At 39.1% G+C, this 144,179-nt stretch overlaps 1 protein-coding gene across 2 annotated transcripts; it reads right to left on the reverse strand.

Annotated features, from left to right (window-relative positions):
* Nucleotides 1–7,142: 7,142 nt before the first annotated feature.
* ZFAT (zinc finger and AT-hook domain containing) lies at nt 7,143–94,388 on the reverse strand. Of its 2 annotated transcripts, none has more exons than XM_082753171.1 (16): nt 94,102–94,388; nt 83,152–83,322; nt 75,799–76,059; nt 67,070–67,243; nt 57,723–57,873; nt 55,977–57,448; nt 54,565–54,797; nt 45,123–45,210; nt 41,309–41,458; nt 38,568–38,741; nt 34,100–34,188; nt 29,425–29,563; nt 24,297–24,415; nt 22,455–22,581; nt 20,908–21,038; nt 7,143–8,280 (listed from the first exon to the last, which is right to left on the reverse strand). In XM_082753171.1, the coding sequence occupies exons 1-16, from the start codon at nt 94,118–94,120 to the stop codon at nt 8,041–8,043; spliced, it is 3,738 nt and encodes a 1,245-aa protein (XP_082609297.1). In that variant the 5' UTR covers nt 94,121–94,388; the 3' UTR covers nt 7,143–8,040. The 2 variants fall into 2 exon arrangements, with proteins under 2 accessions (XP_082609297.1, XP_082609298.1); XM_082753172.1 differs by lacking the exon at nt 7,143–8,280 and adding an exon at nt 22,136–22,202 and having other exon boundaries at nt 20,917–21,038.
* Between the last annotated feature and the right edge of the window lie 49,791 nt (nt 94,389–144,179).

Below are 144,179 nucleotides of genomic sequence, written 5' to 3' on the forward strand. Positions count from 1 at the left end.
AAATATATATTATTCAGACAGATGGGAAAAGAACTTTTTCAGCATAAAAATTATTTTAAGTAATACAGAACTCTAAAACATTTTACCATGGCACTCCCACCCTTAGTTACACAGTGTAGAGTTTCTCCTGTCCCCATTGCACTTTTTCCACAGCTAACCATAGGGGTTGATAATAGTGAAGTCCCCAGATGCTCACAATCATCAGCCTCCTCGAGGCTGCCCAACAGCTCTGTGAGCAGAGGGATGAGACGAAACCATCAAGTATGACCCAAGGAGAGGGTACGGGGTTAGATTAATGCTCCTGTTTCCTTGGAGTGGATGAGAGAGTTCCTACACAACCTTTATGTTGGAGTGGCCTTCAGCAAATGGAAGAGGAGCAGCACCTGAGGCCCATGCTGTCTTGATGAACACCACTAGGTTCAAAAGTGAACCTTGTGTAGTGCCTCAGGAAGTCAGTGTGGATGTTTCAAGTGTTACCATCCCCCAGCCTCTCCTGACCTCACAGAACAGCACAGCTAAGACAGCAGGACATACAAGGTGTAGGAGCAAGTTCTTGCACCATGGTAGTGCCCAGAAGTTCAACTCAACACCCGAGGTGCTGGAAGCATCAAAGAGGAAAGGAAAGCTCCAGAGGGACTGAACTCTAAGCAGACATAGCTCCACATGCAATTCATTGTTTAAAGGTTTCAGATGTGACCTGAATCTGAATAACTAAAACCAAATTTTAAATAGAGCATCACTATCTTGGCTGCCTTTATGGCAAGGGAAGGGAGGCTGCTTTAGCTGGATAAACTAACTGAGCTTCGATTAAGGGATAAGACGTGTACCAAATAAATAAATAATCAAAAAAAAAAAAAAATCCAGAGTTAAAGATAAGGGATTGATCATGCAGGCTTTTTTACATTAGAAGATTAGAATTTGCTAGTATTTCTGAACATCCATCATGTCAGAAGTGGAGGACTGGTTAGCATTAGGTCAGAGGTTGGACTAGGTGATCTTGGAGGTCTCATCCAACCTAGATGATTCTGTGATTCTGTCCTTTACTTCTCTTGAGCCACGAACAGGCACCTGTTGTGATGAAACACAAGCCACAAACTGAAATCAGCAATGATTTCATTTTCCCCTTGAAATACAGGCGTGTATTGCAAGTCCTGAGCTTGTTTCATGATGAAAACTGACATGATGACAACAAATTTAATTATTTGATTTGACTTCCATTCTTTCTCCAGTCTGAAAGTGTAAAAAATTGCCCTGGGGTTATTTACCTCCCACTCAGACTCCAGTTACACCAGTGAACTCTTATCAGCAAAATGTTCTCTTATTTATTTTTTCCCTAAATTCTAATTCTGGCAGCTTGGGTTGGTTGGTCCTAACATAAAACATCTCTCTACAGGGGGGTAGCTTTCAGACCAAATAAACTAAAAAGCCAACTACCTGACACTTGTGTCATCACCAAAATTGCAAATCATATATTCAAAGAAAAGAAGTGTCACAGAACTTGTATTACAACAGCCAGAGAAACTTTCCCACTTACTTACTAATGTATTTTTCAAGTGCTCTGGAGATGACCTAAATTCAGGCCCCACATGGCTGTTAGAAATATTGCTGTTTCAGCAAAAACTGATGTTACTTCATTTCCAATGATATGGTGAATTTTTGACCTGGACCTTTTCTATCATATCTTGAAACTTATTTAATTACCATTAGATGAAGGGAATACTCAATTACAACCATTTGAAGATGGATTTGAATAAGCTGTGTAGCACCCAAAAACAGGTCTGTATGTTATTATTAATACCCCATCCAGCTTTCAGGTCCCAGAAAGTATTTTCAGTCCCAATGATAGCAGAAAACTAAATGCTCTCAAAGCCTAAAAAAAAGGTGGGGGGAAGTATTTCCAAAACAAATTGTACACATATTGACTAGCTCTGTAATCTATGACAATATTTTGTCCTGTATTTCATTGCTAGCCCATAAAGAATATTGAATATTATGATTTAAGCAGCTCCTATAGTTTCAGTGTTGTAGATCTTAAGTAATTCTGTAAAATATATTTACACTACATTTCGTTCTGGGTGCACAACACAAAATGACCCCTTATTTTCCAGAAGATTCCTTGAACTGAAAGAAAAAAAAAAATATAATGAAGTTTGCTCTATAAATTTCTGTTTGATTTCATTCCAAATCACTGAAGATCTTTTGATTCTTTCTTATTTTACCTAGGCTGATAAAGTTATTTCCAGCTTTTCAGAAAAAATCACAGCATTGGAAAAATCAAGCCAAACTCTGTGTGATGTTTTGACTCCAGTTTCCCTCTTCATCCACATTTAGCAAAGAGGACTGTAAAATATTTTATAGAGAATAAAAAAACTCGTTTATAGCATTGCCAGAACTGTTTATTTTGTGTTTTAATATTTTATTGGTAACCACTACTCATTTCAAGCCCTGCACTGGACTTTTCATAAGTGGCATAAGAAAATGTAAGCTGCAATCTTGCTCTTATTTAACAGCCCACCGATGCCCATCCCATCAATTACTTCAGAGTAAGCTCTCTAAAGCATCCTTGTTAGGTGTAGCTCAGAATATAAAACAGGTCATTTTGTTCTCCTTTGTTGTTATTAAACGCCTAGAAATCTGAAGTGTAAGAGAAACCTTTGAGGTCAGCTGCCCTACCCTTCCCACCAGGACCAGTCCCACTGTCTGGCTTTATTTCAAGCCAGGGCAATAATAAAGGAACCCAAAAAGGAACCTCAAGTGTGGAGGAAGGAGCAGCCGAGAGGGGCTGGACTGGGCTGATCACCCCAGCCACTATGCCACAGGAGGAAAGCAGTCGAGTGTGGGATCAATCAGCATACAAGAGAAAGACTCTTTAAATAACTAGGATAACTATTGTCATTGCTTTCCTTCATCCTCACAGACATAAGCTTACAGATTTAAGATGTATTAGGAACCTTAAACTTCATTTAGAGAGAGGTGAAAGGAAAATACGTAGCTGCTCTAAAGCAGCTCGAATTCTTCATCTGGAGTCCCTGCCTGCAGACAGTGCGGTCAGAGCAGGAATTCACTGCCTTGCTGGAGTTACTTGCTGACCAGATGCTGCCGCAGCAGCAGTGGTTTCCTTCTAGCATTCTTACGTCGAGCTTTTGCTCCCCTGTAACTTGAGGGCTGAGTCTGTACCCCTTGAGAAACACATCGCAGCTGATGGCTTTGTATCAATCTGGCACGTCACTCCCGTAAGCATCAACAGGCTCCATGGGCTAAAACCTCTGTCTGGTTAATCAGGTTGGTCGTTGGTATCGCTTTCTCAGAAAGAAGTCATTCTGGGACGGTGAGTCTGCGGTGATCTGCTTCATATAGGACTGAGAGGAATTATGTTCACTTACAAGCAGTGCATTTTTATCCCTTTGTGTTTAGCAAGAGAGAAACTGGCATTGCTTTCCTTTTTCTCTGCCTCATCCACTTCGAGGAGTGACTGTGGAGAACATAACAGACTCCAACAGAAGCTTTTGTTAGGAACCTACAACAATGGCTGTGCAATTTGTGCTGCCCTTTGAAATGTGTGGTGCTGCTTGTAATCACTAAAGCCCAACATAGGCAATTTGAGCAGGGACACATGAAAGATCACCTAACCAATTACCTGTACCTTGTGGAATTATTCCCGAGATGAATATGATGCTACATATTCATGTCATAATATCAAGTTTGATGCCCTCAGGATGTGCCAAAATATAACTCTAAGTGAACATGAAAGTCTTCCAGGATGAAAAGTTGTCCTCATTTCAAGGAAGAAAAAAAGACAAATGCAGTCACACTGCTACTGATGGAAATGATGTCCGCTAATGATGTGAAAGCTGGAAATGCAAATTGAGAAGCTGTCAAGTCATGTGCGGTACAACTCAGTAACCTCCCTGTGATCAGATTATAAAAGGGAAAGGAACATCTTCAGTTTGTCATGTTAGGAGCAAAGACTGTATTTGCAGCATTTTAGCAGCATTACCTAAAGAAAGTGCATTTTTGCTAATGATGCTGTCTGCAAACAAGCTCATGTCTAAAATTTCACATACAGCTCAAACATGCCTACAAAAGGCAGGAACTGTACTGTGGCATCAAAAAAAAACATAAACCAAAGAAAAACAATCTCTGTAATTTTGTGTACAGCATCTGCTTCACTCTACTCTACTACATGCACTCTGGTAGCAACCATCGTTATTCTCACATCAAAAGAACAGCAAAATAAAAATCAATATTCTTTCCAATTCAGTACTAGTTGCAGAGGTCTCAGTTGAACATCACTATTCTTACAGAAATAAAACCCCACATTTAGGCAGGGCTTGCTGTCTTTCAAGGCATGAGTGGTTGACAGTGCTACCTCCATGAATTAGGTGCAACTTTGAGAAAAAAGTTCTCCTGAAGTGAGACTTTGGTGTTCAGTATGCTTTTATCCCTAGAGTCTGATGTTCAGAAGGGCCAAGTACTTAAAAATTCCTCCTGGGTCAATTTCCACATCTCCGTGGACCTCACTGAAGCTTCAACAAGCTGGTGCAGCAAATGACAAAACTTTTCCATGGGCAGGCACAAAGAGCTCAGGCCAAAAGTCAAACCCTGATTTTGCAGTTGAACACAGCTTCAAAAAGATCCCTTACATAACAAATTCTCTGTCCACTAAGAGTTCATTTCTTTGAAAATTTGAGTATTTTGCAATGTTATTTCCTGTACTTTCTTCCTTTCTCTACTGTGGTAACAATACTTGCTTATTCTTGAGATGCAGGTTTGGTTTGTTTGACATTTGTAAAGTACACAATAGAAAGGGATGGAAAAGAAAAAAAACTTGGAACACCCAATTCTCAAGCCTTCTCCTGTGGCTTTTGTCCTTGCAGGGCTCACATTTTCCCCTCTGTGTACAGATCGTTATTCCATTCTGTAACACAAGCAGAGATTAGCTTCAAGCATCATTCTTACCTTACATTAAATAAGACCTCGATGCCACTAAAATTATTTGCAGTTTCCTTCTTCCATTTTTTAAAATCTTTGCACGATTCCAAGACCTATCTCCCCTGTGCTCAACACCTTCCCGGAACCATTTGATGTGTTCTTAGCCCTGCACATCAGTTAGCCCAGTCGCTCGATTTGCGCATGCATAAACTTTTAAAGAGCAATACTTGCTAAGTGTTAGCCTAAAGCTAGGATAACTCCTCAGTTGTCAAAAAGGAAAACCAGAAGACTGCATTGAGTAGCAAATGCTAATAAAAATTAGCAGTGTGGGGAAGAATGTATAATTTTCAGAAGCAGGAGCTACTCAACTAAAAGCCATAACTCCTCATCTCCCCTGAACAGGAAAGGTCATCTAATCCTCACAAAAGAAACTGGATAAAAGGATTTGAACCTACATTGAAAACAATCTGTGCTGTTTAGGTGATAACAGAATCAGACCTTGTCATGCAAAAGAGTTAATTCTTACCTTCTTGGTGGTTCCCAGTTCAGACAAAAGACAATTGGAACAGCTGGGGCCTCTCCAAACAAATGACTGGTATGGACAAAGCTGTTTTCTTCCCTCCAGCAACCTGCTTCTGAAAAATAATTCTTTGGATATTCACTTTGTGAAGTGCAGTGACGTACATTCAAGAAGAACGTAAGTCACTCCTTATTACAGCTGCATATCCTAGAAAGATGAAATCATTATGGCAATAACAATTTGTACTCAACACAGCCCAAAATCTTTCCTGATTTAGGATCATAGAATCATCCAGGTTGGAAAAGACCTTCAGAATAATCGTGTTCAGCCATCAACCTGACCTACCAAGTCCCATCACTAAACCACATCCCTTAGTGCCACAATCACACGTCTCTTAAATACCTCCAGGAATGGGGACACCACCATTTCTCTGGGCACCCTGTTCCAATACTTTGCTGCCCTCTCTCCATGAGGAAATTGTTCTTACACATCATATGTTAATTTCCAATTCAGGTGCTTAAGTTATTTCTAAAATAAAAAGGTTATAGAAAATTAACACAAATATTTATGCTTTAAAGTCAGAATACCTAAAGTCAGAATTCGTAAAATTTAGTAAAATGAACTGAAGTTTCTTCCTCTAACACAGCAGGAAGTATGGTACTTCCAGTGCTGTATAACAAAAGCAAGTCAAGCCTTAAATTACAGTAGGTATGCATGGCTATGACTTAGTGGAATTAAAATAAAGAACAAAACAAATTAAAAAAAACACCCTAACCCTTCCTCTGAAAATTATTTACTTCAGAATTCTTGGATGATATATAGCAAAATACTTTTCCATTTTCCCCTCACAGTCAGGTAATAATACAATACATTGCTGAATTGACTCAGAAAGGTTTTATGTTAAGAACACAGCTGTTACTACATACAATTACAATGCTTTTCTGATGCTTTTCCAAATGTAGTTTAATAGCAAATGGTCTATTTTCAATAAATTCTAAGAAAACCATTTGAGACTGTTTTCTTCTCTTTTAGATATTAGAAAGTTGTTATTGCATATCAACACTAAATGTTAAGCAGTAATTACAAAACCAAGTTTCTGTTGCAGATTAATCAAGTTGGTATGTTTGGTGCATTATTCTCTATGTTACAATTATTATTGAACACTTCATGGCTCATTTTATATAAGTTTAGTGAAATCAACACTGATATTTGTGACCAGGCCCAGAGTAAATGGCAAAAAGGTCTCTGTCCTAGAAACCAAATGTCCCTGGGACATATAAATTTATTATCACCACAGATAAGGGAGAAGCTAACACTAAATGTTTGCACTCTGATTTTGTATAACATTGATAAAGAACAGCAGAATTACAAGAGGTAGGCAACCAACTCACTGCATTTCATCAATGCATTTAAAAGCTTTTCTTCACTTGTCCACTCAAAATGCCCATAAATAAGCTCAGTCACAAAAAATTCCTCCTAGATTTCTTTACACTACTTTCTTGATTAGAAACTACTGAGTGTAGGAATAATTTGTCAGAGCAAATGCAAATGCAAAACAGCATTCTCTACTTAGCTTTGAAAGGGAAGTCAACACTTAAAAGAAAACAAGACAATTTTGTTATTAATTAATAACTTTTATAGCTCAAATTTAAAAATATTAAATCAGAAACAATTCAAGATTCATGGAGAAAAAATCTGGAACTATATACATGCATAATTAAGAATATCTAAATTTTTGTCAATATTTACTTAATTTTTGTACAAGTTCTTTCACACAGTCATATTTACAAACATCTGTTTAAAACATATGAACATACATCTTTAATAGAATTTACAAATCATTTGAATATATTTTTTTCATAAAAACAGAAGATCATTTCACTGAGTTGACAAACATTTGGTTTCATCATATGGTGGGATGGAAAGTTATCATTATCCAATCATTTAAAAAATAATTATGCTATTGGTACCCGAAATTATCATATATGGCTTTAAATATCTCCCAAATTATCAACTCACGAACACAAATGAAAGTCTATCTGTGGAATATTTATAACAAGTGTTGAGCTTTTCTTTGGGTTAGGTCCACAACTCTGCAAACACATTCTAAGCATATACTCAAAAATAAGAAGTCCTTCTAATTTTACAAAAATAAAAAAATAAAAAAATCCCTGCTTCCAGTAAAGTCAAACACATACTTAGTATCTGTAAGATGGGATGAATGGGAATGAGTTTTCTAGACGTTCTAGCTTCCCATATAGATATATTTATTTATTTTTTTTTGTGGTATAACACTTTTGAACAGACAATATTTTGGGATATTTACAGGAATCAAATGACAGATTTCTTAAATAACGATGAATATTTATTCCTCAAAAGATGTACTTTTTCCAGGGGAAAAAAATGCAAGGAAGTTTTGTCCATAATGTCTAAATTACTGATGCAGTCCAACCAGATCTAGTATTATGGTCTCACCTCACACATAATCTGAAAATTTGTCAGCTTGATTGTTTTTGGTCTTGTTAGGAAAAGAAATGAAAGTTTTGGCTTTGGCAAATCAGTCAGCTGTCTCCTTTGAACACCATTCTCTAGAGCTCCTGCACAGATTGTTCCACAGTTTGTTCTTCTATGGGCTGCATCGCTTCCTGAACGTAAACTATGAATTCTGAAGCCTCTCCACCCTGTGTATAGACAGTCACTGTCTCAATTCCCTCCACTTCGTCTGAAGAGACTACCAGGTGATGCTGTTCAGACAGCTCCACTGAAGCCTGCTGCAGAGTCTCTTGTATCATCAAAGTGTGATTGGCTGACTGCTCCTCTTCTTTTACCTAAGAAGAAATTGCAGAGGTTACAGAAGTTTCACCCTTCCAGTAAATAACTGGTACTGTGATGATTAATGCACACACAGCACAGAAATTAGAAATCAGACAGTTTTGAAAGAAAATATCAGTTTTACACAAAATTTGTAATGATCACTTTGAACAAGTGTATAGCCATACAAAATACTGAAAGCAGTAACTCAGAGTCTCATTTATATGCATGGAGAGCTATGAAGCTACAGAAACACAGGACTTTAGGAACAGCTTTAATCTCTCACCAGTCATTCACTCAAAACCAATCTTATTTAAATAAATCGGAAGTCAAACAGCTCCTCCAGAATCACTGATGTGAGAATATGTCTAAAACCACATGAAAAGACACTTAGAACCCCCATTTTTTAATTTATTTTAAAGCTCGTTAAACTACAAAATTCATTGTAACACTACTCATTGTAACCTAAACTTAATGGACTTTTATTTAATTAAAAAAAAAAAGTGAAATGCATTAATGAAATAACCTCCCTAATACTGGTTTGCAAGGCAGCAATTTTTACATGATTGAAAGGATATTTACAGTAGCAACTGAAAATAACAGACTTTTTAATAAACATTTTTCCTGTCAAAAAAACATAATGCAACATATTTTGGTATCAAATTTAAAATAACTCAACTATTTGTGAATTATCAGACTACAGTACTCACTAGGATTCAAGAACAGATCTTAATTCTTCACCCCATCCAGACAACATTTCTGTGCACAGTGCTCCAGGCCAACAACAGCACACTCAAAAACTAAGTCATGTGTAGGAAATGCATTCTTACAAATATTAATGATAAAATAAGGTTCTTTTGGGTAAAGAATGGGATAGCTATTTTTACACGTGCAAGAATATGGGAAGGCATTTGTTGAGTGTTTTCAGTACACCACCACTCCCTTTGTTCATTGATTTGTTCATCTATTTTATTTGCTTGAGCATAAAAGCTGACCCACTTGCATCTGCACCACATGGTTAATCAGATCCTCTCTTCCTTTCCCATTTGGAAAACAGGTAGTTTTTATTAAGGCCTATTTCCCTTTCATTTAGGCTTAGCAAATGTTCTATGAAGTGAGCTCGCAGACATAAATCATGTTCATTTCTCACTATAAGAAAGTAACTTACTGAATTTGCAGGACGTCATATTCTCTACAGAAGTGCTTTATTTCACATCATCCAGTGTATCTATAAATCACCAGCTTATACAAACAACAGGGCACGAAGACAGCATCGGTGGCTCACCGACATACCTTCACAGAAAGCAAACCTCCACGGTACTTCCAATAACCACACAAGGGGTAATATGAGGAGAACAAAGAATCAATAAATTATCGGTTTACCAGATTTCAGTGTAAACCTTGTATTTCAGGGCAGCGTATGTTGTGTTCCTGGCAGCACTGAAGTCGTAAGTGATTTTGAAAAAACAGGTCAAACATGGTAGATTCCAAAGCGTGGAAGTCTACTATATTACATAGATTAGTAGCTTTCATTTCTATGAAATGTTTCTATGTAGTAGATCATTTCTATGCGCTGCTTTCTAAGCAGTATTATTAGAACAATGAAGTCCAAGAAAATATACTGAAGTTCAGTATTGGTGCTTAAGAGGGGCATGGGAACAGTAGGGAAGAATTACAGAGAAGTGTCCAAGCATGCATTTGACTCCTTGAAGACTTGGAAGGAGAAAAAGAAGTTCTGTGAGTTTATTTTCTAGGTGCTCTTTTTTTAACTTCATTTTTTTCCCCCCAAGCAAGCATTCCCGTTGCTGTACACTGACTTTCCTTATAACGTTTTTCTTCCACGTTTAAAATATCTGTCAGATCAAGAAGATTACAGGGATGCACAAACCCCATAGGACTCCATATCACTTTGAACTTTCACTCAATTCATCAGGCTATACAAAGCTTTTTCTTGAACAATAACAAGCCTGTTCAGGTGTTAAATTATTCAGAGGTCCCAAAGTCAGTATGTCTGTGGTACACTGATGAAATATAAGTGGATTTTAACTGGCGAAAGATTTAACTTCTAAAGAGAATCTTACCATTGTCATTGACCTTACTGCAACAGCACAGTTGTACCTACCGATGCTGACTCTGGCTTTGTTGCACAGGATTTAGATGATACGGATAAAACTATGGGAAAGGGATAAAGCCCTTTCCATGTTCTGTTTCTTTTACCAAGTGTACCTGAACATTTTAATTTGAAGTTATTTTAAACAGCGCTTGCTGGAATTCAAGCTCAATATCCTACAAAATTGGGCAATGCAGGTCGCTTTGTCTTGACACAAGAAAATTTGCAACCACCCTCTGAAAAACAAATTTCTGTTGACACAAAATATGGGTAGCCCCAAAATTATCCTTTACTAATGGAATCTTTGAGTTTCTGTTCAAGATGCAACAGGCTAAACCATAAAAAGAAATGTAACACACCTTTCTTCTCTTGATGACATGCCTTTTAGGATTTTTTTTTTTTCTTATAGTGGGGGGAAATGTTGTTAATTCAGGCAGAACTCCGCCTTTTTTAATTGCATCCTGCTCTTTCCTGAGGCTACTTGCTGAAGTGGCAGCTCCTGTTCAAAATGGAAGGATCCACACAAGATCTACTAATATAGGTTACAACAAGTGGACAGAAGGCTCATCTCTGGTGGATTTAGATAGGTAGCTGCAGTTAAAAATGTCAGGTAATTATAATCTTACAGTCCTTGATCCTGGGGATCTTCAAACATACACAGATAGGAGTCTTCTAATATCATTTGGCCTTTCAATTATGTCATGTACAGTAACTCTTGTGTTAGTGCATGATACATAATCCTCTGACAATGTGCCTCAGGCCAGAAAAATTACACTAAATTTACTAAGAGCAGCAAGAATGCACAACACAGTCTGAAAAGAATCTTGTACAGTCTCACTTTAGTCACTTTAAATCAAAACCCATAAATAATTTCGAATATAGTTCTTTGAGTGTACATAAATAATGAACAAAGGAAGATAAATAAAGCACAGTTGACATGAAAATGAAATGAAACCAGAATCTCATTCAATTCAATAGCAGCAATCTAATACTTATTCAGTTTTATATGCTTTTGAAATGAAAATGGCCAATAAAGAAAGTTAATTTAACCTCCCTACCTACCTTTATCGATATGGTTTTATTACCCTTGTCATGCAGGGTAAAGAAGACTAATGCCCCTATTTCTAGTGTTTCTAGTTTCCAGTACCTTTTTTTTGGACAGCTATCTGTAATCCTTTTAGTTTGACAAATTACCACATTATTTTGGATATTTACATTTCAAATCAGTTCAATGTTTACATGCTTCTGCTTGGTTCCTATTAGATCGTTCCACAGGGAATCATCTCAAAACGCTAATTTACATCCCTCAATTTGATGAAACAGTGGGACAGCTGCCATCAGAATGAATGAAGTTACTACACTCAATTCTTTTTATTGGCATCTCAAATCTTTTGAAGAGTAGCATCCATGACCTCTTTTCTGTTTGAGAGCCAGCTGAAAAGCATCTGGCTGCTTATCCTTTGCTAAAGAATGGCAGCAAGAATCTGAAGCCATACACAGCTGGCATACTAAACCAATTCATTACCTGCATAAATATTTTTTACTGGCTTAATGTGCCTCTCATGAAAGTTAATGGATCCTCTGCCTTCATGTCTTTATAAAAAGCTCAGAATTTCTAAATTATCTAAAGTTCTAAATGCAAATATCTGAGGGCCATCCAAATGACACAAAAAGTGGGTACCTCTTACAGGAACCTCTTCCTCTAAAACCAAGCAAGTCATTTTTATTTTGAGATAAATTAATTCAAGCCATTGAGGAAAATAATGCTTCTTCCCTTCCCTGGAAAGTAGAAAAAGGAAATATGTACAGTAAATTGCTGCTAAAGCTACTTCTTTATTCTGGAGCTCATCCTCAGAAATAATGATTATCTTAAATTTTCTTTGAAGTCAGCAGGAGTACCAGAGCCATCGTGTTTAAAACAGCCTTGTTAGGCTTGACCCAAAATCCTCTGCGGAATCTCTCCCTTGATTTCAGACTGAATGCTGCCTTTCAGGTTGACATGAAGAAAAAAAAAAGTTAATCACACAGATTTTGCAGGAATTCAAAACCTTACACTAGGTCACAGTTGCTTCTATTTGTATTGTAAGACACCACAGTAAGAAAATTTACATATTAGCTACACAAAAGCTGAAGAGGAAAAGTGAATATAAGCTTTCTAGATCCCAGAGAGCACCTGGATATGTGATGTGCCAGCTTACATTGCTGCCTACAGGACTGTCTCTCATTTTGTTTGGTGCCACTTGGTAACTTGAACTCCATCCTTTCTTATTTGAGTTTACGTATAGATATATGAAAAATACACACAGACATGCACAGAAAAACGCTGTAATTTGATCACATGAATCTCTATAGAGAGCTACAAAACAAACACAAGCTGGCACACCATAGTTTCAGAACAATAGGAGAATTCAATATGCAAGACTTGCTTTGCATAAAATAAAAAAATGCAAAGTGGCAAACAAATCTTCCTACTGGTGATTTTTAAGAATGTTTAGCCACTGGCTGGTCGAATACACCCTGACAGAGAGGCTGTGACTGGCTGTGTCCCCTGTCTGGCAGAACTCTGTATCACTAGATTTCCTTCTGAGGAAATAAGGCAACGTTGCCACCATTTCAGGAGCTCTAACAGAGGGCAGTAATGTTGACAGGAGATTTTATCTGGATGTTATACAGATGACAAGAACTCCACAGAAGCTAAGAAAGCAGGGACATCCTTCCCAAATAAAACTTCCCCTTGCTGGCACCATCAAGTCAAACAATAAAGTGCTCCATGTTCTAAAAGAACATCAGTCTTGATTATCAACCCATAGAGAACTGCATGTACTGGCAAATTTTCTGGATGAACCCAGCATCAAGTAGGCACAAAAGAGCCAGGTTAAAATACGAAGAGTGTTGCTGAGGTACAATATGCAGGAGCCCTTGACATGACAGCCATGCTAATATTATTAGGTGCTTATTTTTGAAGGTGTGTTATACTATAAAATTCTGTTCTGTGATCATCTTCAAGCTGATGTGTAATCTTTGCTGTGCATTGCTTCTGCTGTCACTTTGAAGAAAGTGGCTGTTGCCATGGTATGATTTTACCAGAGCCTGAAGAGATCACAGAATAAAATGATGAAAGGAACTAAAATAAAGGGTGAAATGCATGAAATTCCAGTGTTTTCCTAAGCTTGATAAAGATCTGCTTGGTTAGTGAAAGAGTTGATATATTTATTCTGCAGAGCAAGTTATTTAGAAGTCCAGGTTGAAAACAGGTTACCGTGCTTTTCAGGAATAGACTTCATCCTAATCCTGCACTCGAAGCTACAGAGATAGTAAGGTCAGTCTGTTGTTTTCGAATGGGAGAAAACAAGAAAGCATTCATCAGCCAATTGCTCTTCTTTACTGGTAATATTAGTGTAGTGTTTTAGACCAGGACTTGGACTGTATCATGTGTTCTACCTGAAAAAAAGTATTTCGTGCCCCAAAGGCCTTATATTTTCAATATAAAACATGAGACAGTAAGCAGACACAGAAGAAGGGAAATGGGTGAGTACAATATGAGGCAGCAATACCTTTGTGTAACAAGCAGCAGTATCAACAGACCAATTGCCTAACCAGAGATGATTGGCGTCATCATATTTCTGAAGACTAATTGAGAGAAGACAATGAGGTACAAATTGTTCTTCATTAAATATCCACATAACTAAGCACAATACGAATGAAGGCGTTAAGAAACTTCTTTGGAAAAAATAATGAGCAATTAAATCTTCATGGACTGATCAAAGGTGAGAGTCAAAATCTCAACAGCTAACGAGAGACAGGACACTAGGTCGGAAAGGAGTACAAAATCTTGGAAATGAAAATAAGGCTTTGTTGGATGTGGCAAAAAAGACAGGAAGATCACGTGGACATCCTGTAAGACAGGCAGACTAGAGAGAAGTAATATTTAAATTGTTCTGAGTGTATACAAAGGGGCAAAGCAGCATCTGTGAATGTCAGAAAGAAAGAATATCAAAGTAACTGTAGCATAAAATAATGACAGCTTGGTCAGCCATTTTAGCAGAGCGGATAAAATGAGAACCCAAATAAAAATGAGCGTGCACAACAAGTCAGTACCATTTAGCCCATCACCTGGATGCCCAAGCATCCTACCTGAAGAGGACACTAGCTTTCTGGCTTGATAACAGGAAGGACTTACATCCCATCGGATTGAACTAGAGTCAATTAATAATGACCAGTTGTGCAGAAAGACTGGTATAATCACCTTAGTGACTAATAATATTAATTAGTGATTAATGCAATCTTCTTAGTGATCATCAGAGTGAGCTTGAAGTGATTGCTCTAGAGCCACAGGAAACAATTAGATGATAGATGCTATCTCTAGATTGTGTAGAGTAGCCAGGTAGTTTTGCAAAATGTTCACACAGACAAAGATCCTGCAAGTCAAATGTGTGCTGTATATTACTTAGGACGTGAAGCCCTAAATTTTTGACTAAAGCTTTTACATGCCAATGTGCTAAAAGAACAGTGGCAGAAACAATTCTGTTGGTAGTGGCCACCCAGGTATATTATTGAGAAGAATTAGAAAATAAGGAAAAGTACAGGGATTTGAGGTGGTGAACAATACCTTTGGCATAGGTTAGTTGGATTTTTATTTATTTATTTATTTTTGGTTTGGTTTGGTTGTTTTCCTCTCTGAGAGAACAAAGTGTGCTGCTGTGCTCTAGCTGTTTTGTTTCTATATATCAGGCAGGCAGGATTTGTTCTGAATGAAGATGGATCTCCGTAGATTGTTCAGACAGGAAAAATAATATTGAAAACAAGATTTAAAGCTTTAAACACTTATTTGGTGATAAGTTTCTTAAACCAGGACAATAGCTTCTGCTCTAGTAGGACATACAAAACATATTGTGGGTCTAAAACCAGCAAATTAGCAGAATACTTTTTTACCCATATCTATGTGAAAATAGTTCAAAACACAGATAACACACAACTAAATTTCAATGGATCTTATGGTATACTTTGAGACTATCTGCTGCTCTGCTCAATAAACTGAGGCAAAAAGAAAAAAAAATAAATTTGGACAAAGAACCCTACATAGAACCCTCTGTTTTAAAGAGGTTTGGTAAAAATAATACACCCTGCAGTTAAGCAAAATAAATGAATTAAAACAAAACGTATCTTGTTACTATTACACATTTCTGCTAACAGGCACTGGAAATGGACAAGCAACAACTCTAACAAAAAATAGAGATGCTGGACACTCTCCGAAAAGGAACAACTCTCTGATGTTGCTGTCAAGACAGAGTGATTCGAGAAACAAGCATTCAAAGACGTTCATATGGTGAAACCAAGAAAATGCATCTTGAATCTTGTCTCTCCAGAGAATAATTTACAGTTTGTTCTGCAAAAATAACACGAGTGCTCATTTCTGAGGGAAACGTTTCTTCACAAGAAGCTCAGTGTTTAAAACAAACAAATGCTTAGCTTATCTTAGAATCATGAAGGTTGGAAGAACCTTCAAGATCATCTGGTCCAATCATCACCCTACTGCCAATATTGTCCTCTAAATTATTCTGCCTGGGAGCTAGGAAAATAGTTCTCCTATGTAAATAATGGACTGAACTGGCTCTGCTAGCAAAACAAACAAAAACACAAACAAATCAGTCTCCACCCTATGGAGTGAGGACAAAAGTGCATCTGTAATAGGTCACACCGTCAAATCCACATAAAGTGAAGTAACTTGTTTTACCATGCTTGTCCCTCCTCCTCCCTGCTACATGCTCTGTTCCTACAGAAGTGCTTTTCCCCCAATTTCTCGTCCATTTTTACTATCCATTATGAATGAGATTTCCTGTCTTTTTAAGCATTTATTAGCATCTTTCATAGTTATTCTTCAAACTTACAATTCGGTGCTTTAACATTTTCCCTACCTTGTTACATTTTTTTCTTTAAGCAGTGCAGAACAACTCAAATTCTATGCCATAAATAAATACCACCACTAGCTGTAGTGATCCAGACTGAATTACTATTAACTAAAATGGATTCAAACTGACAAGATTACACTTTTTGTGTCGTGCTGCAATCAAAGCTTCAGCGTGGATTTTTGCCAATCTCAGCCCATACTGGCAGAACTTCACACTTGGATCCTGGTATTCACTCAGGCGTGTGCGGTACTTTCCTTAGTGGCAGCATGTTTGCATGGCTGTCACACAACAGGATTTCTCCCAAATTAGATACCTAAAAGTTTAATCTTGATAATAGGGTAATATACTGGCTCTCAGGCAAGGAGGAGCTAAAGTCATTTCAAGTTCCAGACAGAACCTTTAGAAAGGCCTCAAATACATGGCATGGTCATAGCCAACACCAATTCATAATGATGAATCCTGATTCAGCCTGAGATGTTTTATTGTTACACTGTCAAAGGATTTTCTTTTATAATATCATTCCTATGAAAAACAAATATAAGGTTTCCAAAGCCAAAACTGAATATATATATATATATATATATATATATATATATACACACACACACACACACACACTTATATTATTTCAACACAATTCAGGAGCTGGGAGCTTCGAATGGAAAATCTGATCTCGAGTTCAGCTCAATAATAATTTGTATTCATGATCTAATAAACATGCCTTATAAAGGCGTACATCTCAGGGAAATAATTTAATAGAACACTGTAAACATGATAATGTTTCTGTCTTGTGACTTAACAGAAAGAAATTAAAAAAGGAGATATCAGTCAGAGCCAGCAAATGCACTCAACTTATAGCAGTGTACTGAGAAGGACTTAAGGACAAAAACAAAGCTTGTTTCTGCAGGCAGAAGTCTTGCATTGCCATGAAACACTCCAAGTACTGCACACAGAAGACACTGCCCCTAACCCGTGTGCTCAAGGCGAAGATGGCTGTATTACTGATAGGTACATCTAGATTCATGCACAATTTTAGAAATCAAGGGCCAACAGCACTTTTATAGGTGAAAGTAAGGACAAAGTTGGAGGGAAGAAAAGGTAGACAAAGACAGTAATGATGTAGTGTAACATACAGAGCAAAAAATACTTTGAAAATATATAGTAATTTAGGATTTAGAAGAAATTTCTTGGTGCAAATACAGAAATATGAAGATAACTTATAAAGGCAGCTAAAAATGAGAGATGAAGGTGAGAAATGATGGGTTATGTATGTCCTTAAAGGAAAGAAAAAAAACACATAACAGCATAAAAACCAGAACAATAAATGTTGTTAAGAAAAAAAATGGAGCCAAGCTGCTAAGTAAGGACTCGGGGAGGCCACTGAAGAACAAGAGTGGAAATTTAGTGACAGATGATGCTGATATATTGCTGACACCCGGAATGATTTTTTTTTGTCTCACAATCCACAAGTGAAGCTGAAGGTCACAGAATAGAGTGTGGAATAAATTTTCCAGTGGGAAAGTGAAATATGAACATGTCTTACGATCACCTCAAGGTTAACAATTAGGAACTCAGCATAATTAAAACCTGACAAAGTAGTAGGTACAAGTGAGTGATACCCATAGAAAGCAACCTGGTGTTAAAGAAAGAAAGAAAGAAAAGCTGTCAGTTCTAAATAGGAGAGGATTACAGTCATGCTAACGCCATTTAAGAACATTTTCCCTGAAGTTAAAAAAGGATGTGGCTATAATTCTGAAGCCATCTTCTGGTGGAAAGAGAAGAACTGGGAACAGTAACTAGAGCTGTGTAACAGGTCAAACATTTGATAAAACGTCAGTAGAAATAGAAAAAATAAATTATAATAAAAAATGTGGAATGATAATAATTAAAAAAAAAAATCTACAAAACTCCCTTCCTCTACTTCCATGAAGCCCACTAAAGGCAACTAGGAAGCCAGTCAGGTGTCAGTAGGCCTCCTGCCTCGTGATACCCCTCTGGAAAAATCACAGATCTGCGCACTTCTGCACACACAAACTGACAAGTCGCAAAGGCCACAGTCATTCCAGTAGCCACAAGAAGCAAGTTGGCAGAGGAACAATGCTCAGAGCATCTAAGTAAGGCATTAGTAAAACCTGATGTAAGCAGAGGTAGCACACAATCGCTCAGCATGAGATATACTTCAGTTCTGCACCGACTGATTTTGCTTCTCTGCAACTTCAAATTGGGGAAAAACAGCATTTTATAGCAACAGGACTCAAAGCGGGAAAAGAAAATGCAGCAAAGAGATTCTGTGCTCTGAGGATTTGATATTTGATTTGACATAGGAGTGGAGCTTATACCGGGCTTACGTTAGACCAATGAAAGTCATTAACGTATACAAAGCAAGGGAAAAAGCAGTGATCAATGCTTAGCAGCTTGCAAATTCAAAGTCAGAAATATGGATTTAAAAGTGACAGACAATTAATTTGTAATATGAATATTTACTTGCAAAATGCTATCCACACATTCAGATGGTCTAACAAAGATGAAGATAGATTTTAAGATGAATCAGAAATTGATCTGATTCCATACTTGAAAAATTGCTGAATGTTTTAAATTATGTTGTGTTGTTGTTGTTGTTGTTTGTTTTTTTAAGCTTAACATTCCAGTATCACAAAAGTAATTTCTTCTTCACTGCTGCCACTTACCTAGGTTCCACTTTGTCCTAGACTGTTATTAGAGGGGCCTCAAAAGACACATTTTTAAGAACAGTTTTCAGTAATACTGACAGATAGAACAAACACCAATGGCTAATGCTGCATTCAACCTTTGAAACAGGTCATATATAGAAGTACAGCATACACGTTGGCAGTGACTACAGTTAAAGTTGCTTTGAAATTTGCACATAAAAAGGACTGCAACGTCTCTCCTCTTTGATGACTGAATTTACTTTCCAAATTTGGATCTTAATGAAAGAAAAATCCCATAAACTCTTACACAGTTTCTAAACAAAATACCTGCTAAGTATTGCAAAGTAACATTTGAAAATGCTTTTCCTTAAAATTCTGCCTTGTCTCCCTCAGATCTGGGTGACAATCATCTAAACACTGTCTTCACAGACTATGAACTTTCCACTTCTAGGTAGTTACCACGAATTTAATATCCACAATACTGAAAAAAAATAAATAAATACTGAACTCAAAAGTTAGTTCTGGCATTCATCACAATCACACTTTTGGTTCATTTAAATAACAAGAGCTACTTAAACTCTTCAGGAATTTAAGTCTTCTCATGTACTTTCCTTCCCTGATGCATCAACCACATTGAGTGTGGGGACCCTGAGAAATCAAAGAATGTAAACAGAATGTAGAAAGGGATAATAAACTAGGGAAATATAATGAAACTGGCAGAACAAACATAGCTTGGAGAACACAGTGGGAAGAAACATAAAATGTCAGCATCAAAATTAGCAGACACCTGTGAGGAAGAAATACTGGGCTTGATGTTCATACTCAACAGCCATCTCAAATTGAAAATGATTCACCTTCACTTGGTAATTATGTGTATCTTTCCGTTCTTAATTTCTAAAATGCTTTAGTAACACTGTACATTGCAAATATCCTTAGTAAAACCTGTGCAGTACTATGCTTCAGGAATATACACACATATATTAAAGTTACTTCTACCAGTATCTTGTAAAGTTTGTCTCATTTTAAAAGGAACTATATTGCCTACACCATAATTTCTGTCACTTAATTCTTTATCAGTTGAATCCAGCATGTTTCCCATAAACAGAACCCTTGCAAAAGCCTGAAATTAACAAGTCTTTTTTTTTTTTTTTTTTTTTTTTTTTTTTTAGAATATTGACCTATATCATCTGGTCTCGCACAATTTCCCTGGGAACAACAAAATCAATTATGTATCTGCTCAACCAACTACAGTTCACTTGATTTTTTCTTTATCTTTCCCCAATGTGGGTGATCACACTGACTTCTCACATAAGCAACTGCTGTTAAGGAGCATCTGTAAATCCTCTTCTCAGAGCTGTTTCATGCCTGCAAACTGCTTGTGTTGCACCCCTCATTAGAAAGACAGGAGGAACTCAAACTGAGTATAAGTTTTGTTAGCTTGACTTTAGCCCCATATTACTTTACTTTAGTACCCCGAAAGTCTCTCTAGCCACAGGACAGCACTACAAAGACAAAGTGATGGTGGCTCATCACTATATAGGGTCGCATAGTTGTACACAAGCTGTAACCCTCCACACTCTTCTGTTTCTGGAAAAAGTCTGTCCCAAGGATCTCCTGACTCTTGACAGTGGGACTAAGTGATGACCCACAATACAGGTATGCTATTTTAAAAAGTCTGAAAATGCTTATATATATATTTATCCAGTCACATTTTATGTATTTATGCTGATGATTGTGTAATTTATACACAAACACACAGGTCTATAGACGTATAAATGTCTGTGCGTGTGCATATAAACATAAGTACACACAACACTGAGCCAAAATTAGTTGAGAAGAAATTCTCAACACATTATTCACAGTCATTCACAATTTAGTCCTTGCAGAACAATACGCATTTCACAACAAATATACAAAAATAAACACCGTTGTTTTGGAGAAGAGAAGAGCTCTTACCTGCTTCACCACCGTCACGGTTCCAGGTGCCATGGTAACTACAGAAGCAACTGCAGTGGCATCGTGGGTTTCTGAACCCAACTCAATGATTTGCTGCAGGATGTTTACAGCCGTTGGATCAAGTCTTTCACCTTATCAGAAAGACAGCAAGCATAAGATCATTACCGTAAAACAGCTCTAAGGGGATGTGAATCTATGTGCCAGAGACACTCTTTCCCCTCATGCTTTAACCCTGATTCACAGTTCTGTCTATAAATTTCAAACGGCTCAATAACCTGACACTTTAATAATAGATCTATGGGAGGAAAGTATTCACAAAACAAATTTGCCAGAGGAATGCATGAATCAGCAAGTGAAACCACACTGCTCATTTTTATGCCTATTTGAAAAAGATCTAAAGGAATACATTGATTAAACAAACAACGGGTACAACTCATAGCAGGAACTGTGAGTTTGGAAGCTGAGAGACTTCCTAACTGAAATTGCGAACTGAAGAATGTTTGCTTGCTTTATTTTTTTCCTATATAACTGCCTTCAGACAATCTACTACTGTTTTTTATGCCTCGAGGGAATATGCCAGAAGACTGTCCTAAATTGAATGAATTAAAGTAAATTGTTCTACTTTTAAAATTACAGCCTCACGTTTAAAGTCAAAACTGTTATGTACGGCACGTTCCAGGATCTTGCTTACATTAATTTAAATATTAATAACTTAACAAAAAGTTTCTCCAGATATTTTTACTCATTTGGAATTCTCACTGATTAAAGTAAAATAATACAAGTTGTCAGTAGCATAACTGAACTGCAATGTGCTTGGAAATTCTGATAAAAATGGGAGCTTGAGAAACTTATCTGTAGTATGAACGATACAGTTCACAATTATAAAATGCAATCTTCTGATAGCCACTGCATTTATTCATACATTCAAAATATATGAACACTGATTCTAGTCTCTGATGTTTTAACACTCTCAGAAACGTGAACTTTTTTTTTCTTTTCGTCTAGTTTTTCTTATTCCTGACTTAGTAATCATGATCTAAATCCTCTCTTGTTCTTATTCAATGTGATACTGAAACAGCTTACTCTGTTTTCTGCATCATTACAATTAAGTTTGTTAGGACTGTCCTAGGAACACGGTAAATGAGCTATTCCACTGTGTTACTTCTGCGGCTGGCTGACTTAAGCAGGAAGAAAAATGATAGCAAGGGAATTGCCATTAGATACACACCATCTACTTCGCCAAGACAGCTGATTTCACAATATATTCAATAATACAGGCAGGAAATTCCACACATCTAATAATAAAGTGCAAAGTAGATTGTGATAAGTATTAATGACTTAAGGACACAGAAATTCATAAGCAATGGTCACTTCTCATTACTTACCCTTGAAGAAAAAATATAAAACCCCCAGAAATAAGTTCTGGATGATAAATTTCATCTGTTTTAATAGTTTCACAGAATATCACATATTGTCCAGTATATTGAAAAGGATATTTATGAAAGAAATATATATTTGGTATTCCAACCCCCAAAAAGGTAATTTACCATTTTCAGAAGTATATCTAAGGTTCTGCAATGCAGCTACAGCAGCTTGAGTGCCTTGAACGTCTTCTCCAGCCTCTGTGATATGGAGATACTGAGTGGATGCTTCTTCAGAAACTTCAGCAGTTAACTTGAAAACAAAACCAAGTCAATGCATGGATAATCAGAGAATCATAGAATTGCAATTTTGTTAGCAAATTAGAGAAGAACTGAAGTTATGAGTTTAAAGGAATGAATTCTGGACAATAATTATTTTAACAAGAGTTACAGAAATCAGGGGTAAACACAATTCATGAGAAATATTATCTAGAAGTTGGGATATCATCTTAAAGTTTTATTCTTCAAGATTTTCCCCCCAAGAGTTGTTTTTAACACAGTAAATGATCTTGACTTCATTTCTGTTGCATAGTTATTTTATACTTAAGAGACTTCTGCTGTATCATGGTCTAGTAAAGACATTTTGTGCAAAATTAGGCTGTAATTCTTGTCTTTGACTTGTCTTTGCAGATCTGGTAAAATGCTTCTTACGTTTGAAAATGGTATTTTATTTTAGAAAAAAAATATCTTTTCCATAACCATGTTTTTTTCAAGACAAGCTGTTAACATGTACTTCTCCCCCGATGGGACTTTTTTATTTATAGCAGTTCCAATAGCAGAGACAGGCTCGAATCCTTGGGGCCCTCTTACTTTTTCATGTTTGGGCATCAACTGGAAGTGTGGATGTAGAACAGTTTGTGAAATGCAAATGGATACATTTTAAAATACTTGCCCTTTCGTCTTTGAATAAATGTCCATACAGAACCTACTGTGATAGTTTTGAGGATTTTACCCTCTGTTCACGGATACTGAAGAGCTGTTGAACACAAACTTGCAGGATGGCCCTTCCCAATCAGGAATTATGCTTATGCTTAGGGTTAGACAGCCTGAAATCCAGAATGGGTCTTAAACTGTGGAGATCAGACAACTGCAACTCCTGGATTTCCCTGTCGCTGGACACCAACAATAGCCTAATCAAGCATACTCAGCATGCTAACTGGGATTTTTAATATAAGATCTAGATAATTCTGTGGTTTTGTCACAGCTTCTTCATCTACGGTCAACCTTGCTTTATTAGAGTAAGTTTTCATTTTAAAACGAATTGCTACCCATGTTACAGCTTAAAATGTTATGGCTGATTAAGGTAGCTGCACTACCCCACCCAAACTGAGAAAATCCAGGTGGTGGTTTGATTGTTTTATTGTTTTGCTTTGTTTTCCTGACCTAACTTCTAAAGTCTAATTTAAATTTTTAAGCTCTGATCTTAATCATTGATATCATGACTCCAACATGCTTTGAACTGAAACTAGAAACACAGACTAAATGGTGGAAGACTTACTCTCTATAATACCATTTAATATAATTAAATATTTCATATAATACCATCTTTTAGCTGATTAACTTACAAATTCAGGTCTAACATTCCATATTCCAACATTGTCTGGACCATGTCATAAGTTTCTTTCATTAATTCAGTATAACCTCACAGCTTCGCGTATCTTTGAACTAATATCAATGAATATTTGGCATATAGTAAAGACACTGAGTTTTTTCAGTTTTGTGATTTTTTGCTAAAACTTTTGCTCTTTGTGCAGCAGAGGACTATAGCCCTCCAACATTGTTACTCTTACCAGTTATGAAATCAGTCAAGATTAAGTGACCACAGTGTATGCATTCAAAATGGAGATGAGATACCACATGACCTCCTGATGTTATATAGAGTCAAGAATACGTTTTTGAATATTTCTTAACTTTCTCTACATCACTTTTTAAAATCTTAAGGCCAAAGCCATGGCAACTGTGCTTTACCTCCCACTTTGTCTCCCCGTCGTGCTCCACCAGCTTCATGCCATGCTTGTTCTTAAGATGTCTATTGAATTCCCATTTTGTACCATATACAAAACTGCAAACAGGACACTTAATGCCACCTACAAGGAAACAAAAATAAATCCTTTGATTATTTTTATATCAAGTATTTTTCAAGGCAGTAAAGACCCATTTGTAAAGGAAAAAAAAAATCAAAAAAAAAAAAAAAAAACAAAGTAGGTGTACTCTTACAGAGCTTAAAAGACAAGTTTGGATGATGGAATTTTGGTAATAGAGGGAGTCTGGAGAAACTCAACTATCTGGAAAGTTTTGGCAATCCTGCTTCCCTGCCTGCATGCTTCCCTGTGATGGATGCAAAGTTGAAGGAATGCTCTTCCCCCATCTTTCCCTCCCTCTACAACTCTCTCCCTAGGAAACCTCTACTACACACCAAACAGAAAGGAGCAGGAACATGCAGCTACCTGCATCAGTCTGAGATACTGTCTCATTTCTATAATTAGGTCCACATAGAAGGTATTGGTTTTCAAGTCTATCGAACTAGATGCCAGACTGCAACAGAAAGAACTTAAATTGCAAAGTAAATAATAACTTATCTCCTGGGCAAGAACTTGTGCTTGCTAGCTGTTGCTTTGCTAACAAAAGCCATTTTCCAAGGGAAAAGTTTTTCCAATGAATGACAAAGTACTTAAGTTTGATTGACCTCAGCCCATTCTTTGGTTTGGCCACAAGCAAACTCACTGTAAAACTAGGGGATGTTTCAGCCTGTGCAGAATCATTCCCACACTCGTGATTCTGCTTGAAACTCAGACTAAGCAGCACTCACAGAGATGACTCCAAGTTTCCAAGGAAAATGTCTTTAAAGACCAAGGGTGCCTATGACTCATATTCTGCTTCAGGCCCAACACAAACAACACCTATCACACGTGTTAAATAAATATAAACAAATACTTTGGTACTTTGAATACTCTTTTATTTCAAATCATAGAGTTCCTTAGAGACTGTTTTTAATATTTGCTCCATTACACATCACTGCAGCTTCAAATGTAAATTGTATGCATATTCAAAAAATCTAGAGGACTGGGATCTTGAAGCTTTAGGTTTAAATATTGATTCCCTGGTGTCTTAAAAAGCCCTGGTCTGATGGCCTTCAGGATCCAACCCCAAACCATAGCACCATTTTACTCTTTCAGTAAGTGCTGGTGGTTTTTTTTTTTTTTTTTTTTTTTTTTTTTGCAAGTGCTTATAAACAACAGTGAAATCTTAATATTTAACATGCACAGCAGAGAAATATTTTCATGATTTTGAAAAAAAAAAAAAAGTATCTCCTTGAAAACCATTGTTCTAGCTTTCTCAAGTTTCAAGCAAAATTAAATTTTCTGGCATGTTGTTAAAGCAAACCAGGAAGAGTTAACAACATGCCATCTGCACCCAACTATCTTTGCTTTTTAGGGTTTCTGCTGTTTACATTAACATACAGAACTGTAAACCTAGACTTTCTGCTTACCTACAAAGTGATAAATAGCATGAATTTAGCACGATGGTTAGTAAGTGTGCATCAGTACAGATTAAAGGACAAAAGAAAAACAAAAACCAAGCATGATGAAACCGTAAGTGTTCAGATTTATACACTAGATTTAAAAGCCTCTACTTCTTTTTCTTATGGAAGTCATTTGGTCAAATGTCAGATCTTGGTTTCTTCACCAGATGGCAAGTGATGGCTCTTACCCATCATGTTCAAATGCTTCAAACATACTCACATAAGCTGGTTATAAACCGAGTTCTCATTGCACATAGTCTTTTATGAATAAGGCGATTAGAAAAATCATTTGGTTTTACAGTAATGGAAATTTACCATTTGGCATTCTACCAGGTGAAAAGAAACTTTCTATTTTGGTAAAACAGAAGATCACTACCCTCCATTACAAGGGTGTTTCCACTGACACTTATTATTCCTCTAGGATTTCCCGTCTTTGCTCTCCATCTAGTGCAAGTCTTTACCAGACTTCACTATTACAGCAGATGTTCAATACTCAGTCCCTGAACAATACTAAAAAAGTTTCTCCGTTAGTGGGCGTAAAATTCTGCAGATCACAAAAGCAAAATACCTTGGTTCAGATTAGGACAAAGATACTATCAGTTAGAGAAAATGAAGTGAAATACTCATTCCACGCTAATCTGTATTATTAGAAAAAACACCATTGTAAAAGAGAGGACTTGCCCACATTATTTGATACTGCAACTGTTATAACAATACACCAGATTAATTAAAGCTGCCACTTTTGTTACTGTGACTTCAATTAAAGAAGAACTCTGGAAGCATAGAATCAAACTGATAATATGTAACTCTGTATCAGCACATTGGTATCAAAGCTCAGGAAAATTAATTTTCACACAATTCTTTAAAATTAATTGGCAATGTATAGAGAGCCGATAAATGACACACCTTATCTACATTTCATACCAAATCTGATGTGTGCATTACTGTGTTGCAGACAAATATTATACAGCTTATGCCTACCATTTTCTTAAGACAGCTGCTACTGTCTGCTAGAGTGGTGGCAGTGGCATAATAGAACACAGAGGCCACAAATGGATCATGCGTACATGCTGCACAAGTTGCTACATGAACAAAAGCAGAAAAATTTCTTCCAGAGAATGTAAAGCAAGTGATGGCAGTGAAAATAAGTAACAAGAAAATAAACAATTTGTAGAAAAAAATGTATGTGACTGGCCCGGTACTAGAGAGCAAATTAAACTAAAAACGGAAGCTATCAAATGAGCAAGTAGGCAGAACCTTGCAAAAAAATTAGCAAGGGAATACCTGCATAACAGTTATCCCCTATGCACGCTGCATCAAATTCTTACAGTATCTATTTTTCTTTGTTATTTTAAAATACCAAAATAAATGTCATTTTCATGTTATTTTCATTTCATGTGAAATGAAATTTCACATTTTCATTTAAGTGAAATGTCATTTCACTTAAACAAAACAAAACACCACCCCACCAAGGAATTTTTCTCATCCTGACTGATCCTAATCTCTAACATAACCCAGAAGAGCAATACTGCTGCCTGTCCCTTCTTCTATTCTTTGAGCACTCTAGGAATCTAGAGCAGAAGCGAGCAGTTTACACTCCTGCAGGTGTTTCCAATAGAGGTATTTGGAATGTCTGCAATGCAGTCAGTCATATACCAGGTGATGAGTGTGGAAAATAAAAGATGAGCACATCTGAGATAATTCACTCTGGGCTCAGTAATTCAGAAGAGGCAGAACACAAGAAGATGAATAGGGATAGACAGTTTTCATTAGGTGCTAATCTTTGTTAGTTTCCCTTCTCAATTTCTTTCCAAACCCATCCATTCGCAGGTTCTCCTGCCTTTTCTTGTTTGTCTACAGTCCTTTAATTTCAAAGGACTTGTTTAATACTGGGTCTGAATGGTCTTTTTCCCTTATATGAATACATGAATAATTTTCTAAAATTGCTTTCAGGTCTATGAATATGGTAAATTGAAACTTGATAGAGGCTAGTTAGGTGGCAGGTTGCAACTGCTGAACCAAGCAGCTCAGAAACACGTACCTTGTCATTCTGCATAATACATCCACAATGATCTGTTTGTGCTGTGACCCAGATTCAGAAGATATTATCCCAAAATCAGGAAAAATTTTATTGACTTCAGTTGCATTCGTGTATATCAACTCCAAATGCAAATCCCAATTAACTCAGTCTCCCAAAAGGAACATTCTTTTCCCCAGTGTGATACCACAACATTTTAGAAAAAAAGAGTCATCTTTTTACATTCTGATAACAAATCTGCAGGTCTCCCATTTTTATTTTTAGTCCACAGGTAAGACTCCACACAATGGGTCACATATTAGGAAATGGAGCTGGCAAGGGTGGTTGGATGGAGGAAACGTGCAGCCACTAGCATGGCTTTCTTCATGACAGAGCTAAGGTAAGAAGTACAGGCCTGGTAGCTACTACATGGGCTTGAAGCCCCTTTAATGTCCTTATACCCTACGCAGCAGGTTAGTATCTGGAAAGCAAGCACTGAACTAGTGGTAGTACAAGAAATATGAATACTCTGTAGGGAAAGGAAGAGAAAGAAGGATGCAAAGTCAAAGATGACAATGTCTACCACAGAAAAAAATTAAAGGCTGTTCCCTTTAATCTCATTCCAATGTCTTCATTATCAGAAAACTCCTTCATTCTCAACTTTAATTATTTTCCACTGAAATGAAAAAACTGTATTTTCAGAAGTGCAGTTATCTGGCTCCCAAAAGGGAAAAGAAAACTTAATATATGATTAATTTTATTTGTTCAAAAACATTGTTAATACAAAATTAAGGGTCATATTTATAGAATTCAATCTATGGACAAATAATTCCTTTCACTGCTCAGAAATTTGGTAAGTTAAACAAAGTTCTGGAAACTGCAGAATTCTGCTTTTGCCAACCCTACTACAGAACAGTGACTTTGCATACTGACCAAGTAGATACTACATCTTTGAAACAACTGCAGGTTCTCCAAAGACCTTCTCCATCTGTGAAAATAATTGCGAAATTCTACAACACATTTCTGCTCAGAAATTAACAGACAAAGATGTACTATAAGTTAATTCTGATTTCAGAATTCCTGAAAATTTCTTTTTTTTTTTTTTTATTGAAAAGAAAAAAGAAAAACATCTTCCAAAGAAGCAAAGTAATAAAATCAACTCTACCAAGCACTAAAATATTTTCAACACAATTTTATATTTTATTTGGCTTTCCATCTTCACCACCAGGCATGAGAACTGAAGAAGTTTTGTGCTTCATGAACTGCTAAGTATATTTTACACTCAAAAAAGTATCTGACTGCAGAGTCAATCATTTGCTTTGGTTCATCTGCCCAGTGAAAAGCAGCAAAACTACTTAAGGGAAGCGGACAACCAGCACGCTTTCTTTACCTGCACTCAGACACTGCAAAGAATGAGTTTCAGAATTACTAGAAAGTAATAATGATTTATAGCGTAACACCCAATAAAGAGGAACACATATCCTGCAAAAGCTTGTATTTAAATCAAGTTTGCTTCAGCAAAAAACAATAACAAGTCCTATATAGGGGAGATATACCTTGTTGGAGAAGGGCTTCTGCTGCAGGCTCCCCAGAACCTACGTTTACATACTCCTCATTAGGATGCTTTCTGTTGTAATGCCTCTTCAAGGACCCAGATATGTTGCAGGAATAGTGGCAGTGTGCACAACGGAAAGGCTAGGAGCAAAAAGGAAAACATTAGAAAGCATTTCTTGACTTCTTGGGGAACAAGGTCTAAGCCACGATGTTTAGATCCAAAGAAACCCTGCTGAGTTCCAGATTGGGCATTTTCCAAGGAGACCTTCCAAAATTAAACGTAAATGGAAGTTGTAAATAAATCTTACCTAGAATTTAGTACTTGTCATTATATGCAGAGCACCACATATTGTCAGGATTATAAGATTAGTACTTACTTTTCATAATTCAATAAACTGCATATTTTCATAATTGATGATCTGACCATGCAGAGACTTTTGACTACAAGTAAATGACTCAGCTGCCATGAGCAAAGTAACTTGTTCGAAAAGAGGGAGTGAGAGAACTAAAATAAATGAAGGTACAATGTGACTGTGCACCCAAACAGACACCCACAGATGACAAAGTTGATCGCTTCCCTTTCCTTTCCTGCTCTCTTCAACATGCTTGCAACTACTTCCCTTTCATTGGCACTCATATTCATACTACCAGAGAAGCACAGAATCACTCAGGTTGGAAAAGCCCTCTAAGATCAGATGCTGGTCCAACCTCTAACCTAGCACTGACAAGCAGTACTGACTTAGTGGTATGAATTAAGTTTGGGGATCTAAATTAATTAATTTTTAAGAACATGTCTCCCTCCTACTGACAACAACAGACATTGCTAAAGAAAACATTTAGGAAAACAAGCTCTTGTGCCTAAAGCTAGCCTTTGAGGAGCTACTGAGTGAAATAGGTAACTGTTACAGGAGGCTGGGCAGAACCATTTCAGGCCTGAAACAGAACAAGGACATTGACTGAAGTCCTTCAGGGAAAGTAATGGTCCTCCCAATGGGATGCAAAATGCTTCATGCACAGCAACCAGACCCGCCCAAATGTAGTCATCAGGAAACAGCTGGTACAGGAATGCTTATTATGAAGCTGAATTTAAAGCTGGGAAGTGTCTGCTGTGTGGGCCTACTGGCCAGAATGTTCTGCTGAGGTTATTGCTCGTGAACTTCCTTCAGGCTCCAAGCAGAAGGAATACAGAAGAAAACTGGTGTTCAGATTCCCTTAACCTTAAAATTTAGAGTGTACTGTAACACTCAGCTATTCATTTTTTCAGAATCATCCAGACGCACTGGTTTGCTCTTGTACCAGCTGTAACTCACTTGCATGTACCGCGTGTTATCTGCTAATGGACAGTAGGCCTGCAAATTCCTGGCACAGTAGGGATGGGCAGCATTTTTTTCTTTAATCTGGTTTTGTAGAGTTGAAGGCACAATCCCTATATCTTTGTGCAAACAGAACCCTTTAGTACACATAATGCACACAATAAACATGATGAATATACTGAATTGTATTAATTCTAGCAGTGGATGTGGTCTCACTGGTCTTGAAGATGATGAAATAAGCACAGAAAAACTTGCTTTGGGGCAAGTTGTACCATGGATATATATCTATTTGTGTTGGCTAATGATTCTAATTAGTTCTTTAGAAGTATTCAGAATAATCAGCCTTTTAAATTCAATTCAGTTATTTCAAACATGTCTAATGGTAATGAAAGGTCTGAACAACATGCAGTCTTTTATCCTATCTGGAAGGCAACTAATTACGATTACTTCACACAGTTCATGTAAGTGCAGAGTAAGAAATATGACAAGAAACAAATAAACATGGGGAAATCTCATCTGTGGCAGAGAAATCTTTCCCAGGCTTCTATTGTTGTCCATGACTATTCCAGTTTCACCACTTTCTGCAACTTTCATAAGTGTCTCCAAGCCCTAATGGAAAAGGGCTGTTTTCTGAATGTCCTGTTGATTCCTTTGAGCTGTATGATACTGGAGCAACAGCAGCAACTTCACAGCACTACGGCTATCTACAGTGCAAACTGATGGAGCTTGATAGAAAAAATTGCTAAAATGTCAAATGACAATATTCTTGACAATAAAAATTATCTGAATGTATCTTACAAAGCTGCCCAATATTGATATTGCAATAAATCTGTCTAAAAGAATGAGTGCCAGAATTTGAGAACAGTAAAAAAAAAAAAAAAAAAAAAAAAAAAAAAAAAGAAGCAATTTAGAGAAATTAATGAATGATACATCTGAATGGATGTTCTCTGAAACACTGTCTGCAATTTTAATATTTGTGAGAATACACTAAATGATGAAGCGTATGTTGATTAGAAATGCTCTTTTCAAAAGAGGTTTTAAAAAAACACTCGACTAAAGGTACACTAAATGCTGAGAGACACACCAAACAAATTGCTTTTTTTTTTTTTTTTAACTGACCAAAAAAATACACTGAAGTCGTGTAACAGCAGCACTTTTAATAATGTGGCAAGCATTAGTAAATGGTACGTATGAGCAACAAAAAAGAAAAGGTAATATTACAAAATCTTTAAATTTTTTTATATTAATGCAGCATTTTTTATTTTGATCTATTCCTCCTTTGTAGTATTTAGCTGCTTCTGAATATCTTTTAACTCACTTAGTCTCCGTTGCCTTTCATTTTCATGTACCATAACCCAAATACATCCTTAACCTTTAATTTGTTTTCTCTCTGGTTATCCACATCTACTCTACTACTTTCTATGTCATCCTGCATCTGAACATTTTTCTATCTACATCAAGATGTCATTTTTTCTTCAGATTCTATGTAAGTACTGACTGGTTTTTCACCAGAATAATGTTTGAGCATTTCCTTTCCCGTGTAAAGGAAAATCTCTCGTGACCTGCATTGGTTTAACTGAAATGAAACCAAAAAGTTCTGTACAACATGACGATCTGTAGACTAGAAAAGCAGCAGAACAATAGTCACCAAGATCTCATCTTTAAACGTACATATAAAGAAAATCCAAAACCCAATCCATTTCAATTCCTCAGATACCTAAATTTAAATTGAACCAATCAAATGCTGATAATTGCTTTTCTAATACACATTCTTTTTCTTCCAGTACATCTCGAAGTAACCAGAAACGTGAGTTCATGTGCTACTTGGCATTCTGAACTCCAGCTATCAGCAGTAAGTCGCTGTCCAATTAGAAGAAACAATGCTCAGACAATTAACATACTAACTTTTGTCTCTGCAGCTCTGGAATTCACTTTTGAAAGTGTCCTGATATCCAGATTCTCTACAGAATATAGAGAATCTGGATATAGAGAACCTGTGAATCAGCAGGGCCTTGTGACTCTAGTGACACAGAGCTTGGAAATAGGCTGGATTAAATTATTATTAGGTCACGTGACTACTGATATACCTTTTTGAGTTTGATATGCATGCAAGCAACTATCCCAGAAGGAGGCAAAATGTTACTGAGAGACGCAGTTTTTGAATTCTTTTTCAGCATTTTGCAGTTCTCTTAATAATGTATTGAATAGCCGCATTTTAATGCTGCAAAGAGGTGCTGGGTCAACAGCTCTAAAACCTATCCAGAGGTCAGAATCATCAGCGTTTCAAGAGCTGCATTACGAGTACTTTCTTCTCATCAGCCATTAAAAAAGGCTAATGTGTATGTCCATCTATGAGAAAATATTTTAAATAAAGGATATAATTATACAGTAAAACCACGTACTTAAGAACGAAAAATTATTTGTTCAAAGTTTGTTATCTCTCTGAATGACTTGCTTCATTTTCTTATTTGTCTTGTCTTCCAAAATTCAAGCCATGATTCAAAAGACTGTCTTCCTTTCTGCCTTATGGAGGAACGGTTGAAGGGTACTCTCTACAGAAGCAAACTAATTTGTCAGATAATGAAAAATGTTGCCTATCAAAATAATATGACATTTTCTATAAGAAATATGTTCATTGCCAACATAAAATGAACATTTTCCTATCTACAAAATACTGAATTTTTCTGGAAAAGAAACTAGTATCATTTCTATTTTCTGAATATAACATTTCACAATTCATTACATCAAGACCTATCATGCTGAGAACCAATATGAAATTTGGGAGTAAAACCATACTACAGTTTATTAATAGAAAACATATCTCTCATCTAAACACTTCACAGAAACATTAACAATCTTCAAAACTCTTTCCAAGACACATTTCAGATAAATGAGGTGTTTTAAAATTAATTCTGTTCAATTTTCTTCAAGTATATGAACTCATCTACAGCACATGAGATTGGCAAATTTTCAGAGATTAAGGTGTGCAATGAACAGTGATGGATGGGATTTACTTTCCTACTTCCCTAGGACATTTTTTAGGTACATATGAGGTTAGATATCTCAAGGAATGACAGTCAGAAAAAAAAATAGTGATGCTTGTTTTATATTGCAAAACTTACATAAGTTTGGTAAGATTCTAAATATAAATTGTCTATGAACAAAACAAATCTATCTCAGAAGCCTGAACAAAAAGGCAAAATTCCTAAAATATTAAATGCATATGTATTTAATTAATAAATTACATGGTAATTACATTAGTAATGGTGAGAAGGAAGGAAAATGTGTTATATTTAAAACTGTTGCCTGAATTTCCATATAGTTCCAAATGTTATCAATAACCATGATTAATATGTTTGGTTACCTTGAAAGAGACATGTTGTTCCATATGACGTAGGAGCTGTGGCTTTTGGGCAGCTGTATAGTCACACACTGTACATTTAAACTGCTTTCCTGAAATGGGAGTAGAAAAAAACAGAATCAATTTATTTCTATTTAATTTCCAAAAACTCCTGGTAATATTTCCTCGTAAAGATGATTTCCAAAAGATTTCCAAAATGGTAACAATGAACACTATAAGTCTGGCAGCTGTTCTCCAAAATTTTGGTTATATTTTGGGCTCAGAGCAGTAAGGAAGAAAAAAGGCTTAAGTGTCATCTTTAAATTATAGGCATTAATTAGTCCAGATGCTCCTGTAACAGTCTCTTGGGCGAAAAAAAAGAAAGAATCACTACAGTAGAGCCTAAATGGAAGAAGGAAATGGAGGATTTACAACTGCAGGCACCTTTATTTTGCTACTCTTAAAGCAGATTTGTAAATCTTTAAAACACCAATGTGTGGTCATGTGTTTACCCTACTTCTGTCTCCGACACTGAGTTGTTACAATTCAAATACACTTAAATTTTCTCAGTTTTCTCTGCATGTTTTCTTGGTGTATTTCTGGTAGGGTATGACATGATGTAATATTTTTACCACAAGATTTCCTTTTATATTTAGCTCTACTCTTCCAATAGTGATTCAAATGACTTTAGAAGCGATTTCTACAGAGGCTTAAGGAGAAATAAAACGTGTCATAGAATGAAATAGGATTAACACAGCAAATAATACAGAAGCCTTGTGTTCCCACCTTTCACTTTTGCTTACACAGTTTTAAAAACAATGGGCACAAGTTGCTCCATCAGCAGCAGATTGAATGATGCCTGCTTGCCTTGTTCATTATGACTTTTTGTCCTTTCTCATCTAAATCTCTGCAGTAACCCTCAGTCTTACATACAGTCCTACAAGGCAAGAGAGAGCACATACTGGGATTAGCTCATATCTCCTATGTGGTGTCTTGCAGCTACCAAACAGAAGGGAGAACAGTCAGATTCTGTCACCTGTCCTTGAAGTGCTGATTCATATTTCTTTATTTTACAAGGGTGCATATTTCCTTAAAATGTATGGATTTAAAATAATGATCGAAGTTCTTCTCTACTGAATAAATCAATTAAAAAGCAGTGGACAGGAAGTCTAAAGACAAGTGGTTCACATTTGCACATGCTGCTCCCAAAGATACAAAGCTACAAAGTCACAGAAAGATTTGAGATGCTGTTTCTCAAGTACTTTGCAGATGGGAAGTCTGAGCTGTAAGCAGGTCTTCCACACAACACAACACAAATAGTCAATGTAGTTTGAAGGTTGCTTCTTGAAAAAAATATTAACTCAGTTCAGAAGGGTTACCCAAAGAAAGGTGCTTCTTTACATTCTATAGAGAAGAAGAGAAGACTACTATTACATGTTGCATTCACAGTATATTTTAAATTTGTTTAAGACCTGCTAAGTCAGGCCTCAGTACTGCAGGTAGTGCCCTCCAACCTAAAACAGCAGCAACAAAAAGGAAGAACAAGAATTGGAATTTCAACTCCTGAAAGCTGATGGTCAGAAGACTGATTCTAAAATAAAGTCAACATTTTTAATAGGGCGCATGATTAACATCAAAGGTAATTTCCTCAAAATCAGATGGATGTCCTGTCACATGAAGTCTTTCAATCAAGTCTGCTAAACTATTCCTAATAAAATGTATTACAATCCAGCTGAAATGAGATGCAAAATTATTAGATTAAATTATGGCCTGTATTCTGCAAGATATTAGACTGTGTGATCATAAGAGATGACTTTTGGCTTTGAAATCATTACTCTAACAGGAAAGAATTCTGACATTTTCAAGAACCATCTGTTGCTGCTTGTGACTCTGCAAAGAGTGAAACTCGCAAACTTAAAACCATGCTGTAGGTTCCCCTTACATTCCCACCCAAATCTTTCCCTTTTGTTTTAAAGTGAAATCTCTCTCCTTTTACCGCTTTCATACTCTCTTGCTTTCATACTCTCTTTCTCTGTGTTTTAAGATTGTATCAGTCCTGCTATGTCCAGCCAAATTGGAAGCTGTACGAAATACAAACAGACTGCATTCTTTTCTTAAATGTCCATGGATGGCAAACTCTATTTGATCAAAGCAGAACAAGTGTGTGTTAAAGCTAGCCAAAAAGCAAAAGAAGCAAAAGGAAGACTGAGGAAGTATTGCCTTGCAGAGCTCAGGTTTCTTTAAATTCTGAATCTCACTCAAAAAATTCAGTGTTTTACACTGAGCGTGAAAGCTTCCATAAACATACCTAAGAAAAACCTTGATACAATTTCTGATATCTAATTAAAATAATGAAAACCACTTTTTCTGGTTTATTTTTAATCACAACCAGTAATAAGCCTGGACTGTTGAATTGTTTTCTATCATGTCACCCTTGAGTGAAATAAAATAGACAGAAAACTACTTTATATTCCACCGGTTAAATTGACTTTGCAGGGCTGATATTTGAACAAAAATTGCCTAGACTCGTAAGTCAGGAAGACAAGACTCGTAAACAGCAGAAACATCTTTCAAATTCATTTATTTGTGAAATAACTGAAGAACACTAGATGCGTGCTAACAAGAAGTTTTGAACTGCTGTCACTGTGCAAGGAGACGCTGGGCAAAGAGAAACTGTCAGCATTCAAGCGGCTGAAATTCACTTGACAAATCATACAGTACATTCCTGGTGACAAAGGTTACCTTATTTTTAACAAGTGTTTGAAATACACAGAGTTCACTGGGGTGGGCTTAGTGTAGAAAATGACTCTAAAGTTCCATAGTGAAATCTGTCCTCACTTGGAGCAAGTGCAAAACGCGTTTTCCAAAGGTAAGAGGGATTCCTGAAACACTGCATTTGTACCAGTCAAAGAGGGAGGTGCAGCAACAAGGAACATGCACTCACCTCAGCCATTACAGCCGATGATGGGCTGAAGCCAGATTATAAAAGCTCGAGAGTCAAGGATTCAGCCTGACTTGGCAGTAAATGATAGAATATAGCTCCCTGCGCACCAATGTTGCAAAACAGCTTCATACCTTTCAAGCTAATCCCGACAAGACTAACTCCTGCACTACTACAGAGCTAAAATTTCCAAAATTCCACAGTGCCAAATTTCCAAAGCAGCCTCAGCTGAACTGCAGTACTTACTTACACACCTATATACTTGTTGAAGGAACAGAACTAACAGGTAAAACAAATTCAATGTTCATTGCCAAATTTCACTATCTGGACATGAGAGATGGAGAAAACGAAACAGAAAGGTTTTGAGATGAAACTCCATGTGGGGATTTTTTTTTTTTATGGCACCATAGGAAGAGATCTTTGTCTGATTGTGCTCCAGCTTCCCGTTTTTATTCAAATACAGCTTGCTCTCTCCTCCTGCCAGGAACCAGCGAAAGATTCAATAACTGAACCCGCTGATTCCTGCATATGTGATTTATACAATATGTGCGACATCTGCATGCCACGGACCAAGTTACTTGAAAATATTGGAAAGTGCTTTCTGAATAAGAAAGGATTTACTGACTTTGTAATACTATATATGCTTCCTAACATATGTACCACTGTAATGTCAACAGAAATGTCTCTTCCACTAGTAATATATACATTGATGTAAGTATACATAAAAATAAATAAGTATTATTGGAGCAAAAACTTCAAATAAATTCTAAAGATGTAACAGGGAACATGTGTGCTTATGTGAAAGGACAGTGCTAGTGAACAGGCAAATATTTTATGAAAAAGAATTTAAATGACACGGTCAATAAAGAGTGGAATTAGGTTTTAAAAGGTTGCATGAGTAACAAAGATTAAGGTACAAAGTCATAATGAAGGTCAGCACAACTTCCCCTGCTAAATCATTTAGTTCAGTTTGAAAATCACAGCGGAATGCAGTACTGTTGTGGCCCAAATTCTGAAATAAAGGACAATGCTTCCTTTGGGATTTGCATGTCATTTTTTTCTGTTATTATAACAAAAATATTAAAGTCACTGAGCAAATGCATATGCTGTGCATGTGTCTCTTAGAAATATATGCCCAAACTTGCCACTCATTAGACCTGGGAACACAGAGCTGCAGTAGCCTTTCCTCTTTTGGGCTACTGGAGTTGGCAACTCCTACCAATATTCTCCCAGAAGACAGTAAAACTAGCCATGGAATTATTTGTATTTTCAAATGTATTTTCAAATATTGAGATCAACAGTTCTCTGAAAGGATCCAGAAGGATGCAAAGCCATCACAAAATTTTCAGAAAATTTCAGAGACAGTCAGCTTTCACAGAAATTAATTTTGAAAACTTTTTGAATTATGACATGAACAGAAGTATCTCCTGGGAATAAACAAACTTTTAAAGTAGCGTTCAGTGTTCAAATGAAGAAAGCTTATAAGGTCCTATAGTACAGACAGTATTTATTGCCCTAAAACAAACTTGGGTTTATTAAATATGCACTTACCATCAGCGGTATGAAGGAGTTTGTGGCTCTTCAAAGTGCCTTTTGATTTGAACTTTTTCCCACACATATCACAAAGGTGCGTTTTCTCAGTGCTGTGACGATTCATGTGTGCTTTCAAGTTACTCTTGCTGCGAGTGGCGTACTCGCAGAGAGAACATTTGAAGGGTTTGACACCTAAAGAGAAAAAGCGTGCTATGAAACAAGCTATACATTTTGATGAGAGGGTAGACATTGCCCTGAAAAAGAAATAGAGACATTTCAGACTGCATGAGCAACATAAGCAATGAGGTCAACAGCTTAAAATTTGAATCTTGACATTTTACACTTTGGATGTTGACAAGGGGTGCCATCCTGAAGGACCCTGTCAGGCTTAAGTAGTGTGCCTGTGCAAACCTCGTAAGGGTCAACAAGGCCAAGCGTGAGGTCCTGCATCTGGGCCAGGGCAATCCCAAGCACAAATACAGGCTGGGCAGAGAATGGATTGAGAGCCACCCTGGGGAGAAGAACGTGGGGCTGTTGGTTGATGAGAAGCTCAAAACAGAATCATGGAATCATTCATGTTGGAAAAAGACCTCTAAGATCATCTAGTCCAACCTTTAACCTACTACTACAGTCCACTTCTATACCATGCTGCTTAGTTCTAAATCTGCAAATTTCTTGAAGACCTCCAGGGATGGTGACATGAGCCAGCAATGTGCTCTTGCAGCCCGGAAAGCCAACCGTACCCCGGGCTGCAGCAAAAGCAGTGTGGCCAGCAGGGCAAGGGAGGGGATCGTCCCCATCGACTTCGCTCCTGTGAGACCCACCCGGAGCCCTGCATTCTGCTCTGGGGCCCCCAGCACAAGAAGGACATGGACATATTAGAACAAGTCCAGAGGAGGGTCATGAAGATGATCAAGAGCACCTCTCCTATGAAGACAGGCTGAGGGAGTTGCGGTTGTTCAGCCTGGAGACGAGAAGGCTCCAGGTAGAGCTTACAGTGGCCTGACACTACCTAAAGGGGGCTACAGGAAAGCTGGGGAGGGACTCTTTGTCAGGGAGTGCAGCGATAGGACAAGAATTGCTTTAAACTAAATGAGGGTAGGTTTAGATTAGACACCAGGAAGAAATTCTTCACTCTGAGGGTGGTGAGGCACTAGCACAGGCTGCCCAGAGAAGCTGTGGATGCCCCATCCCTGGAGGCGTTCAAGGCCAGGCTGGATGGGGCTTTGGGCAACCTGGTCTGGTGGGAGGTGTCCCTGCCTATGGCAGGGGGGTTGGAATTAAATGTTTTGTAAGGTCCCTTCCAACCCAACCCATTCTATGATAGAAGAAATTTAATCTGTATTAAATTTAAATCTAAGCAAATAATACTGAGCTCTTGAGAGCATCATTTAACTTACTAAGAGACTGGGGTGTTAGGCTGGTCCTTTTAGAATGAAATACTTCTCTACTGAATGGCAGTACTGAGTTTAGACTCAAATATGAATATTTTGGTCTTGACATGTTCATCCTTCACTTAAAAGTAGAATCTAGTCTGCCTAACCGACTAGTCACGACTAGTCATGACTACCTGACAATGAAATGTCTCTCCAGAAGTCTTCTGATAAGTCTAATTCTCTATTTACTGCAATAAAGAATGTCCTTCTTCTTTTAGGATGGGTTCATTAGGTACTTAATATATAAGCACAGGTTGAATGTTCAAAGCTGTGTTTTATTGTTATTTATCATCAAGTTTGCTAGTGGCTCACATAGTGGTATCTTTTATCCAGTCTAAGATGCAAGCACTTAGAATTTCACTTCTTTCAAACCATCCAAACCACGTAACAAGAGAGAGACAGACAGTATCTCATCTAGCAAAGGTGTATAAGGACAAAGTAAATCCTTCAAAGAAAAGTTGGATATATCAGAACTAGTGGAGTAGTTCAACAGTTTCGTGAGGCTCTGGCAGTTTTAGGTTGATATTCATGATCTTAAAACTAGATTTACAAGCAGGAGGAATTATAGCCTACTTTTAAGCAGACTTGATTGCATGCTTTGATTTTGGAATAAATGTTTCTTCACCTCTCTCTCCTGCTAGTTACGATGAGATGGGTAGCAAGCTTTCTTGGCAGCATAAACTCTATCTACGGAATCCACAAGCAATTATTCTGAGCTTACAATTTGCATTACCTCAGCTCTTTAATGGAGTGAAAGCTATTGGAGACCACTACTGTGGTACTCAGGCAGGTAAGCTCACAGATAAGGCTTTCAAACAAATACACAGTTCTAGTATAAACATCAAAACTATCTGCATGGACAAAAACACTTTGGAACCAAAATACCAGTTCAAGCGCACCAAATCCCATTATCTGCTTTATGAAAAAGAATGGATGAAGAATCCAAAATAGTGCTCAATGGCCACACGCAATCTGTTGCATAGATTATTAGCTGAAGAGCACATGAACAGTCTTCCACCTGTTAGAATCTTAGATTGGGTAAACAAGACTAAGTCCCAGGGATTTTAAAACTTTGTGCTACCATCTTACTATTTTCTTCCTTAAGTCATATACATCTATATATGATCAGCATTGCCTTATGGGTTTTTCATCACTGTTTATGTCCCCATCAGCTAGCTGTCACACTCTGATGATGTAATTAAAATACACTCAGAAATTGTATGTACACATCAAAACAACAGGATTTCAGTTTCTTTTTATGCCAGTGAAGCTTGTGAAGAATATGAGACTGAAATGGACGAAAACTTAAAACCAGAGTTTTACCTTCATGAGCCCAAATGTGACGCTGAAGGTCTGAGCCATTCTTCATAAAATAAAAATCACAATAGGGACATTTCACAGCTCGTTTTCCAATAAGTCCTTTCAGCTGAACTCTTCTGCCAAGAATCTCTGAAATTGTAGTCATTGAAACCTCTGAGAGAAAAGTAATAGATAATAAAAATCAGAAGGACATCAGGGAATTTGTTCTCTGTTATATAACTAAAACTGAAGAGCTAGATCCTGATACACTTCACATTTTTAAAAGCTTTACTTTCCCTCCTATCACTCAGATAAAACCTAAGCAAAGAGCACAGCACTTCAAATTTAGGACCTTTTCTTTTAACGTTTTTAGTGTATTTTTACATTTCTCTCCTGATCTGTGTACTCAATGTCCCCACTGCCTGATAAAAACAAGTAACAGTTTGAGTGTGCCACTGGCTTACAAACTATTTTCCATCGATGAACCTTCCCAACAAACAAATTTGGTGCCTTTTTCTTTGGTATTTTCAGAAGGCTTTATTCAAGATTTCACCTCAGATTTCCAGAGATGTCAAGGATCTCCAGACTCCATTCACTTCAGTCACTGCTATGCTCCCCAGAATGCCTGAATATCAGAAGGAGACTTGTGGAATAAATATGATTGGAAGACCTCTAAGGTCACCTGCTCCAAACAGGGCCAATTTAAGAGATCCAATATCAAAGGTAAACCAAACTGCTTGGGGTCACATCCAATCCTGTTCTGAACATATTCAAGAACAGTCAATCTACAACCACTCTATTCCAGTGCTTGTCCACCTTCACAGTCAAAGTTACTCTCCTAATATCTGATCAGAATCTCGATGTTTTAACTCATGTCCCTTCACTGTGTGGTTCCAAGAAGATTCTGGCTCTATCACCTTCTTACCCTTATATCAAATAGCTCAGGACAGCAATTAAGATTCTTCTCCTAGCCTTCTTTTATTCAGGCTAAATACACACAACTCTATGTTTCTACTCTATATGATTTAATATTTTAGGCGTCACTGTGAAAAAGCTTGAAATAAGGAAGATTAAATTTAAACATCCCAAATACACATAAAGAAAACATTGCCAAATGCTTCTAAAAATAAAACCAATTTTTCAATGTATTTCAAATGAATCAAAGTGACTCAATGAAACTATAACACTCTCTCATGCCATCTAAACATTAAGACACAGAGTCTTAGTGTCAGAAAATGACTTATCATGCTACACACACACACAAAAAAAAAAATTATTAAAATTTGAAATTTACAGTCTAAGCACAGATTTTTGCCAAATATGAACTGCCATGACTACTGTCCTAGTAACTGCTTCCACAGTGAAAACAAAAATCCTGCCTGAACTCATTTTGTACAAGGAAGACAGTCTCAAAAAGGAAATACGTAAGCCTGTGGACTGAGCAAGGTTATGTTTTAAAGCACTCAAACAAGAAAAATCACAGACAAGTCTGAACCCTGACATACCTTCCATGGCTTAGATCCTTGATTCACGACTTCAGGCTAGTGTCTGCTCAGTAGGCATCTATGAATGTTGATACCTCTCACATCTCAGGACTATTAAATTTCACGTTAAATCAGACAGTGGGTGAAAAGGCAGGTACTTCTGACATGGGACCAAAATCCAAGACTCCTTCACTGCTGAGCTCCCTAATCATTTGGCAATAAAGCCAAACTCTCTCCCTTCTCTTTGGTTTGGCTCTACGAAAGTCTAAAGAGATAGATTTTTGTCCCACTGCTTTCATGGGACTGGAATTCAACTCCTATTCTGTGTAAACCTAGAAGAGGAAGGAGTACTGGATTACTGGTTAATAACATGTTTTCTACTTGATGAAAATGGAAGAGATGGGAGTGTTTGTGCTGAATGTTATTAAGAGAGGAAGAGTAGGGGAGCTACAGAAATAGCATTTTAATGATAAATATGTAATGACTTCATTTTAAATTAATTTTTGATGTGCCATTTTAAAATTCAATTCCTTTTAACAGTATCCATTGTTTTCTTCCATCTTTATTATTTTCCATTTACATTTTTAAAAACAATGGCACTCATTCCATTGCAGTACTTGACAGTTTATACCAACAGATCCCTTACATTTACTTGGCTTGTAATTAAATAGGTTGTAAGAATAAAGGATTTCCGCCTGATTACAAGGACAGTGTGCACAGGGGAAAGATCTGTGCATTAATGATGCTCCGTATATTAAAATAGTTGTTGCATAACTACTGCACAGACATAACTTAGACGTATTTCTTTAGCACCACGGAGATAAGGCAGGAAAATACCAGATTTATTAGATAAGTTCTGTTCACATATATGAATTAGAAATGAGGATACAAGATAATAGGCTGTGCTTTTTTTTTTTCTTTTTTTTTTTTTTTTTTTTTTAACCTTAGTTCTATTATAATCCAGAGTTTTTTTTAAAAGAACCCTTTGCCGGATCAAAAAATTTATGCTACGCTTTTAGAGGGATTCAGATATGAAATAAATTGTTCATTGTATTTAAATTCATGAGTTTAGCACAGCAGGGCGCCGTGCACAGTACAGAGAGTATTGCTAGTTTGCAGACTACATTATTTAGCGAGACCTTGTACATTCCCCGGATGAGACAGCACAACAGCTTTACAGGCACAGCTCTTGAGCTTTAATTTCTATGCCTACTGGGTGGCATACCCACTGACTACAGCACAGCAGAGAAACCTTTCCTCACCTCAGTTTGGTGCACTGGACATTTCCTGGATGTATGACAAGCCAATCATACTGCTGTAGAGTGATCTCCAAATAAAGAGGTTTGGAAACAAGACAGCTGAAGTGGGAGCTAGTCTGAACTCAGAGTAAAAGAAAATGTTAAAAAACACGGGCCTAGCACTATCTAGTGGCAGTAGGAAGATAAGAAACTACTGCTTTACACATTACGTTATATTTCAGAAACAAAAAAAGATATTTTAATTGGATTTTTCCTTTCCAAACTCAGTTTGAGTATGGCTGGTATTTTTCTTCTTAATATCAAATTATATTGGGTGGTAAGTATGACTGTAAAATGAACTAATTAACGTATGTTACCCAATACAGTCATCTCTCCATCATCCACAGCAGCAGTGAGCCTTTCTACCCAACATCACACAAATACTGAGAGGGAAAGTATGGACATTGTACTTGAACAAAATCAGGGCACTGTAAAGCAAGGTGTAAACAGAGTTTGAATGAATTCTAGTGGTCAGCTTGGATCCAGCTATGTTTGTCCAACCCTGCTTAATACTGGCTGTAGAATATGATGGCAGGTTCTAGTCTGAGCCCTTCTGAAGACTCCACTTGCCCCTGGAGTTTAGCCCAGCCACATCCCAACTGAGCATGCCTGGATTCAGCCTTGGGACATCACATGAATTAGCCTACAATCACAACAACCTACTTACAGACAAAGTAATGTGCAATACAGTCATTTCTGTCAGTTTATGTATGGCCAATACAAATGTTATGTTTCATGTGCTGTTACACAATGTCTGGGGGTCTAATTCCAGACATCCCAATACTTAATTTTGAATTCACCTTCCTATTTTGCTACCTATTTTGGATAGACATTAACTCTTTGCAAGGTGATGACAGACTGCTTAGCACAATTACCTGATTTACTACACAACACACAAGCTAGAACAATAACTCCTTCACTCTAACACCTGCAAATGCAATAGTTAGATTATAATAGATTTTTGTTTTCCTTCAATGTAATCACATTACACTGCTCACTCTAAACTTTATACTTTTATTGTGAAAGACTGAGAAATTTTCCCTGATTTTTTCTTACCAGGGTGATTTGTCTTGATGTGTGATTTTATAAGTCGATCTTCAGAAAATGACTTCTCGCACACAGGACAGGAATAACTCTTTTTATCCTTAAGCAAGCAAGAAAGAAAGAGATTGCATTATCAGTCCACTAGTGTAATCACTGCAGCCATTATTCAGTAATACGTAGTTCTCAACAAAGTTATAACTGATGGTTCTGTTTTTTAACAAAAAAAATAAGGTATTTATAGTGAAATAATTGAAGGAGAAATATGGAAGAATTCTAAGCACGTCATTAATCCTCATGAATGTAGGGTTCCAAGTTACAGCACATGAGAAAATGCACAATAAATGCAAACATTATCTTCTGGCTGACTCTTTAGGGAATCAGGAGTTGAAAGATAAAGTCACATAACAGAGTAAAACTTATTTGATAGAAGCAGGAATATTCAGGTTTTTTTCAGTGATTTCACAAATCCACCCTTCTGAAACCTAAGGATCAGATCTCATTATTCTGAAGACATCCACCAGTATGTGAATTTGTAATACTGCTTAATGGCCTGGAATTGAACAATGACAGATGCCATTACTTATTGGCTACATTTTTAACGTTTTATAAATATTCAGCATTTCACATATTACCAATAAAGCATTATTCTACTATATTGATTTAAAGACTTCCAGACTCCTCTGGCTTTTATCAGTGTCACCGATGTTATAAAAGCGTTAACACCGTCCAAGAAGTTGAACTAGAGAGCTTTGATGCAATTCTATCTATATACAATTTTAATGTAATATCTATTGTAATCTTAGTGTTATTCCAGAAGCACCTGGCTCACAAAAATGCAGGACTTTTCTCCATTAATTGGAGAATTACCCAATTTAAAATAAGCTTTGCTGCTGATATAAATTGAAGAGAGTGCTCTTTCCAGAAGCAACTGCTGACACAACAGATAGACACTCTATCAAATACATGGGTCACCTACTCACCTCTGCACTGATCAGATTAACATATGAGAGAAGTATCAAATAACAAATAGAGTGAAGAAAGTCTAGCAAGTCTTGACAACTAGGCAGATAACCAGATAACGTACTACCTTGTGGGAGATGTGTATCTACAAACCACTCACTGGGAAAGATGACTTGAAGCTACAGAACAGATATTTCACTGGTTATTTCAGGAAGACAAATAACTTATTGAAGAGCGTAGGAGATTACTGTACCAAAAAGAGAATGACTTCTGTGTTATAAAAAAGAAATCTGAAGTAAAAGGATAATAAGAATTCTGGACTCTACCAGTTTCTCACCTGCAACCACAGAGCATCTCTGAATATTAAGGAAAATAAGACAAGGAGATTAGCATTGTCTGTATGTTACGGTTATACGTTTACAAATGGACTTCTCTCTTAGAAGAAATGCAAAAAATGAAGAATTCTCATGGTAAATGGGTTTTGGAACATTATGCAGGTATTTGCATTCAGTATCACATACAGAGCTCTAAGGAAGAAATAACTCATTGGCTGAAACAGCGATAAATAATTTCCTGACAGTAGGATATGGGACATGAAGCTCTTGCTGCAGTTAATATGGCAATGACACAACAAGAATTCTGCCTGCACTGTTAGAAAGTCACCTGCTCCTGTGAGAAAACCATGCCCAGGGACTGGAGACGGCAGCTTCTGAAGGATTAACACCTTGAGTAGTATAAGTAGAGCATCTTGCTAAGACAGAGTTGGGGCAGTCACCATTTTGAGCCCTGAGAATCTCAAGTGAAGGTGGAACAGCAGAGACCACTAGCTGGTTTCTGGAGGAAGAGATTAAAGAAGATTCAATGCTGCCAAAATGCTCTCAAGAAAGAGCTGTTAATTGAGGAAACAGTATCTCTCAAATTACGTTATCTATTATCCCCAACCTGCTACTGATGATTTTGGACTTCTACACGAATACATTACTCAAATGAAAATTGACAGATGAATTCTACTTAAACTCTTTAGCAATATTTGTACTTTCTCAGAGGCTGGGTTGCATGATCACGTTAATAATTTGACAGGTGTAAGAAAAGCATAAGCACAATATCCTTTAGGGGTTAGGTGAACTTTATGTTTACAGATCTTGGTCTATTCCTCAGACTTGCGATGTAACTGGTTTCAAAAACATATTCTAAAACAACAAAAAAAATCAACATAAATTTAATTTATAGTTATGCATTGATGGTCTTTTTAAAATTCTTCTGATTGTGCCCAGAATAAGAGGACAAATACACCTTGCCTCACAGAGTTATATAACAAAAGATAAATCCACTCCACATACTACTTTAATGCTGTAATTGTGACAACTTTACTTTCTTGCTATACTCTTCCGGAGCAATACGACATTACAGGCACCAAGAAACATATTTCCACATGATGAGGGTGTAATCTCAGAGCTCATTCAGCTCTGAGACCTCTAGCACAAGAAGGACATGGACATACTAGAAAAGCCCAGAGGAGGGCTGCAAGGATGATGAAAGGGCTGGAGCACCTCTCCTGTGAAGAGAGGCTGAGGGAGTTGGGGTTGTTCAGCCTGGAGAAGAGAAGACTCCAGGGAGACCTTACAGCAGCCTACCAGGGACTAAAGGGGGCTACAGGAGAGCTGGGGAGGGACACTTTGTCAGGGAGTGCAGTGATAGGACAAGGGGGAATGGCTTTAAACTAAAACATAGCAGATTTAGATTAGATACAAGAAATTTTTTTCCTCAGACAGTGGTGAGGCCCTGGCACAGGCTGCCCAGAGAAGCTGTGGATGCCCCATCCCTGGCAGTGCTCAAGGCCAGGCTGGATGGGGCTTTAGGCAACCTGGGCTGGTGGGAGATGTCCCTGCCCATGGCAGGGAGTTGGAATTAGGTGGTCTTTAAGGCCCCTTCCAACCCAATCCTCATGACTCTATGATCTTCACAACGCATCCTTTGCAGTGTAACAGCTTGCACTTCTGAGCAGAGCCAAGCTCCAGCGTCTCACAGAATGCATACAGCTGCAGTCAAACCTTTCACAGTTGTTTGTCCAGGTCAGTGTCACAGACTTTCAGGGCTTAAGTTACTAGTTGTTGACTGTTTAAGCATACTTCTGTCACTGCCCTGAGAGCTTGTTACAGCACTAGTCCTTCAGTGTAAGCCCATCACTCTCAAAGCTGGCTTGTAAGAAATCCTCTCTTGCAAATTGAATATTTCAGAGCTCTCCTAGGTCACAACACAGGGTCCCAAAGAAGGTCCCCCTAGCACAGCTTGAGCTCTTCAGAGTGCCCTTGTCACAGGCAATGACAGAGGCACTTTGAAGGACTTAGACCGAGGTTGTAGTAATACCTTCATCACATTCTCAGCATGCAAGTTTTCCTTTGCTATGAATAAAAGTTATTTATTCTGTGCTTTATCAGACTGCCTGCCTTTTAAATGCCTCTGAGGGTTTGTTTTCTATGAAATAAAGTAACAAGTGGGATGGATCTAGCTTTGTTAGAGCCAGCTGCATAATCTAATCAAGCACTTCCATTTCAGAGTCACATCCATACTTCCTGAGGTTTGCTTAATCCCCCTATTAGCCAACTTGAGAATATACAAGAAGCTAAAATAATTCCAAAGTAGTTAGTTTTCTGACTGCAAATACTGTTTAAATTCCACAAATCAAGAATTAATCAGGTCCATAACTATTTTTAAACCCAGTGAAAAAGTAGTCTGCTATTATCACAGAATTTTCTTGTTTGTGCTATGGTTCATTATGAAATAAGGCCACTTACACAGGAAACACAATGCCTTTCTCTTCATGTAAATGAATTGTGCTAAGAAAGGGCAGCAATATCTATGTATATTATAACATACAGCTCTCTGAAGAGAGTTCTGCTTCTCTGAGGCACGTGTTTCAAGATAACTCCATGGGTAGCTGTACACAGCCATAAAACAACCAACAATGCAAACAAATCTGACAACCCTCTGGCTATTTAAAACAAGGGGCCACTATGAAGTTAATATTTAATGAACCAAGCAGTGCCAAACACAACCAACACGGTAAAACATCATCGATGTTATCAGGTGATTAGAATGCACTCACCCATAAAGTGACGTTCTGAATGACACAACTATCTTATCCTATGAACATACACAGAGTAACAGATGATAGTGAAATTATATTGATATATAGCACCATCTATATGGCAGTACTGCCACTAATTTCAAAAGGGACTATGTGAACTCTTAACTGCTTTGTAAACAGGTTCATTAGTAGTGCAAAATGAAGATCACAGACATTCTAAAATTGTTCAAGCCCAAATGAGACAGATGTGATACGGAAATCAACAATACACTCTAGTCCATTTAGTTGTACTGATGTTATTTCATGAGCAGGAAATGTAACAAAGCTCTACCAGATCTTGGTGCTCACTGCCAAAACTGAATGCTTCTCATCTGCTCGAGGCCTCAGAACTTGATGGCCAGGTGAGCACAGTACTTGGGCCAAATGCATCACACTGGCTTACAAAACAGCTCTTGGCCATCACCACTCCCCTTCCTTAAACAGCTTCTGTGAAGCTAACAGTCAGAGGAATTTTCTCCCAATGCCAGGCACACTGTGTTGGTGAACAAACTAGGAAAAAGAGACATTTAGCATCACTTTCTCCCCATGCTGCAGTATTTGCCTGTTTCAACTCTTCCTGCTTTTTATATTGCACATATATTAAAAAACAAAAACAACTGAACAAAACAAAGGCAACAAGATCTTACAGAAGATGCTGCGAGGAATGCTGAAGAAGATGCAACAAGGCATAATTGCTTTACACAAGCAATAGGATATACATGTCAGAGAAGCATAATAATAAAAAAGGAGAATAAAAAAAAGAGGCATGAAAAGCAAGGTACTACACAGAAACTGATGACAGAAGAAAGACAAATTACAGGAAGTGTCTAAGCTAGCATGACAGTAATTTTATTTGCCTCAGGACCAAGTCAGAATACTGTGAAGAGCAAACCAGTACCTGCAGTACATAAATATTCTTAAAACTGCTTTCTCCATGTTTAACTCTCCTCCCACACTGTTTTCTCTTTTCTTCCTAGTATTTCAATCTCAGTGCATTTTGATAGTTTGATACTTGAAAATACCTGAATGTTTTGTGTTTTTCTTTTATTTTTTTCCATAGCTGATACAATTAATCTTTAACGCAGAGGAAAACACATGATGAGCTTTTGGAAGCTAGCCATAGTCCTGCAAATCACAAACACTGTCAGGCATCTGTCGGGGTTATTACATCCTCAAGCTAAAAATCCTGCAATTATAGCTCCAGGTCTTACTCAGACATGCAATTGCAGGCCTTCTTGTAGTAAGGAACAAGCTAAACTGAACTCATGCACATCTGCCCTTGTCTAAGAGTATTTCTAGCAAAAGTTTCCACAATTTGTTAATTAACCAAAAAAAAAAAATCACTGTGTAATTTTGTAGAGTAATATAGAGACAGAGCCTGCTTCTGCACCTGTGGAATCGGCAGAAGTTTTAAATACTAACATTAGACAGAACAAAACTGGGCTCGTGGGTTATACTTTTGAGGAGTGAAAAAGTTCAGAAATCCTCACTGCAGTTGTTGTGATGCTCAAATAAAATTAAAAAAATATATATATCAAGAAAGGTTCCTGAATTCAGCTGATGTTACTATCAAAATGCAACTTTGTTAAGCTGGTCCGATGTACCCAGAAAGTGGTTAAGCAACAGGAATGAAGGAAGCTACAGAAAACTTTGTAAATGGCTAGACAGACTTCTTAGTCTGTCAAGTGGCAGAAATCACAACTCAACAAACGTTAAGCAACTGCATAGAGTACTTTAAAAGCAATTTTCTTGAAATAACTCCTAGTAAAAGTGAATTTTTAACTGACATTTATTTTGGAAGCCTGGTCCAAAACCAAAAGCCATTTTCCAACTGAGTGCCCATTTTTCAGTTAATTCTTTCCCTGTCAAGTATCTTGCACTCTTTACTTTGCAGTGACAACACCCCAGAGGTAGAGGTATCACAGCCAGATCCATGACAGTGTAAAAAAGACACTGCTCAGGAAGGGGAAATAAGCAATCAGAACTCAAGTGTCTCACTTCCTACCCAAAGCTCTAACCACACTCTTACACAAAAGGTCAGCAGCATAATGAATTTTCTAAGCATCCTTCCAAAGAAGGGAATCATTTGCATCCAGAAACATATGTGAATACACGGAGGCACCAAAGAGCAAGGAGCTGTTCCGGGTCTGCACTCATTTTATAGAGGTGCTTATCTTCAAGTATCACTTATGTATAGATTTAAAATGATTTCAGACAAACCTTTCCGTGATGTTTGCCTGCTCAGAGCAGATGATTGGTGCAATATACTGAGGGCCAGGGATGAACAGAAAGCTGCTTTTTAAAAACCATCATTTACCCTGTTCACCAAATACGACAGGAATCCAGCTGAAGAGCAGTCAGGACCATTGTAATAAAATATGTGCATTTGTATAAGAAGCTGAGATTTTTATATTGACTCTCACTGGGGACGCTTTATTTTTAATATTTATTAATAATTTTTCAAATGAAAATTAACATGAAAGTAGCTTTCCATATTTAATTATGCCTAGTTTGTTAAAGTTCTGTATTTTGGAATGAGCATCTCTGTTTACTAAAGGTAGGCGTTAAGTAAATATAGCAAGCAGAGGGCACAGAGACCAAGAGAGCTGCCAAGGTTCGTTACTGAGTAAATGCCAATACATGAATTTTTCAATCCATTTAAATACTCAAATATAGATGACAGTAAGCATCAGTAAGCATAATTCTGAAAGATCTCACTTTCACACTGTTTTTAATTATGAAATGAATTTTCTCAATTCTGTTTAGGATCATGAAAATGATCCTCCTGATGGGAGCTGGCGGACATTTATCACACTTGAAAAGCAGGTACTTACACAAGGACACGGGATGTCTCATTTCGGCCTCTTTCTTCTAACGTGCTCTCACACATCATCTACACAGATTTCTTACACGATTAGGAAGAATGTGCATATATGGTGTGTTCTACATTGGGTTTATGTGCCAGGATTTTGGTCGCAGGGGGGCTGTAGGGGTGGCATCTGCGAGCATAGCCCAGCAACTGCCCCATGTCAGATCAGAGCCAGCTGCGGCCAGCTCCAAAAGGGACCTGCTGCTGGCCAGAGCTGTGCCATGAGCAATGCTGGTTGTGCCTCTGGGAGAGCAGACTGAAAAAGGGGAGACGTGGGGGGCAGAAACTGTAGTGCAACGGTAGCTTAGAGAGAGAAGAGTGAGAACCATCCCTGCAGCCCCCAGGTGAGTGCAGCAGGAGGGCAGGAGGTGCTCCAGGCATGCAGCAGCAGTTCCCCTGTGGCCTGTGGAGAGGCCCCTGGTGGAGCAGGCTGTCCCCCTGCAGCCCATGGGTCCCACATGGAGCAGATCTCCATGCTGCAGCCCGTGGAGGAGCCCCCGGTGGAGCAGGTGGATGTGGCCTGGAGGAGGCTGTGGCCCATGGAGAGCCCCCGCAGGAGCAGGCCCCAGGCCAGAGCTGCAGCCTGTGGAGAGGAGCCCACGCTGGTGGATGGGGGGGAAGGTGGTTTTCATTTGCTTTTAGTTCTTACTGCTCTGGTTTCCTAGTGACAGACAATACATTTCATTAATCCCCCTATGCTGAGTCTGTTTTGCCCGTGACAATAATTGCTGAGTGCTCTCCCTGTCCTTATCTCAACCCTTGAGCACTTTCTGTTGTATTTTCTCCCTCTTTCCCTTTGAGGAGGGAGAGTGAGAAAGTGGTTGTGGTGGAGCTCAGCTGCCCAGCAGGGTAAAACTACCACAATATCAAAGGTGTGTAAGATTTATTTACAAGACAATGCCAGTGAAAACTACAATGTTGTGTAAAGAAGAGAGGACTACCTCTGCAGGTGTTTCCTTGTTCTTACAGGATAGAAGAGTGAGTGTTGTTATTAAATAACCATTTTTGTTTGTTAATTTGCTTTCCCTCTGAAGGGTAAACTAACCTTTGGAGGTATTTTACTGCATGAACTATTAAAAAGCTAAGTTGCAATGACATAGCCCACGCTAATTTTCAGGTATTATAGTCAAGAAAGTTTAATTACAAACAGCTAATGGGCTTTATGAAATCCTCAACTGTACTTTACTCAATATCAGTATCTTCATATAAAATTATAAAAGACAATATGCTCCACCTAAGCAGACAGCCTCCAGGACTGACTACAGTCAAAAGTGGGCTAAATTCATTATTCCAGGGAAGCAGGCTTCTGCCAAACACCCTTTTCTAGAGGTCAGTTTGGAACTGGAAGGCACACCAGTGTTCAGGGTATACCAATATACAGGGTATAAGTGTGTTATAACCTCAGTATACACAGGTCTAGCACGCACCTGAGCACTTGACCTTGCAAGCAAACAGGATCCTGCTGCGTGGTATGAAAAGTCAGCCATGGTACACAGACCTTTCCTGACAGCTGCTAAACCTATTTGGCCCAGCCATGCAATGTAATAAAACAACAAGAAAACCCCAGGCAACACTGATGTAAAGAAAGGAATTGTTTTTGCTTAATCTTACAAGAAAAAACATTCAAATGATTTCAGCTGTAAAAACCCACCATCAATAACAATGAAAAATAAAAATCTCTTTCCTTAGACAGTTTTAAATTCCTTCCTATTCTGAACACCACAATCTGTTTTTGAAACATACGCAAACAGGGTTGATGTAAAAAACTTTTTTTAGCTTAAAAGATTATTTATCTGATAATGTTGAATCAGAGAAACATCACAAAGCAGTGTCCTACTGAAAGAGGGCTTCCAGTTTGGCATGAAGTCCGTTACACACTCTCAAAGAAAACACGTAACAGGGCTCTGGAAAACAGATCTGGTACCTCTTCTAACACAAGAAGCAACTACTATGGGCAGAGCTGGAAGGCTTACCCAATAAGATCGGAGACTTTAAAACTAGAATTCTTCATCTTTGTAACCACTACAGGAAATGGGAAATGGATGGTAAACGAGCTACAACTAGTTAGACCTCTTGCAAAATTATATATTTTTTTTTCTCAACAATTTAACCTTGTTAATTAAAGACAGAAACAGATTTTCATTTTACTATACTCACCTGTAAGAAAGAAGAGATTCAGTTCCATGGAATGAAATGAAATAAATAGTACTAAACATCATTTTACTCTATCAAGACCCAAAGAATCTGAGAATATTGGGAAAACTGAAGGAAGAAAATGGATGCAGCCATACCCTACTGGATGCAGCACACCCTACTGAAGCTACAATGAGAGAGATAAAATGTATAGTTGCTCTAACTCATATAATCCCTGCAGAGAAGTCTGTAGAACATGCTCAGGATCTACATGCATCTACTTCTTCAAGCATTGCCACACAATTCCAAACATTAAAAATATGACACTGAATTGAGACAAACATAGTATTTCATTCATTACTTACCAGCTCTGTGTGAACTTTAAGATGCGCCTGGAGCTTGTATTTATCTGGAGTAGAGTAGTCACAGTGTTCTGTAGGGCATTTCAGCAAAATATTACTGTGTTTCTGAATGACGTGACGCTTAAGGCAGTTTTTGGTGATGGACGAGTAATTGCACTGGGAGCAGTAATATAAATGTTCTCGAGTGTGGGTACGAACATGCATGTCATAATGCACTTGGTACCAAAATAACTTGCCTGAAAATAAAATCAGACAGGGAGAAAGCAATTTCTAAGAGGTTGTTAGTGAAAATTCCAATGCATACCCAGTTTTCTTTTAGGGCAAAGCATGCTGCTTGAAATCTGCTCCTTTTTTCTGTAATGAAAACTTAGCCTAAAGACTCTTCACTAATGAAAATGTTTACAAATATGCTTTTGTCTAAAAAGGTCGTGTTACATGCCCTGAAACAGCCTAAAAAGGGCAACTTTATTACATATCAATGATCTTTTTTTCCTAATGAGGAAGTCTTTTCAATCTCTTTTCCTATACAAAGACTCTGAATCCAACTACACAAGTAAAAATGGTTATCAGAAATCTTTGTAGTTACTTCCTTTCATGTTACTCCTTCCTAAAGGCTTTTCTGACATAACAACACCAAAAAAAAAGTAAAATGTATATAAACATACAACATTACGATGTTTCAAAACCAACAATTTTTAACTTCGACTCCTTTCCTTTCTCAAGAAGGGGTACTACAAGATAAATCCCAAGTTGTTTCATCCCAGTTATATAAGCACAAAAAATTACAGCTGAAATAAGTGGGGATCGTATATTCTTTCCGCTTCCATAAATTCAAGAAACAATTAGAACCAAAACAGTCTTAATCTTAAAATTAAGTAATGGAAATTTTCATCTTACAGGAACTGGTTCAAAACAAGTCACAAAAATATACCAGTACATGTATCTGCTGTGCAAGAGATCATACATCCTGCCATGCTATAGGAGAAACACTGATTCTTACACTAAGCTGATAATGAGTGTAAGCATTAAAGCACGAACTGGTTCATCGCAGTTGCCTAAATCTGATGAGCTTGGCCTCACTGAAAATTCTGAGCTGGAGAGAGGCAGGTGGACAGCAAGAATCTGTCCAATTCTATCAAGTTTGATATCAACAGAAAATTGAGCAGGGCAAAGCTTTGCTTTGCTATATTTTACTAGTGGTTTTTGAGACTTGAATTATTTCATACTGTTTATACAACACAAAGCGAACCTCCCTGCATCCATACTGAACTGCAAAAATAGTGCCGCTGCAAAGATATACAAACAATACCAAAAACTATAAGCCAGAGGAGCAGGAAAAAAGATAGCCCACAATATAACATTAAAAAGAAAAAAACACAAATCAAAAAATTTGACGTCATTGTACTGCTCCTTACCACAATATTCACATTCCAAATCTCCATAAACCTTCCTTATCCTCTCACACAACTCCGTGTTCATTTGTCTCTTCTGTAAGCTATCCAAGATCTGCATAAAGGCAACAGCTCCACTCCGATTATCTGATGGATCTGCATTAGAAGAGGCTGCCTGTGGGCTGACGGCTGCATTAAAATCTGGTGCTAGCAAAGGCGTGGCGGTTTCTGCTGAGTTTTGAACTGACTGATTGCTTGTTTCTGATTCACTAGAAGGAACAGACTGACTTTGCTCTTCAGAACCTGAAAGCTTCTCAGTCACTGCATTGTTCTGATTTAGATTTAAACTTTTGTCTTCAGAGAGCAAAAGCTGCATTTCTTCACCCTGCTCATTTACAGAACTGGAGTGGTTAACTTCCTTGTCGTTTGCAGGAGAAACTTTCAGCTCATCAGGAGGAGAGGTACCATTTTTCAGCAGAAAGCAATCTGATGCTACACAGGACTGAATGTTTGGGGCAGGTGTGTCTGTTGATGCCTGACACAGAGTCTCTCTTACATTCTCCACCAGAGGATTTTCAAATTCTAAAGAAGGGACAGTATCAATTTTTAAGTCACCATTAGGCTGACCATTATGGTTTACATCTGCAGCTGTTGCTTCACCCATACAGGTAGGTGGTTTTGGTGTGTTAATAACATTACTACTCATGATTGTCAATTCATCTGTAGTCTGTGGAAGATGTTCACCAAGGGCTTCCGGCTGGATATCACCTCCTGGCTCAAGCAGGCAGAAGCTTTGATTGATAGAACTGTTAAAAACTGAAGTTTCCTGCATATCTGCATGTACATCTTTGATGTGAGCACGGAGCCTTACAGAACTGACAAATTTCTTCAGGCACACAGAACACACATAGACAAACGGGTGCTTTCGAACATGAAGCTCAAGAGCTTGGTACTTGGTGGCTCCATGACCACAGAGCTCACAAGCAAAGGGCCTTTCATCACCATGAACAAGCATGTGACGGTCTCTATCGAGTTCGTTTTTGAATTTGCGCTCACAAATATGGCAGTCATAAAGAAGTTGTCTTTTGCCCTCTCGTGTCATCAAGCGGAGCTCGTCAAAAACATCTTTCACCTTTTTATCCTGAAGGTCATGTGTTTCCTTGATATGCTTGATCAAGTTTTTAACGTCTGAGTATTTCTTTTTGCAGAAGCGACAGTGCTGCTTGATTTTCTTGTGAACTCTTTCAATGTGGACTTTGAGATGGCCTTTGCTGAGACAAGTGAACGTACAATAATCACAGCTAAACTTCTCCCCTGTATGTTTCCGCATGTGAACATTGAGGTTGGCTTTGATCGCACTGGCGTAACTGCAGTATGAACACTTGTAAGGTTTCTCATTTGTATGAATCCTCAAATGTGCTTGGAGGGAGTGTTTGAATTTGAATACCTTGTTACAGTATTCACATGTAAAGATCTTCAGCTGAGTTGGACCCAACCTAAAAGGAAGGAAAACCATCTGCATTTACAATATTGAAACTCAGTCACATAACATGTCAAAAGCTTTGTAGATATTCATAATGGACTTACCTTTATTTATTATACAAAGATATTCCCCGTGGCTTTTTTTTAATTCTGCAACCTATGCATAGAATATTTTCAGCTGTTCCTTTATTAAAAAGGCTCAGAAAACATGAATGAAATGCTTCTATATTGATTTTAATGAAAGTGAATTACTTTGCATGAACATAAAGGTAAATATTTCAAAATTACCTGCTGGATTTCATTGCCTGTTCATACGGTGTTTGCTGAATTGCATATTCTTGATATCCTCGTCGTTGTGATGGGTCTTGAACTGTTGTCTCTGGAGTTGTGGGTTCACTTTCTTGGGGAGCAGCCTCAACTGGAACAATTTTTGTGGCTCCTAAAAACAAAGACAATATATGTTCATTACAAATATTTTATTAAAATGTGCATTGTCTGTAATAAAAAAAGAGTAAATCATAGAATACTTTAGCTTGGATGAGGCATCTAAAGATTGTGTAGTTGTAACCCACCCTGCCCTGGGCAGGGACATCTCCCCCCAGACCAGGTTGCCCCAGGCCCCATCCAGCCTGGCCTTGAACACCTCCAGGGATGGGGCATCCACAGCTTCGCTGGGCAGCCTGTGCCACTGCCTCACCACCCTCTGAGTGAAGAATTTCTTCCTGATGTCTAATCTAAATCTACCCTCTTTCTATTTAAAACCACTAGCCCTTGTCCTATTGCCACAGCCCCTGACAAATAAAACATTAAACTCCGTAATCATTAGTTCAGCTATTTCAGTTTCATTTTTTAAATTCATGTGCATAAAATGATAGATACAATTCCAGAAGGCATCAGTACTCAAACCAAACATCTGTTTAAATATCATTACAGAAGTGATGGTTACACAGAGTAATAAAAATGCTTGATGCCTACTACTGTGAGATCCTATATCCAATTACTTCCACCTTTAAAAACTAAGTTTTAGAAATGAAATTTTGATTTTTCTGTTTCTGCTCCATGCTTTTGCTGAAAACTTCAGCTGAGCTATTTAATCAATTCCACAATGAGGCTGGGGAAAAAAAGACACTTTTTTCTATATTTAAAAGTCTGGACATCTTTTCCTTGAACAAATCTTTTACATTTTTTGTTTTGGGGCTTGTTGCCATCTCCTCATAACAAGAGAATACGCTCCATGTGCACATCTCAATTTCCCTTAGAAGCAGAAGTAAAAGGGCTGTGCAGAAAACAAAAAGATCAGATTCTATCCCACAGAGCTTTACAGTTAATTGAGGCAAAACTAAACACATTCTGAGATGTGATTGAGTTGAGATTGTTTAGCTGAGTGCTCTTTTTTTCCCCCCCTGAACAGTTGACAGTAGTCAGGAAGAATTTATTGCCAAGCCTCTATAGTTAGCACTGAAGGTAATTACAAATCACATAAATATTAATTTATACTGGAAAAAAAAAAAAAATCCAAGTATATCAAACCAAGTATCCATTATTGAATGATCCCCTTTTTAATTTCTTAGTCCAACCATAACTCATCTACCTATGTGTTAAACAAGGGAATTACTGTGCTCAAAAGCTGTAAAATTTATATGAACATTTATTAATTCACATATATATATTACAAAGATATACATATGTATTTGTGAAATCTTCATATTCTACTAACACGTACTATAGAAGAATCTCTGGAAAAAAACTGCTTTCGGGGCAGTATTTCAGGGTATTGAAAAATGAACAGTAAACAAGGGACCATACACTGAATAACAGAACAAAACAAAAAAGCATTAAATATGTAGTAATACATAACTACCCATACCTCCTAGGAAAAAAAAAAAAAAAAAAAAAAGGAAAAAAAAAAGAAAAAGAAAAAAGCCAGACTTATAAAAAACGACTGTTCTGTGGGACAAGCGAGCAAGCAAGGTTGCACATGAAAATAGTTTTGAATTAAATAATGAGTTTAACAATTTCAGGTAAAACTGGAATCCCGTATGTTCTACTTTGTTTTCTTTTTCTTAGATATTACATTAGTATTTGATCTCATTTCAATTCACCTGATTAAAATAAAAGTAACATTAAAAAAAAAGTACCATATGCCTTTGTGACAGAGAAAATAAATTATAGTAAGAATCAAAGTAATTTTACAAAAAGACATGGGAACCTAGAAAGCAAAAGACAGAATCAATACATTTTTAACAGGTTCTCACTGTTTAATCACGGACATCTTTTCCAACCTAAATGATTCTATGATAAAAATGACACCCATGAATAGCAAAAAAAAGTTTGAGGAATGATACAAGCTACTCCTTTAACATGGGGATGAAATTAAAATCCTTCTTGTTCCATCCAGAGAGCAGGTTTCTGAAGATATTATGTACAAAATACAAGAGGTATAAACACAAACCCTAAGAAACAACAATTATAAGGAGAAGAAAGCTAAAAAACAGAGACAGTACACAGTACAAAGGTTTACACAGTCCAAAGCTAGATGGAGAGTATATTGCAAAATCTCATTTCTAAAAACAAAACAAAACAAACAAACAAAACCCACACCCATGGTATACAGGAAAAACAGTAACAGCTGGGGGTTGCCCAACAGTGTGCTTGAAAGCCTTATGGGCATTGCAACTGAGGAGAGCAGCGTCGTAAAGGAGACAAAGGGGAAAGCCAGAGATCCCTTAGCACCCTCATTAATGATTTTAAGTGGGAACTGAAGATATTTTGAGAAGAGGCACTTTGGGAGTATGTAAGCTTTGATATCAGATGGGGCACCAGCAAACCCTGTAGATAAAGAGACTGTAATTACCTCTGTTGCTCACCAAACTGACTGCATATAAAAATGGCCTTTTTGACTACTGATTTTTTAATGTTTTCTTTTCTGTAGCAAAGATTCTGCCAGTTGATCAGAATTCAACTTCCAGGTTTTCAAATGGAATGTCACCAGAACATTTTAGGTGCTGTTCTTCCCATCCCCACCTCTCCTCTCTTCCAGGTGCCCAGGCTGCTCCTCCTGGCTCACACCATCATGGCCCTGGGAGATGGGAGCTCGGCACAACAGTGCAGGGGATGTGCTTCAATCAGTGGGTTTGGCGTAAGAAAGATAACACTGATATTAGACACCAGACCAATATCGCCTACTTTATTATTTCAGAAATACAACCAAAGTTTTCTTTATTTAGAGCAATTCAGATGAAAGAAAATAGATCTTAAACTGCTCTGTAAGCTTTGCTATCTCTTTCCAGCCTCCTATTTCCTGCACACGAGACAAGGATCCTCATTACATGCTCTTCACTGAACCTCCTCTGTGCCCTTCTGCCTTTCAGGATGTTTGATGGTTTCCTGAACAGGCTGTTGAACTGTTTAATAGACTTTTGTGCTACCAGTGTAAAATGTTAATCACTTAAATTAGGCAAGCTAGTTAAGTACTGCCTTGCCAGCATTTTGCATACTTGGAGTGGACAGAACACTCCAGGTCATCCTAGCACTAAATTCCCTACGTGGTTAACAGATTCCACAAACACAGATGATGTCGAGATGATTCTATGATCCTTTGATCATAACCAAATGACAAAGACGCTTACCCAGCAAGTGAAACTTGATTTCCAGGCTCTACCCAATGTAAGATGTACTGAACCCACTACCCATTAAACCCATTGAAAATATTACATGCTAACAACTAAGGCAAAAGTTTTCATAACTGCTCCCTGAGCAATCATTTTAAATTGTTAAGAGCATACAGATATATAAAAAAAAAATAAAATAAAAAGTCAACTGCTCTGAACATACCTTTCCAAAACTCCTTCCTGTAGCTCCAACCACCTCGTATCTATTTTATTTTAAACTCAGAATTAACTTTAATTTACTAGACTTCATTTATGTCTCTTGCTTTCTTCTTTTCAGATGGTATCACCTAAGTAAACTCGTTTTAAGGGTAGTAAGGTTTGAGTTCCTCGTGACATTCTGACAGCTACTTCTACAAACAAGTGTTATCCAGCGTGCCTTCCCATGGCTCAAACTCAGCGATGATGGGCTCTAATCTCTGACACTCTGTCCCTTAGAAAAAGCCAGCTTGGCCTTGCTACAGAGTTCTCCTATAACAAGGCTCATCAACAGATTACAAGGTAATCTAGTGGAAGGGATTATTAGAAAGAAGCAGAAGTAAAATAGGAGATGACATTAACTAAATTCCTGCTACCGCACAACTAAGTTCTTTGAACCTTCTACAATTTTACATACAGACAAAAAAACAAAACAAAACAAAACAAAAAAAACAAACAAAAAACAAACAAACAAACAAACAAAAACAAAAAAAAAAACACAAAGCTACAGAAGAACTATAAAACAGGAACAAAATCAAAATTGGAAGAATTTCCCTTGGAAAAGGGATAAATAGCTCAGAGACCTCCAACTTGGAAGTGACATAACTGGAAGAGGAATATCAGAAAGACCTCTAAAATTAGGAATACCATGAAAAAAGTGTGAATAATCCTCTATCTCATAAACCATGCACAAAAAGCATTTCAAAGATATAAGCAGTCAGCAAGCTTAACATGGAATAAAAGAACGTATGGTTTCACCCGGTATGTAATTAAATTATGGAACAACTACTGCAGGATCTTAGAGAGACTGAAAATACAAATATATTCACAAAGGGATTTAGACAAATTAATAGATGTGTATTAAATATGATGATCTAGAAGCAACTCCCAGCTCTTGGAGGCCATGCACTGTAAGGTTCTCACTTCTTTCCTATGGGAATACTGCAAGCTGCCTCGTCTGACTAGACCAGCCTTTAAGCTACGACTTTTTTTCTTTTTTCATTTTGAGTTTAAAAAAAAATTCATAGTGTAGGTACCTGTGTACATTAAATAACTGAAGTGGATGAAGTGAGTGCCTTCTTACAATCTTTTTGAATGAACGTATTTCTTTCTGTTTCTGTAATATCCTAAGGAACGTGTTCCAAATGTACACTGACCCCTGGTAATACAATTCTGAAAATGAAACCAACAGAAACTAACCCTAAGTTCCACTGTTCCCCATGAAAACCTACCTTCCACCTCCAAAATAAAGCATAAAAAAGGCAAAATCATCTTTAATCGTTCTAATAATAAGGAGATTAAACACATTCTAACTTTCAAAAATAAATAGAAACACAGAGCTACATATGTTGGGATGACGATTGTCCCTTTCAACACAGCTGGCCACTAGCTGACCACATAGCTAAATCCATTCGTACAAGATACCTACAAACACACTGAGGTCAAAGTGTAAATTTTCTTAACCTTGCTTAGTTTCACATTTGCTTTAAATCAACATAAGGCTTGTTTCTTTTCTCTAGCCCTTCACTCAGCTCCATGTTCTTGACACCTTGAATGTGCCAGCACAGGGGTTCATGAAGATGCGGAAAAGCAGAGAAGGGATCTGGCTGAAATTTAAACCATCTCTCCCCTCCTGCAAACAACTGGGTTACTAACTTGGTCTAGCTCACAAATACATAAACATGTATAATGGTCCAAAGGACAGGAATCTGTGGCCAGGGGCTGTGGAGGGAGAGGAAGATAGCACTGCCTTGGTGACAGCAGTCTACACATATTGGGCTTAATGACTTAAGGGCCTGACCCAGCTACTTTACAAAAGGGTGGTCCCAAGCCTAGCCTTACCCCTGGAAGACCCATTTTGTCACCACTGTCCTTCACACTTTTGACACCTTCATGGCCCCAGTGTGCAATGGCTCACTAAGAAGAAGTGGTAGAAAAACAAGAATTCTCTGATAGAGACAAATGAATATGTACGTGTGTATGCTCATGTTTGTATATTTATTTTAGCAGCTTCTGAATCGGCTTGCTGCAGGCTGACACAAGAACTAGTGCTGGTACCAGAAAGAAGTGAACTAGGAAATAAGAGTGATGAACAGGAAAGCTCCTTTGGCAACAGTAGGATATTTAAACCATGCAGATGTGTCATAAGCCTAAAGCCAGAGTTCTGGGAGCTACAAAAGAAAAGTCATTTACAACAAAAAGCACTGTTACTAGTTTAAAGGGAAGTGTTTACATTGTCACTTGGTCCCAAAATATTAAGCAAAAATCCATTCTTCCGCTTCTTCCCACTTCACAACACCTTCACAGGAGAAGGATCCAAGCATCTGTAAGATTACAGCACAAGGAGAATGCAGTTGTCTCCTCAACTTCAGCTGATGAACAAGGACCTGCACAGCCTTGTGTTAAGAATTTGCAGGAGAAAAAAGTCAACTCCTTTAGAAATCAAGTTGCTAATGAGCCAAAAGTTTAATGGAATTGGCAAAATTACCAAAAAATGCTACCATTTTCCATCTTTACAGAATCATAAGACATCTCTCCTAGTAACAACCTGAACTTTTAAAATAGTACAGGACTTGAACAAAACAAGAAAGTAAACATTAAAAGTAGAATCACTTCTGAATCACACTAATTGAGCATGAATAATAAAATTGGTTTCAGATGCCTACAGAATTTATATATGGTAAATTAAATACAGAAGATTGAGTATTTGGCACTGAGTTTACTCACTGGTTCTTAAAAACAGGCTATGATCATGAGTATTTGTTATTCAAAACAAAGTATTTCTAGACGTGCATGGAATTATACTTATTTACCCTCATTCTTTATTGCAGTACTTAAAAACAAAACCCACCTGCACTCCATTTAACCTGATACACAACCTACACGTTCATAAGCACAACTTTCTCTCTCTTCAAGGATTTATGGTCCCTTCAGTGATGGCTGAAGGTAATTCAGTGCCTGCACAGGGAGAAATACCTACTACTTCTACACAGACTCTACTTGTGAAAGCTAATACAAGCTTTCCAATTCCGAAGGCTGTAAACCTGTTACTTTTCATGTGCCTCCCAAGAAAACACTACGGAAAAGAAGCATGGGGAAAAAAAAAAATAAATCAATCTTGTCTGAGTGTATTTTCTGAATTGTTAGAAGCCGATTTGTTTGTTCAAAGGGATTTTGAAGAGATCAATTTAGTCATAACCTATTGAACACATGATGTGGAGCAGTGTCCCAAACCTAAATAATGTAAAGTGAAATTAAAGCAAACAGGTAGTATAATACTCCTAAAAGCATCTCTAAGTTAAGAAGAGAGACGTACAGTCTGAGTAGGATTTCCTCTGTGCTGTAGATAAAATCCAACTAATTCTTAAAGGCTTCTTTATTTATCTATTTGATAGAATGTTTACAGATCTTCAGCAAGATCTTAGTGTACTATGCATGAAAAGGGGATTTCTATGTGACTTTAATGCTAGGTAACAGGTGGCTACAGAATGCTACGGCTTGCTGGAAGTTGTGTGTTTTTAATTTTATTTTCAACCTACTTTAACAGATGATTAACACACAGAAAGCAGGGGAGAGGTGGGAAGTGTTTTATCTATTCATATTCATTAAAAGCAGTGTAAAGAAATAACTCTTCAGCAGGTGATAAATCTCCAGGGAAAAGAAATGGAATGGAAGGGTATGAAATGTCTCCTGGAAGTCAAATTTCAGACATAAGAGCACTAGTGAGGAAGGGGATCAGCCCAGGAATTATGACAACACAGTAGTTAGACTATCACAGAATAGTGATTAATGGAAATTAATGACAAAATTAATGACAAAAACAGAAGGGTAATCAATTAAAAACAAAGTAAAAATAATTACAGTAAATTAAACACTTTCCTCTGAGTCTTCAAAGAATTATCCATTTGGCTAATATCTTTCAGAATTACAAGTGCTGAAAACCTGGATGATAATTCATAACTGCTGTAACAGCAATGACTTTTTTTTTATTGTAAATATTCTACCTGGGAACTTCCAAATTAGTCAGATTACTGATTGTCAATCACATAAATTAAAGGACTTTCAAAAAGAGCCGCAAATTCACATCTGACTGTCAATTTCCCTTCAATCCATTGCAGCCTTTTGAATGCAACATGTACTATGCACAAACAGCCCCAAAGCTGAAGTTGTTTTTAATATTTTGAGCCATTCAAAAAGTATACGTGAAAGGAAAAGACAAACTTTTTGTTGTCCAAAGAAAAATTTCATGAGGTAGCAATTAAGGTAAGCAGCATCCCTAAATTTTCATTTCCCTACTCTCTGCATATGCTTACTGTATTTTCTTCACTGTCTGTATTTACCATTATTTCATTTGCCTCTTTGGGCACTGCCTGCCATGTCTTTCCTTCTCCTCTTGAAACATCGTTCTAGTCCTTGACAGAAAGGTAGAGATCTCAAAGATAAAAATTCTTACTGTGTTCATAAAATGTAGGACCTGGATAGAGGAGATTGAAATTACAGCTCTTCCCAAAAGCCCTGCAGAAGTGCATGTACAACTCCATTAACCAAGTAAGCCCCTTAACCAACCATTACAAGAGGATGCCTCATGGGTGGCAGTGATGGGAATGGGGCCAGGATGGAAGGAGAAGCTGAATGCAGTGGGGAAGAGGCAAAAGAGGTGAGAAATTAGCATTTAGCAACAGTTGGTGATGTCTAGGGTTACATCGCACAAGGGGAACAGGCCTGTGGTTAGCAAAACCAAACCACCACAAAGCCTGGTTTCCATGGTTCCAGTGCCCTCAGGTTCTCCTCTAGCTGTCCCCATATTTACAGTATTGCAAGACCAAAATATTTTTTTTTTTTTAATTTGAAAGTGATTCTTACTTCCCTTCTAAGCACACAGGACATCTGTAGCTCATCCAGCATCCTCTACCATTGCTATGAGAAACGAATCTTAAAAAATAAGGCCCAAACATATCACAGATATCATTATCACAAGACAAAGAACATAGAAAATCCAGGTATGTTCCAACCCACACCATTAAAAGAAATAAATGCATTCCAGTTGCTCTGAGATCTGTAAGCAAAACAACTATCCAGAACTGTTAGCAACAAAGAAGAGAACGCCAAAGGCTACAAAGCTGAAAATAATGCACAAAACTATTAAAAAGGCATTTTGTCAGTCAGGTGAGTACCTGGTTTATATTAACAGACAAAACAAATCTAGGTTTAAAATGAAAACTTTGAAATTGTTCTAAAATTGTTTGATTAAAAAGCTCTAGAGGAAGTTAGGAAGAATCCTTTAATCATTACACTTGAACTTGATTTGATTTTCAAATATAGGTACATACTTTGTCAATCTATTTCTAAGCATAAACATTAAGTTATGTATACACTAGGCTGTTTGTGTTTTCATAATCAAATTAACATTTACCATAAAAAGATACATAAATCAAGAGCTGAAATAAAGATATTACAGGAAAGAACTATTTTCCCTTTCTTTGCTCATGCCTATGCCTAAGCATAACTGATGTTAATGCAGATAAATACACCCAGGTCCACAAAGTCCTTTCTTTCCCAGCATTTCTCACACCTGTGAAGAAATGTAATGGTAGTTCTAAAATCATATAGCTGTCAGATGCAGAGATTCTGAATCAAGATGACCAAAAAATACTAAATACTTGATTTTTTCACGTAATATACACTCTAAGCAGTTCAGTCTTAGACTGATGACTCTTTTATATATAGTATCAGCATTAAATAAATAAACGGATTGGTGATTCTGATTACCTGGAATAGCTTCATGGGCTGTCAAAACCACACTTATAATAGGATTTTTAGCTCCTGGAACCTGTTCAGTCTCCTTAGTTGATGGAGTTCTCTCTGTCTTCTGTACTCTGGGCCTCTTTGGAGTTTTTTCTCGCTCATCTTCCTTCCTGTCAATGTCAACGTCAGAATCATTACCTAAAGAGCAAACACCAAAAAAATACATATATAACTATGTACAAAAGCAATGCAGGTACACAGTCACTACTGCTACCAAAAAAAAAAAAAAAAAAAAAAAAAAAGAGAAAATTAATGCTGCTGTAGAAAGAACTGTATGTGATCAAAGCAAGGTGTGCTGCATGAACTCCTAAAGGGAAACTTCTTTTCCTCTCCTTAATGAACCCAGGGTGATACTTGCACAAACAGAGAACAAAGGGAAAAACAAAAATTGGACTCTCAGAAACACTTGCGTTCCTAAATGATCCTTAAATTGTCGCGGATTTTTGTGGAAATTTTACAAACTTGATATAATGTCTTATGATTTCATCATGAAATAACAAATTGGTTTTCTTCTTTCTGTACATCACTGTAACAGAGACTTTAGGATTATTTCTCCTAGTACCTGATTCATTATGCATCCTATTTAACAGAAAAGTGTTTCAACAATCTCTTAGGATTAGGCTTTTTCCCCACAGTTGTACTAAATCAATAACCAGAAACGTACTTTTATTTTTCAGTGTTGATCTGAGAAAAACTAAGGTAAAAAACTGTTCATTTGGTTCTGTGTAACACTTAGAAGTGCAGGCCTTTAAAAGTCAGACTTTTATGGGCACAAAAGTCTGACTTTTAAAGGCCTGCACTTCTAAGTTATCCCCTATTTTTTGCTATTCAGAATGTCTTCATCTTCTTAAATTGGATAACTTTTGGACTTATTATTTTGGACTTATAACTTATTGCAACACAATAGTTGTACTCAAAATACTCATCTGAAATAACAAATATTTAGAAATTAACTCAGTTCTTTGCTGAAGTTCTTCTTCCTTACAGTAAATGAGGCTTTCCTTATTCAATTTTTTAAACTGCTTATAAATAAGGAATTACCAAATAAAGAATAAAAAAAGAGGGTTACAAGTTTATACCCAGAACTTTCATTCTATCAGATGAAGTGGTAGGAAATGCAGGCTAAAGAAAACTCTCATGGCAAATTAAGGCCTTATGCAAATATTCCAGAGGTAATGAGTAAGGAAAGCAAAAACTGATTGAAGAAAGAAAATTATAAATGAACTCAGTGAATGTTGGAAGGGTATTTTTTCTGCACCTGAAGCAGCTGACACAATCTCCAGCGTAAGTCATTCAATGTATATTCATAACATGCTGTAGCTGCTCTGCTGAGATAGGGAAAGGGTATATAAATATACAGCAGTAACGGCAGAAGCTGTAGTGTGTTGACTTGTTTATGACATGCAAATAGCAAAAGCAGCGGCAAGATATGATGCATGGAAATGGCTGTGTTTTAATTTTGTATTCTGTTAATGCTCAACTGAGATTCTGGACACCCATTGGTCTTGGAACAAAGGATTAGGGGAAGATGACAGTTAAAAACAAAGAACAAAAAGGGCTAAACACAAACCAAAGTAGCATAGTTAGGACCACACCTGTAAACAGTGATTGGCTAAACTACAAGTCCTCTAAGCAGATTTAAAAACAAACAAATAAACACCACATGGAGGCACACAAGGCGCATAGGAGTTAGCTTAGATTTCTTTAGAAAAATTCCTTGATACGTTCCTCTCTTCAACTACCTTTTTCTCTGTAGATTTTCATGGTTTTAGAAGATATTCCTGCTTTGGTGTGAAGGGTCTTATTATGTCTCCATTTAGATCCTTAATATAGTTATTGACTGATATTGAAACCAAGAAATTCTGACAGCAGTATTTGACAGCAAAACTTGAAGGGATATTTGGATATAAAGAAATAACCCCTTTATATTTGAGTATAAAGAAATAAGCCAGAAACTGCTCATGTAGTGTTTTCTTTTGGTGGCATGTACGCAGGATGGAGGCAAACAACGTTTTTCCACATTTCCTTTGTGAAACAGCCTCCATTAGTTTACTATCAACAACAGATCTTCACAAATTTCAGAGCAGGACTGGGCCACCAGCAGAAGAATGTATTCTCATAGAGAATCAGAATACACATGAATGTACGCTGCCTGTTGAACTGTGTTTCCTTGGGGCTATTTTATGTTCTGGTAAACAACCAATACAGACACTGATTAGGTTAATTACATTGCTTATATTCAGTGGACAGCAAGTTAGTGACAGTTTTAGAAAAAAAATGTTTTGATATTTTGCATGTTTAGCTAACAAAAATCCAGAACTATTGACTGAAGGGAAAGATGAAATTAGGACAGCAGAAATTTCCCCATTTTGCTTCACATACTAAATTCATTGTAGGAATATGAACAGATTCCAAACACCCTACCCATAAGTCGTCTTTTCTAACTATTACAAAGGAAGAGTTAATCAGTTTAGTGAGAGAACAAAAACATTTTATGGACTTCTCATGCTTAACTTGCAACTCTATTAACTTTACAATATCAAGACTCTACTAGAAAATAGAAAAGGAATAAAAGAGTTAAGTGTGTCAGTGATAAACACTAATGAGTAACTATTACCACATTAACAGCTAACAACTATTTCATGCTGGTTTTCTTCCTGTGTCCCTCTAACAGGCACTAGTTTTCTAGTTGCTTCAGGTCAACCAAGGGTACAAGCTGCAGGAAAGACAAGGCCTGTTACAACAGAGTTGACGATGACTCCCTGCCTTCAAAAAAGAACTCCAAAAATGCTATTACAAAGTGTTTTTATAATGATATGCAGAATTGTAACATAAAGTTCTGATAGTTAAACTTTAAAATCTATCCACTAATCCAATGCATGTTGACACAAGTAGTCCTATTCCTTCCCTTTCTGAAAGCAACAAGCACCTTCCAGAAGTGATTTGTTGATAAGGAGCTGGGGCTGCATGCATGGGCAATACTTTTTCCTACAAGCACAACAACGTCACAGTTTGTGCATGAACTGAAAGAGATTGAAAACAAAAACAAATGAAAAAAAAACAATCAACCACCCTCCATCAAACCATCTTGCCTCCCATTGCCAGCTGCTTTCTTCCCGAACTCTTTGTAAAAAGACTTTTATGAAATGACAGAGGGAGAGGAAAGAATGTTTTAATGAAAAAGATAAGCTTCAGCTTTGACCCCTGGGCTCACAGTGCATTGCCATAATACAGGATGCTTTTCCATCTCAGAAATTTAGTGTCTTCCTGGAAAAAAAAATTACTTGACTGTTACCACTGGTTTGGAGTCAAATACCGGTGTTTTATCTTTCACAACTAGTACAATTCACCTGTTACTGTTCTTAGCGTATTATAAAGGAGCATCCAACAAATAAGAAGATCTAGGAGCAAATGAAGTTATACACAACTAAGAATAGCTAAGCAAACTTCCTCCAAGTGGAAGGAAGTCTTTTGCTTGCTCATAAACAGATTTATTTAGACAAACTGCCTCACTGTGTCTCTCTTGGTAAGCAGTCAGCTTAGCACCTCGTCAGCTGGCACTTCAGCAGACTAATAACCTGACCTTCCCCAGCTAGCAACAGGCATTTTTAATGTTGGTTGTGCTTGTGCAAGAAACATAACACGATGCCTGCGCCTTCTGACATGTTTAAGGAATGGCTGTGTCTGCGTTGATGAGGAAAACTCCTGTCAACTCTGAACGAACTAGTACCTTCAGAGTCCCATCAACTTATGCTGTTCATCTGTCCCCTGCCTCAGTCTGAGCCCTTAACTGCGAGTACTGCTCGCTGCCTTCATAATTGGATGTACGACACTGTGCAGGCACAGCTACACATTCCTAATTGGTATGTTTTTAAACTGCTCTTCATTCAAATTATTATTCTTCTCCCTAAAGCATACCGGTATTTCATAGCAGCAAGAGTGTAGTTTGAGGAGAAAAAAAAAAAAAAGTAGTGAACTGGTCATTCAAAATGAACACATAAAATTGTTTCTCCTGCACAGGTTGACACGCTACAGACAGAACAAAGTCATGTAAATAAGAATCCTGTTGATGGCAAAAATATTTTAAACTAAGGCTCAAAGTGACACTTCTTAAGAATTACACAGGCTCCTAATTCACTACGAATCTCTTCAAAGTGTCTAAAAGAATATCTGGACTGTCTGCAATAAGATCTGAGCAGTAGAAGAACCACCTGGAGTCAATTTTACGAGGTCAGAAAACCTTATGAAGTGTATTAAGATGTACAATGGAGCGGTGGTAATCAGAGGAATTCTTAAACTGCTTGAATATGCTAATTATTTAATACTAAAAGTTGTGCTGTTAGACATAAACTGCTTTAAATAATGAACTTGAACTGATGCAAGCCTCTCTGCTTTGACACAAAACTGATCTGAATCAGGCACTTGTTTAATCGAGATTAAAAATCCTTTTCGTTAGCTCAAGGTGGTTTATTCCAGAGAAGAGAATCTAGGCTGACCACTTGCAATTCATCGACCACCCAAATCCCATTCCCCAGCCATCAAATGTTCACTCTGGTACCTGCCAGAGATTCACGTGTGCTGCAACGTGGTAAAGGGAGGCAGGTTAAATTAATGACCTTTTGACTCTCTCAAAACAAGAGCGTAGAGGCAGCTGCTGGGGAACTGATCCAATCCAGCAACAGCCAAAACACTCAAACCCATCCCATCCTGGAGGCACAAGCTCTGGTAGCTCCATTTTTTCAACTGTTCAGGCAGATTCTCAACTCATCCAGTTTTGTTTTAGGACAAAAAGAATGGATGGCAGTCCTTCCTGCCAGCCCATTAACCAAACCATCAATTTGGCTTAATCAATAGGAACAAAAACAAGCATGCAAACAGCTCTGCTTAAATCATCAGCGGAGAAACCCTCTAGGAAATGTGTGTATATACATGTACATTTACTGAGTGTGAATATGGGGCATTTAAAAAAAAAAATGACATTTTTAAATTCTGTGCAAATAAACAAACACGCTTTTTTTCTTGCTGTTCCACTGAACGAGAACACAAGGTGAAGGCAACCCGTACTCATCAAGGCAGTAAATTAGCTGCCCAGAGGATGTCAGTAACCAGTAAGGCTTGGTGACTCCTGAAAAAGAGGGGAGACCACCTCAGCGAGAAACTGATCTCACAGAAGTCATGTGGCTCGCTGGTCCCAGAAACAAAACAACAGCAGAGGCCAATTACATTCACCAGTTATTTCTGGTGAAATGGTATTCAGCCCAATATGTGCTGTTGTTTCCATACAGTTTTATAGTTGTTTACCCACTGCAATTTTAGACATCCATTATGATAAGTGTTTCAATACCTTCCTTAGGGATCTATACAAAGCAACAAATTTTATTATTTGGAAACCTGATCTCTTAACTTCACCTTCAGGTCAATACGCTTATTATGTTTCTCTCAGTGAAGAATATCACAGAGAATATCAATATACACTATCTTAATATTTAGCCTATTTTTGCAATATTTAAAATATTAGTGTATTATCAGTGTTATTTTGGTCACAAATCTAAAATGCTGCACCATATGAAGAAAACCAATTCCGTCCCAGCCAAACCCAGTACTTTATTTTTAATCGGATACCCATACAGTGATAGACTCTGCACGAAATTAAAAACATGAGAAAGCAGATGAAAATAGAAAAAAAAAATCAAGAAGCAGTGGAGAAAATGATAAAACTAATTTCAAGTTGGAATGGCAAAAGCTTAAACATTGGATATAAAAGTGGAAGAACAACCAATACGGATTAGGCAAGAGGTCAAAAATTACAGAAGAACTTGCTGTCAGAGATCCTTATGATTTTAGCCATCTATTCTTAAGTGCTGTGTCAGAAATGAGAGAGGATATTTTAATTCTGAACACTTCAAAAAGCCTCAGCAAAATTCTCCATCCAGCTCTTAGAATTCTAGCAACAGAGAAATGTCATCAAATCAGAAGTTTCAGTCCTGCTTTTCTCATACACACCAAAACATGTGTGATTTTAAGAAGTATTTGTCTCACAGACACTTTAGTCCAGAAAATGTTGGTGTCAATCACATCTATTCAAGTAACTGAAATATTTTTTGAACGTTATACACACAAAAAAAAACACAAGCAAAATAAATATGTTTATGCCACTGCCTAAATCAAGGATGCTCTTGCTTTTTGAACACCACTTGTATTTGTGGTCCTCTATCTCCAAACAGATACAGCAGAGCTGCTGAGAGGATTGATATGACTGCCTAGATATACATGTATAAGCAATTTCCGTATCATCTAGTTAGTCTGTTACTTAAGACTCACACCAAGTAAGAATAATCTGATTGCAAACATGAAGATTTCTAAATTATGAACCTTATGCAAGAGGTTACTGAGAATTAGTAATAACCATTTATCAGAAGTATACAGCAAGATGGCAGCCACGGAAAACCAGGATCAGGTTTGAGAAACAATCCGAAGAAGCACCATTTCACAAACAGTGCAACAATGCTCCGAAACTCACTAACACAGAACATACTGACAAGTAGAAAACCAGACAGCTCTATAACCCACTTAGATAAACTAATGAGCTCAGCAGCTGTCATTGTGACTGATCTGGGTGAAATCTCCAGCTCACAGGCTCTGCCAACAACCTCGTATCTTGGCAAGTTTGTGCAAGTATTTTTAAGTACGAACGGGTCCCCATGAAATTACATGAACAGATTAAAAAAAAAAAAAAAAAAAAGGCATTTACAACTACATTATTTATTTGCCTGTTTAATTTTAGGCTTTTTTTCGTTCACTTTTACAAGTTTCACCCATTACCCTCAAAACTTTCTTTGTAATAAAAATTGAGTCTGATAATAATACAACTCCAAAATCCCCAAGTTTGAAGAACGTATGTTCTGAGCTGGTAAAGCAACAAAACTATGACCAACAATCCTCGGTGTAGACCATATTGGTCTTGTACACGCATAAAAAGTTTTGAGCTACTCAACATGATCACATTTTCCTAAAGGATAACAACAACATGCATGCTGTTTATCTACACATTCAGAAGTTGGGAAGTTTTGCCAAAGCAGTTCACATGACAAAACCAGAGATGAGAAGTTTCCCTCCAATGGGTTGGTTATCAGCAGACGGCTGAAGACAGAATTTTCCAGGTGTAATCCAAGAACAATTATCCCTTTAGGATAAAAACCAGCCGCCAGTAGTGTTACAGTTAGCCACCAAAGTACGAAGTTTTGGGCTGGAGACATTCTAGCTGCACTAATCATCAACAACTGAAAGCCCTTATTATTTGCTCTGCAAGAATGACATTTTTCTTGATTGTTTTGCTTTTGCCAGAAAGTAAATAAAAAATGTTCCATTCACATGAAATTGTGGTTGGTTTCTTTTTTAAAGGAAAAGACTGAGCAATTTACTTTGAAAAATCTGGCAGTGGGTTTTCTAGCATAACGGATCTAGATAAGATTTAGCAGCTCTAATGAGCTAACAGGTAATGGGCAGCTAATTTGAGCTTATATTCTGATTTCAGATTATATTTTAAAAGGATGCTTGTGAAACGCAACGCTGACAAAATAATGCAAATGCTAAAATGGTACCTAGCACAGACAAACAGCAAAGGGTCCTGACACTTGTGATGCCAGAGAAAAGACTGCTGGAGTAAAAGTCTCTACACGTAGCTGAAAAATCCAACCAATGATGACAGTAAAAGAAAAAAAAAAGATCAGGTAATTTATGAAAGCAAGAGTTTCTGTGCTCTGTCAACATATTCTAAGCCCATTTTATTGTTAGCCGCAGAAGTTAAATTCTACAACACACTGGAAGCAAAATGAACTCGGACTAGCTGTGCAGCATAATGATACAGTGGGCAAAAAACAGTAATGGAAAACAGGAGAAAAATCAATGGCAAATTTTTGTGTAAGTAGAACCAACCAGATAATATGCAATGTAACTACCGCTGAAGAAAAAGAAAAAACACACTTCATTTTAACATAAACACAAAGCTCATATAAGTTTAGATAACTTGGGCTACTGTATTATTTTGTATTCACATGACATTCACCTTGGAGAAAAATTAAATGAATTTTCAACATTTTCTTTTTAAAACTTTGGAGAGGTTGAATATATTTAAACCTATCTTAAAGCTGACAGTGAACTCTCATACTTCAAAGACAATAAACCATATGAACTTTGGTGAAATAGAAATGTGAGTTTTGAGTTATTTTTCATACAGGAAAACAAGCCACCCTGGAAGGCGCTTATAGATCTATCAAAAGAAAAGAACTTAATTCAGGTTTCCCAGGGTGCACAACAGAAACATCTCTAAGGAATCATCCTTCTTCATCAATGGATGATACCCACCTTCGTGGTCCCTATCACTTCTCATTTGAAAAGAGTAATCCTCTGAGAAACAGAACAGTTTCTTATCTAAAATAAGCATTTCAGTGAGTTTAAGACAACTTTAATGCAAGTGCAATAAATCTTTTGACCTTTACGGAAATAAAATAAAATAAAATAATCTTGTCTAATTATATTCTCAGTTGTGCTTCGACATGGTTTTTCTGTTAAAAGAAACAGACAACTCCTTTCAATTGAAAATTAACACTAGGGCTTACAGCTTGTTACCAATCAAGCTACAGGACAGAAACACGCTGATTCACTTTGCGTCGTTTTATTGGGTATTTTCTTACCTCCATCTCCTTCTTCTTCTCCTTCATTTAGCACAATAATGCAGATATGCTTCCTCAGCTGCCGGGTGTTAGAGAACTTCCGATTGCATTTCCTACATTCCAAGCTGCCTGGTGAGACTTCAGCCGGTTCTGGTCCTTCTTCTGTCCCCGTCTGAGTTTCTTCATTTGGAGTAGAGTTACTGTCTGCCACATCCTCATCTGCACAGAATTTCTTAGTAGACCCTTTGGGCCTGCCCCTTTTCCTCTTCACTGCAAGGAGCTCTAGAAACAGAAAGTTAAAAAGAAGCTATAATGAAATTTCACAGGGTTGCTCTGGTAATTAGCTAATATCCATCAGATCTTTGAAAGCTAGTAATATTAAATAAAATTTCAAAGCCTAAAGCTTAAGAAAATGGTAGCTTCACACAGCCTTATTTTTAAGCAATGACATTTGTTGGCATTTCTGCTAGCCACAAAGCAATAACCAAAGCAATAACATGTGTTATTGAGATCGACAGATATCAGTGCTACAGTTTTACGGAAATTACACTGCAAGCATTCTTTTAGATTACCGCATAATTGTATCAGCATGCAAATTCTACAGAGTTGCTCTGCTGTGTTCTGACACTCCACCAAAAAAAATAAATCTCATTTAAATTAAAATCAAAGAAATTGCTTAAGTATTTGAGATACATTCTGGAAAAAAAAAAAATAACTCAGTTTATCTTTTAAAACAAAAATTTATCTTTTAAACCTAATTGTCCTTGTAATAATTTGAGTAATTACACTCTTAATAATTCAAGGCCAGGTTGGATGGGGCTTTGAGCAACTTGATCTAGTGGGAGGTGTCCCTGCTCATGGCAGCAAGGCTGGAACCAAACCATTCATGTTTCTAAGATTCTGTAACTCACATGATTTCTTATTCCTAGCACTTTCTAGCTTCACACCCATGTCTCTTGCTGGTGATCTCTCTCATCCTTACTCTAGTTACTTCAAAAGCAATCTTGCTATCAGCCTCTCACAGACAAAACTTTTCAGGATTGACTAAGCCAGTTAAACTAGAAGAAAGCTTTTAGCTAACAAAAGCAAAAACTCAAAGGGGAACGAATTTTCCAGATGGTGACCGGATACCTTTAGGAGATTTCATCCTAGCTCTCAGTTCCTCTCATCTGTTAGGTGATGCAATGAAAAGTATCGTTCACTTTCTTTTTAATCTCAGAGGTTCTCTGGTTTTTGTTTTGGTTTGGCTGTTTTTTGTTCTTTACTCTGAAGTACTTGAAGAATTATCTGGTTTTGTATACGTTTTGGTTTGAACCTGCTCTTCTGCAAGAAACTCAGTTCACCGAAAGCAAAGCATGCTCACTTTTATAGTATCTTTTTGAGTCTGAGCAGACATCTGGTGAAAAAACAGATCTACTTCTGCAGAGCTCAGAGAGAAAAATCTGCGCACAACTAGAAGAGTTTGCCTGATGGTGTATGGAGAAACAGGACAGAGTTAGGCTACTTCCATGCTTTTGGCATTCATTTTATCCAATGTTAGACACCTAAGCTCTGAAACTAGTCATTATTTGTATTTCTGTATTGAATGAACACAGAAAATACTCTCCAGAATGCAGTGCCCGAATCATTCTGGACCCCAGAGTGTCCAAAGTTCCAGTTTAAGAACCTTCAGCTGTGTGCAATGGATTTAAGCTTTCAAAATTAAAAGGCAAAATATCTTGATACAGTCATAGGAATGGCAAAAACAAACAAACAAACAAAAAAAAACCAACACTGTATAATATGCATTAAAATGTGAAAAGTGGAATAGAACAGGTATGGAGTGCCTCTCAGCCATCACACTTGTAGTATGAGAGAAAAACAAAGGACTGGAAAATATTAAAAAATTGCCAACCACTCTGTTTTTGATGCTCTGGGAAGAAAAAAAAAAGTATCTCATATGTTTTGGCTTATGGTACTCACATTTTTGAGATCCCTTAAAGATTTCTTCAAGGGAAAATTAAATTGGTTGACTTAGAACATAAGGAAAAATAAATGACCCCAAGGAATCTTAAGGCGAGAGAACAGGAGGTGGTGGCAGCATCATTTCAGAATCTGTTAATCGCTTCCCTTATGTATTCCAGACAAACAAAAACCCACATACAGAGACGGCAGTTTTGAGATAAATCATGTAACTGGTATCAACTGAGCAAGAAAGCATTTTGTCTCGTTAGAGTAGTGATGGAGCACCTGCCTACTTAACCATGTCATAAGAACACTAAAAGCCTCACTGTGAATGGGAAAAAAAATAAATTAACTCTTTCACAAATCTTTTTGCAATTATTCAGGAGCAGCATTCTGAATTTCTGTGCTACTGCACTCCAGTGAAAGCAGTTTGGTGAGTTATCAACCCGAAAGAGGAAGGTGATTTCAGTGCTCTCAAAACCTCTCTTTGCTACTATTCATGTTATTTTGACTTCCATTAACTGTGGCAAACAGTACCTGGTGCCTTGAGTTAATGAAATTAACATGAAATTAGAACAAACAACATATCAATGTCAACCTGTAAGAAGGTCAAATTGCTGTGCATCAAGCATGGTATCAGGAAGACAGATGCTGCTCAAGTTGCCATTAAGCAATTAAATCTTAGGATTTGAAGAGTGGATACAACCACCACATTCTCTGTTTATGACGTTGTTTTCATTCGTTTGCAGTTCCGACTCTATGAGAGTACCCAGCATATTTTCCAAAAAGAAATTGAACAGAATCAGGCAAAAAAGGTTCGTTCACCTCTCGCTAACTGGTTTTAATGTAAACGTAATGAAAAACAGAACAGCATTTTCTCATTAAGACACAAATGGAAAAAGTCCTGCATACAAATGGAAATGTGAGAACTGCTCCTTCAGAAGGTTGGTGATAGGTCTTTTTCTGTGGGCTACCAAGTTGTAGTTGTTACCAGAAAGATTTCTAATGGTGCAACCAATACAAAGAATGTGTAAATTTACATCGGTTTGTAAATGAGTCTACCAGCAGCAGAACTGCCAGCAGCAGAATTACCAGCAGTTCTCAGACATTTTAAAAGGCTTAACAGCAAGTGCTGGGAAACAACAAACATTGGAACAGGAGGCCTCCTGGATAACTGATGTATCACCAAAATTCCTTGCTTCTTTTATCCCCTCTTTTTCCAGAGCCAATCATACCTCAAGCTACTTTGAATTAACAATGCCAGAATTCACTGTTTAATGATGCACAGGACTATAAATGCCAGCTGTCTCTCTGTACCCAGCTTGCCACCAGCTATCCATTCATTGTACTAACCACAGTTCAAAAAGCCACCTAAGAGTAACAACATGCAGTAATTGAACACTGTATTCATCTGTTCACACAGAAATAAGCCAAACAGAAACATCACCCCTTGCTAAAAGAAAGTATCAGACTAACAAGAAAAAAAAAATACAAATAAAAAGCACTTATTTCAAGGATGATTAGCAGGAAGCTCAAGTTTTTAATTTGTCATCAAAAAGATTTTAAAAGAGAAATCTTGTTCCCCCCAAGAACATCTTTGTGGTTTGTAGGGATTTTTACACCCATCACAGATTCACTAAAACTAACCTTTATGTTAACTGGCATTGGATGTACAATGGCAATATTCTAGGAAGACTTTCTCTGCTATGCTATATATTATGTACTCAAAGGCATTAAAAAGGGCAGTTTAGAAAGAGAACAGTAAAAACAAACAAACAAAAAACAGCTACTATTTAAGTCTACTCCTGCACTGTTCCTCCATAGGAATTATTCACATAAGCTTCCTCAAATAAGCCCATTTAATAATCAGTAATCTCAGAAATGTTCAGAATATGAGTAGCATGCAACATCTCTATTTATGAGGTCTTCGTGTTATTATACAGCAGAATTAAATGCAATTATTCCCTTGAAATTTAACTAAGCAAAAACACACACACACAGTTTTTAACTCTTTGTAGGCTAGAGTGAAGAAGATGGCAACACTCCAGGACTTTGGATTTAGCTGGGCTCAGTGATCCTCACTGAAGGGGTTGTGTAGCTTGTATCAAAAATCAAATTTAACCAAAACTGGTTCACTAAAGGACAAAACCCTTACAAAGTAGAATCTTCTAAAGTTAGTTGTTGTTTTTTTGTTTGTTTGTTTGTTTTTCTTACTAAAATAGATTTTTCTCTGGTTTTCTAGTCCTCAGGTTTAACTCAATTGCATGGGTAATTAGAGCTAACGATGTAGAAAACAAATGTCACTAAACTACGTTAAAAGGCAAATATCTATGACTCTGGAAGAGTAGGAGACATAACAGATCCCTATCAAATGGCTCTTTTTCTCCCAGGAAAAAAAAAAAAAAAAAAAAAAAAAGGGAGCTGTAGCACAATTCAAACAAAAAGTTTGCCAGAAGTCACGAAACACTTGCGAAAGTTTTTGCATAAACATCCTGACTGAATGCTACTGGCTAGATGTGTTCTGCAACATGAACCCATCCTCATCTGTCTGATAAACAAACAAAAAGCTCATCTTCTTTTATGTAAATAATTCCAACAGTACATGGAAGCATTCAGTATCTGCTGCACAAGGCATCAGACAAAAATACACAAATAAATTTCGTCTGCAGGTTCCTTATGCAGTTATCGTTCCCTGTGCACATCACAGCACCTAGGCTTTTAGCCCTGAAGCTGTTCAGCCTGCTCTAGTTACAGCCCATCCTCAAGTCATGAGAAGGCTGATGCATCTGCTGCATTTTAAAGTGACCTTAATGAGTTAAAAATCTCTGGAAAAATTACCATAGGCAGACTGTAACTTCTTTCCAGGTCTTAAAATCAGTAGGTCTTAAAATCAGTGAGGCCTGGAGATTGTGTTGCAAGGAGCACATATCCCATAATACAGATACAGGCTAAAGCATCCATCATGGAATAATAATATTACAGACAGCTGTAAAGTTGGAAGTTAGGACTATCTACGCTGTTCCTCAAAGCATTACCAATGTAAACCAGAACATAGCTGTCCGTTCCCAAACAAAGATGCCACACCAGACAAGTCATAACCTATTCATAACCTGTACAACAGCAACATCTGCCTGGTACCCCTGGTTCCACAATTCTAACATCAAATCAAATCAAAATGTTTCGAATGAATCAAGTCTAAATATATCATCCCTTAATTATTATGGGAAAGTGGCGTGACTAACTAAAATTCAGCAGAGAGTACTGCCAATAAAATAACTTCAGAGTAATAAACACTTATTACTTGCCTAGCGTTTTACTTTTTCACAGTATTTATAAAATCATTAATTTAGTATTCAGGCAGAACAGAGCCCCATTAACAACATTCACTCATCCATACTAATTCTGGAGGAACTACACCATTTACCTGTACTTGGAAGAGAAACTATGATTTCAAAAGACAGAAATATGTTCATCTATCAGCCAACAAGTACCAAAAGGAAGTTGTAATTTCCAGGCTGTCATTCATCAAACACTTCTCCCTTACTGACAAGATTGAAACACTACAAAAAAGTACAGAGGAGTTCACCAAGAGAAAAAAAAAAAAAGTATATTAAAAACTTTTATGTTGCTGATTCTATAACAGGAGGGGAAATTTTCAAATTCCTACATTCAGCTGTGAAGTCTCCTAATTTTTTTAAGCAGAACATAGGAAAAATTCAATACGACTTCAGGACACACTATCCTCTTTATCCAATCAACATGCGATAAGAAAGAAAAAAATATATATTTCATTTCTATAATACAAGTTGAAATGATAAGTAATTCACCTTGACATTCCTACTAACAGCAGGTGTCAAAGAATTGGGCTTCATAATCTGAAAATGGTGGCACCACATGATCACGGCAGATATATTCACCAAGAACAATAAAAAAGGTAACATAATATGACTTTTTTGCATAATTAATTTATGAAGTTATTCTCTTCAAAGCTGGATAAGTCTAATTTCTGCTCTTTCAGATCATAACCATAATTATATACTAGTCTGATAAATACAATGTTTGCTTAATGACATATAATATAGTGCAGATAGTCCCTATCACAAATACAACAAGCACACTACAGAAGAGCCTATTTACTTAAAGGAATACGAATATGTTACACGGTACCATTATCACAAGGCTCAGAGTGAAGTGCTAACAGGAAACAAAATTTTAAGAAAGGAAGATATATTCCATACGCCTGAAATACTCATTCTTTACTATTAAAATTAGAATGGCATTTTAAAATGGGATGCAGATCTAAAATTTATTCGTCTTCTAATGTACTGTTAATTTTAGGCATTGTGTGAAACAATGATCTAGTACAATTTTTTTCTCAACAACGATCTGAGGAGATAACAGCTACAGTTTAATACTATATGACCATTATTAGAAATATCTTCTTATATTGATAAAGTTAATAGAACTGCTAAATTTTTCTTAATAAGTAAAGGAAGAAATATCACACACGTACATTAATGATAAAATGTTTTCAAGTATGATGTTAAGAGTGTAGGGTTTTTTTTGGTTGGTTGGTTTTTGTTTATTTTGCTTTGTTACTTATAAACACACACGTTTTAAGATCCAGCAACCATAATTATTAAGTACTTTGGAAATCCTCATAGGCATGTTGAAATAAGAGGTTGGTCAACAATATAAACCCATTGTTCAATAAGGGTCTAAAAGAAGATATAATTAGAAAGTCTGAATTATTTTGAACCCATTGCTGACATTACAAGGGATTGCAATTATAATCAGTTAAACGTGGTCACAAATATAACTGCTGCTGCTGCTGCAGAGGAAAACCATTCTGCATAACTAACTCTCATTCTGCATAACCTTTGACTACCAGATTTTTTTTTTATTTTTTTTTTATTATTTACTAGTGCCAACACCAAAGCACAATTATAAATTATGAATCATGCCACTGCCTTTTTGGACTAGAACTAATTTATATTATCTAAAACCCAACAAGCAAGGAGTTAGATTACTCAAAGCATGCCACTCTTCCAAAACCTCCAGACCTCCCTCCAGTCCATGGTGCCCTGGCTGCTTGCCTAAGAAAACTTAATTGTCTAGCACTAACAACACTCTTCCCACTCTTGTTAGGGCTTCAAATTAAAGCTGTAGGAAGCAGCCTTTGCTATACTTGACATTTAAAATTAATGGAGCACTGTAATCATCCCCTGTCACATGCTGAGTTTATCCACATCCATCCCCTGATCTAATCTGCACTGACTGAAATTCAGGCTGGCAACGTACAGCAACCATCGCAGAAACAAGCTATGTAAATCATTCCACACACAGTGAAAGCCCACCACGCCACAGGTTTCATTAAAAAAATGAAATGACTGTTAGAAAATGACACGTCATTCAATTTATCAAAAGTACCTTCTCCGTTTCTGTTTATGTTTGTTGGTGCTGTTAGAGGCTGGAGTGGAATAATGATGTCATTGACGTTAGTCCCTTCTTCTGTGTGCTTCTCAGAGACGTGAGACAATAGTTCTGACTGATTCGGTGAAAACAAGTTACAAAGCTTACACATGAAGATGGAATTGATCCCTGAAAAACAGGTTTAAAAAGAGAAGTTAATATTTACAAATTTTAGTCATTTTTTCATATTACCACTAGTTATTGAGATTTTGGTTAACACATTTAACAGGCAGTGAGTAGTTAAAACAAATAATATTGCATCATTAAATGAAAGCATTCACAATAAATCACAAACAGAATTGAAGAAATGGTGAGACTTCCACCCAGATCTTCACAGGGCAAAACATTTCACCTGACTCAAATCTTGGCAACAAGACCTAAAAGGAAGTGGGACAGATGAAGCCAGTTTTTGCCCTTTCAGCCTCAGAAAATGTTGATTTCACACTTCTTTTAAACAGCCGATAAACATAAAATTATATAAGATAAAGACATTGTCCGTTGTTGATGTGCATCCTGTTGGTACAAACACCGAACATTTTATCCTTTACAAAGCAGTTCTGCGATAGATGCTGGGCTCCATGTCTAATACCTGGTCCTCGACCTTGCTGTTCTTGAAGTAACAGCCAATGAAGAACTACATTAAAATATTTCTTGGTCAATGCCTTAATCTGAAATTTTACATATTTTTTCAGACAAAACTTTTGATTTTTTCAGTTCAGTTCCAAAGTAGTTGAGGTGTGATGTGAACACAAACACACAAGAGAGTAAGTAATAAAGAAGGGTTACTATCAAATTAATAATTCAGAAGACTTCAACTAAAAAGAAACTTACGAACTTTTGGCAGAATTAATTTGAGGTTCTTTTTCTGCTTTCTAAGACTGCTGTCATTCACTTGAACGTTTTGATTTTTCAACATGTTTTTTCCATAGTCCCTGCTCCCTTCTGTTTCCAGTAAAAACTAGTAACAGCCAGGAACCAAATTTAACAACATGCCAGTTCCTCAGCTCTGTATATAAGCCCCTGGCCCAGACATCAGTTTCAATTCCTCCTCTCCCTCTGTTCCACTAAGGAAAAGTAGGAACGTATCCTCACTGAAATCAAACCAAAACAGCCAATACTATTTAAGGTACAAACTAATCCACAGGATAGCTGGGTAAGTACAGAAACTAAGTGATTTTCTGTGAGTCTTGGGATGAATCTGGGGTGAAAGAGAACGAGGAAGCTGTACTTTGGAACCTAGTCCCAAAACAATCCCAAACAAAGATCACTACCCCTATTTGATTTTCTTCTCCTCCCTCTGTGACACACTAATTGTATGGTTCACCCCACTCCAGAAAAACCTTTTGAATGTTCAGAATAGTGAAGCTGGCTCTCATTTACAGTTGTTTGCAATGAAACTCTAACAAAAGCAACCTAATCCTTAGAAATAATACAACTACTGCAAAAATAAAAGGCAGAGCATGCCTTCATCTCTTAAAATAGCTCTGAAAAGCAGTCGAAATACTATTCCTGCTGTACAGAATATGCTGTATCCTACACACACACAGCTACGTAAAACGTATAATATACTCAGCATGGTCTTTTGAGCTTGGTAGGGATCCTTTTCAGGCATTCTGTTGTCTCGAGCACACACACATTTTTATTTTGGTTGCAGTAAGTTTATAATGGAAATGTTGCTTTGAATCACTTCTGCTCCAGTTATTTAGCAGTATTCTTTTATTAAAAAAAAGAATGATGCCTGTTATTAACACAGTGGATGATGATTCTTCTGTCTAAATATGTGTTTAATGTTCCCACTACAAGACCTATCAGCATCTATCAGAAAAGTTTAACCACAGCCGAATGCTGAAATCCCACGATGCAGGGGACACTTCTGTTCTGAGGCTTTCTTTGCCACTGTTCCTGCTTCCTGACCTTCCAGCTGCTTTCTCTGCAAGTTCATGCTCACTGCTTTGTGTCTCCTGTCTCCTCCTTCAACAACTGTGCTCATAAAACATTTTATTTATCGTTCCTACCAGTGAAGACCTGCAGAGGGGCTGAAAACCAGAAGAATGCCCAAAAGTCAGTTTGTTTTTTTTCAAGTGCCTGATTATAAAAACCTCATCTTAACGCTTTTCTAAGAAATTTGTGGGATTAACACCAAGTAATAAAAACATGGGAAATAATCAAACAGGAATAAAGCTGAAGACCAGAAGAGAACAGCGCAGGTGGCAGAGCACGGTGGGAGTGCTGGTGAAGGCACAGAGAAGATGCATGAGCTCTACTTAGAAGTGAGATTGAAACAAAATGGATGAAAGAAATGATTTTAGGAAGAATAACTGGAAAAGGAGGTCAGAAACCAGAAGATAAACTGTGCTCAGTTTATCATGGGCCTAAACCACTAGATTAGGAATAAGCAAATGATAATTGATTACCTGTTTGCTAATTAGGTAGTATCGCAATAAAGCAATGAATTATAGGCAATTAACTGTAAAAATCAAATAAGCAATAAGTCAATTAACTATGCAGGGAATCAATGATTAAGTAGTGGATAATTAATTATGTGGGAAATCAACAGAGCAATTAATTAGACAGCAATTAAATATGCAGAGAATGAAAGGAACAGTAATCAAGTATGCAGGTAAACAAACAACAGGAATTTCAGCCAAAACCAATTTGGAGCATTCCAGTTACTGAGCTTGCCTCGTGTTAATTTGTTATCTTCACTTTGCCCATGTAAACCCTGATAAATGTATCTTGAAATAAATATTACCAGTGACTTTCTTCTTACACCTAAAAGTGGCAAATTAAGCTAAAATGTAAATAAAGCCATTTCTTTTTTTTTCTCCATTCTTCCAAAGATCTCAAGGTACTTCTTATAGTACAAATAGACAAAAAAAAAAAAAAATAGTTATACTGAGCCATGTAGACAGAGAAGGGAGATTTATGAACAGATCACTGAAGACAAACAGGGAGCTGCAGACTAGGCTCACCTGTTCCCAATCCCCTTCCCAAAATATAAGAGTCCACCCTCTTTTTCTCTAAAGCAGTAATATTAGAAGAATTACTGAAAATAGAATTATTTATGCGAATAGGTTATTATCTAATTGCCATGTATGCTTTTGATCATTATATGACATTATATGACAATTATATGACAATAACTTAAGAGTTAATTTTAACAAGTCACAAACTTTCCTTTAGCACAAAACACAGGCTGGAGGTTTATTTGTTGTTGGTGGTAGTTTTTTTGTTTGTTTTTAATATTTGTTTTCACAATGAACACAAATAAGGTAAACAAAAGGGAGCTTTTCCACTTGATAGCTAGTTTTTGTTCACTTGATAGCTAGTGGCCCAAGGAATAAGAAATTTGACCAAGAATTTTCTGGACAAAAAAAAAAAAAGAAAAAAAAAAAAGACAACTTATATTTAAGATGCTCAGTTGCATCACCCGATGTGCAGGTCCAAAATGCTGCTTCCTCTTTACCACTCAGCTTTCCCAATTCTGGAGTAAGTCATGTCATAGCACACAGGATTTGTGGCAAAATCAATTACTAGGTGAGTTTTTTTTTTTTTTTTTTAAAGGTTCTCTATATGAAACCTTTTAGAAGCAACTATATCAAAGTCCTTCTGTTGCCCGTCAGCCAGGAAATAGAATATAGTGAGCCAAGAAACATCAATTTCTTAAAAAAAAAAAAAAAAAAAAAAAAGACCTCAGTCTTTTCTCAGTTTTAAGGACACGTGGGAGGTGAGAGTCAGCTAAGGTCATCTGATCAGGGACATTTTCAATGTAGGAGGTCAGTAAATTAATGGGAGAAATGATGAACAGGAACACAGAGACACAAACCTGGCAGCCAACGCACAACAGAGCTGATGCCAAGGACCAAAATACTCCAGTTACTAAACGATGGGCCACCAAGAAACTGCAGGCACAGCTGTGGAGAAGGCCACCAGGACTTTGGAACTGGTAAGAAAAGGGAAAGGAGGAGCAGAAAGATTTGGGATATTTGAGGAGGGTCTGTGGAATGATGTTAAATGGATGAAGGAATGCTTACATGGAGGGGGAAGGAATGGAAAATGGCATAAAAGGGACCTGTTGTGTGTAAACTGTTACTGGAAAACATGCTTGTCTGACCAGGTCCTGGCCTGATCACTGCTGTCTGTCCTGTTTCTCATTAAAACCTTCCATAAGAGCCCCTCCGTGTAACCTCACTGTCCAGCCCACGTGTGAGTCCCATAGTCCTTGCACCGAGTGAAAAAGCCACCAGACTGCAGGGCTGCCACCAGCAGCAGCTGCTCCTAGCACCCCCTGACAACAGCAGTGTTGTTTCTGATCTTTCTCCAACAAGTTTAACTTCCTCAGATATTGTGCTACCCTCAAATCTCCAAGCCCACTCTTACAAAACCAGCTACACTTGTGGACTAAGGAAAATCGGTTCCCACCCAAATATATCTTGGCACTAGAGTATAGGCAGCGATAACCAACTGCCTAAAATCTGTGCCAACTTAAAAATATTTCCAAACTAATTATTATAAAAGAAAAACTCCTGATAACTAACAGCTGATCGATGTCTATATCGAGCTAACACAAATGTTACAATAAGCTCAGAAACAAGTTGTAGCTTCATCTACTAGCAAAGCACAGCACTACCTGGGGATACAAACAAGCTTATAAAAGATATTCATGTAACTTCAGTGCCTGACCTGGTCACTATCTTGTCACTTCTCCCTGTCCTGGGCTATGTTCCGCCTTGAAACCTGCAAGCATTCGATCACGGCAATATTAACCACAAGCTTTCTTTACGTAATACAGTTACATTTTCCAGTAGAGTTAAATTTATGACACAAAACATTGTAATTACACACTAACATGAAAATTACTGGGAATATGTAAGGGTTTCTGCTCAAGTTTCAAATGCAATAAAAACAATACTGCCTATCATATCAGAAAGGGGGCACAATTCTTCCCATAAAACGTTTTTATTAAAGATCTCTTCCTATACAAATGCTGAGTACATAAGGTATCATAATGTCCCAGAAAAATACACAACCCTTTTCCTTGGTAGTTTCTTTAGGGAGAAGTATTCATATACTGAGGTAACAGTTAACATGAGAGCAATATGTAAAAAGCCAGTAATTTGTGTTTAACACAGGCAGAATTATTCCTCTGTATAAAAAATACTTTGAACCACATATAAAGGAATTGGCACAGCCAGTGCACTGAATTCTGATGCCTTTGCTAATACCAAATATAGTGACAATATTTGTCATAGGCATCAGAACCTATCACTCTGTGCATGTCACACTTTTTCCATTTTCAATGATATTTCAAATAAATGAAATTTTGAAAAACATATTAGTAATATGTTTTTATTGCTTCACAGAAATGACACTTTTTTTGGTTTTTAATTAAATTCTACTTTAATCTGTTTTAAAAAGAAAACACTTTTTTTAAATACTCTGAAATGCATGATTACATGTTCTTAATACCTTCAGGTAATCAGCACTATTTCATAATTCCTGTAAAAATGTAAATAACTCTCAGCTGCATTTTTCTATCTCATTAAAAAAAAAAAAAAATCTCTAAATGAATGCAAGTTTTGATTCCATATGCTTTAACTCCAAATGGCTATAATTTAGCCACGGGTTTATTCCCTAGACCTCTTCCTCCACCTTATAATACTTCAGTTATCATTTTAATAAAGACAGTAGTATAGACTAATTTTATTTCTCTTCATTTGATGGAATTAAAAGCAAGATCAATACTTGTTTCCTGCTGTTTTCTGAATTATGATTCACCAAGAATCATTGGGTGGGGGGGTTATAGCACATCTCCAAATGAAAAGCAGGATCCTCACTAAGCATTTTAAAAAAAATAAAACCTGTATAAAATATCCCACTGCCTGCTACTGCTCGGGAGCTGTAGCATCCCCCAAATCCCCTCTATAATGGCTAAGTACACTCAGATCCACAACCAAGAAAGCAACTGCACTGAGAGCAGCAGGCCAGAGAGAAGACGAAGTGGTTTTAGGGCTACCTTCACCTGAACCCAAACTCGTGTTAGCAACTGGTTTTGCGCAATTCACCAGTGCAGGATGACCACGGAGGAAGAAACCTGCAGCACAGCACTCCTCAGGAAAAGGACACCTGGCCGTGTCTGTTTTCACTTCTAGCTGCTTAGGTGGGAATAATTTATTTAATTATTACACACCACAAACATTTTTCATTTTGATATAAAAGAGAAGGTTACAGAACTTTAGTTATAGAAGACATTGCTGTAAACAACCAAATCACACTAAAATCAATACAAATTAATATGATCTTAAAGTAAACCTAATCATGTGCATTCAGCACCTTTTCCCAAGACAACCAGAAGTTTGCTTTTCGAAGCAAACTACGTCTATAGAGGCTCTCAGATGTTACAGAGAGATACGCAGTATAAGACTAAATCACACTGGAGTGCGTGAATGCGTCTGGTTAATAAATAAACTGCCTTTAAAAAAAAAAGATACAATACAAATATACCAAGGACAGAAAAAGCAAAAGCTGTGGGAAAAAAAGCAGCAGTTATGGGGGGTGCTATTAACCCCCTGGAACACGAGTGCTGTGAGCTGGGCTGACAGCTTCATCTCTGCCTACGGGAGCATTACGAGACGAGCAAAGAACACTGAGAGGTAACAGGCTACACCCAACCCAAAACTTATTATGGAAAAGTTTTGGAATTGAAGACTGAAGCAAGCACAACAGACCACAAAGATGAAAGAGACTCGCCTTGAAGTGGTAAAGTCGATTTTCAAATTAAGGATAACACAGAAAAAAGACTTCAACAGGAAACAACAGAGAGCACAGAGTTGAGAAAAACTGTTGTTTCTGTTTTCCATTTCTTTGTAGTTGCTTTAAAAAAGGAAAAAAGAGATCTACATGGTACCACAATAACGTGCTACACTTAGTAAGGTGTCGAAACCGGAACGCTGAGCTGTAAATGAGGATGTTGACAGATACACATCCAAAGTTTCTGATAAATATTCTTCTAACACCAGTGGGATACCACAGCCTGCAAATAAAAATTAAAGAGAAAAGAAAGTAGGAAAGTAGCTGGTTGTGAAGCAATGCCCTGTTATCCCAGCCTTAGCATCAGTCCCAGCTAACAGGACATTTCAACAAGGAACACAATGTCTGCAGGTGGAAACTCCTGCTCTGTGCAGAACAGCAGTGGCAGAACCACATCAGCAACAGCCTGACCGTGAGGGTAGGAATGGCCCTGGCACACTGAAGGAGATAGAAGAAGTTACAGAGATGAGAAATAACGATGCACGTTAGGTTTCAATTATCCTTATGCAAATGTCAGATCAGGACAGGAGACCAAGATTAAATATTTAGACACCGTGAACGGCTGCTTCGCTCAGCAGGGAAGCTGCAAGAGGAGACACAGTTTGGGATGGGTGACTCTCCTTGGGTCTGGAGCTTAAAGAAAGACTCCGAAATCCTGGGCAGGAGTGATAAAAAGCCAAACATTTAACTTCAACAATGTGAACCACATAAAGATTAAAAACATCCTTAACAGAACAAAAACAAAACACAAAAAGGGCTCCAAAAAGAGCTAAATCAGCATGAAGATTATTTAAAAGCATCGTACTTGATACTAATTATCAAAGGTTTTAGAAAGGACAAGAAAAAAGAATATATATAATTTTAATTGCTGAGCATGGTACATAGCAGTGAGAAGAAGCTTTAGTAGAAGAAAACATTCTCAGAAAAGAAATGAGGAAAACAAACAGACTGCAAATGGTGACGAATTAAGAAATAAAACCACAGTAATGCAGGTCAATAAAGATTATTTTAGCAATGTGAGAAATAAGAAAGCAGAATGCAGCCTTTTTTTTTTCCTAAACACCTCACCAGTAACAGGCCTGCCTGAGAGCCTCTGTAATACAGAAGTAATCTGTGTATGAAAGGAGCCTTCAAAGGAGGTAAGTCATAAGCAAAATAAGCTTTTCAATTTACTTTCACTCTATAAGGGCTTGGAGAGGTTTCTGTGAAAGCTCTCTTGACAACGGCAAACAGTTTAAAGACAGCCTCAAAATAAAGGTAAGAAGTGCACTACTCGATGATCTTGAGGTCTCTTCCAACCTAGAAATTCTGTGATTCTGTGATTACTCTAAAACAAAAACTTCAGAGGTACAATACACAGCCCTACAACGAGATGGTCCTAAAACACAGACCAACAAACAAAAAACAGCACAGGTTATTGCTGCAGAAGTCCATTTTCAGCTTAGAACTCTGGATGCTTTAACTTGAAAATCTAAAAGAAGGGGGAAAAAAAGTTCTTTTAAAGGTATAAACGTAAGTACAGCCAACTACACAGCACAGTTCAGTAGCAGATGAATGAATCAGAATCCTCCTAGCTGGGAATGAGGGAATTGGAAGGTGGGGAAGAATGAAGAGTAAAACAGTTATGAAGGAGGAGGTGACCAGCAAGGGGCACTGATTAAACGTCTGACACCTGGTGGCACTAAGGGACAGGGCTTACTGAAGGGCTGCAGTAGGCCAGGTTGCTGTTGGATGTGGTGATCTTGAAGGTCTTTTCTGAGCTAGGGGATTCCAGGACCCTGCTGTCTGCTCACGTTAGTGGATCTGCCCTCAGCGTTGAGTTGGAAAAGGCAGAGAACAAACAAGGGGAGGCACTTCTTCGTATAACTCTGGGGCTGTAAGGTGAGTGAATGTCCGTGGTGATAGCAATGTGGTACACAAAGCCTTGGAAATATTTGACACAACGATTTCACATCATCATCTCCGATAAAGAGGTAGAGAAAGAAAGGAGTAACAGGCTGCGGTACTGCCTTTTGACAGATGCATCAGCTTCAGGTGGTTAACGTGAGTTACAATAGACTGAGTATTCCAAATTACATCGATTTGCTTCAGAGCTGTCCAAGATATCACCAGAAAGCAGAACCTGCCTCGTCATGAAGCTGCCCCAACAGAGAAAAGGCACAAGGCTCCTACCCTTCTTCCTTTTCTGAAGCACATCCTCACAAAATCCAAAAGCACTGTATTTAACCTCTGCATTACTAGATTTGTCAAAAGAAATCTTACTAAAACTACTAATGCTTAACCCATGAAGGCAGATACAAGCACATGGATTTTTATTAGTTTCTGCACACGCTAGCTTTCTGTAACTTTTTTTTCCAGAAGTATTTATAAAGTTCTTCAAAAGAAGACACCGCCTACACACACTTATGTTGCCTAGAATACAAATTTAGGACTGGATTAAAAGGGATCTTCTACTAACAAGTTTAAACCACTAATAAAGGCAACAAGTTTTCTCCACAAATGGCTCTGTATGAAAACATAATAAGGGAAGAAGCTTACCTGAAGCAGTTCAGAATAATCAATTTATCTAATATATAAACAAAGTAGCTCTTCCATCATTTAAGAAGATACATATCCATAAAGACTTGGTCTTGTTTAACGTTCTAAGATCGCCCTCATGTGGTTAAACGCAACACTGCAGGAATCCCAACAAAAACACCAGGGCATGGTACTGTAATACCCAAAACATGTGGAACCTCAGAGAATGAGCGAAGAGGATGCACTCGGCCATCACTTTCAGGATGCCCTGGCTGAAATGCTCTGAACCTGGCTTCTGGAAGCACACCCAAAGGAAATGCTCGCTTTGGGTGCAGCACCTATTGGGCACTGGCCACTCACAGCAGTTCTGGGTTCAACTACTCTCACAACACTACTTTTATTAAGACAAATGTGCTTGAGTAAATTAAAAATTACTATTTTTAGTAATAGAATTAGTTTCCCATCTAAATCATAGAATCATAGAATAATTAAAGCTGGAAAAAACCTTCAAGATCAACTGGTCCAGCCATCCCCCTACCACCAATGTCACCACCAAACCCTGTCCCCAAACACCACGTCCAACCTTTCCTTGAACACCCCCAATGATTTTGACTCCACCACCTCCCTGGGCAACCCGTCCCAGTGCCTGACTGCTCTTGCTGAGACGATATAAAGTGGTCCTGGAATGCTTTTACAAAGTAGTACTTAGGCAACACAACACTTGTTGGGTATTCCACTGGTTAGATTCAAGTTATTCTCCTGTTCCCTCTCTGGCATAAAATTCTGAGCTGTGCTGTCTATGAACACTGCCCAGGCGAGCCAGAAATAATTTGGGATTCTAAATATCAATTAAAAATTCATCTCCAGGAATGACAGCTGAAAGCTAGATGTCAGTCTACAGGGCAATTAACCGGGATTAAAGCATTGCGACATCACCTCACAAACCCGTACAACAAACACAGGGTTGTGAAAGGCAGACAGCACATACACAATATTATTTTGGCTGTCATGTCTACGTAACTTCACTTCTTGGGGACACGGTTTATGAGCGATGGCTGGACCAGATAATCTCGGAGGTCTCGTAACGACTCTGTGATTCCGCTCGTAAATCCCCACAACCCCCTGACCAACACACGAAGGGCTGAGGTGACAGAACGCAGGTTTAATGATCACACCCCGCTGAATACGAGGGGCACAGCTGCTCCAAGGAGATGCCGAGAGCAGCCCCGGGCCGCTTCAGGACGCGCCGTGCCTCGGCCGCCCCTTCCCCCAGCGGCCCCCTTAGAGCTGCGGCACCTCTGGTGCGCGTTATCCTTCCGCCACCCCGCTGCTCCGCGCTGCACCCCGCTGCTCCCCGACCCTTCTCGAACATCCCCGGCACCCCATTGCCCTCAGCGGCAACACGACGGCTGCTGAAAGTGGGTAAGGTGAGGTGGCTGCCCGCCTTCCTCGGGGGACTACTTTCTCACGCGGAGGGGTACGCAGCCGGGACTACTTTCTTCCCCCCTTCCCTCAGCGCTCGGCCCCTGTCAGCGGCTCCGTGCGCGCTCCCCCGCCCGGCCCGGCCCCAGCCCCGCTCACCTGCAGCCGCAGCCTCCATCACCGGGCGGGGAAAGGGGCTGGGGGCGGCGGGAGGTGAGATGAGGCGGGGGTGGGCTGCGAGCTGACTGAAACCCCAATGCAGCGGCCTCGTCGGGAAAGGGAAGAGCCCAAATAATAATAATAATAAAAATAAAAATCGCTCCCAGCCGCAGCCCCGCGGGCCTCCCTGCTTTAAAGAATAAATAAATAAATAAAATTATTTTGATGGATTTAGGGGCAATGCGGGGGGGGAGGTGAGGCGGGTTATGGCGAATCTGCGGCGCCCGACACGGCGGCTTCTTCCGCAGCGACGGCGGGCGGGGAGGGGGAGAGGGCGGGGCCCGAGGGAGGGGGGGGAAAGAGGGAGCGGGAGGGGGGGGGGACGCGCGCGCGCCCCGCCCAACGGCTGAGCGGCGACCGTTGGGCGGGGCGCGCGCCGCGCCCTCCCCTCAGGCGGAGCGCGGGCTCCCGGCTCCCCTCAGCTCCCGTCTTTTAAACAATTTACTTCTAAAGCGGTGAAGAAAAAAAAAAAAACACAACAGTTTATAAGAACACGTGTGGCCAAACTGGAAATTCAGTGGCTGATAATACTGCCTCGTGTCTACTGGAGCCTAGTTGTACAAGTTTAAAATAAATGTCCACAATATTAAGTGATCTGTAAATAAACATTAGTTCTCAGGGATGTTTCACGTACTGTTTACTACCATGCTGTGTTTTTTAAGTTTATTTTTTTATGTAAGTGCGCCTCAACACTTTTTTATTATTATTATTTTCTGCATATGCCTTATTCTGCATATGCCTTATTCTGCATATGCCATACATCAGCATGTGTTAGCTGTGGTGAATCACACACTAATTTTTTTTTCACTCAGCTCCAAAGTTTTTATTCAGGTAGTAAGTTATTTTTTTTAATAACTTTTTATTCTTGAAAGGAGCCTGATGACAGATACTTCCATGAGGGAATGGCCTCAAGTTGCACCAGGGGAGGTTCAGGCTGGAAATGAGGAGACATTTCTGCTCAGAAAGAGCAGTCAGGCATTGGGACGGGTTGCCCAGGGAGGTGGCGGAGTCCCCGTCCCTGGGGGTGTTCAAGGAAAGGTTGGACGTGGTGCTTGGGGACATGGTTTAGGGGGTGACATTGGTGGCAGGGGGATGGTTGGACCAGATGATCTTGGAGGGCTTTTCCAACCTTAATGATTCTGTGATTCCATGACAAAATGCAACAAGTTCCATCGGAGTACTCACAAACACACACTTTTGCCTCATGTTTTTCTGTTTCATTGCTTTTCTGCTTTGTTTCTACACTAATAATCACCGAATATCAGTTTTATCACCTTCACTCTTAAATCATCATAAATGTTGTATACATTCAATATTAATTAATTTAGTATTGAACTCCATAGTGCCTGTCACTGTTATTAATTTCAGTGCAAACGTCTTCATAGAAATTGCATTATCCTTCCTAAACATTGATGATATTATATTTTCTATTTGATTTTTGTTGTTGTCATACTGCGGATGTATTCAATTAAGCATAGAGAGCAAAACTTGTGAAGATAAGAATTCATTTTGGCATTAACTCCAGTAATAAACCTAAATAATTTCCTGTTGTAAGAGAAATAATGCATACATATTTACTGAGAAGTTGTCTTTAAAATAACTTACAAATAACACTGCTTACATGGAGTTATGATGAGCAAAATTCAGCCTCAGGTAGAAGGCCTCAAAACCTATATGTTCCTTAGACCAGTTTTTAATTAGAAAACAGCTCTACAATGATCCACATTTTCTAAATATTCTTAAATATTCAAAAATTCTTAGTTGCAAGAGTGATCGGTCTCAGTGCTCTTTTTGTCTTTGTGGACACAGCCTCTGTACTACCACCGTGTCCTTAAAGATGGTGGGGCTGATGTTTGCAATTTTGCTCTTTGCATTGCATTTTTTTTTCCTAGCCTCCTCTGCCAGACATTGAAAGAATTAGGGTTTTTATCCTAACAACCAGCTTCACTATTTTACCCCATACTTTATTCTTGTAGGAGTTTTCTCTCTCAAAAGGAAAATCCCATCACGGATAAGGATTCATCGAAGCCATTGTCCTTAGATTGCATCTAAAAAGTAGACATAACAAACTACAAGGCTGTACCCAAAAGGAATAAGGGGCCCTGTGACTTAAGCCACCAGTGTATATGGAAAGCGCACTGTTCCTGATGACTTACAGCGGTGGGGCAAGACGAATGCACAAAAGATGAAAACTACTGGGAACCCCTAAACAACACAAAAGACACATCCAAACACCACATATACCTGTCAGGCAAACTCAGGACACTCAGGCCACGTGATGGAACTCGTCCTCCGTGTCACAAGTAGTTTAAGCATCCTGGTGCTTATGAATATGAGAAGGCAAGTGTGAGGAAATGAAATAATTATGGTGTAAAACAAAGTCACCTCTCCTAGCTGATGCCTCATTCTGGTTTTTTACGCTGCTTGCAGCCTCACAGCGCACCGCACGCTGTCAGTCACTACAGATGCCACGTGAAAGGACAGGAGGGCTGCTATCAAGGAGGGCTCAGACACAGCCAGAATGAGACTTAGGCCCTAGCAGAAGGGCTTGGAGAATCGGTACTGCACGAACGTTCACCCACAGATGCTTCTCTGGAATGACTTTCATAGGAGAGCTAATATAGAAACGAAGTGGTTTTGTGTGTGTGGGTGGGTGTTTACATCAGGTGCCCAAATACTAGGCATCAGAGAAGGAAAAGACAACTCTTCTGTGAGCTGTGGTCCCATTCCTCTGCTAACTTATCTCCTCTGATCGGAACGACAGAGCAACATTTTAGCAGGATGGATATCCTGACCTGATGACAGGAGACATTTAGGATTATGCCTTTGTCTTCAGCTGCCTTAACTCCCACTTTTCACTTCCTGGGCTCCAGCTTCATGTGCCCTTTTTTGTCCTTCCTGACATCCCTGCTTGCCAGTGTATCCACCAGCTTCTGGAGAATGTTTTCTGCTTGGAGCAATAAAGATCAAAGCACATGCGTGCTCAGACACTCATCTCCCCTGAAAGGAAGGGCTTGTGCTCTTTTTAGGACATGAGTAATATTCATCCTTACCTTGGCATTGAAAGAACATTCTCTGGTCCTTGAGTCACCAAGCCTCACAACGGCAAGTAGGGTGGGCTCTCCTGCCAAGAAAAGTGCTTGTCCCAGATCTCTCACATAGTTGGAGCCGCTGCTTGAGCATCAATACCACACATGGTGTGTTGCTGCTTCCATGTGGTTGTTTTGTACAGCTCTGCTTTGCACAATCACAAGCCTGTGTTAATAAATGCTGCTTCTTTACCAAGGATGAAAGAGAAGGAAAAAATCAGAGCTGGAGCTTTGGTGTCTGGCCTAGTCAAAACGTTTTGGGAGCTCTGTCAGAGGTCAGGAGCAAAAAGAGAGGCGCTGTGAGGGTGCTTGGCCAGGTCACTGAACCAGATTAAAGCAAAGTCTTCACAGCTCTGACTCACAGCTCCACAGCCTAAGCAAGAATACCCTCAGGTGCTTCCAGAAATTCCACCACACGCTGTCGCATTAAAACCCACATCACTCAGGTGCGTTTCAGTGGCACCCTCTGAAAACAGAGGAGCAGTGCAGTCTGTGCATCAGGTCACACCCTGCAAGGCACTACGGGCCCTGCGTCCTCATCCTGTCCCTCACCTCGTGAGGGAATCTGATCCTGGCCTGTTTGCTCAGCTCTTTCTGCCCTACTTTCCCTATTTACTAAACACACGATCCACTCTCTACCTGCTCATGCCTCACCTGCCTATCTCCTTGTCTGACCTCTGTTGCTGCCTTTCTTCTCTCAGTCCCAGTTTTGTTCGCAGGTGTATTATTTTCTTTAAAGGTTTTTTCCAGGTACTTTCTGCAGTTGCTCTCTTGCCCCAGCTCTTGTCTAGCTACTCTCAGGTAAGTTCCTGCATGCACCAACATTTCTCCAAGTACAGCTGCAAGCCTCCTTCAGTCCCTTGAGTGGTCCCCTGTTTTAGCCACCACGTCTAGCCCACAGCAGTTGATTTCCTCTTAAACAAATCTCTTAAAATAAAAGTGAGGGGGAAAAAAATAAAATAAATGGATGCAAAGTTCCTGTGCAGAGGAGTTAAGTATCGCACAGGGCTTCAGCCTACTTCTGGAGCTGGGATCGATGAAGAGATGCCCCTTACCTGGGGCACAGGGCAGATGCTGACTCCTTTTCCCAGCTACAAGCTGGGCTTTATCACCAGGAAAAGGGCAAAGCACTTTACTGAAAAAGCATTTTCAGACATGTGAAACCATGGTGCACCTTGCTAAGCTGTTCAATAGAGTGGCTCCACAGAATTAAAGCTGTAAAAATCAATTACAAGTTAGAATTAATATCGCCCTGTACAGCTTTCATTTCCTTTTGGTTTTGCAGAAGTTCTTTCTGGGGATCTTTAACATCGTGTATTGAATTTCTGCAGGATCTCTGACTCAGCACTGCAGATGGACCTGACCTAAACATGAATTAGGGCTACACAGAAAATGCGTTTGCCTGTAAAATAAAACTACCTCTTTGCTACAACAGCTGAAAACTACTGAGAGGGAAACGTGAGCCTTGGCTATTCTGGAAAATCTATTCTTACTTTTCCCAGAGTTTATGATTTACACCCAAGTGATCATTAACTGTGTGTTCCTTCTCATTTGATTGCTCACCACGGCATATTGCAATTTGCTTTAAAAGCATTATGTGCATGTAAAGCTGATTTTTTTTTTAATTTCTTTTTTTTAGAATCTGTGCTTAAAAATGTGATGATTGCTTTTAAAAACCCTCATCTTAGATGTCTTAAATTGAACGTATACAACCAGAGAAACTTTTTACCCTAAATTCCAATGCATCACTTTCCCTTTTTTCCCCACAAGTGTTTTGTGAAAACGTTTTGTTGAAGAAGCAAATCAATAAAAATGCCACATAAGCACCCACAAGAAAATTAATTAAGCCACAGGGAGGCTGCAAAACTCAGTATAGGACACAAACGAAGTGCTATTTAATTGCCTAAATGAAACAGTAGTCCTTTGAGAGAAACCATAAATTGTGTTCACAGACCTAAGGCTCTGAACAAAAAATATTGGCAGGAGGATAAGAAGTACACCGAGTGTTGCCTTTAACACTTACCAGCTCCCAGTGCTTGACTTTCAAACCTTGCTTATTTTTATTATAATATGAATATTGAAAAAAAAATGTAAGCCAGGATGTCCTTAGCCTTGTTCACCACCTGGGCATACTGCTGGCTCATGTTCAGGTGAGCACTGACCAACACCCCCAGACCCTTTTCTTCTGCACAGCTTTCGAGCCACTCTGCCCCAAGCCTTTAGTGCTGCATGGGGCTGTAGCCAAAATGCAGGACCTGGCACTCTGCCATGTTGAACCTCATCTGAAAATTGAACATAGCTGACGTTCGATAGATTTCACCTGCCTTCAAGATGATACTTTAATACTAATCAGAACATTTACTTCTTGAGCCTCCCCTTTGCATCATGCTCCCACTTTGTAATGCATCTCTATTACTGCTGAATTTGAAAAGTCTTCCAGAAAAATTTACTTTTTTTTTTTTTTTTTTTTTTTTGCTTCCTAATTGCTAGAGGAAAAGGCACAGACACAATTCCAGGTTTCGCAGGAATTAGCGGGGTAGCACAGCTTCCTGGTGACAACACGGCTTAATGTTCTTCCCACTCCTTCCCTTGAGCTGCTCAGTCCTTGTCAGCAAGCTGGCTGCCACCTAACTCTGCCTGTTAAACTCCGTGCAGCCCAGTGTTCTATATTCACTTTGCAAACCCATCTAGATAGATGAATAAAAGGTTTGAATTCAGAGTTCTTTGTAACCTGGATTAGTTATCTCAGGCAGCCTACTGGCAACTGCACCGAAGCAAGCGAGTGGTTGGGGACAAGAGTTGTGCCCAGCATCAATCTGTAACCTCTGCTCTGCATGTCTTCTGAACCACGTCTCAGCAGTAAGGATCTGGGTAACGTTATCCAATTAAGCAATCAATACAACTATCAGCATTCAGGTTACACCACAGAGTCCATCACCTTCGCCCCCAGCTCAGAGACCTGCAGGAACTCACTTGGCAACAAATTTTATGTGCAGAGGTGCTTTGCTCGACCCCGCTGGAGCGGGACGTGTGCGTGCACAGTCACCACCGTGTGACAAATTGTGGAGGAGAAGTAGAGATGGGAAAAGCCAAAAACTTGATTATGCAGCCTGTAAACTCAGGGGGAACAGAGAGAAGAGCCAAGGGTGCTGGGGACAACACCCAGAGAAGTCCTTCTTTACAGGAAGGTACAGACTGTGTCAGGCAGACAGCATTATTATTTTTTCCTATAACCAGAAGAGCCAATGAGGCCCTGAATGTTAACTATTTATTTTAAAAATCATTATTTCTCTTTATTCCCATTTCATGTATTATCATGTAGGATACTTTTTGTCATTTTAAAATAAAAGTACCATTGCTTAATGAGAGACCAAGTTTAAGTTCTTGAACACCTTCTCCTCACACACACACCTCCCAGCCTTATGCTTCTAAGGGTATAACTTAAGGTATATGATTTATGTTTTAAAAAACTAAGCATAGAGATGGATTCCTCCAAAAGCAATGCTCCAAGCAGTATTTAAAAAAAAAAAAAAAAAAAAAAAAAAAAAAACCTTTTACCTTCACCCTCTTGTGAATAATTCTGCCCGTTATCCCCATTCCATCAGTTAGATCAAATTTGGGGCTTATGCGAGTCCACCACTACATAGGCTTAAGACGAAGTTTCGCAGACATTCAGCATTTGATTCTCACTTATTTTCCCACTGATTACTAAGAGGAAACCATTCCAGCTGACGCTGTGCACTTTTGAAAGTTCTACTTGAAAATTTCAAGGAGATTAACACTTGGAAATTATAGGAGGTTGTTTTGCAGCTAGTTCTGTGCTTAACAAAGAAAAGTTGTTATTGCTTTACTGTAAAGGGCTCATTTTTTTATTCCATAGTATCTTTCTAGATTAACTGTATAAGCTTATTTTTATCTGCTATGTTTAATATGGAATTCTCTGTTTAGGACTGCATAATTGCTCTTTTTTTTGTTACAGAACATTAACTTTCTGCTTCCAGTAACATCTTTATAATGACAATGCTAATAAAAATGGGGCAGTGCAAACTGCACACTTACAAATCTCTCCAGAGCTTACTATGAGGTTTATCATAATTCCTGCCATTGCAGGATTGCATAGTCTACTGATATTGATTGCACCGCACAGTTAATTTAAATACATATATATATATACCTCCTGCAGGCCTCGAAGAAAGGCAACAATTATAAATAACTTCAGAAAAAAATACATACACACTTAAAATGTTTCTAATAAACAGATTGTAGTTTTCTCAGTATAGCAATATAATCACTGCAGGGCTTCGAAATACCCTGTATTAATCACATTTCTGCTCGTAGGTTTATACTGTTTAATCCTATTACAACTGTGCAGCATGTTTTTCTTTGCTAGGTGATGTCAGACTATCTGGGGACAGCAGCACAGCTGGAGCTCTGTGCAGATTTAAATGGCGTTTTTCCTTCTTCTTTATAGACTTCTTGATCGGGGGTTGCCTTCTTACATAGGCTCCTATGAGACAAAAATTATATTTAAAAATAAAGGTTAAGAATAATCATTACTATTTGATTAGGTTTTTTTTGTTTTGTTTTGTTTTTCCTCCACAGTTTAGTCCTGTTGTGGTTTAATCCGGCAGGCAGCTGAGCACCGCAGAGCCACTCGCTCACTGTCCCCGGGGAGAGAATTGGAAAGGGTAAAAGTGTGAGTACTCATGGGTTGAGGTAAGGACAGCTCACCAGGTAAAGCAAAAGCCACACACACAAGCAAAGCAGAACAAGGAATTTATTTGCTACTTCCCGTCGGCAGGCAGGTGTCAGCCACTTCCAGGAAAGCAGGGCTCATCATGCAGAATGGTTTCTTGGGAATACAAATGCCATCACTCCGAATGTCCCCCCTTCTTCCTCCTTTCCCCCAGCTTTTATGGCTGAGCACAATGCCACATGGTGTGGGACATCCCTTGGCCAGTCTGGGCCAGCTGTCCTGGTTCTGTCCCCTCCCAGCTCCCTGTGCACCCCCAGCCCCTTGCTGGCAGGGCAGCACGAGGAGCTGGAAAGCCCTTGGCTCTGGGTGAGCGCTGCTCTGCAACTAAAACGTCAGTGTATTATCAACACTACTTTCATTTCAAATCCAAAACACAGCACCCTCTGAGCCTCTATGAAGAAAAAGTAACTCTATCCCAGCCAAAATCATGACAAGTACAAGAACAACAGGACTCCTGGACTAGGATAGAAATGCACACAAGAAAGCGAACTTTGCTAGTAGCTTTTCAGAATGTAATGCTGTCAAAATTAAGATTATTTATATATGTGAAAGTGTCTAAGAAACAGAGTGCAAGCCCTGATTTCATTCTCTTCACCTTTACTGTACTACAGGGAAATAGCTAATATATGTGTCAAACGGAAAAAGTAAATCCACAGTACGTGAAAGCTCATCCTCAGTAGTAAGAGCCAGCAGTACTGAAAAAGGCACAAAGACAGGTGTAGGAGACAGACATCTTTGTTATCATATCCCTGCTGGGAAAGCTGCCATAATTCTCACTGAAGAGCGAGCTATTTATAGGATAGCAGAGCAAAGAGAGAAACAGCACCAATTGTGCTGGGTTTGATTTATTAACTGTACAGTAGGAATTATGTACCCAAACTGCAAGCTGTACAAATCTAACAGTTCATAGACAATACGCAGGATTTTGATTTGATTTCTCTGCTCCAGCAGACCGCTGTTCTACTCCTAATCCCCATCAACGCTCTGCAATATTAGCACATCATTAAATACTTCATACTTGAGTTCCCTCCTAGGAAAGTAGGAACTACCATGACTACATACCTAAATAATTTTACTTCCTCCAATTAAATAATACATATTTATAAATAGATAATACACACACAGGACCTACATTCTGTTTTCCACATGTACCTCATTATAAAATGCATGTCTTGGGTTCTATGAACCTTTGGTGCCTTTTTTTTATATAAGCTTAAAAAAAAATATGATATGCTTTCATCTACGCATCAAGTTCAATGGTTAAGGCAACCATAAGTTTGTTCAGAACTTGTTGCTTCATTACTAAAAAAAAAATAAAAATACAAGAATCTGGGTGCATACATTACTAGACCTTCAGGACTTTCACCCAAAAAGGGAGAGCAGAGAAGTACTTGGGATTTAATGGAGATTTACATGTACGCGAATAAAAAGTAGCTTGTTTCTTCTGTTTATTGAAAGCTCTCCTTTTCTGACTGTTAAAAAACAAACACCATCAATAACAAAATCCCACCAGTTAGTTGTGAACTCCGATGGTTGTCTTTCAAATGCACATAGCTGAATGTTCTGAATGTTTTGACTCAAAGATCACTGCTCATTCTCATACAACATCACCACGGAATTCACACAGTCTGATAGTGTAATATTCGCTATCCCTATTCTTCTGATAACATTTTTTAACATTTTAACTTTGCATATACTTTGCATAACATTTTAACTTTGCATATCACACTGCAAATTCCACATTAACAGCCCAGTAATTCACGCTTTGACAGAATAAATATCAATGACTGAAAACAATCCTTAAAAACAGATTGGAAAAAGCTGTAAATAAAATCCTTTTCAGACTAGTATTCCTCGATTACAAAAGGTTCCATCACCAACAGAGTATGGATAGGTTACAACGGGCCATATTTATACTACAGAAAGTTCATGCATACTTTCCATTTGTACTACAGAAAGTTCAGTCTCATTAAGGTCAACAGCAAAACTCCTGTAGATTTCCTGGGGGCCAGAAGCAACACAGTTGTCTCTTTTGCCAGCTTATATTTCATACCCTGAGAAATGTAACAATTCTGTATTCCCGACTCTAAGACATTTCTACGTAGAACGAGCAGAATTCGGATCTCCAAAGTTTAATAATAAATACAGCTTGTTCTGACAACATCCAGCAATCAGAAAGCTGTTTCCTTTGGGACTCCAAATCTGAACATAATGAACATCTGTTTAAAAGGGGGAAAAAAAAAAGGAGGAGGTAATTTAGACTGTTGTAATCACCCACGTGTCTGAATATGTTGGGCAACTCCTAGCAATGTCGTATGATGTGAGATAGCCACCTATTCCTTCTTTGTTCCTTATGAGGAGGAACACACATGCACTGCACTCTGTGGAAATTTTAACCCAAACCCCTCCATCTCTCTGACAGAATAATTTAATGCAGAGGTTCATTTACAATTATTTTTTTTTAATTGAATTTCCTAAATCACAGATAAACTCCTTAAATGGTATCACGTCTCCAAATTTCCTTCTCTATTACTCCTTCAGTTTAAACTTCTATCTTCAGGCTTCATTCTATGATATCCCCAAACTAAGCAACTGTGTGTTCCATCTAGGATTCTTCTCCTAGCCATGCTGGCAGGGTTTTCCTGGTCTTACAATGACTTTTTCCTCATACAAATTCAATGCACTGAACAAGTTCCTAACTCCAGTGCTGCAATGTGATAATTACTCAAATTAGATGGTAAAAGAGTAAGTTTTGTAGCTTGCACACCTGAATATTTATCCTATTTTTGGAATGTTCTTCACGTCTTTTTCTGTTCTGGCAATGAATGAAAAATAAGCTTTAAAGGTTTAGATATATTTCTTTCTGCCTCATTTATCTTTCCCTGAAAGAACAGCACAGTTGCATAATACGTTTAGTACAACCCCTAAAAACCATCTGCTCAGTCTACTTTCATTAGTACATCACGTCAAGGGTTTTGGGTTGGGGTTTTATTTTTGTAACACAGACACCATTACTCAAACATCCAATAAAAATACACAACTTCAGTTTTCATGTTCGTACTGGGAAGCTATGCTAATAAATTAGTCATCCCTGTCATATCTTAGCTGAGAATTTTGTAAAACTTTATAGTTATATCCACTTATGTAGTTATGTGCACACTCCATGTGCTTTTACATTTGCACATACTTAGTTTCTTCAGTTATATTCTGACCTAAGCCTGATTCTAGTCTCATTTACATTAATGAAAACTAAAAGAAGATACTTTAGGAATCAGTGAAGTCATCCAGACGTAATGGAATCAGAATGTGGACTTCAGTCACAACAACTCCTGACTAAAGACTGTTTCATCAATCTGTGCTATTATTCTGCAGTAAAAACCACCACCAGATCTAATTAATGGTTATGAGCCATCACTGGAAACAAGGTATTGGAAGCCATTAGTTCAGTGTGACTCTACTTACCTATTTTTCTAGCAGCTCAAACAAAAACTCAGGGAATGTCAGTACTATAGGATTTTCTACTATCCCATCTGGATGCACTAGAGGAAATCATTCTGAGGACCCAGCGAAACCTTCATGTATTTTATGGTTCCCATGCATGTAGAACATGGTTGAAATGGCTCCGGTACCAAAGCCATCAGTGAAGGGTCAGAGCTTGGCACAGTGCAAACCTCCACATGCCCACTGTCCGACAGAAACCTATGTTTTAGTCTTCTCCCTGACTCCTGAAAGACAAGGAAAGCTTCTCATCCCCACCATGGGGGAAGTCTTTTGGTAAAAAAGGCAAACTCAAGTCTGCCAACTATGGCTTTGGGGAATGCTTGAGGTTTCACAATATTTCCCTCAGCCCTCAAAAATAGTAGAATATCCCATTTGAAAGGACTCACAAGTCCAATCCCTGACTCCATGCAGGACCACTCAAAAGTCAGATTATGTCTGAGAGCATTGTCCAAACGCTTCTTGAACTCCAGCAGACTCCTTGCTGTGACCACTGACCGGGGGAGCCTGTCCCAGTGCTCGACCACCTCTGGGTGCAGAACCTTTCCCTAACCCCCCAGCCTGACCCTGCCCTGCCCCAGCTTCATGCCGTTCCCTCGGGTCCTGTCACTGTCCCCAGAGAGCAGAGCTCAGCGCCTGCCCCTCCTCTCCCCTCGTGAGGGAGCTGCAGGCCGCCATGAGGCCTCCCCTCAGCCTGCTCTGCTTGGGGCTGGACAAACCAAAGGACCGCAGCTGCTCCTCATACACCTTGCCTTCCAGACCCTTCACCATTCTTGTAGCCCTCTGGACACTGCCTAACAGCTTTATGTCCTTCTTGTACTGTGGTACCCAAAAGCTCACACAGTACTCAAGGTGAGGCTGCACCAGCACAGAGCAGAGCGGGACAATCCCTTCCCTTAACCAGTTAGCAATGCTGTGCTTGATGCACCCCAGGGTAAGGTTGGACCTTCTGACTGCCAGGGCACACTTGCTCAAACCCCCAAGCCAGCCACATGGTGGTACAATGTCTATAACCATGGACAGACCCAAGTAGGATACACTGGTGACAAGACAGCGGGTCTAAGTACACACCCATGTATTTGCCCTATGGCACTACAGCAGTAGTAGAGAAGATCCAAAGTCAAGTACTATGCAGCGCAGGTGCAGTCAGGCTAGAGGAGACAGTCCTAAGCAGTGTGTGCAATCTTTTGGTGGTGGTAGGAAAAGAGATGGGAAGGAATCAGTCCCGAGAACAAGCATATTTCAGTATAGATGTAGCTTGTGCATTGGTCAGGCTAAAGTCCTAGCCTCTGTCTCAGTCACAGGAGAATCTTTCCCTAAACCAAAAACCCTAACTCCTCCTGACTTCATACAACAGTTCGCAGATGCCCAGAATATAATTCCCTGCTTGTAAAACAAAATATAGTTATCTTAAAAAAAAAAAAAAAAAAAAAAAAAAAAAAGGTATGAGGCTTAATTAAAATGCTTCGGCATCAAAAGTACTTAATGTTACTTCAGCTGAAGAAGCTACAGTAAGTTAACCTTATCAGCGTAACCTTAGAAATACCTTCACTAGATCTTGATCTTTCTTACTGCTACTATATATGCAGTCTTTCTGGTACAATATTTTAACTTTGTCCTTTAAGCAGTCTAAAAAGAATAGGTAGATGAAGATCTGCATGGAAATTAACCATGGAGACAGGGCTCTGTCCTACCTGACACTTGTTATGACAACTTGTCAGAGATTAACAGAATATCTTCAGAATACCAAGCAAGCCTTTTGGCCTTCATGGAAATAGTTTCTGAATTAGAGGATCTGGTGAAGCAGACCTCTTTGCACTGAAGATATTACCTGCAATACCTGGCCGGTATCTTTCCACACCAAATAAAATGCCGTCTTGTGAATGCACCAAGAGATACCCCAGGGAAATATTTGTAGTTGCACCTTGTCCTGATAAATTAATTAAAAAAAAAAAATAAAACAGCATGGTATATCTTACTCCATGCATTTACATTTACAGGACTGAGAACAGGCTCTTTTCCAAAGAGTGAAAAAAATATATACCTGTTCCTGGTATTAGATCTAAGCAAAGGGAGCCTGAAATCGCTCCATGCCTTAGAGATCGAGGCATCCTTACAATAACCCTTGTTAGGCCACAGGAGCTCTTCAAAACGCCACTCAGGTGCACCAAACAAACATAACCATCAGTCAAAAAGCTATCCCCTATAAAAACAAATAAACAAAAAAAGGTATGGAACCTCACGGACATTGCTGGACTTGTGTCTTCTGTATATTAAAATATCTCAGTTCATGGGATAATCCCTTCTTCTGCTTACTGTCTATAAATAAGGTTTGTGTACTGAGGAAACTTTGGAAGAAGAAAAAAAAAAAGCTCCCTTTTATAGCTCTTTGTTCAACTTCCAGCATTCCCTCCTCCCTTTCCTTTCCTGTATTTTCAAACTAAGGCCACCAAACACAGTATATTCGGTTTTGCCTTATCAGCACTTGCTTCCCCATGCTCTTTCCTCAGGAGGGAGAACTCTTTCCTTCTTTCTGAGGGGAGACAAGGAAGAGTGAAAGTCAAAGAATTCCTGTACTGCCATGGAAGGAACTCTTCATTCCCTTTTTTTCCTAAAAGGAACCAACTAAAGTGCTCTAGGATTTCTAAATCTCAATAAAACTCAAGTTTATTTTTTGTGAGTGGATTAAAATCTTAAGAATTGATATTATACCCTGCAACATAAGAATGTTTGCCGTAAAAATGTTTTTTCATTTGCTTTAAAGCTGTCTTTTTAGAATGGCAATCTGGGAATTCCCAAAACATCCTTTCCTAGCAATGGAAATGTCAGTGTTCTTATTCTGGGAAAAAGAAAAAAAGATAGGGTACAGTTTTAAAAAAATAATCCTTCACTGCCAGTACAGCAGGATATTCACAAGTCTAGCAATTCTCATTTTCTGTTACACAGACATACACAGTAGGGACCACAAGTTCAGGAAAAAAAAAAAAAAAAAAGCCAAAGTATGACATGCCAATATTTCTTAGACAGATAGATGGGGCAAATAGGCAGATCTATGTGTGATTAAGTGATTTAATACTGTGGGCTTTATTAATCTGTCTTTATAGAAATACATCAAACTGAAACAGCTGTCCTGAATTCCTGCAAGTAAATTCACTCTACAGTGATCTTGAGCTGTGAGGAACACCACTGCTGCTTGGGACCATGCTAAACTGTGCTCTGCTTTACTGCTACTTTTATTTTTAATGTTCCTTATAAGATAACTAGTCCTTCTGGCTACTGGGGTAACCTTCAAGAAGGAAAATCAGTGATGGTTACCCCAAAGCAGTTTTGTTCTGATGATGCAGCTAGCTGGCACAATCCTGCATGCTAGCAAAGCTCCGAACTGCACCCAAAAGCCTGAATATCTCTGTACAAGTGGGTGAAGACTGAGTCTGCTCCTCAGTCCCACTGTTTTGCTCTGTATAAGCTCAAACACAAGATGAGGACCCTGTCACATTGCTATAACATCTCACCACAACAGGGAAAGAAGACAGTTTTCAAAAACCCATTCCTTCATTTAAGTAACCTTACTTTAAATAGATTTTGTATGAACGTAAACTGTCTTGTTTCCATTTAGAAAACCCTTTCATTTATTCTGCCATAAGTACACACAAAATTTATCTGGAGCTATTTTAGGACCCAAAATTCAGTGTAAAGCAGGACGTACATGGAAGATGATGATGTTCTGCCAACCATTTACTCTCTAGCTGCAAACTGCAAATATCATCCGTTGTCATATTCACATGTTAAGAATGAGAAAGAAAGCTTATATGGCAAAATTCAGTAAAACCAAAGCTATCTCTGCATTTTAATGTTACCCCCAAGAAGTTTAAATAAAACCAGAAGTCCTGCTCTCCCTGGAGTTTGAACTGGCTTCAACAGCTTTGTTTATGTATATAACAAGTATAAACCCCATTTATGCACATCTCCCCTGTAGACAACAGGAGTTTATCCAGCTATTGAAAATATGGAACAGGTGTATCAGCCAGCATTAAACATCTGAATGTTTCTTGATTGCTGTTATAAACAACTTATTTGATTCTTAAAAAGGGGAAGTTTATTAACGTTGCCCCAAAATAGCATTAAAACCTTATCATACCTAATGCAAATCCAGCACTTGAAGGAGTAACCATTAAAACCTCTTATTATATGGTTTAACTACACACGTACAGTGGCAAACAGTCATGTATGAAACTTGGTATCTGAAGTTGAGCTCCTGTAACTACTACACAGCCATCACTTGAAGACTGCTACTTAGTGGTTAAGAGTCGATTGAACCTTGAAGAGCTTAGTTCTGAATTTTAGAGCTTGTCCTTCCCTAGGTCTCCTATCTGGAAGTAAATTTTCTAGAGAACAAGTCTCTACGCATTTAAAGATACCTATTTATTTTTCCTTTAATTAATTTTAGCAAATAAAAATGGGAAGAAGCAATGCATCCAAGACATGAAGCAGAACATCTCAGTTCTTTGAAGGATAGGTTACATCAGTTAAAAGAGCCATTTTTGGATTACCTTTTTTCTTTTTGTACATCTTTTCAAAGGCAAAAAAAAAAAAAAAAAAAAAAAAAAGAAGTGATTTTCCTGAGCTTGTATCTGAGCCATACCTGCAGCTTTCACTTAAAAGCAGAAACCAACGGATGTTCTCTTGGTCTTGGCCTCTAGCACCAACAGTACACACATACACAAGTACATCTGATCTGAAAACTCTGTATTAAATTACTTTTATCATCCCCATGCTCACAAGGAGACCTCCTTCTGCTATAATCCAGTCTGTTTCCCATTTCACTGTCTCTATCCTGTAACATCAACTTTTCTGGAAGACTGCAAATTATGCAAGCATGTGTGAGGGGCTCTTGATTGAGGAGAAGCAAAGTTTCATCAACACCTCTGTCAAGGCGCCTGTACGAGGTTCGTACCTCCTAGCTGACAGAGCGGGACCAGTAGGGCTTGGTGATGGAGAAGCGCCTACGCCTGGAGAACCAGAATAGCTTTGAAAGTGGAGACACCGGGCATGTGGTGCATCTCCACCACGCTCAGGAGTAAGGGTGTAACCTATGATGGCTACAGCAGGCAGTTTAATGGTATAGAAAAGACCTCGTCTAGTCTGTAAAACTGTCATATTTCGTGAAATCGCATTCAACCACAGCGTTTCTGTTGACTATTTAATTCTAAACTGGAATCCAGGTTAAGAAGAGATTTGCCAGCTTATCAATTCCTTACATTGTAAGTGTGAAACATCTCCCCCAAAAGATAATTAATGCACCACATTTCCTACTAACTGGTAGTTAGCCAATTCTACCCTTCATTAGTGTTTGGGAAAATGCATTTAAAAAAATGTAGTAAGCTATGCATTTAATGGGTACATTTTCTGCGTGTTTTCCATAACCTTAAGTAAACACAGCTCAGTTCACAAAGCATCTTTCATCCCTGCCACCTCCCTTTCTTCCTGTCAGAGAAAGATAAGGCTTGTGTAAAGTTTGGAAAAATAATTTTTCACTTTATTAAAACGGCAGATTCCTATGCTAGATAAAGCCATATTGTTTACAGGAAATTATTTCTCTACCGAGAAAGAGATGTTATCAGGCAACAAATGATCCCGACTGACACAAACTACATTTCCTTCATGGTGCATAGAGCCCATGCATTGTCCCTTGGGTTGGGCTTTCCTGCTTTAAACAGACACATTGGGGGGCTGCTGTTCCCTAATGAAGGACCAAGCTTACCCCGTGTGTTCCTGGACTGCCTGAATGGGCTTCAACATCAGAGCTAAGACCCACGTTACTGATACTCACACCCTGTAGAATCGTGGAAGATTTAAGAATTTTATCTATGCCCTTTGCACAGAACCCCCAGAAAACATCAACCAAGCTGGATGTACCTGGCATAGTTGGTTAGGAGGAGCACGCAAGTACCAGAAGAAAAATTTAATGAACAAAGCAGACAAGAAAAATGGGTACCAATGTACTTTTATTTAAATAAGTTTGGATTTTTGTCATAAACAAAACAAAAACAGGAAGAATTAAACAGAAGAGTAAATGCCTGTTTTCAAAAATGCCCCCCACCCCCCAAAATACATTAACTGTGCCTGCGTGTTTTTCTAAGAGAAATTTAGTTTTTGACTAATGTTAAGGGACTTACCTTTGCCACCATATCTATGTAAAACTTCCGGACAATCTTATAAATCATACACATTGCAGCCTTTTCCCAGCTATTTTCCAGCTTTGTTTTATGCCGTCACTGGCGCCATGGGATTATGACTTATCTGTTTAGAAAGCACCAACACAATGGAAGAAAAACGATCTACATGACCTAATACATTTCCAAATTGTGCAATGTTATTTTATGCTTAGAACCTTTAAACATACTCTAGGTTAAGTTTGACATTTTGTTTTACTTTAGCACAAATTAGAATGGTGAGAATTAACCAATTAATATGGCTAAGGAGGAACAGAATTAGTCTATTTAACTCTCAAATTAGGATTTTCACAGATAGTAAATGTTAGCACTTTTAACACCAGCACTTGCAACCAAGCACAAGCAAGGATGCACACATGCACAGTACACATTCTCTTATCACATCCTCACTTTAAAACAAAACCAAACAGCAGCTTGGCTTACTTTCAGAAATTTCTTCTCAAGACACTTTTCAGTGGGTTGTCTCCCTTAGGATCAGCCAAACTACTTGGAATACTTCAACAACAGGACCATTGTGATCTACTCCCATGTGGGTTTATCCAAGGAGTAGACAAACTTTAAGCCCCCAAACCTGAGACCACGATAGAACTCAAACTCCTGCAAGTCCCAAATACTCAGAAGATAGCCTTAACTGAAATACAAGCATCAATAGGCTCTCTGGTTTTTACCAAATTTAACTTTTTCTACTGCTTATCTTCTAATAGCCATATCAAAAAGTCAACTTTTTTTTTTTTCCTGTAATAAAAAAGACTGCAGTTTTGTTCATACATTTCTGCAGCATGAATTTTATATCTCGAATGCACTTACACCTGCCGAAACACCAAATATCCACCCCTATCTGATTTGCTCAGATCACTTACTTGCTATCCGTAGTACCAACTAGCTCCGGACAAATGCACTTGCCAAAAGGATGACTCCCTGTGCTTTGTGAGCAGCGGCAATGCTGATCTAAGGAATCCTTCTGGCTGCAAATCCCTTGGCTACATGAGCACGAGCGCCTGTGGGGCCGCACAGTGCGCCAAGCCAGGGACCTGGTCCGCACTGAGCAGGAAGAGTAGTGCGCTATGCTGCGCTCTGTGGTGTGGTATAAAGATGTGTAGTGCAAACTCCTTGTGTTCCTTTATATAAGAAGCAAGAGGAGAAATCACCAGTGACCCAGCTCAAGAGCATCCACCAACATGAATCACCGCTTAACGCAAGAAGCTGCAAGATGCGGTGTTACAGGTAAATCCTCCTCTTGCCTCTGTCCTGCTCTCAACATCCACCAGTCCCAGAGCAGGGCGACTTTCCAGAGTGGAAAACAGAGCTGCACTAGCAACAATGAAGATCCCTCATACTTCGCAATGCCACGGGGCATTTAACTCTAGGAAATACAGTAGAGAAACATTCTGCAGTTAAGCTTTTTACCCCCATTACATGATCTCTTCTGAAGAGGACGACTCCTGTCCCTAATACTTCCTTAGTTCACCCCAATTTGAAAATCCAGGTTTGCATCAACTGAACAGATGCATTCGATCAAGACCTCATAGAACTTTTTTTTTCTTTTTTTTTTTTTTTTTAATGTGCATGCACCTGTCCATAGTAAAAACATGGTTGCACTGCAGTGTTCACAAAGTTCTATGCAAATACTGAACTTCTGATGCATTTTTGTGTGTGCCAGTGTTTGCAGTGCTATGTATTTTATAAAACGTGCCCAGGACAACAATACTTCCTCAGCTTAAAAATAAGAAGCCCAGCAGTGTTTAACTGTAACAAAAAAAGTGCTTGTATACGTGAACTTAAATGAGAAAAACCCTCTTGATAATTTTCATGTTCGCCTTAATTGGTTACATCTAAGGAGGCACTACCTTTCTAATACTAAAATTTTGTATTTTAAAATAATTCCATGAAACGTGATCCTCAAGAAACTGAGTTGTATTTCATAATGGTGATGAATCCAAGGTCCTTCATCCTTCAGGTCTGAAGAAAAATATTTTTGAACTTTTTTTGAACAGTTAGACCTAATATTTAATATTGTCCAATGCTGGAGCTGTATTTCATTGAATATACCCATCAGTATGAGATCAGTATTTAATTCATCATTAGGAATGAGATTCTAGCACATAAGATGTGATGTAAAAAGAGTTAAATGCAAAGATAGAGTAGATTAGCTCCTTTGTTCTGCTACACAATTTTTCCCCATCAAAATGAGATGTTTTTGATTTTGATACAAAGGGCAACAGAAACGGTTAAAGGAGTGATTTTTTACCACTTTAATGTTTCACATATTTATTTCTCTTTATTTACCGTTACCCAGTATCATCCCTTCTTCCTTTAATAACAAAGAAGTAGATGACAAATAACAAATCACTGCTGCAATTGAGAACTGAACATCCAATATTAGATTTTAGGTATCTCCCTATCACCAGCATATCTTGGGTGAACTAAGGACACCAGAAGTTTACTTTTCAAGACAAGGAAATAGGAGCACAGTTTATTCACAATCAGAAAAAAAAAAAAAAAAGATACATATTTTTGCAGTTAAAGACTGACTTACAATAAACACATATGTATTTACACACTCCAATTAAGGTTTATATTGCCTATTAAGACATGTATAGAAATACATTGCTTTCACAAAAGAGTATTTACAGTACAATGAACTTATTTGAATACTACTGGAAAATAGTATTCCGTTCTTGCCAATATGTCACTTGATCATTCAGGAAAGCTGCCTTTCCAAGTCAGTTGAAGTAAACATCCACCCCCCAGCCCTACCACTTGTTATAGCTGAGTGTAGGATGTTTACAGGAACTAAAAGTTAGCTTAACAATATAAATACAGCATTGGCTTTCAAGATATCCAAAAATGAATCGGCACAGACATACTGCGATACATTGTGTGAGCTACAACTTACGCAATTCGTAAGGCGCATGCAAATTACTAAGCTTTACTGATGTAACAAAGTTGGAACGCTTAATTTTTTTTTTTAACATTTAACCTTATAAATATCAGAACAGGAATATACACGTACAGTCCCTAATACTGTAGAGGTATCAGAGAAAAAGTAGGAAGAAAAAGAGTTTCTCACAGACCATGGCTATCAGCGTTCTCTGTTGCACTTACCTGCCAAGACTCTTGATGCTCCAAGTAGGCACCTTCTAGAAATCTCAAATTCAAACCATTTTCAAAATCCATACCCAGCACCAAGTCACACACTGAACATCCAAAGGGTAGTATAAATTGGGTAACTGTCCTCAGAAATATCCATCTCAAATGGTTTGTGCAAAAATTCAACTCCTGTAGTATTAAAAATTTCCAGTTTCCTTTATGGGCTAAGTTTTATTGCTTCATTTGAACATCTTCCTATTTGTATTGCATTTTCTTAAGTTAATTCCCATTCCAAAACTTTTTCAAGGTACTCTTCTTGTTATTTCAATCTTCTTAATTCTTATTTTCCTCCACACAGATTTAGTTACTCAGAAATGAGTCATTTTAACAGCAAGGGAACACGACGCTTACTTAAGCTTCAACATCTTATTTTAAATGTGTGTCTAACTTAGCATCTACAGTCTTGAACAAACAAAATATTAGCAGTCCAGGAAAAAAAAAAATTACTTCTACAGTATCAACCAAGAGGCCAAGTCTCAACCTTCTCAAAGCTCTTTGCTGAGCAGGTGTTTTACAGATTTACTGGGAAAAAGGCACCACAGATGCAGATTATTTCATACACAAAGGCTGGGAGAAGACCTCCAAACATTAACAATTGGTTCACTGAATTAGAAAGAAAACAAAACATAAAATCAAGCATTTCTACTGAATGCATCTGTGAGTTCACAGCAAGGGGAGAGTGCTTCGTGCAGTCTAAAGTTACTGAGGACTTTGATGTATTGCTTTTAAGCGGTCAGAAAAAACACCCAGAAGAAAACCACAGGCAACTAATCCAGACCCCAAACACTCAGCTTCACAGGCATTCTACTTGCTCAGCAAACAAGGGCCATGGTATTCACCCTAGCTTCTATTTCTGAACATTGCACCTGCACTGTGTATGACAGTCACCTGGAATTACAGAATCACAGAATTTTCTAGGTTGGAAGAGACCTCAAGGTCATCGAGTCCAACCTCCAACCTAACACTAACAGCCCTCCACTAAACCATATCCCTAAGCTCTACATCTAAACGTCTTTTGAAGACTTCCAGGGACGGTGACTCCACCACTTCCCTGGGCAGCCTGTTCCAGTGAATAGTTGCACATTCACAATTTCACCACTGGCCTCTGGAGCACCAGCCTCCTTTTCTTCCCTTAGGTATCTGCCTTCACTCTCATATTAGCAGACTGTAAAAATATTAGAAACTTATTTAAGTCTTCTACCATAAGCAATAGTTACAGCCTTCATATTAACAAGATGCAGTGATTTGCTTTGCTGAGGACTAGGCCGGTATGTAAAACCTGCCTCTTCCATTCCTAAAATCCATTGATCCAGCAGTGCCAGTACTACAAGTCCACCTTGTATCACTGCATCAACATGCATTTGGCCAACAGCTTTTAAGAAGTTCCACTTTCTTTATTCATAAACAAGAGCCATGTTTGAGACACGTTAAGATGTTCAGTAGTTTGTATTTCACATACAGAAAACAGAGATCCTTGTATTTCACTTAGCAAGAAAACCCCAAAGAGAAAGGCAGTGTGTTTTTTTTTTTTTTTATTTATTTCCTACAGTCACACACCACTTCAGTTTGTTTTTGTGTGAAGACATGATAGCTGTCTTTGAGTATATGTATTAATACTATTACATAAATAAAGTTCCATGGGACTGGACTGATAAACTGCACGTAAACTAATGGCATGTTTTTCCTCTACACTTATCTGGCATGGGGAAAGACAGCACTAAAAATGACTATTAGATTAACAAAGAGATAACATTTACTTTGATCATTCAGTGAAGAATGTTAACAGGCAACACTTCATTTCTTTTAAGTTCAAATACTATACAGAGCTAGGAAATACTAAATATTTACAGTAAAGAAAGCTTGGAAAATGACTATCAGCGCTTGTGTTTTTCTTTGAAAAAAGAAAACCGAGATTTGTAGATCCTTCTTCAAAGTATTTTTTTTTTTAAATAAGTACACAAACCAAACATCATATTTAAAAAAAAAGATTTTAACTGAGTCTGTTGTACGTGCATTGCTTTGAAAAGAAGTTGTTGTAGCAGTGCTATCTTCTATATCGATATAGAAGTTCGGAACCTTCTATAACCACATGGTACTGTTACTGGACAGATGAAGCTCGATATTTATGCTCCTGGGACCACCATAGAAGAATGGCTGTCCTTGGTTCACAAGTGGCCATTCACTACCTGCTTCAAAATCATTACACTTCCAATGCTTGCTGTCTAGCTTTTCCAGGACTAAAAAAAAAAAAAAAAAAAAAAAAAAAAAGGATTTCTTAAAGTATTTTTACCTTTGGATGTAATCTTCTACAGAATCCCTATGCTGAAATTAAAAAATACCCAAGATATTACTATAATCACTAGAATAATACTATCAAATAACTAAATAAAGTTTGTCTTTCACGTGTCAAGGAATATCAAGTTAATATTTTTTCAGAGGGGGAGGAGTGTAGAATTAAAGCAGAACAGGAATACTTTCAGCCTGAACAGCACAGTTTACTCGTACATGCAATTCCCCTCCCTATCTGTTGCAAGTAAAGGACTAAAGTGAAACAAAGGAGAAAAATCCCAGACAAAAATCCAGGAAACAGCATTTGCAGGTCTCCCTTCCTAGTGGAGAGAAAAGTGAAGAGTGGTAAAGCTGTTTTGCAGAGTTGTTCTTGTTGAAATGATTGCTTTAAGTCAACACCTAGTGAAGAGTTAATTTTGAAGTACTTTCAAAATCTGTTTTTTGTGTGAAGAATAATCCTTTGTAAATGCCATGGTGAGGGTAGCACAAACCAAATCGACCATACCACAAACAAGTGTATACGTTATGCATTGTTACTACAAAAATACATCCTGTGTTTTTTTTTTTAAACCTTTATTTTGGCCTTGGGTTACATCCAGCTTGCAAACAATAAGAGCGCCACCCACTCATAGACCCAGAACATGGAATTTCAGAAAGAACAACAAGAAGCAGTGCACATCCGATGAAACGCCTGCTAAGTACTTGACAGCATATTATTTTTTCATAAGAGTCACAAGTAACAGAAGCTGTTAAAACAGACAATTTATAGAAGTCTGGTTTATGGATAGCTGTACATGAAATCAAGCCCCCCTCGCTGTCACGTCCCAGTGAGGCGTAATTCCGTAGCTCGCACCACAACGCAGCAGAGACTCACTTCTGAGTGACACAAGTGCAATAACTTTGCATCTCCATTTCTAACAGATTAGATTTCAATGGATCATAGCAGCACTATTAAAAACAACCAGGTTATCTTGCTTGAAGGCAGCTCAGCTGTGTCTATAGAAACTAACAGCTAGGTATCTATGCATGTGTTGTTATAGCACCTTTTCCGTCACACGCTGCTCAAGAGTAGCCGGGCGCAGCAAACATCTGACTGAAAGCTAGAGCTGCTACAGCTTCCAGTCGGGGATGTTTACAGCAACAGACTACGACACATCACTGCCACTGTCTAACTGTACAAAGCAGCTGGTGACCTTTAGAGGAGGGGAGATAAAAAAAAAAGAGATTTAAGACATGGTTCTGTAACATTCCAACAAATTGCTGTTCAACTAATTCCGAATAAAATCTCACTTTCGCTTTGTTAAAACAAACCAACCAACACAATTCTAGATCAACATATACTTACTTAACCAAGTTTCTAAATGCAACATATGAAAAAAATACATGGACTCAGTTTTAATACACATTAAGACCTCATTAGGTTCACATTTTTTATATTTAAATTTATACTTTTCTTCCCTGTACCTTCATTTCGAGAGCTCTTAAAATATAAGGAGAATATAAATACATATATAATATATATATATAAAGCTATATGCAAAATTGAGCACACAAGCAAAACAAGTCATACTCATAATGAAGACAGTATTAGAAATAAATCTGGCAGAACTGTGAAAGTATGTTTTTTCCCCAGTGTTAGAATGACTGATCAGTTTATGGCTCTGTTTCAAACAACCAAATAAATATAAACAGCTATCTTTGAGTTAAGTGTTAAAGGAGAGGGACAGGGTGGGAGGGAAACAAAAGAACTCGTTAAAAATATTTACAATTCAAGGTACTATTAAAGAGAATTTAATTTAAATTACTTTGGTTTATTAAGTGTATCAGAGTTGCTTCATGTTCTATAACACTTTGATTCTCATTTTCTGCACAGAAGAAATTCAAAGTCCAAAGGACTTTAGTGGTGCTCCTGACGATGCAAATGTGATAGACCTGGAGGGTCTGAAATGCCTGTCAGCAGATTTAGATTATTTTTTTTTTAAACCATATCATTCTGGCTTGATCATATTCATGTGCCTTTATTATTAAAGGCCTTTATTTTATGGTTTATAGTGGAAAACCTTCCTTTAACTAACAGATGAAAACACAATAACATTCTCATTTAATATTCTTTAACCATTTAGAAAGAAGACTGCAAGAAGTTTTCTATGGCCAGACTATATGTAGACTCCTGCAATTTAAGCTTGCTTGTTCTGGGGCTCTCTGTTAAGGCCTCCAGAGCAAGCCAGAAAGTGGAAATTATGACAAGTAGTTTAAAAGTGAAGAAGGACTATATATTGAAGATTTCTTAGTTACAGAAACTAAATCACAGCCTGTTTTCAAATAAAGGTTTCCTTCTGAAACGTGAAAAGTTGTTAGTAGTAAGAGAATTTGGTTATTACACGAGTATGCCAAGATTAATGAGGAAGCTGCATGCAGTCACTATGGATACCATGCTGACCTTCATTATTTGAGAATAAATAGTTAAAAAGCCAGTGGTCATTTGTAACAAAAGCCTCTTCAGGCTGTTCCAAAACTGAAAATTCCTATTTTACCTTGGAAAGAAATGGGTTATTTCATGCAGAGGTAGGCACATGGTATTTGGCTAATTAGGCTGCTGAGCATTAAGTTGCAGTGAACCATTTCTTCCACTGCTCTCCTTTAACACTTGCTTCTTAAGGAAGTAATAAAGGTTACTGCAATGTCACCTAAAGAGAACAAACTCCCTTCAGCCTCCTTTTGTTTTAACACGTAAATCACCACAAACCAGACAGTATAAAAGACAATGAAGTCTCCTACTGCTTTATCAAACTCACTGTCAGCTACAGATATTTGCACAGCATCTTACAATGTGATTATATTTGTATAAAGGAGTTAGATTTTCTGTTCCATCGAGGTATGGTATTAAAAGGCATATACAGTACAGATCATTCTGTGCAGCTATATGCTTGAAGGATTCAACTTCTATAAAAGCTGGATGAAAACTGAAGCCAAGTATTCATAAAGAAACTGCTTAAGGTGTTCTCCCATACACTTTTAATAAAAGATAACTGACAGCATACTCCAGCTTCTGTTAAAGGCACCATCCTTTAATTTCAGTAAAGCTTACAAGCACTGAAAACAAGTAGAAATTATTCTAATGTTATTGCAAGCTGAAGAATATTAATTGCCGTCTTTGTAAATTCTGTTAACAGCTTTTGTTAAAAACAGCAATAAAGATAACATTACCTGTACTATGAAATCTACACTACTATTCTTTGAAGTGTCAGTTGGCACACAAATAATTAACTGAAAAAGGAATTAAAGGAGTCTATGTATGCATGCTCATGTGTGTTTTGGAGTCAAGGTCTCGTCCATCAGTCTACCTGTCAAAGCAGTTTAGCCACAGATGCTTGATGCAAGCAAAATAAAGTTACTGCTGACAAAGGAATACAGATCTTAACTACTACTCTGATTATTTTAAGTCATGCTCATTGACAGAACAGAATTGAGAATTAAACATTAAATCCTAAATATAAAGGAACACTTAAACTGCATGTAAGTTAGAGAAAATGGTAGAACTTCACAATGAAAATCAACAGACAGCATACACCAGTTTTCTAGTAGTAAAGATTTAGATTTTAAAACACTATAGCATGCTACTGTATAGTCTGCTTAAAGACTAATGCTTCGTGGACTGATATGCTCTCAACATGCTCTTTCCTTCATTTCCCTTCCCAAACTCCTCTTGTAAGTTTAAGCAAAAAAAAAAATATATATATATATATATACACACACATTTTTAACTGGCCTTATAGTTTACAAACATTTTTGTTTCACTTTTTCATGCATTACAAAGAATAAATTAAACTATTTGTCCTGTGCAAAGTAAGGCATCTGAAGCAGTATTTTATCTTAAGAATCATAGCTTTCAGCTCTTATGCACTGCAAATCATCTCCAAAAGCTCTTACATCATGCAGTGGTTCAGATACATCTGAATGCTGACTGTGTGTCCTAGTGTAGGTAAAGGCTCTGATCATGGAATAGCCCCAGAGAGTTCATTAGGGCACTAAACACTGCATGACAAATTATGAAATAAGAATTATATGTAAGCAGTTTTAGAACTGCTTTTCCTCAGGAAACTATTCACCCTGCTTATGATCACACAGTATAACTGCCAGTTTTACGGTAAAAGTTAAAGATTTTTTTAAATTGGGCTATAAGAAAGCAAAAACAGAGTCTCATTTCAAGAATGAATGGGAAGTGTGAAAACAGTATACTGTTAACACAGCCAAGATGAAGTTAAGTGAGGGTTAGATGCAAATGCCAAGTATATCATCATTTCAGAAAAACACAGGCATTTTACAACATCTGTGTTGAAAAATAGAGTTCTCATCTGACAAAAGGAAGGGATAAGCTGCAGAAGACAATGATAGCATGCGCCAAAATAAAGTTCAGATCCTGATTCAGAAGGGCGTCCACCCGGTTGCCCCACAACTGAGCATGAGCTAACTCAGACCAAAATTGTAAATTTTGTCTGCTGTGGCTACGCATGATGAGGAAGCAGCAGTTGTCTTATGCATTCCCTTCCATGATTCACTGTTTCAAAGAATAAGGGTATAATAGGGAAGAAAATAATTGACTATTAATCTAGAACTACAGCAAAGAATTCCTACAATATAGCAAGCCCAAGCACAGACACAGATGCAATATGCAAGACAGACTTAGCCCCTTTCTTTCATTAATTCTCCAAAATATACACCAGCAACAACTAAATAGTGAGATTGCTCACTGTTATTTGCCATAACTGATGTAAATGCAGATATGAATCAATTATTAACACAGGAACAATATCCAGAAATTGCATGACAAATTGCACACCTACAACGGATTTCACAAGTTTTTCTCCAAAAGAGAAAACTTCAAGTTGCCTACAACGTCTAAGATCACCCTACTCCAAAATATTTTCCTGCTAAAATTTAGTGCTGTGAACTGTAAATACATAAAATTGAAGTCGAAAAACAGTAACAGAAACAGCACAGCAAGAGCAGCTTGGAAATTGGTTTCACTTTCTCAAGGCTTGACTTGGGCAGATCCAGTAAAGATGAATGCATTCAGAGCTCCAATGCAGCAAGACTGCAAACAGCAGCAAGTCAGTGAGTACATGCTTCACAAAAGCACTCTCTGCAGACCCCATTTCTGACTCCAGTGAGTACAAGTTTAAAAAGTAAGACATCAGAAGTCATTACAACAGAAGATTAGAAAGAGAGCTTAGAACAATGCTAAGCCTATGCTTGTTGAAGAAAAAAAAATTCAAACTAGTTACCAAACAGAATCCAGAAATATCTTACATTGAAAGTGGCTTCTGGACATCACTTAGAGCAAACTCCCTGCTCAAAGGAGAACTGAATCTGAAGTAGTTAGGTTGCTCATGTCTTTTCCACTCAAATTCTGAGCATCTCCAAGGACACACAGATATTTCACAACTTCTTATTCACAACTTCTCTGAGCAACCTGGTCAAGTGCCTGACCAGCCACAGGCTGAATAATTTTTTTTTCCCCTTACAATTTACTGAAATTTCCTGCTGCAACTTGGGTCCATTGCCTCTCATCCTTTTGCTGTATACCTCCAAGAATTATCTTGCTTCTTCTCTATGATTCATTAGGCAATCAAAGGCAGCAGTTAGACACACACTCTCCCCTCCTCCCCAAGCCTCCTCTTCCCTCTGGCTGAAGAACACAGTTCAGTGTGAAGAAATCATGTATTTATAACACAGCTTGTCTCTCTACTTAGTACAACTACATACCCAAGAAGTTACCCAGCCAAATTAAGTCTTTATTTTAGGTAACCTAGGAAATAAGTTCTGCAGTACTCAGTCATCTTTGCTGCCAACTCAGGGGCAGGAACTGGCTGATCCAAGATCACTTTGCTTTAGAATTTAAAAAATAAAAATCTTTCTGTTATTAAGAACTTAAATGAATTGTCCTCGTAAAAACCCCAATACTAGGTTTACCTGCAATCAAGAGCAGAAAAAGGGAAAAAGAACAGTAGCATCCTTACTGGTATAGTTTTTTTCTCCCCTCCCAGCACAGACACTTAACAGTTTGTTGCTATTTAACATACAGCCATACATGAACTGCAGTTTTTTTTGTTTGTTTGTTTAAAAAAAAAAAAAAAAAAAAAAAAAGATTTTAAACTTTCCTAGCAGGAGAGCTACATCAAAACACATTGACCGGAAGAGAAACATGAACAGTTGGAACTACAAGCTTAGGAGAAACATGAGTACACAGAATGCATTGGGTCTCCTTTCACAAAAGTATTCAATGCCTTTGCTTATTTTCCCATTGAAGTACTCCTTCAGATTTGTCCAGAAACGTTGATTATAAAAGCTCAACAGGTTTAAGATTTAAAACAAATACTGCTGTTTGCAATACAGGTCTAATTTCACAGCTTCAGCTGTTCAACTTCCTCTTTGGTCCCTATAACATAAGAGATTTTCACCTGATTCCTCAGAAAGAGCTGCAACAAAAATCATATCATTTCATCCAGGGTATTCTTGGAGATGCTTTACTAGAAATTATTAAAACAAATCACTTCACGTAGGCTACAGGTACCTCCACATGACAATTCATCTGTTTTATCTTGAGAGTCTTCCAATTCCAAATCTGTACCCACAGTGTCTTTTCTTTCAAGGTAAGAAGGATCTCTGGTCCAAAATTATGAAGTTGTCTGCAGAAAGCGAGCTTGTGGAAGGCATTTTGAGTACAAGACAGAGATGATCTTTCAATCTGGAACATACAAGGAAAGTTCATACTGCTGAATACGAAATAATGGATCTGATAATGTCTTAATGACAGCAGAAGACAGACACAGGAGGGCAAAAACTAACCCTAACACTTGTCAAGAAATAAAAGCATAAATTTAACAGATGTTCTTTGCAGTAAGAGCTCTACCCTTAAAAAGTTAAATAATTATTTATTTTCTGGTTATTTAAAAACAAAAACTGAACAAAAACACATACACACTATGCCCACTACGAATTTTGCTAAAACACTGAAGTCCTCCCTGCCTGCTGACTCAAATATAGCCAAGCATGAATGGAAAAACCTCCCCTAAAAAAAAAAAAAAAAAAAAAGCTACAGATGTCACTTGTTAGGTTACGCTGTTTTCTCTTCACATCTCCCTTTCCTCCCCCTTTGTTTTTTAAGCGAATATCAATTGAGTCTGGCGTAGCAGACTCCAAAACAATGGCACATTTAGCACACTTCATCTACTGACTTTTCATTCACATTTGCAATTATAATTCTCTGGTGATATCAGCTGCCAACAATAGCCCTCTGTACCGCTGACGGAAACAAGCTCAGAACTGCAGTGAGAAATCCATGCTGCAGTCCCACTGCTTACCTTCGCTGCCTGAGGACACCCTTGGATGCTCTGTAGACATCAGAAATCCAACAGTTAAGCCTACACCATATTACCAGATAAGATGGTAAGTAAATACTCAGCTTGGGCCAAGCCACCAAGAGATCCAGAGGCTACACAACACAACAAATGCTCCTGTTTTAAGAGCAGCCCTGCATGAGCATATTCTAACCTTTTCAAGCTTGTACAGCCACAAATATGACAGATTCTGACGTTCCCTCGGCAGTAATTTCAGTAAGCAGAGCCTGAGATTGTTACTGCAGCCTGGTGAAAGGGCAGTGTTGCAACAGCTCATTTTCCTTACTGGATGAAGTGCAGCTCAACTCCTCCACTGCGCTTGAACCTTGAAGGAGATCAGACTGAGAAGGGATCTGCATGAAACTGTAAATCTTAACCTTGCTCCCAGCAAAGCATATACAGGATTTTTAATTACTTCAAAGAAAATAAGCTCAACCCAGCAAGCATGCAGGTCAAGAACATCAGATAAGTGTGTGGCATTTGCTATTACAAGTTCAAAAAAAAAAAAAAAGTTAATTATTTGTTTTGCTGTAATACCCAAGAGGCCCATTCATTTAAGTGCCCCTATACAGCCTGCTTCCCCAAAGGAAGCAGTCCACACAGGAATAGCATGTAGTCGTGGCATCCATTTGAATATCAACCACCTCACAAACAAAAATCATACAGCAGCAACAAAAATAACTTTAAGAGTACTTGGAAGGTCTCTCTAAAGGTAGGATTTCAGGATATTAGTTGCTTTCAGGATATTAGCTTTCAGGTAATACTGACGGTAACTGAAAAGACAACACATTGCTAAAACAGCTCATTTTGAAATTTCTCCAGAATCTCAAGTCAGTCTTGCATAGGATCTGGCAAATATCTATAATAAATGCTACTTTCATAGCCTTGCAAACACTTGTTTGAGAATCAAGCCACCTCCCTATACAATTTATAACACAATAAGCAGTAAGCTATACCCCTGACATATTTATAGATCAGTGAAGTCTATCTGGTGATTTTGAGTCATATTTCCTTACTTGGAGCAAAGTAACATTTAGTTACTGGACTACAATAAGAGAAGGCAATCATTACTCAGTTGTTGCTTGGAGAAGACAGAAGCAACTTTTAGCTGGATTGTGTTTTCTACATCACAAAAACAATCTTTTTTATGCTGTTGAAGACTTTGCTTAGCAACTACCAAATGCACAAGCCTTCTTTTTCTGTACTCTAGACAGAGCTACCAGCATCATCGATACAAAATGTCACGGAATTCACAGAATTCCATGTGACAAGCACAAGAACCACCAGACTCCCATCCAAGGAAGTCAAAAGAGGGAACAGAGATTACCACCAGCTTCTGGAAGACACATTTGAGGCACCCACGTAGAACAAGCTCCATGTGGAGGTTGCCAGAGTGAGCAGCAGCACTTCTACCAACAGTCAGAGACCCTGATAAGCCCAAGCACTGGGCCAAAAGAAAACCCATCAGGTTCAAGAAGGAAAAGCACAAAGCTCTGCACCCAGGGCAGAATAACCCCAGGCATCAGCACAGGCTGGGGAAAGCTGGCAAGGGCCCAGAAGCTGGGGGAGAAGCCAACTGAAATGGGAGCGAGCAGCTCCCTGCAGGGAAGGGAAACTGCACATGAGCCTGTGGGTATGGGACATTGTCCCCTCTCCACAAGGACCCTATAAGCAGTGGCTGTAGCCACCAAGAAAGCAGCCGTCACAAGACTCAAGCCAAATGCTTTCTCAGTATTGACATACAGAATAATCAAAGGCCCCAGAAGGCACTGCTCTCGTCTCCCACAAAAATTAATTTTTAAATTCCTACTCTTAAACAATACACAAGAAAGGTTTACATTTAGGGATAGTTCTCTATTCTCCCCATTCTCTCAGGAACCTGCTTTGGCAGGTTGAACCCAATGATCTCGAGGTCCATTCCAACCCCTACAATTCTGTGATAAACTACAGATTTCATGTCTCTGTTTTCCCTACTAGGTCTCAATTTTGTTTCCTCACAGTAGCAAGCCTGGCTTTCCAAACCATAATAAACTAAATCACAGAAGATTGATTGTATTACTCTCCGTACTGTTCTTCTGTCACACTACAAGAAATTGACTGATGCGCAGAATTAAACCAATAAATTAGCAGTTTAGGAGTACCTGTGGAACAGAGGAACTTGTTCCTCCTCCTCCTAACTCTTAGGACCTCCTGGATTAAGCAACAATTTGATGCAGTGCACAGAACAGCTTGGTGAAGAGAAACTTCAGTTACTCAGACCACACCACAATCCTGCTCTTCGGATATTCATGGTCCAGTTAACCTTGAATCACCTCATGCTGTCACTGAATTTCAGAATAAGAACAAGATGTACCCAGTCGATAGAGAAGCAGCTAAAATGTACTCTCTTCCTTGCATCGACTTTCTTTTCATACCTTTCAGTGAACCAATGGATTCATCTGAAAGAAATTCTGCAGGTGGCATAGCGCGACAGGAGGGGATCTGCAAAACAAGGCGGTTTGTGCTGAAGAAAGTGCTCAACTTACATTTAATCCATGAAGTTTTACTCCCAAATCAACTCTAGTGCTGTCTGTGGTTTAAGTATCATTTATCTGAATGTATCATTCAAACCAATTTTGTTTCATCCAGAAGGAAGTGGCTTTATGTGCTCCACAAGAACTGCAGAACTGTGACTGGAGACCACCAGAACACAAAATGGCATTCCTGATCCCAACTAAAACCAGTGCAATCCACTACATCACCTTTCAACTACTGCGCCAGTTGAGTCAGTTTAGCGAGATGTCCAATAAATGCCAAAATAAATGGCAGGAGAAGCACTTCACATAAGAAATCTCTCCTGAAGTAGTAAGACATTGGACTGGGCTGCAATACAAACTTGAATACTATCCTAATGCAAGGGTTCGTTACGCAGCAATTTATCTAAAAAGCTGGAAATTTACAGGTCCATTCTTGGGTTCATAGTGATGTCTGCAATATCAAAACCATTCTAAACCTGCATTGCCAAATGCCATCCAGTCAGAGTAATGTCTGTTTGGAGAGCCCTGTTCTGAGCAGGATTTCCAAGAGCTGTGTGAGATCTGCTACAAATTATACTGGGACTGAATTTGGGAAAAGTGTTCTCTCAAAGAGAAGGAGGTAAACTTCATATTCTCCCCATCTGCTTTTCATATGAAACCAGCCAACCAAACAGGGAAAACACAAACTCACTTCTGAAGAGGGAAAGCACGATTAGCAGCAAGGAACGCCACCACCCAGCCTACAGTGAGAAGCATTCTGCAGATGAAAAGGCAAAGTTACTCCAAAGTTCATCCTGAAGACGTTTTTACTAGCTAAACTTTAAGTCACAGAAGCCAGACACTTGAAATGTCTGCATGCCTGCAAAATTCAGAGCAATGTATGAAAGCAAAAGTTGTGTGATATGAACATCATTCAGTGACATTTAATGGTGTTTATTGGGCGGCAGCTGCACAAGGCCCATTCCAAACACACAGACTACTAGGATGCTCACACCAGAGTCTGACTACTGATGCACTTTCAGGATGGTTTAAATTGATCACGGTAAGAGCATAGTAGCAGAAGAGTAGTCTTGCTAGCTCTCTTCTGGATAAAGGATTCCTGTTTCCTCCACTGTTAGAGATTTAATACAATTCTGGTGCAAGTTATTGGACCCTGGTGCAAATTATTGGACCAGACACTGTATTTAGCTGCAAACTAATCCTGGGAAAAAAAAAAAAAAGATCAGTTTTCTGCTACAGCAGGTAGCTGGTCTCAGTTACTACAGCACGACACCCTGTGGTGCTGGCAGGAAGAAGCCACTGTTTGTAGTTCCTGGGGGGCAGGACTCTGTTCTGGTAAGAATACAGCAAGAAATCAATATAGGTGACCTGTGAGACCACAGCAAGAACCTGCCCCCACACCACAGCAAACAAAACAAACAAAAAACCAAAAAACAACACGAACTTGGTAAAGCCGCACTCCCTTAAAAGAACAACTTTATAGCCATTTAAGACCCAGCATCAGTACTTCCAAGCCTTGCAACAGGAAACAGACATTTAAAACAGCAGCAGAGAAACAGCAAGTTACCTTTCATTCTCTGCTTCCAAGGTCATCGCAATTGCAAGCCTGAAAATTGTCCTTCAACATTTTTTGGTAGCGCTGCATCACGTTAACGTGGAGCTGTCCTCCAGACCTCTATGCCAACAGTCAGACTCCACCTCCATGGAAAACAACTGTATATGTGCATGGCAATCACCTTTCATGCTGGAGGGGCTATTTTCCTACCAACCATCTGACCTCCAAGTGAGAAGTCCATTTTACGCTACCGATGCTCCACCTGCTGGTATACGTGTAGCACAGATGAGTCCACAAGTACTCTGACCTTAAGGAAGATTACAAAAGAAAGGCCAAATAAATGCAACACCAAACAGAAAGACTTCCAAGCATTCCTAAGCACCTCAAGCACCAAAGGCAAAAGCTCCCCTGGAGAACTTGGCAGTGCAGCAGATTTCGGAATGCTACCCTTCCTAAATAATATGTAGAAAAGTTTCTAACCAAGAACGTGGTTTGATCCTCCTTTAGCAGCTATTAACAAATGAACATAAGTTGCTTCATTAGGCCAAGGGCACAGGTTGGAGGAGAAGTTTGCCCAAGAGATTCAAGCCAAATTCGAAGAGGAGCTCCCACACAAAAAGATCATTAAGTCTCAAGGTTCTATATGACGAATTTGATTTTATCAGGATTTATGAAGTGAACTTTCCTAGAGGACAATGATCTCATTAAAAAGAAGGCCTCTCTCCAACACAAATCACAGAATGGTTTGGGTTGGAAGAGACCTTAAAGATGACCTAGTTCCACCCAGCTGCCATGGGCAGGGACAAAATGAACTACAAAAGAAAAAAAGAGAAGAAATTACAAAAAGTAGTAATGCTGCACATATCAACTCGTTTCATCACATTTGTATGTAAACACTAACATGCCTACAAAAAAGAAAAACTTCTTACAGGGATCCTATCACACTCAGTTCATAAACTACTTGCCATTCCCTGGAAGAGGTTTCAAGCCCGTAAGTCTTATTTCACTTACTGAAGGATCTGAACACTGTCTTCATTCAGCTTCCCACAAGCGCTATCATCTACGATCTGTGTCAACTGACACCCCCCTCACACGCTTTTGTTTTTTTAAAGCAAGCCAAAGAAACCAGGACAGTGAGGAAAACTCCGAGTGTTCAGAGACTCACTCAACTTATAAATCAAGCTGCCTTCTTCACCTTGTTCAACGTATGTTTGTCCTCAAGTGCAGGACAAGTTACTGAAAGCCCTTTTCACAGACCCACTACTTTTATTGTCATTTTAGTGACCAATTGCAAATTCTCAGTTGGTTTTGCAGAAGTTCTGCACTTCAGGCAGGAATTAGCGAAAACCATATTCGCTCTCCAGACATGTAAAAACATCAAGAAATTACTAAGAATTAGTTCAGTTTCAGAAGTCAGTTTCATGTGGAGCTTGTGACCTTCCCCTCTATGTGAAGAATGAAGATGTAACTGAAACTAGAGAAGTGAATATTAGCCCCCTCATTTCCACAGCAAAGATGTTCTGTGAAAATAAGTAAAAATTAACCTGTTCAATGGGACACTTCAGGAAAGGCTGCAAATATAGGCTTCTAATCATCATATAAAATAAACTTAAGCACCATTAGCACACCAAACCTCATTGCCTTTGCACAGACCCAGTTAATTGCCTTAGACTCCACTTCAGTGCAAGAAAATTAGTACTACACTTGGCAATATTTGCCTTAAACTTTCCATATGCAAACAAAATCTCACATTTAGTCTAAATCCAGCTTTATGATACTATTCAAAAGCAGAATGCCTCAGACGAATTGTATTTTCTAACTCACAGCAGTAGCTTGAAGACAGAAAACATCACAGTTATCAGTAACCTGTACAACACAGGGCTTCAGTCTCCACTGACCTAAAACTCCTACCTGTGCAAATATTAACTAGACAGCTAAAATAAAGTTTGCTTCGGGGGGGGAGGGGGGGAAGGGAATGAAGAATGACTGAAGCCACAGCCACATAGTTCTACTAACAGCTTACTGTTAAATAGACTTCTACAACACTGCAATTATACTCTATCAGTAAACTGACATAAAAGTAGTATTCATTTTCATTTTAAGTAGCTGATTTATGAAAACTCACGATTCTTTTTTTTTTTTTTTGTGCAGTTAATGATTAACAGTCTTTGAGAAGTGCAGCAGAGATTTGGTTTTATTGGGATGCCTGCTATTCCTACGTGAAATTTACAGGTAATACTATGCAAAGCAGCAATTCAAGCTGTGTAAACACAGGTCCCCTTTGTAAAATTTAGATATAAGCAAGAAATCAGATATCAACCACAACGATAAGGAAGTTAACGCTGAAACTTGTGTAAGAAAGAGAGGCAAATAATCCAGCAGTTCTTCCTGCTACTCTAGTATGCAGCTTCATGCTAACACTCAAAATCACAACTTCAGTTTGTTAGAACCAAGGATGGTTAAGTACACAGATTCATTTCTCTTTCCTGAGGTTTTATTGCTTCTAGTTAATATTTGGCACAGCCTGCCTTTTAACTGAATCACCAGGTTAACAGATCCTGGGGCAGGGTGCTTATCAAGACGAGTCATTTGGTCACCAAATTCAAACTGGAAAAAAAAAACACCACATTGTAAAAGTTGGATTAGGTTTTTTAACCCAAAGCAGTCATACAGGCTGAAATCAAATGCAAAATGCCAGATTAGACAATCATGCCTAATCACACAGCAGCTCAGGATATTAACTATTACAACCATTTGTAATTAATTGCATTAAAAGCATCAGATCAGCTGTGGCAAGCCACTTGACAAGTTACAGAGAAATTAAAAAATCAGAGAGGGAAGAGACAAAGTAAACAGCTGGGTATTTTAAGCAAATAAAGTTTCTCAAGTTTCCTTGTTAGAAGAATCTGTCTTATCTCACAGCTGATTCAAGTTCTGAACACTGCAAGCTCTGTTTAGTGTCAGAGCCTTCTTTTCCTCTAGAAAGCCTACAGACACAGCACACCCATCTTCATAAAGCTCTCGGCATCACCTTAACTTTCCTTGCCATTTCCTTGAAGCATTCCCTGGATACCTTGGGAACAGATGAGGGACAGGTTGTAGAAGAATTAGCTTCCCCGATACCAGAACATTCCCAGTGTTCCAGTGACCTGAATCCACCCCAACGTGCCTGATCCTGTCAGCAGACAGCTTAGTTATCCCACAGCAAAGGGCTGTGTGAAAATGGAGGTGTCCTTGACCTACAGAGAGACTGGAGAATTAGGCTCACAAGGAGAAACATTCTTGAAAACACTGCCTTCCTCTCCCCAGATAGCAGACAGTCCCATCTGAAACTACTATTAAAAATGAGTTAGCTGGGTTTCTTGTCTTAACCTGATTTGGCAGAAGAAGTGTGCTTATTTATCCTTCTAGAAGTGAATGTAATGTTGATTACTCAAAAAAGTTTTAATGGTTAAATCTCCAAAATATTAATTTTAGATAAGCATTTTTCCTCATTGTTGCCCCTCAATGTACTGCTTTGGGAGTTGCATTTATTTATAAGCATGGTCCATATACGATCAGATCATTTATCAGTAGGTTTTATGATATATTATTAGCACTGCTGACATGTGCCCTGCACAGGAAGCTAGACACGCTCTCGGAAACCAGGAGGTTAACAAAACACATTACACTAAGTACACATGAGGATGTTGTAAGAACATTTTAAAAGGATGATGCATATCAAACATGGACCACTCAGCAGCATGAATATGAATAAAAAGAAAAAAAAAACTGCCTTTAAGCATGGAGGTGCCCATCTCCAGGAAAAGCCACGAACAACTTCTGCAGCTGCAGCCAAAGCACCAGTAAGTACAAGAAACACAGAAAAGAAGCTAAGAAGAAAAAATATACTTAACCAAAAACTACCCAAAGTTAACACTGACATGAGGCTTTTGCTCTAAGCACTCCAGGTCCAGTATCTGAGACACATCTTAGAAATTCCAGGTAACAGCAGCTGAACAGCTAGAAAGGTCACCATTAAATGCAAGAGCAGAGTTCTCCATCTGTTCTAATTTCCCCTTTTACTTCCAATTTCTATTTTACTAACTAACTCTGTCCTCTGTTTCCCTCTTATGCAAACACACGGTGCCAGCAGCCCTGAGCAGTCAGTACCCTGGGATGTATGCTTAGGAAGCTCACACGCACAGGAGCATTTTCTGCCAAGCCGCAGAGGGTCAGCAGGGCATCTGCTGTTGCCAAGCATCAGCTTTGGGAAACAGTAGTAGTTTCCAGAAGGTACAAATTTGAGTCCTTTCTGGAGATTATCATCAACAACACAACACATCTCACTACTCACCCGAAACTGTGGGCTCTCACCATGACTTCTGCACGTGAAAACACTCAGTTTGTGCGTTAAACAAGCCAAGCAATACACTGAACAGCTTAAGACAACGCACAGAAAGAAAAGAGTTCAGTCTTCAAAAACGTTTAGAAAACACTTTGAGCATCAGAACAATGATGACCCTGCATTTGGCTGAGCTGTGCTGTATCTGCAAAGAAAACAATGAAGTGAATAGATGGAGAAAGTCCTCTGAGGTTCATCTGGCATTTTGATTTATTATACTCATCTCAAGCCTCCAGCGTTCACTCTCCACACAGCTCTTACACAGCAGAAAGATCTGGTTTGGACTAACTTGTTTTATTTCTATATTCTTTGTAGAAATGCCAGCGCTCTTACAAATGCCATTAATAGCACTTCCTTATCTAATGCAGTGTTGATTCAGTGTGAAACATCAGAATTAAACAGCCTTTCAGTAGTTTAGCTTCCTCATTCCCACAGGATCCAATATGCCCCCAGACAGGAAACAGATCTTAGCTAGGGCATTTCTTGTGAATATTTTAAATCTTTCTCCTTTATCTCTCTAACCTTCAGTTCTGCAGAAAGGGAGACCTTCTGCCCTCAGCCCTCCCGTGCAGTCAAGCTCTTAACTGGTGTCATTCAGATCGAGGCATCGTAAGATGACAGCATCCAAGGAGCAAACTGATATTCCAAAAAGAGTAACTTCAATCATAGAAAACTTATCTGTACCAAGTAATCTGCTAGGCTTGTGCTCCTGCTAAGTGCCAGCTTAGATGGAGCGATTCCCTTTTGTTAGTAGGGCATTCTCCAGTTGGACCAGCTCACAGCTGGTGTAACTTATCGAACCCTAAAAAAGAAAAAAAGCAGGAACATTGAGGCAGATATTTAAAAGGAAAGATCAAGATTGCTGCTGCCTTACTGAAGTTACTGCTAGGCACATCACCAGGAGCTCAGTGGATCCTTACACCTGCAGGCCCTTATTAGTATTAGAAACTGATACCATAAACTTCCTGAAGCAAGAACAGGGGTGGGGACGGCGTTTCTGCTTCTGGGTATTTTTTATTATAACACCTAGCACAATGCTAAGGGTTAAGGGATCTACCATCCCTCCCTACAGCCATCCCTTTGTCCTAGTGCCTCCAAGCAACAATCTGGCAGAGATCAGGGCGCTAGGCAATGCGCACTCGGGCAGTATTCTGGTCTAGGGAGTTTTCAAACCAACTGGGTAAATTAAGCAACCGAAGTGGCACAAACAGGCCTTGCAGTCTCTAGACTTCTTCAGAACAATCTGTCATCAGGCAGCAAATCTGCATTATCCAAGCACTATGATTTGAGTGTTTTCTTAATACTCCGTATTACACGTGCCAAAGTAATCTGAATAAACTTGCAGGTGAAGGGTACAAACTGGGTTTTATACCTGTTTTCTCCCAGCTCCTAAAGCGATGACCGTCCCATTCATCCCAGCAGCCGTGCTTCCACCACTACCTATGGTGCCAGCTCAGGATTTTACCTTTCCTTTGCACAGATCATAAAAAAAAAAATCCCTATCACTTAACCAAACCACAAACGCAAACAGCACGGGCGGCTGTGAAGTCTATTCAGCCTGCTCTCAATCCAATCACTCACCTGTTCTGCACTGACTGCCACCTGCCCACTCCTCCTCCCGGCTGCCTCCAGCACAGGCACTGTACCAGCTCACGAGCACTTTTTTTAGCACCTTACCTTCCTGCACACTTCTGCCAGGTCACCGAGACGTACCGTGAACAACCTTAATTGCAAGATTGCTCCCCGGGGCTCACCAGTCACTGCATCTCAAGGAGACCCCAATGGAGAGCAGGCTTTGCTATGCAACTCTTCAAAGAGCTAATCGCTATACATTTCCTGTCTTAAATATAATTTATTTACATCCATAATTCATGTATATAAATGTAGTTATGTAGATATTTAAGCCAGGAAATAGATTCAAGCCCAAATCAGCTGCTATTCACATTTAGCCTCCCATTTAAACAGTGCTATGAGTCCTAAATATGGGTACTAATCACCCCAAAATACGTACATTTATGAGAATAACCACGTAGGTATTTTTATTTTAGGCAAACAATCCTCTGCCTCATGTTATCTCCAGCAGCTCTCCAACTGCCGTGGCCAAACCTTATCATGTGTTGAAAAGCAATTAATTATGCAGTCCCAATCTGGCCCTTTTATTAGTATCAGGAACGTTCGTTTCCGACGCTGTACATGACAGGCGCTTCAAACTCCATCTGGCTTTATGATTTACACCAGCAGCTTCCGTGCTAGGAGTTCAGGAATATATCAACTGCGCTGATCTCCTTCTTTCTCTCCTAAAAAAATTAAAAGTTTTCAATAAAAGCCTTAAGTGGGAAGGGACCTGTACGTACCTATTAGCATCTGGAAACATCGGAAGTAACAAAGGGAAGTTCCATGCCTCTTTACAAAAAGAAACTTCTTCCCCCCAAAAAAGAAAGCAGGAAAATAAATCCAGAAGAGCCTTCACTTCACTTTGTCTGCCACTGACCTTTGGACCTGACACCCACTGCATCCTGTGGGAAACTTGCTCCAGGAGCCAGCTCTCTTAGAAACATTTCAGCAGATTTAAGCATCCAGAATAGATTTTGTCTACGTCAACAAAGCGAAAAGGCTACTGAGTAATGACAACATATAAGTGGACCTGGATTTTCACATAAATATCCATAAAGCAACAAAATACAGTGCCATGCAATCCTGAATGTACACCACACAGGTGGCTTTTTCAATGATTTTTACACTCTTGCAGCTGCTGCGAGTCTGCTAAAACGCACAAAACTATGCTTCTGCACAAGGTTTGAAAACAGATTTCATATCCTCAAAAAAAATAACAAAAGCACTAAAAGAAGCCAGCGCATTCCCAGATTTGTGTGATAAAAGCAGCAGAGATGATTCAATTCCCTACTCAGAATGAAAACCTAAGTCCCTCTTAGATGTTTTGCCAATAATTTTCCTTAAACTCTGCACGAACCACTTGCTTACAGGAATTTGTTCAGCTTTTGAGCGCCTGCACCTGCTCCTGTTCAGAGAGCCGGTCTCCTTGTCTTGTATTCCACGCAGCTCCAGCACAATGAGAAATTGTTTCACGGCTACGGCACAGATCACATGGGGGAAGCTACCAGAGAGATTTCTGTGTTCCTCCCACAGCCTTTCCACATGAGCTTTCCAATGCAGCACACTTCTCCTCCAGCCAGCCCCCCTGGCCCTGTGCTCAGGAGCAAACTTTCCCCAAACAAACCCGAGAGCCAGACAAGTGCTCACCAGGACAGGTGAGCAGGAATTTGGCTGCCTCACGCTCATGGAGTGACAACAGAGGAGACGAGTATTTAAGAAGTGGCTTTTTAAGAAGTGGCTTTGCTTTGTAACTGAAGCATTAGGTTCACCTTCTTTTTGAAGATCGCAATTCACCTTGAATCCAACAAGAAACCACATGTTCCTGCAGGATTTTATGCCAGATAGTTTCAGCTAGATTTAGAAAGGAAGAAAAACCAAAAGGGATGTTTGTTCCTGAAGCCTTACGATGGAAGGTTTGCTTCAAGCCTACCCAGCTTCAGTACCCTCAGTATGCACGACTAAACACTAGCTACAAGAACAAGGTTAAAGCATCGGTCTACCTGAAAGCATCTCCCAATTCCTTCCCAACACCTTATAGCAAGAAGAGCACAGTAACAGTACATAAAAGCCTCTCTTTTCCAGTCCTAAATATTACTGAAGCCGCTGCTGAAACCCTAGTCCTTTGGTTTCCATGCCTGTTTTATCAGCAGCCATCAGAACAGCACCAGTGGTCCATCTGCATGCGATGCAGCTCAAGCCTTCTGCCCAGTACCTCCTCACTCACCTTTACACCTCCAGCGCTGCCTTGCTTCCATGCCCGTTACCAAAAGCAGCAGGAGGAGCTGCGTTTCTCCCCAAGTCACTCCTCTGCTGTCCCCGAGGAGGCCGGCATTACGCTCTTGGCATCGACCTCTCCCTTCAGCTCGCGAGAGCTCTGTGTGCAGACACTCGAGCCAGCGAGCAGCCGGTAAGTGCCCCGCTTTCGGGGCACACAGTAAGGTAACAACGATTTTCACGCATGGGAGCAGGGACAGGATGTGCAGTGCGAGCTTACATAAGGCGCACGGCGCTGCTGGAAGCAGCAGAAGCAAACTGAACAAGTAGCTCTGCTGATGGCACCTGGCTGCACGGGCTTCCCACATGCCAAGTTGTTCTGCTCCTAAAAGCGGCATCCCTGTTTGGAAAACCTGACAGTTTCATCCTGAGACCTTGAAAAAGAAGTCGTTCTCAAACCCCCATGCTTCTTACTGCTATTAAAATGAGAGATCAGAAACAAGTAAAACAAGAAGGCCGCATTTACTGCGGCGTTTGTAAGCAAGAATCTGAAGGAAAACAGAAAATGCAGCAGAGGACTGGGAAAAAAAAAAAAAAAGCATGTGACTGCGTACACAAACACTTGCTCCTAATACTTGCTGAAAAAATAGTTCAAGCACAACTTATCTGTGTTGAAATGTGACCTCTGCAAACCTGCTAAGGTCACTGAGACTTTGAGCAGTTACTCAGCGAGCCCTGCTTGCATAAAGGAAGATGCCTAAGGGGTGGCTGCAAAACCGGGTACGCGATTTTTCCAGGACACCTACGTGGTATGAACTAATGGCGTGTTGCCATTTAGCTAGAGCAGCTTTCAGTTTTGTTGTTAAAAAGCTAGAACCAAATCATGTGTTGTGCTTACCTCCTCCTCCTCAGCGCAGTGTTCCTGCTCAATGCTATAGAAGTCTCACACCAACTTCAGCAGACAAGTGATAAGCCACAGAACAAATTACTCGCGAAACAGCACCCAAACTTAAGATATCAGGCAATTAGCGCTTCTGCCTGGCGCGTCCTTCCACGACAGATTTAAAAACAAGTAATAAAAGAACAAAACAAAGCAAAAAGCTACTAGATGAGTAATCCAGCTGCACCAGCTTGCTCGAAGCAGAACTGCAGGGAGGGAAACTCAGCTCCCAGCTCCGTGCCCGGCTGCACTCACCTGTCCCAGCGGCGGCTGCGCACCACTGCACAGCAGCATGAGAACCACCGCCAGCAACTCCTCCACAGTTTTCAGATTCCTGCACTGAAGGGCTTGCCTATGGCACGCTTTAGACATTGGATTCTCTACACAGAGCATCATGTAACAGGAGAGGGAAAATGTTGTTCCCCAAACTGAGCTACTCAGTTTGTTTTTGTTGACGCATGGAAGGAATTTGTATTTACTTGTGAACACGGAGCCTGCCCGAGACAGCAGGGAGTTAGTGCAAGGACTCAGCCCCGGCAGGTACAGCTAAAGGCATCACAGTCACTTCCCAACCACTTCCTAAAGTCATTTCTCCATTGTATTAATACATGGCCAGATATATCTGAATGCCTCCCTTCTAATTCCCTACCCCAACACCAGCCCTACCACACAGCTCAGAGATAAATCAGCCACGTTAGAAATTCACAGGGCTTCCTCAGCAGTGGAAGGGGACACCAGCAGCGTCCTAAGCGAGAAGGAGGAAAAAAAAACCACAAACTATTTGCACTGCGCAATGGCAGCTCTTGAGACGCAAACTGGAGCACGCTCCACATAAAAGTATGGAATATAGGATGGCAAAACACCGCACAGCAGGCAGCAGCACACGTTATAACGTGCTTTTAGGAGCAAGCGCCTGTTTCCACCCCAAGGTTAGCTACTACAGGAAAACCTCGCCCGCAGCACACAGACCTGGCCGCGGCGCCCGTGCCATTCCCGTACAAACACCGGCGCTATCTACCTGCTATTGCCGCAGCAGATAAGCACTTCAGTCATCAGGGTATTTATTCAGCACTTCAGTCATCGGGGTATTTATTCACACCGACTCTGGAAAGCGCTACTCCTTCTGACTGATAAGCAGATGCAGAACGAGGAATCCAAGGTCACGGAGTCAGCCCAGGACCAAATAAGAACTTTACCTGGTTTTGCCTCAGCACGACTAATGCTTCCTATTAGCAAACCACTCCTGCCCCTATAAATCAACCCCTGAGTGCGGGGACAGGGGCAGCACCGAGCCCCCCATGCTGACAGCAGCCTCATTCCTGGGTTTTCTAGCAAGAAGCACACCCAGGGCCTGGCTGTGCGAGGCCGCAGCATCTTCCTCCAGCACCGGGGGGGGGGAAAAAGGGAGATGCAGAAACACCGAGATAGGGTTAGAGTTATGTAATTAGGCAGCCTGCTCGCCTTGAGGTACAGAGCTTTGGCTAGGAAATAAAATAAATAAATAAATAACAACAACAAAAAATAAAAATAACAGCAGTCCTCACGGAGTTGGAGCTCACCATGCTACAGGGTGCAAGGTGCTGGGGGAGGTGACCCTTTTTGGGGGGTATCCTCCTTTTTGGGGGGGCTCCTCTTTCTCTTGGGAGTCTCCCCCCTCCTGGGGGGGGTCCCCTCCTCTTGGGTGGGGGGTGATCTCCTCCTCTCGGGGGCTCCTTTTTGTGGGGGGGGATCTCCTCCTTTTAGGGGAGATGGGGCTCCCCTTCTTGGGTGGGGGTCTCTCCCTGTGGGGGGGTCTCCCCTTTTCTTGGGGGGGGAGGGTCTCCTCCTCTTTTGGGCTCTTCTTCATTGGGGGGGGGGGGGGGAGGTCTCCTCTTCTTGGGTGGGTCCTCTCCTTTGGGGTGGGGGTCTCCTCCTTTGTGGCAAGGCCTCCTCATTTTTGGGGGACATCCTCCTATTGTGGGGGGGCTCCCCTCTTCTTGGGGAGGCCTCCTCTTTTTTGGGAAGATCTCCTCCTTTTGGGAGGGGGGGAGTCGGGCTCCCTTTGAGGGGAGACCACGACTCCTTGCGGCCCTCCCAACCCCCCAGCCCCCCTCAGGGAGGCCCCCCAACCCCTCAGCCCTCTCCCAACCCCCCAGACCCCCCCCCATCGCCCCCAAACCCCCCCATATCTCCCCAACCCCCCCCCATATCGCCCCAAACCCCCCCCCAGCCCTCCCCAATCCCCCTCCCGGTACCTGTGAGGAGCGGCAGCGGCGGGCCCCGAGCAGGGGCGGCCTCCCCCGGCCCTCCCAGACCCCTCAAACCCCCCCGGGCCCCCCCGGCCCTCGCCTTTCCTCTGACCTCTGCCGGGCCTCCGCTCCCGCTCCCCGCCGCCCTTTGACGTCACTGCCATGGCAACCGGGCCCCGCCCCGCCCCGCCGAGGCCACGCCCACTTTCGCCCTCCCTCCCCCGGACCCGCCCTCGCGGGCGCACGAACGCGCGCGCGCGCGCTGAGCGAGGGGGGCGGGGCTAAGCGGAGCCCCGCCCACGCAGCTGGTGGCGCGCGCGGGAGTGCTGGGGGAGGGCGGGAGCGCGGCGTGCACGGGGGGTGCGTGGTGCGCAAGGGTGGTCGGGGTGCGGGGGGATTGCGTGGTGGGTGGGGGACGTGCGTGGTGCGCAGGGGGTGCTCGGAGTTCAGGGGGAATGCGTGGGGCATGGGGGTGCTCGGAGTGTGTGGGGCGTGCATGGTGCATGCATGGTGCATGCATGGTGTGCAGGGGTGCTCGGAGTGTGTGGTGCGTGCATGGTTCATGCAGGGGGTGCTCGGAGTGCGTGGGGCATGCGTGGGGTATGGGGGTGCTCGGAGTGTGTGGTGCATGCGTGGTGCATGTGTGGGATGTGCATGGTTCACAGGGGTGCTTGGAGTGCGTGGGGCATGGGGGTGCTCAGAGTGTGTGGTGCGTGCATGGGGCGTGCATTGTGTGTAGGGGTGCTCGGAGTGCGTGGGGGCATGCGTGGTATGTGTATGGTTCATGCATGGGGGTGCTTGGAGTGTGTGGTGCATGTATGGTGCACACATAGTGTGCAGGGGTGCTTGGAGTGCATGAGGCATGCGTGGGACATCACAGTGCTCAGAGTGTGTAGTGCATGCATGGTGCATGCATGGTGCGCAGGGGTGCTCGGAATATGTAGGGGCATGCATGTGGTATTGGGGTGCTCAGAGTGTGTGGTGCATGCATGGGGTGTGCATGGTGCATGCATGGTGTGCAGGGGTGCTCGGAGTGCACAGGGGCATCTGTGGTATGTGTATGCTTTATGCGTGGGGGTGCTCAGAGTGTGGTGCATGCATGGGACGTGCATGGTGTGCAGGGTTGCTCGGAGTGCGTGGGGGCATCTGTGGTATGTGTATGGTTCAGGCATGGTGTGCAGGAGTGGTTGGAGTATGTTGTGCATGCATGGGGTGCAGGGGTGCTTGGGGGCATCTGTGGTGTGTGTATGTTTCATGCATGGTGTGCAGGGGTGCTCAGTGTGTACAGACACCTATGGTATGTGCATGGTGCATGAATGGTGTGCAGGGGGTGCTTGGAGTGTGGGGCATGCATGCCATGTGCTTGGTGCACGGGGGTGATCAGAGTGCATCAGGTATGTATGGTGCATGGGGTGCTCAGGGTGTGTGCTCTGTGCATAGTGCACAGGGATGCTCAGAGAGTGCTGCATACATGGTGCATGCATGTGCCTGGGGGTCCTCTGAGTGCATGGGGGCAGGCATGGTGCATAGGGAGTGCTTGGGGGCATGCATGGGGTGTGCATGGTGACTGCATGGTGCATAGGGGTGCTCAGAGTGTGTGGGGTGTGCATGGTGCATGTGTGCTGCACAGGGGTACTTTGAGTGCATGGGGCGTGCATGGGGCATGCATGGTGCTCAGGGAGTACTCTGAGTGTGTGGGGCATGCATTCTGCAGGCATGGTGCACAGGGGTGCTCAGTGCATCAGGCGAGTATGGTGCATGAATGGTGCACGGTGTGCTCAGGGTATGCTGCATGCATAGTGCACAGGGGTGCTTGAAGTGCATGTAGTATGCATGATACCCAGGGCTGCTCAGAGTGCATGGGGGCATGCACGGTGCTGGGGTGCTCAGAGTGTGCTGCATGCATGGTACATTGGGGTACTCTGTTTGGGGCATGCATGGTGCACAGGGGTGCTTGGAGTGTGTGCTGTGGTGGTACACAGTGTGTGGCATGTTCCAGTGCACGGTGTGCACAGTCTGTATGATGCGCACAGTGCACAGGGTGTGCGGTGTGCATGGGGTAAATGGCCCAGGAGGTATGTGGGGCACAGAATGCAGTCAGTGTGCACAGCATTCATAGAGTACTATGCTCAGCACTGCAGCCACGACCAGTTTACTGCTTTCACCCCACAAGCCCTGGAAATAATTGCTAGCAATTCAAGGGGAAGGAGGGGTGGTGGAAGCCCTGAGCACGTGGGAAAGCACATTTGGGGCAAAAGAGAGTTCTTGTGAGGGAGGTGTTAGTGAGAGCAGGGGAAGAGCAGGAGCAGAAGGGAATCCTGCACATGGGCTGCAGAGCTGAGAGCAGAGCAATACCTTGAAGTGAAGGCCTCTAATCCTTTGGTGGATAGATAAGGATGAAGGAGGAAGAGAAAAAGACATTCTCACACTCCTCAGTGGAGTGAAACCTTATTCCTTCTAGCCCAGAGGCAGAAAGGAAATCTTAATACATGAGTTTAACACTTCCTCTTCCCTGCAGATGCATGCACAGCCAAGCTAGTGCTATGGTGGTTTGCCTACTCCTCTCCATCTCTGGTGTTCTTCCCTCTCCCTCGGTGTTTCAGCATCCCCCAGGGATCAGGCTGCTCCCCCCTCTCATGACTTGAAGCACGTTCCCATTGTTTGGGGAGCATATGGGCGATTGCGTCGAATTTTCCCCAAATATTTGGCGTAGATAGCACACATGTAATCCGTGTGACATATGGCAGGGTACGCATCGCAGTGCCTCAGTATGGCGTGTATGCATATTTTTTTAATGTATGTATATATTCTTTTCTTCAAACACTGTCAGCATGAAAAGGTTACACAGGCACAGCAAGCATCCTTCTGTGCAAGGCCGGCACAGCAGGCTCTCGGGGTTCCTAGCTCGTTTCACGGGAGGTGTGTGTGTTAGTGACACACTGCACGTCGTGAGCTCTGAGCTGAGATGAATATGCAGTCGTGATATTTAAATACCCTCTCAATTAGCAGTCGCTCCGTGTCTTCCACGCTATATGCGGAACGCAGTGTGCTTCACATGCGCCATGTAGCTATTTATGTGCTCCAACGTTTTTGCATCAATTTTGCACCAATTTTGCATCAGAAATATTCATAATCCCCTCGAGATGTATCCAGCAAGCCCTGCCTGAAGGCGGATAGAGGGAACGGATGCTGTTTCCTCACCTTTGAAGCACAGGACACCGCCCTCCCAGAGCATTAACAGACCAGTTTAATTCCTATCACATCGAGACCAGGATCTGCAGAGAGCACAACTCGAACATAGTCTGTCTTGCTTATTTGAAGGCAGAGATCCAGCAAGGAAATTATTTTTAAAAGAGTTTTTTAACTATCCCTGAAGTGGTGACCTGCCTGATTTTTCATCAACGTGCAACTTGCTGTTGCATTGCCACCTGCCAGTCAAACACTCAGATTGAAAAATAAGTTTTTAAACTTCCCAAATATCTAATTATTTTGAAATATACAACTACATCTACTTAAGCCAACCCATTTAGGCTTTTATTTCATTTCTAGAATAATTTGGTGCTATAAGCAGCCTGTCAATCAACACTTTTCTATAAACAGCTTTAAACGTTAATTTACAGAATAATATACAATGTTTAGCCGAAATAGCTGAAATTTCAGCACAAAGTCAGTCGCTGTCACACTGAACAGCATTTTTTGTTTTGTTTTGTTTTCTGGTTTTGTTGTTTTGGGAAAACACAGAATAAAAGCTTTGAAACAAACAGGTTTGTTGAGCTGTTGTTGCCACAATGCCTTACCAATTTGTGCTTCATAATTAAAGCATCACGACGTGAGCCTTTGTATTTGCCCAGGCAAATATTTGCATGCTTTGATATTTAAGCCCCGCAGGCACACGCACCAAAATCCCCATTGAGTCAAATCAGGTTAAAAACTTGGGAAGACTTGCAAAATGCTGGGAAGGCCATCTGGAAATATGGTACCAGGGATGGGTAAATGTGAGCCCAGCGTGTCCCCGGGTAGTGGCTTTGTCCCTGCACATCTCCCGTTGCCCTCCTGCTCTGCAAGAACAGCGCTCTCCTTCCCCCAGGGATCAGGTGTCCTTGGTGCCAACATGCCATACTTTGGCACGTAGGGGCACAGATTTTGGCTTCA

The sequence above is a fragment of the Aythya marila genome (assembly GCF_965140915.1).
Source record: "Aythya marila genome assembly, chromosome: 2".
Classification (NCBI taxonomy): domain Eukaryota; kingdom Metazoa; phylum Chordata; class Aves; order Anseriformes; family Anatidae; genus Aythya; species Aythya marila.

Excerpts from the sequence above, each read along its gene's own strand:
- ZFAT (XM_082753171.1), bottom strand. Across the intron at positions 45,211-54,564 it reads TTAAAGTTCACACAGAGCTG|GATAAAAAGAGTTATTCCTG; the intron begins GTAAGTAATGAA and ends TGCTTGCTTAAG. Across the intron at positions 22,582-24,296 it reads ACGGGGAGACAAAGTGGGAG|TTAACTGCTGAAGTTTCTGA; the intron begins GTAAAGCACAGT and ends TTTGTTTTCAAG.